This window comes from Crocodylus siamensis, chromosome 3 (assembly GCF_052110815.1).
Source record: "Crocodylus siamensis isolate JL-2025a chromosome 3, ASM5211081v1, whole genome shotgun sequence".
NCBI classification, from domain to species: Eukaryota; Metazoa; Chordata; order Crocodylia; family Crocodylidae; genus Crocodylus; species Crocodylus siamensis.
The window spans coordinates 43,205,397-43,349,575 of record NC_143397.1 but is presented as its reverse complement, the minus strand read 5'-3'; the positions used below and the strand labels follow the sequence as shown (position 1 = coordinate 43,349,575).

At 40.9% G+C, this 144,179-nt stretch overlaps 2 protein-coding genes across 5 annotated transcripts; one reads left to right on the top strand and one right to left on the bottom strand.

Annotated features, from left to right (window-relative positions):
• The first annotated feature begins 15,700 nt into the window (after positions 1–15,700).
• CCNH (cyclin H) lies at positions 15,701–32,204 on the top strand. Its single transcript, XM_090038224.1, has 9 exons — positions 15,701–15,875; positions 15,977–16,108; positions 16,905–16,978; positions 17,263–17,473; positions 19,503–19,666; positions 23,337–23,407; positions 26,177–26,282; positions 29,872–29,932; positions 31,982–32,204. Exons 1-9 carry the CDS (start codon positions 15,759–15,761, stop codon positions 32,018–32,020), a joined length of 975 nt encoding a protein of 324 aa, XP_089894350.1. The 5' UTR covers positions 15,701–15,758; the 3' UTR covers positions 32,021–32,204.
• An 8,032-nt stretch (positions 32,205–40,236) lies between these two features.
• On the bottom strand, positions 40,237–130,225 carry RASA1 (RAS p21 protein activator 1). Of its 4 annotated transcripts, XM_090038221.1 has the most exons (25): positions 129,617–130,220; positions 105,985–106,137; positions 100,904–101,043; positions 99,924–99,990; positions 94,521–94,638; positions 91,767–91,798; positions 90,028–90,080; positions 89,389–89,539; positions 84,480–84,558; positions 81,160–81,280; positions 80,569–80,725; positions 77,619–77,706; positions 69,483–69,560; positions 67,673–67,830; positions 67,218–67,294; positions 64,694–64,866; positions 64,266–64,425; positions 63,930–64,072; positions 62,567–62,682; positions 56,613–56,699; positions 53,915–53,982; positions 50,927–51,015; positions 47,176–47,253; positions 42,673–42,807; positions 40,237–41,104 (listed from the first exon to the last, which is right to left on the bottom strand). In XM_090038221.1, exons 1-25 carry the CDS (start codon positions 129,964–129,966, stop codon positions 41,021–41,023), a joined length of 2,955 nt encoding a protein of 984 aa, XP_089894347.1. In that variant the 5' UTR covers positions 129,967–130,220; the 3' UTR covers positions 40,237–41,020. The 4 variants fall into 4 exon arrangements, 3 of the variants coding, with proteins under 3 accessions (XP_089894347.1, XP_089894348.1, XP_089894349.1); XM_090038222.1 differs by lacking the exon at positions 47,176–47,253 and having other exon boundaries at positions 129,617–130,222; XR_016441202.1 differs by lacking the exon at positions 40,237–41,104 and having other exon boundaries at positions 42,748–42,807; positions 50,927–51,028; positions 129,617–130,225.
• Positions 130,226–144,179: the final 13,954 nt, after the last annotated feature.

The following is a 144,179-nucleotide window of genomic DNA, read 5'->3' as shown; positions in this document are numbered from 1 at the left end:
TTTGTGAGATAGAATGGAGAGAACAGCATACCATAAAGATACTGTTTCAGTTTTCTACATTTCCTTAGCTGGATCACCTGGTTGCCAAGTCTGCTTGTGAAGATAATCAATGAGCCCTTTAGAAGGATGTTACCTTATGTCCTATTGTCTAAAGCACAGATATAGATCATGAATAGTGTGATGCAAGTATAACAATATCTATATATAAAGGGCCTAGTCCATCTGTCTGTGTGTCTGTCTGTCCATAACACTCTTTAAGGGTGCTGGGAGTCTGGTGCAGCAGGGATGGCAGAGTGAGGGGCCAGCTGAGGAAAAGTGGGAGCTGGGCTCCTGGCTACTGGGAGAAGACAATTAAATGCACAGCGCCATCAAGAAAGTAGCCTCACAGTAGCTGGGAACCTGGCTCCCGCTTTTCCTCAGCTGGCCTCTCCTTCTGCCCTCCCTGCTATGCTAAACTCTTGGCGCCCTTGAAGAGCATTATGGACAGACAGACTCAGCCCTGAGGATCAAGCTACATGAACAAGGTGATTGGACTTGAGGAAACATCAAGAGACCCATTAAAATGAGTCCCAAGAAGAGGCTACTGTGAGAAGACATTTAGATGCACAATGCCATCAAGAGCACCAACAAGAGAAGGCCGCTGTGAGAAGACAATTAAATACACAATGTAATCAAGAAAGTCATGCAAATGAGTCCCAGGAAAATGCCACTGTGAGAAGATAATTAGATGCACAATGCCATCAAGAAAGTCACCATCAAGAAAGTTGTTGTTGTTGATGGGCAATTCGCTAGTAAAAGTATAATGTGAATTAGATTTTGTATATATTCATCAGAAATCTTCTAAAACTGGGCATTCTTATACTCTCTGTTCTTAAGTATTTCTTTTAGAAAGTATTTATAGCTTAGTCAAACCTGAGTGACAAAACCTCTTCTGGAAATTTAATTTGTCATCATTCTTTAGATCTCTTCCAGCATAGCTATTTCTAGTACTCCGCGTGGTTTGCTGTAGTGTGAGATTAATAATCAGTTTTTGATGAAAAAGTCTCACATTTCTTCTAAAGTTAGTAGTTTTAATGGTCTGTTCCAACATGTTCTATCAATAGGGAAAGAAGGGAAATAGTTTCCTAATAACCATGACACAGTGAAAGAACCAACTAGAAGAAAGATACCAAAAGTGCAATAAGCCCAGGGACCAAAACAGGGCAACTTTTTAGATTATGTTTTCTGGGACCATAAAGCTGCTGAGGGCTGCTAATTTGGCTATGCTGTAGACACACAGCATTGGCATGTGGGGTAATCATTATATAAAACTGTATCTTCTTGTGAAGCACCTGGAGCAAGCCACGTGAATGGAACATCTAAGATAAAGCATGCTTAAGACTAGGCGGAAAGAAGAAGAGAGCAGCTTGCTCCCCATTAGCACAAGTTTGGGCCCTATCTCAAAGAGTAGCAGCTGCAAGGACTAAATGTATCTCTTTTCTTCAATTCTTATCCATTTCTCCTTTAACTCTATGTTCCCTTTTCCTTTTTTTTCTTCATAGGAAAATAAAGAAAGGAAAAAGGTGAGGCTATGAAGGATATAGTCCTTGTTGTTAAAAAAAAAAAAAAAGAGTAGCATTAAAAATCAGTTATTTTGTCTCCTTTGCTTCCTGACAGGAGGTGCCATCATGCTGTACTGACAAAATCCACTTCATCTATCAAAGAGCTGCAAAGGAAGGAGGAAAAATGGAGTGATGCCAGCTGCACAACTGGTACAACAGCCACTTCCCAAGCACTAGGGAGAATTCCTGTTTTGTTTTGTTTTTTATGCAAAGGACCAGAAGAAAGATGGTTAGGAGGGGCTCTACACCACGCTTCCCTCTAAAATACTTGTGGAACACAGATGAGTAAGCAACACAGTGTAGGGTGGGATATGCAGAATGCAAAGGCAGAACATATTAGCAATGCATGGAAATTTAGAAGTTTATTTTCACTTACTAACCAGTATTTTCTGCTTGTATTCCTGTATTGTAAACTGCTTCCATATGAGTTAAAAGGAGGAGTTTGCTAATATAATAAACTACTTGAAAGCACTAACCAGAGAGCTGGTTTGTCTGAGTTCTCCTCTATGTCTTTTGGAAAAGAGCTCTCATACCAGACAGTGGAATGCCCTGTAGGCTTTTCCATTGTTACAGTGGTGAAAAGGGTTTCTTACACCTGCAAAACAACTTTTTTTTATTTAAAGGTATAAAAAATTGCTGTCCTTCATAATAAATTTAAAACTACTATGGCTGATGTCTCTGTCATGCTCTCACTTTTGTGGAGATAATAAATGCTCAACCCTGCCTCTCAGTCCACTTTGTCTCACCCAAATGGCTAAGGCAATGACACTCTAATAGGAAAAAGAGACTTCTTTGAGAGCCCTTATTAATATATAAAAGGCTATTGCCCATTTGTCAAATTTTCAAATGCTTTGAACTTCTCTGCCTTGCTGTAATTCCATCGGCTGCAAAAGATTCAGAATCAGATGCATAGCATCCAATTCCTTTATCTGTGCTATTTAGACCAGAGGGGAAAAAACCCATACAAGCAGTGCAGAAGTAGTTCTGTCTGCTTTCACATGGTTATTGTTGCTAGGGTAACCGCTTCCTTGGTAATCCTTGTGTGCAGCGTGTCTATCTCACTTTCCATTATCATTGGCTCTTAGAGAGACAACATCACAGCATGGCATAAGGACAGGGGAAAGGATGAAATTGGTACACCACACTTTCACATACTGTGCGTCCAAATATAAAGGCTTCTTAAACTGCCATAGCAAAAAGCACATAAAGTTATATATTGTTTAATTTTGTGTATTTTTATTTCTGAGAGCAGGAGATTGAAGATTTATGGATCTCTGCAGACTGCACCTAGTAGAGTAACAGAATTGTCAAAAATCAGATCTGTAGTAAAAACATCCTATCTTTGTATAACATCCTTCATGTCTCAGGGCACTGTACAATTATGTAACAATTTGAAATGGGCCTCAGCTACAGACCTGGATCCAAATGCTTCTATGCCACAGGCCCTTTTCTCTATAATGAGCTGAACCAGAACCTCATATCTAACTACTGTGAATTTTGGGAAAGTCTGAATCCAACAGAGGCATAACAAGGTAGTTCTACGCCTTAGGCACAGGCAACAAATGGGGCAGCAATAGCTCCTGGCAGCAGTGGGGCTGTTATTTGTATGAGCGCCACCCTCCACCCCCACTCTGCTCCAAGTCAGCACCCAAGACTGCTGCCCTAGATGTCTCCCCTTAGTTAGGCTATTAGAATCAAGATTTGGATCTGAATCCTGAGGCTAATTTACAGTAATAATATAGGTCTGTCTTATCTAAACATCTAAACTACTACTAATCACTGGTATTGTGGCTGTCACTAACAATATTTCTCAAGCTGGTATTTGAGGGGTTTAAATAAAATCTAAATTTTTTAGGTATGATGCATGTAGCCTACTTTAAGTATCTATAGCATAGTCAGATTTTCCAACATCTGGCTTCCTTTAAAGTGGCTCTACAGAAACCCTTGCAAATGTGAACTGATACAGCGATGACTTTGTAAACCTAAACATAACTTCAACCAGTACCTGAAGCCCCTCATTAATTTCGTTATGTATCAATGAAACCAAATATTAAAATACCACAAGAGTTTTATCATATTAAATGTGAAAAAACTTTGTTAATGTAATACAGTGGCTGAGGCTTTAAAGACACAACATTTAGGAAATTAAAAACTATATTTTGGGCCCCTTTGCATCTATGTAGTAATCTAATATTGTATATGCTTCTAGCGATAATGTCTTTGTTGTCTTTGTATGTTCAATATGGCTGAATTAGAATTGTTCCCCATCTGAACCCACACAGCTGGGAGCTGGGCCTGCACCACCGCTGCTTCTCCCACCCCTGCACGTCCTAGATGCAGTATGGTATACTGGGGCTGGGCTGAAGAGGGTAGGGGGACAGGAGTGGGGAGGAGGTGTAGCAGCATGGAAGCAGCAACTCTCCACCCCCCCACCAACCCCACCTCTGCTGGAAGCTGTGCTCACATTGCAACCGGGGAGCAGTGGGAGGAGGAAAAAGAGAAGAAGGAAATGGGGAGAAGCTGCAGCAGTGCAGGCACAGCTTTCAGCTCCCTGGCTCTGGAACAGCTCCTTGCTGCTTAGCCCAAGCGGGCACAGGCACAGACACAAGCACATGCAAAGTCCTGCAACCCCGTGGGCTGGATCCATGGGCTAAACAATCCAGATCCAGTCCTTAGGCTTTATGTTGCCAAAACCTGTTCTAAGGCAATAACACCGAGTAGGATCTTACTGTATGGTAATTCTACTGATATCAGTGGATCTACCCACAAAGGCAGCCACTACTTAGTTGAAAGAAAAGTGGCAAGGATCTGGGTTTAATGGCTTATTCAGTTTAAAAGCAATTAATTTTTAGACATGCCAAGGTAGAATATATACCACCCTGTGATAGTTTTACACACACACTATATATTATTGTAATACTTTTCTGTTGAAATGAGTACTTAGGTCTATAACATCCAGTTTTAACAGAAAGTTAAATTTGGAACTCCAGCATCTTACAGTTCTCAGTAGCATTAAATATACAACAATACCAAGGGAAAAAAAATCACTTTAATGTGGACTGTTGTAATAGATTGTGTTAAAAGTCTCAGGGTTCTTTCTTGAGGCTCCAGAAAAAGAACATCAACAACTTTCATCAGCACCTCTCTCTCCTTTTTCCCTAAGACTAAACTGTTATCTTTGCTTGCCACATGGCATAAGCTAGAATCTGCACTCATTTCATGGTCCCACACTGCTGAAGTCAAGCTATTGACTTCAGTGTGAGCAGGATCAGATCCTTAGATTCCAAGATGATAGGTATCTTTGAAGCACCTGCACAGGTAAAGCGCCTGCACAGGTAATGCAGAATCAATGACAACTGTTTGGAAAAATAACTTTTCTGAGCTTCCATACAGTATTAAAATACACATAACGTTAACACCTGCTGTGCATTCTCCCATCTAACAGTGAAAGGATGACTGTATGCGTGGGTACTTTAGGAAGTGTAAACATACCTTTCCTTTGGTCTATTTGCATTGTATCATCTAGACAGAAGTTTGCATACTGCACATTTCATCTTTTTATCTCAATATGCTTATAAGGAAACCTTCATTATCCCCTTTTCACAAAAGAGGAGTGATGTGACTAATGTTAAGCAGCCAGTCAGTGGCACAGCCCATGCCTTCTCACTCCCAGGATGTTGAATTGCGGTTTTGGAATCAGTAGTTTCCTCATACCAAGGATGACAGTAAGACCACATGAGGAACTGTTAGGTTTTAGTATCAGTCTTTGTATGTTGCATAGTCTTATGTAAATTGTAATTTGAACAGCAGAACTGAATATTTAAGCAAAAAAGCAGAAGCATTTTATTCAATATGTTTTGTAGACAAGAAATAGAAACCACATTACCTTTCTTCATACCTACCTCTTCATCCTCTACAGCCTCTTGAGCAAAAACAACTTTATCCTTTCTTACATATTACTGGGGGAAAAATCCTGTTGAGAAATATGTTGAAGACATAACCATGGCAACAACAGCACTAGCAACAGTACAGTTACATGTGAATCTTACTGTAATGAAGACTGGGAAAATGCATAAAGCTGTTTTATAGAGTGTAAGGTTCTTGAGATCTAAGAGTGGGGAAACATTATCAACAGACAGTCAGAATCCAATCTGGCTCACACCGAAGGCAATGCGAGTTTTTATTCTGAATCTAAATAATGGGCTATTCACTCAGCCCTAGCCTTTATTAGGGGAAACACTTTCCAGCTACCAGAAGAATACCAGGTATCATGATTATTTTAATTTGACAAAGAAAAAATTGAGTAATTGTTAAGTCCCACATCACAGGTCTTATCATCCATGATGCTGAGAGACACAAAAAAATAAAATAAATGAACATAAATTCTGATCAAGGCCAACAAGGGTGAATGGCTCGGAACGGAGGGCTACAATCTCCACCTGTAAGGCACTTGAGTTTTCATGCCAGCCAAAGGAAAAATCTTGGTCTTGCACTCTCCATAGCATTTGAGACGCATCTTTCTCTTTCAGGGGGGAATCCATGCATAACAGTGCCATTTATCAGAAGGCCACATTTCCCTCTCTACCCAAACTTTAAAACCTTTGGCTCTCCTTCCAGTCCATTTCACCTCCAATTACTGAGTTGACTTTCCTTTTCTCAGATCAGATCCTGATGCAGTTCCCTGTCAAACTCCTACTCTCCTGCTATCACAGGATGATCTAGGTGAAATACTGTTCTACTCACAAATTCTGTGCAGGTGAATCTGATGGGAGCATACTCCATTTCTTACCATCTATTTCTTTCTGCTTCTCTAGACTAAATCCACGATTGGCTGCATAGTTTCCTGGCCAGAGGGACATATAGCCCTAGATACCTGGAATGTATTTATAAATCAAGGCAATTTTCCTAGGAAACAGCTTAGCAAAACTTTTATTCCCTGTTGGATGGGAAATAATTCAGGTACCACATTTTCAAAGGCCTGAGCAGTTGGATAATTTGTATCGTCTCACAGGTTTGCTCTGCTATTTCACTACTCGCATAATTCTGAGCAAATATTCTAACACGTGATTCTTAATGGCAAAATAAAACATCTTCATAGTCTGCAAACTTTTATGCTTGATTGGCTAGAGCAATTGATTAATAACTTTTACAGCTAGTTATGAAAATAAGATGATACTACTAGTAAAATTAACACTGCATTTCTAATTCCCTTTCCTCTGAACAATTTGCCCAACAAGCAGTTCTGCACTCCATAATTAAGTTGTTGTACTTTTCAGTTTTAGATTTCAGTTTCAAGTTTAATTTTCAGTAGTTGTAGTGCCTTTCCGATTCATATAATAAACCACATTTATATCTCCTCTGCACTTTGTATATTAATATAATTGTGGATGATAAAATTTTAAATAGACTGTGTTGCTTGTGCTACAAAAAATTAGAACAAGTTAATGATATTTTTTTAAAAACATCTCGACTTGATGAGGAGAGTATCTCAAGGCTAGGGACAAACGTTCAAACTGCAAATAATACATCTTTTAAAGATGAATTAAAAGAGAATTAAAAGGTGTATAGCAGTTGACACATGGAAACTGTTTTTCTACTTGCTCTTGCCCATAAGTGAACAAAAGCTAAATGCAGAGAGCTTACCCATAGTAACTAACTGGTTTAGCTTTAACTTGCTATTAGGTAAGAGCAAGGTCATGGACAGTTACTGAATGTCAGCTGCTCCATAGTAAGTCCTTGCCCTCTTTTTAACTTGCCAGTTTGATCACTTGTCTATAAGCCTAGACCTTAGACCAGTGGTTCTCAACCAAGCTGTTGTGGCACCCCAGTGCTGCAGAACACTTTCAAGGGTATCAGAGCACTAGCACTGACATGTCATTGGCAGAATTACCCTGCATGCCTCTGTTTTTAAGAGGCATGTGCACAACAACTTGTTGAGAACCACTGTACTAAAGCATATGTCAGCAAATTGGTGCTTAATTTTTTGTTTTTTTGGCAAATAAAATGGCATTAACCAAGTAACACTATTAGCTGAATCAAAAGGCTAGGGGCAAACATTCAAAAAGCCTGAGCTTGAACTGATTCAATCTTTTCAGGTTAGTCTAACCTTTATAGATTCTGCTTTTGAACAGATATGCAAGTGGAAAGACATTCACTTTTGATTCATGGAGGAGGGGCCAGCCTGGGCCAGGCCTAAAGGCCAAGGCCCTTCTCAGCCAGCTGTGACTCCATGACAGCTGGGCCCAGCAGCATGGGGAGCAGCTGGCCAGGCAGCAGGCTACCTAGGCTGGCTCAGAGGCATTGCTGGGCCCACAGCCTGGCAGCTACCATTGTACCCCCTTGTACAGCACCCAACGGCTGCAGCCACACCACAAGTTGTGTGCTGGCTGGGGCTGGCAGGGCTGTTCTACCCTGCTCACCTCCAGCTGCTGCTGCCACCCCAGCCCCAGCCCCAGCCCCAGCCCCAGCCCCAGCCATGCCACTCTGGACGGACAGGTGGGAAGCTTGAGCCTGGTGGCTTCTGCCCAATGCATGGAGCTCTGGCTCCCGCTCCCAGGTGCCTTCCACCTGCTCCACCAGCCTGGCATGATGAGCAGCCCCTGCAGGTGGGTGGAACAGGTGGAAGGCGCCAGAGCTCCATGCACTGGGCAGAAGCCGCTTGGCTCAAGCTTCCACCTGCCTGGAGCAGTGCTGCACAGTGTGGCAGGAGCAGGAACTGCAGCTGGATGTGAGTGAAGCAGAAGAGCCCTGCTGGGTCCAGCCAGCATGCAGCTTCCCTTCGCCTCCAGTGGCTCTGTCTTTTCCTACTCCTGCCCCTACTACACTGCTCTGGGCAGAGTTGGAGGAGGGGAAGCTTCAGCTCAGTGCATGGAGATCTGGCTTCAACTCTTGGCTGCCTTCCACCCACTCTGCCTGCCTGCATGGATTGCTCATTGCGTCAAGTGGGCGGAGTGGGTAGAAGGGGTTGGGGAACTGGAACCGGATATCCATGCTCTGGGCCGAAGTCACTGGGCTGAATCTGCGCCACCTGGAGCATACAGCACAGCCTAGTCCAGGGCTTGAAAGCATGCTGGGATGCTGGGGGACTCTGATTTAACTTAAATCAGGAAGGGGTCTGGGACAGAATTTTCATAAACTAGTTTAACCCAAATCAGTTAAGTCTGATATCACATTCAGCCAGGTTTATCTTAAACCAGTTTGGGCCATTCTGAAACTGGTTTATGTGCAATGAACTTCTGTTCTGTTACAGGTTTAAACCAGTTTTTGATTACTCAAACTGGTTCATGTATAACTTCTGTCCCTAACCCTAACGTCTGTCAGGTTTGGAGGATTGGTCTAATTCATGGAACTTTCTGTGAAGTGTCATGTGTTAGACTAGGGAACTGCACTTACGTCTGTGACTTCAGTTCCTCACCTCAGGTGATTCTTTTTACCCCTGATGAAAGCACCTCATTGACTCTTAGTCTTCCTTTCCCCGCACCTTTCTTAAAGTAAATTTTGTTTCCCATTTGTTTTATACATTGCAGACATTCTGATTTTTCCATATGAAAGTCTCTGGTCTCGTGATGTTACAGTTATTTGTACTTTTTAAGAAAATATTTAGAAATTCAGCCCTTTTTTTCAGATATTGTCACTGATATATACATTTCTTAATATTCAGCAAGCTGAGATATTTTGAGCATAGCTTGTAGAATGCTAATCTCTGTTTCTCCTGACTTATAGTTATTTGGTTTACACTAAAGATGATTCCTATATATCTAGAACAGTATTTCTCAACCAGGGTACCACTAAATTTAGAAAAAGTATGGAGTCTAAACCATTGCCTTGGTCTGTTTATTACAGAAAAGCAGATCACAGCAGGTACTGTAACTAGGAACTAGAGTTTTTTGGTTCTATGCCTGGCTCTGTGTCAGACTTACAATGGAATGCCGAGCAAACTGCTTTTGACCAAATTGTCAAAAGTGACTTCTAAATCTTCTTGGGTGCTTGTACACATTTGGGGGGGGGAGTTGTTCCCCTAAACTGAAACAGTGGGTTTTTAACTTTGTGGAGTTTCAATTGTGAACCACTGTTTCAAATTAGGAGTATCTGTTACAAGGCGCTTGTACACATGATGGTGGGACCATGTACACATGACAAAAAGTGATGAGAAATCATCATTTGTCAAATGTAATGGTGTCACCATGTACACATGCATGATTATTTTTTGTGTAAAAATTTGTGTGTGGCAACTTATACCACCCTCTGATGCATTTTAGTTTGATCGGGACAAATTGTCCCATTGTGGATAAAAAAAATTGTGCACATGTACATGCCTGGCAGCTGGAGAAGGTGGCAGGGATGGTGCACAGGGTGCTGGAAGCTCGGATAGCCTTGGGGAAGCTTGGCCTTGGTGGGCTTCCAGTACCCCATGCATTGTCCCTGCCATCTTTGGCCACCAGATAACCCAACTGCCCTCCTGCACCTTCCTGCAAGGCCCCAGGGGCAAGCCAGCCCATTCCTGGGTAGTACCAGGCAACAGGAAGGTGGTGGGGACAGTGCATGTGGCACTGGAAGCCCACCAAGCCCGAGCCTGCCCAGGCTTCCAGCGCCCTGTGCACTGTTGGATCTGGTGAGTGCTGCCTGTGAGCTGGGGAAGCACTCATGCAGCTAGTACCCCTCCCAGAAGGCCCCAGGGGGCTCCGCTATTGCAGAGGGAAACACTGCTACCCCCTGCCCCCCCCCAAAGATTAGGGGCTGTGCAACCTAGCAGCAGCTTGTGCAGGCAGGCTCTACTGAGGGGGAAAAAAAAGGTGGCGAGGGTCCCGCTTTTTTCTCTTTTTTCCCAGCAGAGCATGCCTGCCTCTCCCACAGCTGGGAGGTGAATTGTGGATGGCCCCTGAGTTGCAGGGGGGCCCCAGTCCTTCGCTCCACAGCAGCGACTGTTGGCGCTGCCTGGATAGGGTGTTAGCTGTGCAAGTGCTGCCCCAGCTTGCTGGCAGCACCCACCAGATCCAACGCTTCTCCAAGCTCATGTGCTGAAAGCCCACCAGGCACTGCTTCCCACATGGGTTCTGGGAAGAGTTGGATCAGGCGGGTGCTGCCTGCAAGCTGAGGCAGCATCCACACAGCTAGCACCCTGCCTGAGCAGCCCTGGGGGGTGCTGCCGCTGCAGAGGGAAGGACCATGGCGCCCCTGTAGCTCAGGAGCCACTCGGCCTGCCAACAGCTCACCCCCTGGCCGCAGTAGATGCAGGCAGGCTCCAGGGAAAACAGAAAATGAATCAGATCCCTTGCTACTTTTTTCCACCCCCTGCCCTCAGTGGAGCTTGCCTGTGCAAGTTGCTGCCAGGTCAGGCAGCCCCTGAGCTGTGGGGAGGCCCGGTCCTTCCCTCGGCAGTGGCAGCACCTCCTGGGGCCACCCAGGTATATTGCTAGTGGCGGGTGCCACCCAGGGGGGTGGGCACTGCCACTGTGGGGGGAAGGATTGGGGCCTCCCACAGCTCAGGGGCCACTGGCAGCTTACTACCTGGCCGCATGACAGATGGGCTGGCTGCGCCAGGAAAAAAAAAAAGTATTAGGCCCCTTGCAATTTTTTTTTTTTTGACCGATGGAGCCTGCCCATGGCGAGTGGGCAGGGGTAGACATGGGGCATAGGGAGGAGTAAGTTAACGGCAGTCCATCACTGTTTCTACTTTGATTAGAATAAGGAACCCTGAATGTGATTTTTAGATACAGTGTCCAAGGTACACTGTCAGGTAGTACAATTGCTGGTGATCTCTGAAAAAAATAATATCCTGTGTTTCTAATTGGTAAAATAAAGACACCCAAAGTGAATAGACACTTTTGAAAAGTATGTGCATTATCTTCTCTGTACCTGTTTGCCCTTTCAGAAGTGGTATCAACAATACTTTACAAAAAGGTTGTAAGACTGGAAAGTATTTTTGAAATCTCAGATGGCAATAGAGATGCAAAATTATTATCATATCCCATTGCCCAAACAATGCTGATGTTCTGATAAAGTATTTATTTGTGACACAGTGTTCTCTCAGGAAATTGATTTGCTATTTATGTATACATTTCCCATTACTACATATTTAATTATCGTAATTCCATGATCAAATTAGGCAAACAGATGCTGAAATGGATACACATTTATGATTCAGAAAATGAGATCACATTTTGTTGTACCGATTAAGAATTTTAAAAAATTGATGTATTTTGATACAGAGAAATGACAACTTCTTCCTGACTACGGAGTTACTGGCAGCTGCTTTCTATTTAGTTTCAAGAGTGAGCATTTTCGTCACGTTAGACCATCAGAAACTACCTTAAGCTTTGATGTTAATAAATGGAAATGATTTATATGAAAGCAACAAAAGCAGCAATAGGTTTGGAAAATAAGACCTATGAAGAAATATTCCCAGCAGTAGAAAGGCTCAATCTAGAAGAGACCTAACAGAAACATAACTGTCTACCAATACATACCAATTAGCCTCACTAATCAGAGAACAAAAAAAAAAAGACATTAAAATAAACAACAATAGGAAAAATATATGTTAATTATCTGGGAAAATAGCAACTGTAAGACTGGTGCAGCAACATAACAAATCTCTAAGACAAGCTGTTAAATCACCTTCATGGAGATATTCATGGATAGACTATCCATCAATTTATGGGGTATGATTTAGCAATAATAATATCAACCCTGACATGATGCAGGAGTAGAGACTAGATGCCCACTAGAGAACTCTTTCTTTTTGTATATTTCTGTGAAAATTCACTGAGATTGATTTCGTTTAGTGTAACATAAATGATTCCTTGCCTCCCCCTCATTTTTGGCTAACTTGATTATTGCTTGATGTTGATGAATTATAGGGTTTTATACCTAACATAAATGAAAACTAAACTGTGATATTTATTTGAAATGAGGGAATTTCTTTTGACATCAGCACATGTAATGATATTTTTAAAACTTTAAAAAACAGGAATCTGTGACTGATAGTAGGAGCTGTGTGTCTCTCTAGCAAAAGTAAAACTATCAAAGGACTTGATCTTATTATGTGCTGAATGTCTTTCTGACACCAGTGGAAGCTGAGGTTCCACTGAAGGTATTGGGCCATGGAGAGCTATTGAAAGGCAATAAGGTCAATCAATACTTCCTGCCCCTGGGGCAGGGGGCTGGACTTGATGATCTTCTGAGATCCCTTCCAGCCCTAATGTCTATGAAATCTATGAAAATCTAGAAATACTCAGTGGATATGCAGCATCTTGTAGCATCAGGTCTGTGATACAGGATTTTTTTAAATAAAAAAATCGAACCTGAGTGCAACCATGGGCATAGGTTAGAGGATTGCAATACCTCTCTTTTCTACATTTTGGTAAATTCCAGAAAAAGATCACCCAGCTTACTATTTCTCAAAATGTGTGGTCTGTTTAACAGAACAGACACATGACACATTTACTACCTATGTAGAGTAGAATGAAGTAGAAATGCAACATAAAGCCCTGCTATGTATCAAAACACTTGAAGCTAGGGTAAAGTTACTTCTTAAAAATGCAAAGTAATTTTGATTTATGAGAAAATGACTGTATACATCTCTGTAAGACAAAAATCTACCCTGCCTTCTGCCTGACTTCAGAGTAACACAACTAACTACTTCTGTGTGGTGTGTCTGGCCTCCTAATGGGTTTCAGCCCTGGTTAGCCCATTGCTAAATGCCAACCAACAGCCTCACCACCTAGTGTCCAGCCACTGAAATAGCACCTGCTGTAGGCAGCTAGGAGATCAGATGATGTGTCTTTGTGTCTTACTAAGGAATACCTTTACTTTGAAGAATCTTCTTGTCTGGAGTACATGATTAGAAATTGTGTCATGTCTACAGTCTAAGAGTATTAATGTTCTTTATGTCCTATCAAGTATGGTAAAATACAATTAATTAATAAAAGAGCTTGTATTTGCAGACTGCATTTGTTTTGCCTTTTATTTTGTGTTCTCCTTCCATTAGCTCTCTCTGGGCTAGATCCCAATTCCACTATCTACCCCAAATAGCAACTTAATTCATAAGAAGTGCCATGGAACTGTGGCTAATTGTGAAGAATGTTGCTAATTAGCATGAGGCAAGATATCAGAATCTGGAACTCTTTGATTTTTTTTCCTTTTTAGGCTGCATCCAGACAAGCAGATGTTTGCTTCCCCAAGGAACAAACAGCTACTTGTCCCTGGGGAACACCTGTGCCAAGCATGCTCTGGCATGTGGCAGGTTGCCCTAGGTAAGTTAGGGGAGGCTGGAGCAGGAAACTGTGCTGACCCCAGCAGCCTTATTGTGCATAGTGTTGTCATTTCCTTTTATTATGCCCTTCCCCTTTGTCTCTTCTTTTCTCTTGATGTCTTTCAGAAGTTAGCATTTACCTAGCTGGAGCAGTGTCATTTTTCTCCTTGTATACAGGATGACTATCCTTATGTTCCCACTGCACCTGGCATATCCACAGAATTATCTTTTCCTCTCACTTGCCTGGTGGCTCTTCCCGGTTCTTCTCCTTGACTTCATTGATTTGTGCAAAATAAAAATCTACTAAAACAGAAAAATATATTTTTAAATATTTGTGCTCTTTAATACACAGATTTATCACATAAATATCTATGCATTGTAAAACTAAAACAACAGAAAGCTGAACTTCACAAGCTAAAACCTCCATACAATAAGAATCATACGAATACAACCCAGTTTCTTTCTCAAGATCCTAGGGGAGAGGTGGGGAGGTCGGGGGGGACGGGGAATAACAAAAAACAAGGTTTGGAATGTTCTTTGCGAGTGTTCAAAGGTGGAGGCAAGGATTTCTTAAGGCAATATCTTTTATTGGACTGTGTCATTGGGATAGCATTAGATAAACTTTCAAATGCCAAACATTCTCCTTCAGGCCTGAGCAGTGAGAGCCAAGGCAGCACAGTCAAAAGATGGATTTGACATTGCCAGGAGCTCTTGTGACAATTACTGCAGTTCATAAAGCTTTGGCCAAGACTCAGGTCATGACAGGAAAAACCACTTAGCACTCGAGTTCCTCTTTTAGCCACTGTAATTTCAAAGTCAAGATTCAAGAGTAAGAGATAAACCCTAGGAACCATGGGTTTCTTGTCTTATGCTCACAGGCCGTGGCTAGGTGAGCGTGGATGTTTGGCTCTCTGGGGACCAGCAGCAGTGGTGGAACACCTGTGCCAAGCATGTGGCAGGTCACCCCCAGGTGGGGGAGGGGCTGGCAGCTCTGCTGGCCCCAGAAGCCTTACCTGGGGTCCTGGGAAGCTGCAGCCGCCGTGCTCCTGCAGCTGGGATCCTGGTAGGCAGCTGGTGCGTGGCTCTGGCAGGCCAGGCTCTGGTTTTGGACAGCACACACTGCCCTAGTTCTTTTCTGTGCAGGTTTTTCTGACCCTGGGGTCTCCTGAACCCTCCCTGCCCCTGCACTGCAAGGTAGCTGTGTGGGGAATGCCTGGATGTGCAGCACGTGGCACCACAGAAGATCTGTGGGGCCACATACCGCTTGGCTGCACTCCTTTGGATGAGGCCATGAGGTTTGGAGACAATCTTGTCTGTTGGAGGGACCTGGGGGTTTTAATTGCCCAGACGAGACCCCCAACACCAACTAAACCTATACACGTTTTGTGGCACATAATGGAGCTGGGATTTCACCCTTCCAGTGGCCACGCAGAAGCCCCCAGGGTTGGGCAAGCACCTCCTTGCGTTGCACAGGGAGAGGGAGTGTGGACCATGGTGGGAGGAGGGGGAGACGAGCCTGGTCCTAGCTTTTTGGGAGGGACCCATGGCACGGCTCCTTAGAGCAGGTGCTTGGCGCAGCCCAGCTCCCTTCACCTCACTCAGTCCCCTGCCATTTTAACTCGGGGTGGGTGCGTCTGTTCCCTGGGAGCATCCTCCACAAGCTGCTGGGAACCCGCCCTGAGGGCCGGGAGCCACTAGGGTCACCTACAGTCGCCTCCCACCCCCGCTTGGAGGAAACTACAACTCCCAGCATACCCCGCAAACACGCCGTTGCCGCACGGCATGCCGGGAAACGCCACCTCCCCCCCGACCTACACGGGGCACGGGGCATGCCGGGACTGCCCGTTGGCAGTGGGGCGCGCTGGGAGATGTAGGCCGCGCGGGGCGCGCTGGGAGCGGAGGCCGCGATGTACCACAGCAGCACGCAACGGCGGCACTGGACCTTCCGCGGCGAGGACGAGCTGAGCCGCTGCCGCGCCGACGCCAACCGAAGATGCCGCTGCCGGGCGGCGGCTGGGGGCAAGGTACTGGGGGCGGGGCGGGGAGGGGGCAGCACCGGGCCGGGCCGGGCCGGGCCGGGCCGGGCGGGGGGCCCAGAGCCGCTGTGAGCCGCGCTGTGCCGCAGGTGCCGCCGAGCGACCCCCCGCTGCCGCCGCCGCTGGAGCCGGCCGAGGAGCTGGCGCTGTGCAAGTACTACGAGAAGCGGCTGCTAGACTTCTGCGCCGCCTTCAAGCCCGCCATGCCGCGCTCCGTGGTGGTGAGTGGCCCGGGGCCATTGCCCCTGCTCGGGGGGGGGAGCTTGCCCTGGGGAAGATCGGTGCCGGAGGGGGGTTTGCCCCTTGGTACCGACTGGGGGCTGCTCAAGGCCCAGCCCGTGAGGCCCCCCCCAGAAGCAGGGAGCGGGGTGATGAATGCGGCCATCTCTCCCCCACGGCTGGATTCTCAAGCCTGCCCGGCTGGACCCGGTCATGCCTGATCAGGTAGGATGGGGGGGAGGGGAGGAAGTCCATGAGGTCCTAATTTAGCCCACAGGGCTCCCCTGCAGGTCAGGGCCACGGTGGCAGGGAGTCGGGGTGATGGATGTGGCCATCTCTCCTGCACAGCCAGGTGGAGGCTAGGCTATGCACAGCTGGATTGGGGCCAGGCCTGGTCAGGTATGATGGAATAGGAGAGGAGGAGGTCTGTGGGACCTGAATCCAGCCCATGGGGTTGTCTACAGGTCAGGACTGTAGTGGCAGGGAGCAGGGGCAATTAGCAGCCATATCTCCCGTGGTGCTGAATTTCCAAGCCCTGCACAGTGGAGTCAAAGCCAGGCTTGTATCCCTCCTGCATGGCTGGAACAGGGCCAGGTCTGGTCAGGTATGATGGGGAAGGGAGTGGGGGGAGGTCTATGGGGCTCAGTCCAGCCCCACACCTGTGGAACAGGCAAGTGTGATGCCCCTGCCCTACAGAGTCATGGAACGGTGGGTGCTCAGTGTCTTTTTCAATGCGTACATTTCATGTGGCATATTAGTTTGTAATCTACCTAAATAGGCCTTATTTTTTAAATTTAGGGAACAGCTTGCATGTACTTTAAGCGTTTTTACCTCAATAATTCTGTGATGGAGTATCATCCTCGAATAATAATGTAAGTAGTCAATACATTTTGAATCTTATTCTTAGTTTTTTATCAATGCTGCCATATCCAGTAATTTGCAAAACTTCAGAGGCTTTGAGAATAGAAGGGTCCCAAATCTTTATATTATTCAAATACAACTGTTGAAGAGTTCTTACTGTATTCTGAGTGGAAATTTGTTTCTTGTATTGAGAATGCTGTTGTTTCAAAATAGGGAGCACGGGTTTTGTGAACAGGAACTTTATGAAGACAGATGGCCCAAAACTAAATTTTATTTATGATGTTTCTTTTTCAAGGTTAACATGTGCATTCTTGGCGTGTAAAGTAGATGAATTCAATGTGTCTAGTGCGCAGTTCGTTGGTAACCTGCGGGAGAGCCCTATAGGGCAAGAGAAGACGCTTGAACAAATTTTGGAATATGAATTACTACTAATTCAGCAGCTGAACTTCCATCTTATAGTACACAACCCGTACAGACCATTTGAGGGTTTTTTAATTGATTTGAAGGTAATTCTTTAATTTCTCATGTAGAAAAAATTGTCGTGTTACATAAATGTATGGCTGTGTTTTAGAATAAGGTTTGCTTACCTTTTTAGAATATCACATGATGCTTGCAAAATTTTGAAACATTATTTCACAGGGGCCTGCCCTATGAGTGGGTCAGTCTTCTAGTGAGGCTGTTTAACTGCTACCAGTTTTAAGGAAAGAAACCTGGTCACATGCATGACCTCTGAATCAAAAGAATGCAGTTTGCTTAATTTTTTAAATATTATATTTTCTCATGTACAGCATGCCCTCAGGTAAGACATCTACCTTGTATTGGAAAAGTAGAATGAAGAGAGAGATTCTTCTTGCATTATGACTGCATGGAGCAGGGATAAAGCTTAAACTTCAGTTAGATCACCTTCCCTTTCCTGCTTGAGAAGTTGCAATTATAACCTTTTTGCAGCTGAATTGCTAGCAGCTCTCAGCTGCTTAGCCAAGAGCTGAAACTGTAGCTGCTGCTGAAGAATGGACTTCATGGATGGATCTAGGATTTTGAAAAGAGTTCAAAACAGTCTGTAGGGATGTGAAGTAAGAGGAGAGACCAGGAGTAGCTTACTGATAGCAAAGTTGTTGAAGAGAGAATATCTTGATCAGTGGAAGCCCTGAAGTCAACTGACTCATTAATTACCTAATTGGCTTCCTGTTGCTGTCAGGCAGTTGGTTTTAAACTTTAGGTGGAGCAGGAACAAAGTGGGGTGTGACTGCACTAAATACTCCTCACCTCTCCCCTCTTCTCCCACCTACCTCGCATCTGTCCCTGTTAGCATCCACAGTGTTTCTGTGCTTCTGTTCAGGGTAGAAAATCAGCTTCCTTGTTTATGGTATGCAACCCAGTTTTTGGAAGGCTGATTATTAGGAAGAAAGTGCATGTGGTATGTGAGTAAATGTGGTAAATTTGAGTATGCCAGATTGGGGAGAGGAGCTTTGCATGATGACCTGCAAAGATCCTGATTTTTCTCTGTTTAAAAATCCCAAATTCTCTGATTTAAAAACTTCAAAATCTGCATTTTTCTGTGGCAAAAATGAAACATCACTAATATATATATATATATATATATATATATATATATATATATATATATATCAGTTGAACTCAGTGTTTTATTGATATCTTCACAACTTTAAAGCAATTTAGAAGCCTACCAGGGCCTCAATCATTATAATATTTTTTTTTCTAAATGCCTGTATACTTTGGTTTTTTTATTGTAGACAATCAGAGCTCCCCCTGTCTCCCTTGCTCACCAGGTTGTAAATCCAGCTGCTTTGTAGCACTTAGCAGCTCTGATATGCAGGTGCCCTCATCCTGCTCCTCACTCCCAAGCCATGGAGGCAGCTGCTTCCTGTAGCTGGTTTGGCCTGGCTGCAGCCCCATGCCATGCTGTGGGCACAGAAGTGTTGGGGGACATCTGCTCTTCCCCCTGCCGTGTCTCCTGTGCCCTTTCTTGTCTGACCCCACCCTATGGACTTACCTGGAGGGAGCTGCTCTTCACCACCCTGCCTGGTTGCTATGTGCATGACATCCTGCTTCTAGCTTGCAAGGGGAAAAAGCTATAGTTTCCTGCATTTTTCTCCTTTTAAAGGAGAAATCTGTGATTTTTTTTTTTTTCTCTCTTGAAAGAAAAGATCTGTGTTTCTGTCTATCAAGGGAAGAAGTTTGTGATTTTTCCACAGCAAATGGAAAACCTGGATCCCTGATGATCTCTCAACAAGGAGAAATCCTAAAGTGTTAAATGCCAGTGTGGTTTTTTAAATTAATAAATGAAAAAAAAATCACAGGGTTTTAGATATGGTCACTAAGTATTTTATGAGAGCTTTTTAAGAAAAATTATATCATCTTTCAGCCTTCATTCCTTCCCCGCCCCCCAAATATATATATTTTTAATTCTGTATTGCTTATTTTTGTATTAGAAGATGAAGAACGGTTTTTCACTTGGAAAGATCATATAACAATACTAAAAGTAGAAGTAATGACCGAATGTTTGTTTTCCAGACTCGTTATCCAATGTTAGAAAACCCAGAAGTTTTGAGGAAAACAGCTGATGACTTTCTCAATCGAGTAGCTTTGACAGATGCCTACCTCCTGTTTACCCCTTCACAAATAGCTCTCACTGCCATATTATCCAGTGCCTCCAGGGCAGGAATTAATATGGAAAGGTAGAATTTTATTTTTTAAGCAAGGATGGTTTTAAAAGACTAATTTGTTCCTTGGATTAACTTTTGTTCCAGGTGTTAGAACCCTTTATGTGGGTGGTTAAGTATGGGTTTATTGCACAGTTTACAGATAAAGACTCTGAAAAGAGGCACTTGACCAGCTGCATTTCAGTATTGTGAAATATCATTACTGTATTTTTCCTCTGCTGTTGGAAACAAGATGTTGGACTATATGGGTAATTGGTGTCTGGCTTTTGTATTCCTCTGAGGCTTCTGCTTCCAACCTGATTTCATATTCCCCATTTAAAACACTAAAGACTTTCAATTCAATCCTGCGGGGTTCTGCACGTCCTTTCTTTCCAGTGCTTCTAATGGGAACTGAAGGTACAGAGCACCTCAAGAAGCACTTTAATAGCTTTATTGATTCTGAAATCTTAAGTACTCTTTAGAAAATGGCACTTCTCTTAGCTGGCAGAAGCAGCTAAAACTTACAAAATCTTCAACCTGTGCATCTGGCTATTATTTCAGCTTCCATTTCCATGGAAATGGACTAGTGAAAACTGGCTAAGTGCTTTAAAATCATCTTTAAAGTACTGGCATTGTTTGGCTGATCAATTTCCCACTTGACACTGGGAGTTATAGTTTGTAGAACTCTTCCTTGCAGACTTTTGCTGTCTGTCAACTGAGAGTTGCAAGGGCTTTCTCTAGTTATTACTTTAAAAACTTGGATCCAAGACAAGTTTTAATGCTTTAGGGGGATAAAATTTAATTGTAGAAATATTTAAAACAAATTAACAACATGAGTGCCATGCTGGGTCAGATCAATGGTCCATCTAGCTCAGGAAACAGTGTTTTTATTGCCCTTTTTGTGCTAGCTTATTTCTTTGGTTGGAGGGCTGTACTAGAGACTCATCTTACCTCTATTATAGCATGAACAGCATCACCATCTTGCTTGCCTGTCTCCCCCTTCTATTATTTTCTTGTCTTCAACGGTGACAAACAGTAGATCCTTTAGAGAGACAGCGTATTTACAGGGCGTGTCTGATATAATCCACCTGCTGTCGTACCCTCCCTGGCTTCAGCCACTGTTGGTTTAGGGATGTCAGAAGATGTTTTTGACTGTCTTTAAATTGGGAACTTTAAAAATATATATGTATGTATAGTACATATTTATTTTCAGAAATACATAACCAGTTTGGTTACTCTGGATACTTCCTGTGTGACAACCTTGTTTCAGTTTTATGCCTCAATGCCTTTTAACCTTGTCTTATGAATTTAGATTGCGTTATATTAATGGTTGCAGACAGGCATTGCTGTAACTAAAAATTGAAATGTGTTTTGCTAGGACCCTGTTTTTAATCCTTCATAACTTGAGAAATAGTGTTCTTGCTATTTTTTCACTCTTTGGATGACCAGAGTGAATTTCTTAAGTTAGCTGAAATGACCAGTTTGAGTGACTGAAAAAAAATAGCCTGGCTGTGGGATATGCATTTGTTCCACCTAGCCCAGCAATTGAAAAAGTGCTTACACTTGAAACATCTTGATGCATATCTGAATGTTTAATTTGTGCTTCTTCAAGCTTTAGAGGGTCATGCTTTTAAGGTAAGACCTAGGAGAGTGTTAATATGTGGAATATATATCCAGAAAGGTTTGGGGGTTTTTTGTTTTGTTTTTTTGGTTTTTTTTTTTTTAAACACTGAACCTTGTCTTTGCTGTACACATAGGCCAGACTGACTGACTGTTTAAATCACAGAACTGGGTCTACCCTAAGCAGATCTAACAATTTTTTTTTCCTTAAATGTGTTTTATGAAGTCATAAATTTACAAGAGGTTTTTTTCTTATCTGTGGCTTATAATAATACTAACAGGGCTAGAAGGTCCTGAATTGTTTGCATTCTTCCACTGTCTGACCTTGATTCCCTGTTGTAGGAAAACTTATTTTAGCCTTTCAAGATGGTGGCTAGTATAAAGATATGCTTAAAAGGTTGGGTTTTTTAGTTAGGAATTGAAACTCATGGCAGAGGTGATATGTTTTATTAGACCAACTAAATAGTTGCAAAATAAGTCTTTATGTGCAAGCTTTTGGGCACACACACCCATCTTCAGGCATAAGAGAATGCAAAGATTGTAAAATTTCATCTAGGTGGAAATGAAAATTCAAATTTCACAGGAGAGCTGAAGGTGTTGTAAGATCTGGTTGGAAGAGTTCATTTTGTGTAAATTAGATAAAAGCTAGAACGGTCTATGTACCTCAAGGTTGTGCCCAAAAGCTTGCAAATAAAGAATTTATTTTGCAAATATTTAGTTGGATTAATAAAAGATATCACCTCTGCCAAGAGTTCTGATTCCTTTTGCCTGTAGACCAATATGACTATAACCTGTATTGCTGTTTTAGTTAGGACACCTGTAGAGCAGGCTAGTAATACTTCACCCTCCACCTACACTGACCTCTCCAACAGTAGTAGTATGAGAGATTATTTTAGGCTAAAAACTAGTGCAACTTTGGAAGCATTCTGCCTTTTGGATTGAGTGTTGATTTAATAAAGCAAAACGTATTCAAGTCCACTTTACTGTCCGAGCCCCCGTGGTCTGGATTAGACTGCTGCCAGAGGTAGTTCAAGCACCTACTTTGAATGCCTTCAAGAGGCACTTGTATGTTGATCTTGCTGGGATCCTATGACCCCTGCTGATTTCCTGTCCCTGGAGCAGGCAGCTGGACTCAGTGATCTTCCAAGCTCCCTTCCAGACTTAATGTCTATGAAAATAACTTTGGTTGTGAGTTGTGTTTTTTATGATTATGATCTACATGTGTTGTAGCTCATCAGTAGAAGGATTAAGGGAAAGAAAGAATTACAGATACAGATAACTGGTAATGCATAGTGTTCAAGTAAAGCTTAGTAGAAGTCTGAGCCATGTTTTTATTTGTATGTGGTCAGGAATGTTTGTCTTTGAAGCAGTGCTTTGTTGGAAGCTTGAACAAGAGAGGAAAGAAAGTACTGGAGCCGAAAGCTTTCCCAACTGAAAGGCGTCACCACTCTGAACCAAGATTATGTTGTGGTTCATGTGTTAATATTTTGTACTTTGCTATAAATAAATGCATGAAGTGAGATTTTAAAAGTAGCACATACTAAGAGAAAAGAGGACAATACACTTCCCTTTGTCACTCATACCCTGTGATTTGCAAGGATTAGCATACAAGCGTTAGCAAGCATACAAGAGCAAATAATCATAACCTGAATGTTTCATCTTAAATGATCAACAGTAAAACTGTTTATTTCCTTTCTTGTTTAAAAATTGACACAGCATTGTGTCAATATCCCTAGAGAAATGAGGGGGAAGTCACCTCAGCTGTTTTGCCTGCTGACTTGGGAAGACAGCACTCAGGTGTTTGTTTATGAAAATTTTTTTCTTTCTCTGCAGTGTTAAAGGCCAGGATGACTTTTTTTTTTTTTTAAACAAAATATCAGTTTCTGATAGCTTTAGAATGGTAAATTCGTATTCCTAGTCACGACTAGCGGTTTGATTAAAACAATTAGATCTTCTCCATGGTGTTCAGAGTTAGCTCTTTTATTCAGGTAACTGAAGTATTTGTTCAGTTGTGTTTAACCATAATAAGTCTAAAGTTGCCAAGCGAGTGACGATATTTTTACTTATGTTTTCATGCTTTTTTTAGTTATTTATCAGAAAGTCTTATGCTGAAAGAAAACAGACCTTCTCTATCCAAGCTACTAGATGGTATGAAATGTAAGTAAACACTGTCCTGAGAGCATGCTCTCGCCGCCTTCTTCCCTTCTCCCCACACCCTGACCCTGACCCCCTTCCCTCCAGCCCCAGCTATATAATTTGAAGTAGGGATTTTGGAAAAGACTTCTGTTGCATGCAAACATGTAGCACCATGCTGGAAAAACACAGTATGCTGTTGTGCTTCATTTTAAAAATGATTACAGGAAGAACAGAGAAACTGGAAAACTAATTGGTACCTGAAAAATAAAATATAGCTAACAAAACACAAAGTTAAGCATAAAGTAACCTAAAGAGACTCGGTGTATCATATTGCTGATTGAACACAGCCCTTAAAAGTGAGAGCACTATTTTTGGTACCAGAGCATGCTGCTGTAATTTTACAGTGTTGGGTGAAATGTATATATTCCCTCTCCTTCCCTAATTTTTCCTCACTTAAAAAGTAGTAACACTATTTCCTAGCCATTTTCTGATTTGGGGTTGAATTTTAGAAGCCTGCAGATCATTCCTTATGCCACTAGAGGGTACATTTTCTCAGCTAAATGACTTGTAAGCTGCAAAGATTTTTGTTTATGTTAAAGCTACTCTTGGATTATTTTTCCCTACTTTGTGACTCTTCTAAATGGCTTAAAAGAGGCTCTAAGTTTGGGGATTTTTTATTTCTGTTAATCTCTTCTTGGTATTTATGAAGTAATGTTAACAGCTCTGCTATTTGAAAACTTGCTGTGTGTGTGTGTGTATGTGTATTCATACAGGAAAACCTCATTATTATTGAAATGCAGGGGACCAAAAAAAATACTGACTTTGAAATCAGTGTACCCATAGGGATTTTACGTGTATCCAAATTACTATGGATACATACAGACTTAGTTCACTCACATGCCCATTTTGCTAACCGGTAAGAACAAAATGAGTTATTTCAGTGATGCTATTAAGTAAATTTCATGGTACTGTATGTAGCAACGAGTTGTTCCATGCAACAGCAGCACTGGCACATCATCCCTGATCATGCCAAACTGCCATCAGTTGGGATTGGTGGTGGTTTTGTGGGATCGGGGGAGGTGGGTCCTTGGAGGGGCTTCATGAGATTTTTCACGGGGCAGAAGGGGTTGGTGGGACAGTTTGCCACTTAGTTTGACCTAATCAGAGGAAAATGGGCCCCTAGATTGTTGCTATGTTTCAAGATTAGGAACTCCTTGTGCTATATACAGGATCATGACATCTGCTTAATTTAGTCATTGGGATGACTTCTCACTTAGTTCTTATCAGTCAGTAAAGTTTGTAAGTAGGTGAACTAGGGCTGTCAAAGTCCGTATTTTTTTTGGTCTCCTGAGTTTCAAATTCACATGGTTTTCCTGATCCAAGAGACCAGACAATGGCTTTGAATTTCAAATAGCTGCATATTAAATTATCCATATTGTAATGCTTACAAAAACCTATCCCTTTGTTTGGGGAGTGACAACAGCTTTGAAATATCTGCTGTTGAACTAACTAGGTTTTCCTGTATAGTTAGCTGTCAGGCCTTAATAAAAGGAACAGGGTATGAAAATCTTCTAAGGATTTAGTTCTCCAAACTGTTTTATTATTAAAATTAAGTATTAAACAGATTAATAGTGAATAAAATCTTTCGGTTATTGTATTTCTAGTCTCTTGCCTCTTGTAATTATTTCAGTGGTTTATTTTTTTTTCCAGTTACTAGAGTCTTCTAGGCCAAATTTTTAAATTTCTGATTTAAAAGTAAGGTGACTCATTTTTCATTCCCCTACTCTCTTAAAGTAGAATTATTCAAGCTGCCATTGTACTGTAAAGAAAAGCAAAAACTGCTTATTTCTTTGCAAGTTGAATGTTTCCCCAAATGTTATGCTGTCCATCATAATTTCTGTGGAGAAACTTCCCTTAAGCTAGGATACTTGAAAATATCAAAAGCAGACACTTTATAGTGGTATAGAAAATTGGTAATGGTTGTCTGCTTTTCCTTTTATGCTTACTGCAAATTTGACAAAATCAGGTTTATTTTAAAAAGATTTGAGACATGATCTCTGTTTGTAAGAAGTGCTGATAGCAAAACATACCAGCATATCCTGATGCTCACTAGTACAGTAATGCTAACTCTGCATTATCACTTAGCCTTGAGGAAATCCACAATCATGATGCTAACAACTAGTTTAAGTTTAGTTCTTTGCTGTAAGCTTACCCTATATTTTGACACTACTCAAAATAAATCCTCTGATGTAAGATGACAGTTTAGACTCTTACACATGTAATCTTGAGTTGTCTAAAGAATGTTATGTGGTGAATTTTCTAAGATGAGATTTTGTTTATGAATCCATTTTTAAAAAAGGACTTTTCAAGTACTCTAATACTTGCTAGATAAATGCAAGGATTTAATTTGGGAAGCTTTCAATATAATTAAAATTTCTTCAGTACATTGCACTGTAGCTATAGCATTGATATCAAAGTAATTTTTTTAAATGGATACTTTTGGGTTTTTTTTCTTTATAAGGTAAGCAAGGTCTGCCATTTTGAATTCTTCATAAACTTCTGGTTTGGCTAGATTTCTCAGAAAAACTGATTGATATGTTTAGCGTAGTACAGAGTACCTGGTCTTCTAGACTGAGCTCAAGGGTGAGAGGCTAGTACTCTTGAGGTTCTAAACTACTACAGGCTCCCTGGGAATAAGCTGATATAGTTCATGGGGAAAGTGCTGTGAGAATTCAGTAACTAATTGTTGCTAAATTAATGTTTTGAAAATGTTTGGTATTACTATTACAGGCATGAAAAATCTCATAAAGAAATATGAACCACCTAAGCCTGAAGATGTTGCTGCTCTAAAACAGAAGTTGGAGAAATGCCACAGTTCAGAACTTAATACAAATTCGTAAGTAGACCCATAGACAACTAGGGCTGGATGGGATTTTACAAGGTCATCCAGTTGAACCCTGCTCAGAGCAGGACCACCCCCAGCTAGATCATACCAACCAAGGCTTTGTCTAGCCAGGTCTTAAAAACCTTCAAGGATGGAAATTCCACAACCTGTCTAGGTAACCTGTTCCAGTGCTTTATTGCCCTCCTAGGAAAAAAGGTTTTGTTTTTTTTTTTTCCTCATATCTAACCTCAACTTTTTTTGCTGCAGCTTAACAGCATTTGACCCTGTTCTGTCATCTGCCACCACTGAGAACAGTCTAGCTTAGTGGATTTCAAGCTGTGGTCCGTGGACCTCTGGGAGTCTGCAAACTATGTCTAAGGGATCTGAAAAACATTACTGTGATCAACCAAAGTACATGACTACCCATGCTTACAATTCAGAGGGGTCTGCACCTCCCTTCAAACTTCTTAGGGGTTTGCAGATGAAAAAAGGTTGAAGACCACCATTCTAGCTTCATCGTCTTTGTTAACCAACCTTCAGATAGGTGAAGACTGCTGTTTAAGTTCCTTCTCAGTTTTCTCTTCTCTAGACTAAAGCCCAGTTCTCTCAGCCTTTCTTCAAGTTATGTGCCCCAGCCTATAACTGTTTTAATTGCCATCTAACTCTCTCCGATTTTTCTACATCCTTTCTGTAGTGGGGGTTGTGGCCTCACCAGTACCAAGTAGAGGAGAAGAATCACTTTCTTTGATCTGCTCCAGCAGATCTTCTTTGGCAGTGCTCTTACTAATGCAGCCCAGTATGTCATTAGCCTTAATTGCAGCAAGGGTACATGGTTGCCCCATATTCGGCTTATTGTCCACTCAACCCCAAGGTGTGTTTCTGCAGAGCTGCTGCTTAGCCACTCAGTCTTCAGCCTGTACTGGTACATTGGATTTGTTCCATCTTAAGTGCAGGACTTTACACTTTTCCTTATTGAAACTCTTTAAGATTTCTTTTGGTCCAGTCCTTCAATCTGTCTAGGTCTCTCTGAATCTTAGACCTACCCTCCAGTGTATATACTACTCCTCCCAACTTGGTGTCATTTGCAGACTTGCTGAGGGTACACTCTGTCCCCTCTTCTAGGTTGATGAAGATATTAAACAAAACTGGCCTTGGGATTATCCCCTGAGGCAATAGGTGGTGTGTAAGTGCTGCTAGTTGGTGTTATAACTCTGTGCTGCTGCCCCCGCTGGTGATGGATGTTGGGTTTAGCTAGGGTGCTGCCCCATGTCCCGTTATTGATGCCACAGCCACCAACCCCACTAGCTCCAGCCAGGCTGTAGCCCCATGCCATGTGCAGCATTTTCAGCACTTAAATCTGTGGGGATATGTGCCCCACATGCTTCCCTGATGTGTCACCAATGACTGAGGTACTTACTTGATACTGGTTGCCGACTACCTGTTGATCATTGATCGCTGCCTGTTAAGCCCAAAGATCCAGCCAGCTTTCTATCCACCTTAGTTCGTTTGTCCAACCCATACTTCCTTGGCTTGCTTGTGAGAATGTTGTTGCTAAAGTCAAGGTATATCATGTCCACTGCTCTCCTCTTTCCACAGAGCCAGTCCTCTCAGAGAAGGCAGTCAGGTTGGTCAGACATGACTTGCCCTTGATGAATTTATGCTGACTGTTCCTAATCACTGTCTTCTCCTCCAGGTGCTTAGATGAGAATCTACTCTATGATTTCTTCAAGGACTGAGTTGGTACTGAGTGGTCTGTAATTATGCAGATCCTGCTTCTTCCGTTTGTTAAAGATGGGCACTATATTTGCTCTTTTCAAGTCACCTGGAACATCTTTCAATCGCCACAAGTTTTCAAACATAATGGCCAGAGGATCTGCAGTCATACTGGCCAACTCTCTCAGCACCCCCGAGTATATCACATATAGGCTTGTGTGGGTCCAGCTCTTCCAAACAGTCCCTAACCTGTTCTTTTGCCACTGTCAGTTGCTCAACTCCTCCCAAAACTGTGCTGCTGGGTACAGTAGTTTGGGAGCTGACCTTGTTTGTGACAACCAAGTTAAAGGCAATTGCGTACTTCAGCCTTTTCCATATCATGTCACTAAGTTGCCTCCCCCATTCAGTAAGGGACACACCTTTCCCTGATCTTCCTCTTGTTGCTGACATACTTATAGAAACCCTTCTTGTTAGCCTTCGTTTCCTTTGCTAGCTGCAACTCCAGCTGCACTTTGCCGTCCTGATTTCATTTCTGCGTGCCTGAGCAATACATATGTTCCTCCCTAATCGTTTGTCTGCTTCTTGAAGGCTTCCTTGTGAAGGGTTTCCTGCTAAGCCGAACTAGTCTCCTGCCATACTTGCATCGGGGTGGGTCGTTCCTGTGTCGTCAGTAAGGTTTCTTTAAAGGTTTCTGTAAGGCCAGCTTTCCTGGACTCCTTTCCCCTTCAGACTGGCCTCCCAGAGGATCCTGCCATCAGTTCCCTGAGTGAGTCAAAGTCCACTTTTTTTTCTAAGTCCAGGGTCCTTACCCTGCTGCTCTCCTTCCTTTCCTCAGGAGTCCAAACTCAGTCATCTCATGGTCGCTGCTGCCCAAGTTGCCACCCACTTCTACATTCCCCACCAATTCTTCCATGTTTGTGAGCAGCAAGTCAGGAAGAGCATGGCCCCTAGTTGACCTCTCCAGCATTTGCACCAGGATACTTTCAGCATTAAGAAAGGATTTTTTTTTATCTTTAAATTGCTATTTTAAAATGTTAATCTTTACTTGCTTAACTGAAAATTAAAGCTAATTTTACTTCGTAATTTAGGTAGCTTTCAGCCTAAGAACATTTAACCTCTTCTGTGAGGAGCTGGGTGAGAAAGCTAGTAAATATTTTCTGCCGTTTTTTATAAGCCTGATGCTTCTGGATGGTGCTTACCAGTTCTGCTAAACTGTCATTTGAGCTAACTTGCACCACAACATTTAAGAATATAAGTTTAATGGTGGTGAAGCACAATTGGGCCATCAGGGTTTTCTGTTCAGTGCGGCCACTGAGACATGTCTATACAGCATAAAATAGTGCTGTGTAGAAATACCAGAGCTAGCTGGTATAGCCAACCAGTATAGTTTCTCAGCTAGGCTAATAGGGCAATGCTTTTCCTAGTAAGGATGCAGACTTGATCGCAATTAGCTGTCGTATATGAATGGCACTGTATTGTACCATATAGATATACCTGACTTTATATAGCATCTCATGCAAGTTACATGAGTATATCAGTTAAGTCTGTAAGTTAGGTATTGATATTTACTTTTTTAATGGATGTAGCAAGAATCTGTTTATGAAGGGATTAAAGGTTGTATAAAGTATTATATACAGATTTTTTTTTTTTCTAAATACTAAATGTTCTTGATTGCTGTTTTGTGTAGAAGGTAATACTTTGCCTTGCTACCTTGAAGCAAAGTGAAAGCAAATTCAATATTAGTGAAACTTTACCTACATTTCTAACTAAAAGGAAAACATGTAATAGAAATCCAACTTAATGTCAAAGGAAAAGATGATAGTTGTGCAGATGATGTTGCTTTGAAATGACTGAATATCACATGTATAGTTCATTCTTTTTTGTGTAGGAAGAAGAGGAAAGGTTATGAAGATGATGAATATATTACCAAAAAACCAAAAATGGATGAGGTTAGTATTTGTTTGGTGAGGGAGTTGTGAACAGATGTTACATTGTCTGGTTTACAAATAGCTAACACGAATGTTGAAAAGTGATACTTTCTCTCCACTGTTACTGTAATAACTGTTCATACTGCATATATCCTGGAGGCTTTATTCCAAGTAAACATCCCAGTTGAAATTACAGTTTCAAACTTTAATTTTTTAGTCGCTTGATATCTGCAGTAAGAGTAGATATGCCTTCTAACTTTCTATTCATTCCCACTTCTTCCTATCTTTCACTGTTTTCCTGTTTACAGGATAATATATTAATGTTTTGCCCTTATTAGTCTAAGTGGAAGAAGCAAATATACACTGGATGAGGAAGCAAAACAGTTGCATCTAGTTTATGTAACAGACTTGAAAAATGACTTTTCTGGGACAGAAAATTACTGAACTGTTACCTCAAGATCTTTTTAAAGTGCCCAATATTAGACTCATGGTACTGTATGTAACACGAAAAGTTCCACACAACAGCAGCAATGATCTGGGGGCCCTGTCCCCTCTGATTTATATCAGTCTTTAGTGCTGAACTGATGCGCCATCCCTGATCATGCAAACTGACCCCAGTCAGGATTGGTGGTGGTTTTGTGGGATCAATTTACGTTGGTCTAAGTGTCCAATATTAGACTCCTTATTCTTTTATATGTTAAATGGTGAGATTAAGTGTTAAAGTTAGTAGGTGCTAATTGTAAGGAATGTTAGTGTGTGTTTACTGTTGATCACTATTAGCACTAGTTAGTTTCATGTTTGGAGTTAATACCATCTCTAATGTGCAGTGCTCAGACCTGCTGCTAGAGGGCTGGACACAAATTATTGGAGAGTGGGTTTAAATTAGACATCTGCAAGAACTACTTCACAGTTAGGGCAGCTAGGAGCTGGAACCAACTTCCAAGGGAAGTGGTGCTGGCTCCTACCCTGGGGGTCTTTAAGAAGAGGCTTGATGCCCAGGTGAGGGGTTGGACTTGAAGATCTACAAGGTCCCTTTCGACCCTACCTCTGTGATTAGGGGACTGCAAGTCTGCTTCATGCCTGCCCTGTATGCTGCTTGGATTGCTCTCTTCAGACCCCGGATTGTCCTACATTTATCTGGATCCAGTCCCCACCAGGCCCTGCAGCCGTCTGGCAGCTCCTTTTCCTTGTCCCTTCCCTCCTCCCTTCCTGTCCCCAACCTCTTCTCCTGTCTCTCCTTTATTTGCAGGGCTTGGTAGGGGCTGGCTCTGGGCATGCAGAGGTATGAGTTCTCCAAGCAGATGTGGTGGTATCTGAGGGCATGGCTATAGATTTAAAAAAAAAAAAAAAGCTCTTATCTGCTTGAGATGATTGCTGGTCTTGTAGACATTGGTATAGTGGTCTGTGGGTTTGTGGTCTGTTATCAGTCTCTTAAACCATAGATAAGCTTCAGTTTTAAACAATAGTATGAATATAACCTAGCAGACCAACCAACTTTTTAGGTACAGGGAGAATCTTTTTTGAACAACTTTATACTTATGCTCCTTTACTCCCGGGGCAGGCAAAATACAGCCTGTGAGCTGGATCTGGATTACCAGCTAATTGGATCTGGCTTGCAGGTGAGTGCCTGTCATTTGATTACATCTGACCCACAGCTGCCCTGGTAGTGCTTAGCCTGGGACAGCTCACAGTGGTCACCCCTAGTCTACACAGTATAAGTTCCAGTACAGTAGTACAATTCTACTTAGTGACAAGATTGAGTCGTATACATTTCTGAAGCTGTCAGCATAGCTATGAATTTACTTGTAGCTTCTTAAATTATCTTAAAGAAAAGTGATAGGTAGATTGTTTTGTTTAAATACAGAGTGTTTCCACATAGCTCAACTTGCCGGCACATACTGTTATAAAAATGCTATTTCCTTTTACTGGTAGGAAGGACCATGAATTACATACACATCCAGAGATGCAATATGTAACCTGTGCTGCACTGCTGAGATTTTTTTTGTTGTTTACAACAAAGCATATGTAACTAAATCAGCTTACCCCCCTCTCCCCTCTTTTTTATTTTAGGAAGAATGGACTGATGATGATCTTGTAGACACTCTGTAATGACACTGAGCACCACTAGAAGAATTTCAAGAATTCATTGTCATTTACTCCACGTGAAGTCTTATTTGTAAAGACTTTCACTATCAGCCAATACTGTCTTGCACTTTTCCTATTTATAGTGAAATTTAAATGTGTTTAAGTACTTCATAATAATAAAATGATTACTTTTTTTAAAAATGTAAAATGTTACTAAGTTGCTTGATCATGCTTTTTTCGTTTCAGATCTAAGTATGAATAAAAACTTGTTCTCTATTCCTAGGGGATAGCTGTATAGATTCTCTCAGCCAGAAGTATCTAACTCTGTAGTTAAATGTCCTGTGATGCTTGCCTATACACTGTTCCAATGAGATGCAGATTTGGACTTGCCTGAAAAGGTTGCATTTGGGAGTCATTACGGACATGATAGCAAGCTCTTTTTAGAAGACCCTTCTTATCAGCGGATGTCTTGTTATATGTCCATCTCTAGGTTTAAACTGTACACAGCACGGGTGACAAGTACCTCATGAGACTGGGGGGGGCGGGGCATAGTTTGTGGGTGGCTATGTCAGGGCATGTGGTGACTGCCTACAGAAGCCATTGGCCAATCTCAGGGGGGGCACATGCCCCCTCCCCCACCAGTTGCCTATGGTACACAGCATTCTATACTGCTTTAGCTTTTAAATCTTTACCCATCAACTGCCTTTAAAAGGTTAAGACTTTCTACTGTTGGAGAAATACTTCTCTTTGTAACATTTACAGTTCATAGAACTCCTATACTTTTTAAGTGGCGGGAAGACCTATACGCATCTTTGGTAGCCTTCTAAAGGCTTGAGGAAGGGCTACCATTCTTTGCCCATCAGGTACAAGTACAAAGAGGCCAGAAACTTTGAGCTACAAGGTTGGGGGGTGGGGAGCCAAGTACCTGGGGGCAGGCAAAGACTGCCTTTCAGGACTCCCTGCTGAGAAAAGTAAAAACTACTCTTCATTTCAGAGGTACTAAGGTAGCAGTTTGCAGATAGAGCTGATCATCTTATCTGAAATCAAGTGGGTTTTGACATGGTATTTAGTTTGTTTCAGCTAGCAATGTAAAATCCAGTATATGCAATCATTTAAACAATCTTTTAAGAATATCACTTCATACGACCACCAGGCAGTAAAGTCTGCTATTAGAACAATGCTTTGCTTAAGCTGCCTGAAATAATTCAAAAGCAATGATTCAAATGATCTCCTTTACTATTCCCCTATTCTCCCAGTGTCCTTATGGAAGCTTTTTTAAAATGGCAAATAATCTCCTGAAGAAGACTTTCAGGTTAATCTTAAATTAGGTACACTGGGCAGCTCTCGATAGAATCAGTTAAGATGGTTGTCTTGTTGTTAGAGCAAACAAACTATGTAGGTTAGTTGCTTTGGGTGGCAGACCTTCCATTTCTCAACTGTTAAGCACAGCAGGTACCTGTTAACTCCCCAGGATTCCTGTGACGCAGTTGGCTGGTATGATAAAATGTTGGTAAAACAGTTTCGGAATATTCACCATGAAGGACAGAGTCTGAAGCAAGGTTTAAAACTAGGACCAACTCATGCCTTGGCTATGTGGGGCCATGAAGTGTTAATATGCAGACCCAGATTCCAGGTTCAGTTGTTGCTGCCTGAAATGTCTGGGCTTCCCCTCTCTTATCCAGCTTCTGGGGGTGGGGCTAAAGGAGGACCCAGCTGGGTGAGCTCAGAGGGACCCAGAAACTCTGCAAAGCACAGGAATGATCGATACAGCAAGGTCATGTGTCCCTCCTGCACTGTAGCAGAGTGCAGAGCACAAGGGTAGTGTAGGGGATTGTGTGTAGCATAGCACAGCACAGGGCCTGGGGTTAGTGTGGCCTACATGGTGTGTGGCTGAGGGTTCTGCCACATTTTGCCACTCAGGTTGGACATGTGTGGCAGACTTCTATGGGAACTACTTAAAGGGAAACAGATACTCAACTTTTTTTTTCCTGTAGGCTAGCCAGCCTCTTTAAGACTTGGTCCCATCTGATGCTAGCTACAGCTAGGTAAGAGCAGAGTCTGATCATTCTTGTAACCATTTTATATAAAGGCTGTTGTAGCATGAACTGAACTAATGTAGCTGATGTTAACATAGAGTGTAATAATAGTGAAATATAACCATGTTAGTTTTGTCCTGTAAGCAACTTGAAAACTCCATTTTGTATCCTTCTGCTTGACGTAAGTGAATGAACTTTGCATAGCCTTTATGTACGAGTGTGTGTAAAAGGGTTGAATGGTGAGAGAATGGTAAGTTACCAACCACTAACTAACTAATAAACAGCTGAAGAATCCCTTTGAAGCTCAAAGGCACAAAGGAGATAATAGAAGAAGAAATTCTGCCAGATTGGCAACAGAAACACTCCAAGGTTAAGATAAGCTTAAGACAAAAGAAGAACAACTGCAAAAACAAGCTGGGTATGGAAAAACCCCAAAGCACTGAAACAAAGGCTGCCAATCCCTATAAAAGAACACTTTGAAAATGCCAAGTTGAGTGAGTCTCTTTCTCTACTGCTGTTTCATCGAAGCACAGACGCATCTGTTCACCCCGTTCCAGCTGTTATTTTTAAATCATCAACTCAAGCCTGGGTTTGCCACCCTGGGCTGATATTGAGCAACTCTTGCTGGTAACTATATCTGGTGTACATGCGGATGAAAAATGGTTGTCTTGTGTATGTGTGTAGTGATGTGTATAATGATTTGTGTGCGTTTGTTATGAACACTGTGCCTGAACCTCTATGTCTAACTCCCATAATCAATAAACATGGCACCTTGCCTTATCCCTCTTTATAAAATCTTGCTCATGATTTGAGCAATTGGCAATTTGTGTAACACCTTTTGATGTTTTGGGCTGCATCTTTTCTACAACTGTTTCTTTTTCTTACACCACCAAATGGCTTCCTTGCATTTAATTCTGTGGTTATAAGCATAAGATGAGATGTATCTGATTCATATCTACAAGTTTTCATCAGCTACCACCTACCTCTTCCTTTAAAACAACCTACTAGTTCTACCCTTAACTCTCCATCTGCCCCTCTAAGCTTCACCTATCAAAACACACCCAAGTTACAATAGATTTAGTAGCAACTTTGCTCAGGTTCAACCCTGAATACTAAAGAAATTGTTCCCCCTTCCCCCTGACTTGTTTGGTAGGTGTGGGCATCCACACTGAAGTAGGAATTCTCATTGTTAATATGCATGTACAGTTTAATTTCAAAATTTATTCTTAGTCTAGAAGTTGCTTTCCAAATGCATTCCATCTGACAATTTTCATCTGTATATGGAAGCTTATGTACAGTAGAGCTAGTTGACAAATTTATCAAAAAAGTTTACAACTGGGAAATGTCAAATTTCACTATCTTCATTTTACTTCAGGCTGCTTTATTTCCTTTCATTTCCAATATGGAAAGGAAACCACATCATTCTATGATATGCACATCCAATAATTGTTGACCAATTCTTCATGATAGTGCTGCCACCCCATCCCTCTATTTCTGTGGCTGTCATCAGTTGCAGGTTTAATAACTTTTATATATTTTTTTAAATAAACTCTGAAAATGAATCCAACATTAATATTACATTTGTAAAGCCTACAATTTAGAAATTTCTTCAAGATGCTGGATCCATGAGCTTCTAAGAGGTTACAGCCTGTATACTTTTCTAGATCAAGAACAAGCCATTTAACTTTTGAGGTATCTAGTTTTAGAAATATGGCACAATGGACAACATACCTGACCTCGTGGGGGACTCGGAATGTGCTATGTGTGCCAGAACCTGACAAAGGCATCACTGACATTGGGACACACCTAGATGGTGTCATACTTTTCTTTAAAGCAACTTGACAAATCATGAACATAACTGTATTTACTCAAATCCCTCACCTGACTCAGCCAGAGAAAAAAAATCTTACATTTACATTAAATACTTCACCTATCCTTGAAATGCTGATAAAAGCACTGTTTTTCAAGTCATGGTGAGTCACTGAATACATTTAGACTTCATCTTCACTCCCACAGCTGAGCTGCCTCTTTGTTCCTCATTTCCAGAGTCCTGTTTCTTCATCAGCCTTAAAATGCCTGGCAAACATCACCAAACAGGGCCCCAAACAGTTTGCCCCTTCATCTGTTGCGTATGATTGCCATAACTTCCCTCCACCCGTGTTAAGCCAGACCAGGCTGCCCTATGCCTTTTCTGTATATAATTTTTTTGAGGATCCCAGAACTCACAACAAGAACACCTGTCTTCAGTCATAAGGGGGATGAGGGGGGCTATTTAACATATGGATCATTTGTGGGGGTATCCAAGTACACATAGTGCTGAGCTGCTGAGTCAACCTGATTTGAAACGCTGCTGGAGCCCAGCCCATTGAATGATATGGGAAATCTCAAATCTTTGGCTTTGGACTAATATCATGCATAGTTTGTACTATATGTCAGGTGCTAAAGTGCTGCTTAAGTGTGTTTATGGAGTACCTGAGCTAAAACTTGCAGCAGTTTCAAAAAAGGTAAAATGCACTAATTCTGTTGGTACCATATGCAAATCACTAGTCATGTTTATTTGAATAAAAACCATTCTTGAAATTTTCTCCTCACTTTTGTGTGCTCATAGAAAGTAGGGTCTGACACTAAGAAAGGGGCTACCTGACCCCCTGGATTTATTGTCCCTGCTGTAGCAGTGGGAGGGGGACAAATTCAAGACAGGCCCCCAATAAATTAGATTCTGTATCTGGAAAATGATAACATTTATAAATTTTACATATATAGAATCTAATTATTGGGGGGTTGTCTTGTAATCAGGGTGGTCTTATATTTGAGTAATTAACTCAGTAAAAATCAGCAATGTATAATTCACCATTTTCTAACAGTAAAAGGTAAAATCTGAAAAAAGTTAAAGCTGTCATTTCTTAAATGCATAGTTATATTGTATCCACCCTAGGTAGCAAAAAGATGTACGGAAAATACCAATTTACTTGTTTTAACAGGATTATAGAAAAGCAGGGCTGGAAAAGACCTCAGGACATCAGTTAGTCTAACTCCTGGCCCAAAGCAAGATCATTGCTTTCTAAACCATCCTACACAGTGTTTTATCAACTGATTATAGAGTATACCTCTCTTTTGAAAATAAGTACTAAAATGGAAAATCAAGCTAGCTACAATTTCAGCCTTTCATGAAGGTAATGAGGCATGCTTTTGGCCATTTTGAAGCATTCCATAGGTGAGGCTGCTTATCTGCACAGTGTTGAAGTGCCACAAATTTGAACAGCTCTGGGATTTGGAGCACTTCACATGTACATCTGTCTATGGCCTTAATTTGGATAAGAGAAGACTTGAGGGGTGATTTATTAACACTTACAGGGTTGTTCTAAAAAGGTTGTTGATAGGATATTCTCTGTGTTCGGAGAATTACACGAAGGAAATTTATACTGGATTTTAGGAAGATCTTTTCAGATAGGAGAGTGTTTAAGCACTTGAACAGATTACTTGGAGAGATTGTGGAATCTCCATTGCTGGAAGTATTTAATTGCAGGTTGGACAAACCCATGTCTGGGATGGTCTGCCCTGAGCAGGAATGTTGGACTAGATGATTGTCTAAGGTTTCTTCTAGTCACATTTTTCTATGATACTATAAAAATAGAAATGGAGGAGACTAGAAACAAACCATAGTGGGGAGAGTTTATCAAATTAGGCCTTGAGATTTGGTACAGTTCATTACTTAGTGAAGTGGGAGCCAACTTTTTTGGGAGGCATGCCATACATTAAACCTGATGCCTTCCCTGAGTACCACTTGGATCCCCTTCCCCTGCCTGATCTGCTGCTCTGCCTTCTGCCTCCTGCCCAGTGCTTGCTACTTGCTTTGCACCCCTACTCCCTATCTGCCACATACCGTACATGGAGGCTGCCCATGCCACTTGTGGCATAGGCATCTCAGGTTGACTTACGGAATAATGAGAGAGTACCTTTGTGCCCTACTCCCTACCAAAGTAAAACTGCTCTCTGTCTCCACATTTTAAGCAAATGCCTGTTCGCTGCATTTTTAAATGAGACACAAGGAGAGGTGACACTTGAATAACAGTTTACTGTTAAATTATTGGGGAAACAGTTTATTTTAATTTGGTCTGATGGATTAATAATGTTATTTGATAGAAGGGTATTAAGTCTGTAGTTCCAATTTAATAACTGAACTGTTTCTTGTAAAATACTGGCTCTACAAGTATCAGGTTGGGTTGAGTAGCTGTTTTTTGGTGCTGATCCATTGCAAAAGGCTCCTTTATTCCATGGTACAAATAGCAATTTTACATTAAAATTTATCAGGTATACTTCAATATTTGATGTGGTCAACAGGTCTTCGGCATCACTTTTTTTAGCACTCTTATTTTGTGCCATTTCAGTTAATTTTTATCAGTTAATTACTAATTTAATTTTGTGAGCTTAACTAGTATTTTTTTTCCAATTAATTCAGGTATCAGTAGCATGCTAGTCTGAGTCCAGCTGGAGAAGCAGCTTTCATAAGAGAAAATAGGTGGTATGACATAATTTAGCAGTAAAAAGGCAGGGTTCTTTGATGACCATGGCAGGTGGCGGGGTGAATTTTAATCCATACTAAGTAATCTGATGGGAGTCTCTATCTATAATGTATGAAGTGTATTGCATGGTTTGTTCCATTAATTCTTGAATTACCAAACATTCTGTACTAAATGAAGACACTAAAGGCCATATCCTACTCCAGCTATTAGGTGACAAAGTACAATCTTATCCCATGATGTTTACGTCTGTAAAACATCATTAATCCATCTATTTTGTTATATGCTTTGCCTTAAAACTATGTCACAAAAAGCAGCAAAAAGGAGGTGGCTCCATCTACCTTTTGTATTAGCAGTTTTTCAGGGACCAGGGCGAGGTGGTGTAGAATCGCACTTAGTGGGCGTATCTGTTCACCAGAGCGCCCCAAGGGATGACGAGGTCGAACGGTCACAAACTCCTGCAAGACTGTTTCAGGCTGGACATAAGGAAGAATTTCTTTACTGTCTGAGCCCCCAAGGTCTGGAACAGTCTGCCAGCGGAGGTGGTTCAAGCACCTACATTGGACACCTTCAAGAGTAAATTGGATGCTTATCTTGCTGGGATCCTATGACCCCAGCTGACTTCCTGCCCTTTGGGCAGGGGGCTGGACTCGATCTCCTGAGGTCCCTTCCAGCCCTAATGTCTATGAAATCAATGGAAAAGGGAATTACAAATCACTGATTTCAAATCAAGGGTGTTCAATTGCTAAGGTTCATCAATCCAGCCTGATGCCTCCTCACCAGCTCCTGTTCCTACAGTTCTGACATACCAACACTTCCATTGGCAATAACTGCCATGTGTGCTTGCAGAAATGGTGTTATAACGGACTATTTCTGATTCACAGCACATCAGTTAGCAGATCTAAAAATCGAGCACCTGGTCTTTATTTTTAGTGAAGTGATAAGACTTAAATGAGTGCTGAAAGTCACTTTTTTATTTTACGTATTATTTAGAATTTTGCTGTAGTCTCTCACACACAACACAGCCTGGGATATGAGCCACACCTTAGGCTTTAAAGACAGACTGAAGAAAAAACATTATTTTTTTGTAATACCTGAACAGCAGCAGGTAGGGAACTGAACCTGCTCACTGTTCTGCTCCTGAAGGATCATATGCAGCTCTACTTTCGATTTAAGAGACAGAAACTGCCCTCAATGTATTTTCTTGCAAATAATGCACACTCCAAAACTTCCAACAGCTGTTTTTTGGGGAAAGAGATGCATGTTGTATACAAGAAATATGGTATATGAGAAACATTGGTACATTGGAATATGAGAAACATTTATACAGGCATAATTGCCCTGCCTACATAAAGTTTGATGTTACATACCACAGAAAACAAGCCCTAGAAGTGTCTCTCAAATTATCACTTCATCACAGTATGCAATGGTTGCCACAGATGAATGGTAAAAATTAAGGTGAGGTTGGAAAACATGAATATTTTCAAGGCAGATCATTAAGTTTGTATGCATAACCAGGCCACTAAAAAGTCAGTAAACAGAGTCAGTTACCCAATTTTCATAAAAATTCTAACTAGCACCGTTTCTACTCCAAAATCTAATTTTTGGAATGCTTAAAATGATATCCAACTGTTATGAAAAACAATTGTCACAAACATATTGCACAAAAAAACCAATCACTCTATACTTCATAAAATGGTTTAATGAATGCATGCATGTCTGATACAATGATCAATAAATTTATTCAATTCAAAATTATTTACTGTTGTAAACATTTTACAAAAGCTTTATGATTTATCTGGATATACAATCCTTGATGGAAGAATTACTCAGAGTAAATCAGTGGCACATTAAAAAATAAAGCCAACCAGACTCATTCTACATACTGTCTTTCAACATGATTCCAGCAAGAGAAACAGCATGGTATAAAAAGTGTACAGCAAAGATTGTTCCTACCATAATGTCAAACTCTGGAAACTGTAAATACATATTAAAAGTGGTTGAACAGTCAAAGTCATAATTGTAACCAGTCAGAAATTACAGTAAGAAATGTTATCCAGTTATACTTAGCTGTCAAAATAATGAGTTCCTTTCCTTGTCAGTTGACTAGAATTCTTTTCCAACAGGCAGCAAAACTTTGGCAATTGAAAGTGTTGAAAATAACTTTCAAAGTTCAAGACAGTCACAGCATTTTCTTTGTCAAAGGTGATCTGTACACCAAGGCTCAGAGGTTGTGAAAATTGGTTCCAAGTGGAAAAAAGTGCAAAACATCCTGCACAGATAGCTTAAAAAGCTGCTGGTACAATCATTAACCAACAGAATCTTTGTTTTCTTTTTGCATAGTTCACACATCACTGGGAATGTGAAAAAGGTGTGCTATTTTTGGCAAGAGCAAGAAGGAAGTGATATTGGTGTGTGTTCCCATATTGGGCATGCTGGATCCATGCAGAATTCTAGGTAGAAAGCTGCTACCTGATGTTATTAGACACCGAATACTGATTCTGTTTTTGTTGAAGCAGTTCTGTAATAGCCAGAAGCTTCTTAAGAACATGCTGCGGAAAGAAAGTCAAAATTAATAAAATTATGCATAAACAAGTAGGAAAAATTTATATTGGAAAACCAATTTTTTTCACGCATCTTTCAATTGTAACTATGTATGCAGTTTCACATTAGTATGCATGAATGCTATTATGTCATTTAACTGAAGAATGGAATTGGTCCGATTCCTTACAAGCATGATTCTAAAAAATGTTTGTCTCAGTGATCGTACCAAAGGTAATAAATTTAATTTTTTTTTAAATTCAGAAATGACTACTCTTGCCACTCCAGCCTGGGAACTGGAAGTCAAAGTGAGCTGTTTCCTTCTTACGTTAATTAAATAGCACATGATCTGCAAACTTAAAATTCTTTTCTTAGTTATATCAGAAGTAGAATTTAACTGGGCAGTTTAAAGATAATCTAATGCAGAAGGATCGGAATACAGTCCACCTTTTCCTTGTGTTGACTCCACAAAGGCTAAGAGGAATTTAAAAACCTGATTTGGTCACTGAAATTACCAGATACAACTGAATGCATGGAGATTATGCTGAGAAGGTCCAGCTTTTTACTTACTAATTGTTCACAGTCTAGTCCTGAGTTTACGGAATCAGAAAATGGCCTGTAACATTTAGAACTGATTTATATTTAAACTACCTCACTGTAATTCTTAACTGTCACATCTTTTCCTTCCTCCACAACAAACAGAGGTTTAGAGAATTTATCTCAATAACAATCTGAACTTCAGTTAGAGGAATACAAAAACATCAAAGAGAAAATACTGCCTGCATAACTGTTAAATATTTCAAAATTTCTCAAAAACAATCCTTTGTCTGACACCTGTTTTGAACTACATTAAGTAGACTAAAAACCGAACAAACCTGGACCCTAATTTATAGCTACATAACATTATCCTGGTTATGAAAACTTTACAAACCCTACCTTGTCAATTCAACCATTAGTAACACATATCAGAGATATACCTGCCCTAGAGTGGCTTAACTTTAAGCTGCCTAAAGTGTGTTTAAAACTAGCTGCAGGTGTTAATGTGTAGACAATCCAGGGGTTAAGACCTCCAGGAGCTTCCTAAAAGTAATGTGCAACAAGGCCCTAAACAGAACATGGTTTGAAGCCCAAGAGATCATTCTCTTAGTAAACCAGAAAATCTTGCTAATGCTGTTTCCAAACTGAATGCGCTTCAAAAAGCAGAAATGACGTAGTGGTTGAAAGGTAACAGAACCAAGAAATTCACTAGTCCATCTAAGAAAAATCTAGATCTCTCACCAGAACCATTAAAACATATCACATAGGAAACATTCTACAATACAGGCCTCTTGTAGGCGCTTTAAATGGCTTCAGGCTCTGTTGTAAAAACAGTCAATCACGAGAAATTAAAAAACAAGAAACATTTACTTTGTATCTACCTCATCCCCACTGTACTAATGAAATGTTCCTATTTGTAAATATTTGTCCTTACTACAGCCATGCTAAAATCATCAAATAACAATACTTAAAGTTAAGTTAGGACTGAGTAACAAAAACCAATAATCTTTTGAGTCTACATATTTTCTACAGCAACTCTTACCTGCATTACGCCTCGCTCATTACTAAGTGTCCGAAGCTCGTCTGAATGTGCCACACAAATCTCGTGCAAGGCTGCCAGATCACGAGACATGTCAGTTCTAGAATGTTCTATAGTGTCTGGCAGTTCAGGTACATTCTTTAACAAGAATTATAAAAAAGACATGTTTAGAATTGCTATTCATACAGTAGAAAAGCAAAATCACCTTACCCTTCTAAGAAAACTGTAAAACTGTGAAGTTTGACACTACTGATGTTGAAGATAGTTACAACATAATATGCAGCATAATATTAGTCAAACAAGTCTTCCATCCACAATCTCTAACCAAGTCAAACAAGTCTTCTACCCATGGTTCCTCCTCCTTCACTAGTAATATTTTGCTTTTACAAAAGACTAAACAATTACAAAAGTTGTTACAGAATACTTCTATTTTGCATTTCCTAGCCTTAATATGGATGTTCCAGTGTTATAGATCACTAATATATTGTCTTCTCTTCTAGCTAAGACAACAGCCTAGCTGTTGTTATCCAGTGTTGTTGCTCCCACTTTGATTTGACCAGCAAGAGATACTATGAGAGATATTTTCCTCCTCATTCCCTGAAGGCAAATAATAGGTATTCATTCATATTTTTTTCTATATTTGGATATCTCAACAGCAAAAATGGGAAAGCAGAACTTAACTGTCAAGTTAATTACTACAGTAATGGACAAGATTTACACTAATCATGTTACTATTATATGCAACTACAAATGAATATGTACATTTTAAGAAATTAAAATCAGAGGATCAAAGTATTTAGATAGGGACAATTAAAGGCAGCTGGTTGCCCCTAACTGGAATGAGATGATGGTCACCTAATAATGCATCCTTTTTTGTAAGCAGCAATTTCAATGTACTGTGTATCACAAATAATCTAAGATACCTTACTAGGTTCATTATTTAGGCTTCAACTCAGGAAAATATATTTAAACCTGGGTAGCCTAAATTTTTGCTTTCCTGAATCAAACCTTTAACACTGTGGATGGGTGCAGACATTACACATACACCATTATAAGCAACTGGAAACCATTCTAAACCTGTAACAGAACAGAAGTTCAGCACAAACTGGTTTAAAAAGGGCAGAATCTGGTCTAAGACAGACCTGAATGGGTATAGTATCAGACTTGACTGGTTTAACCTAATTTGAGTCCAGAAGTTGGTTGCAGTCTCCCAGCACCCCAGGTGCCTTTGGGGGCCCTGCTCCACTCTGCCTTGGAGGGCTACATGCAACCTCAACTGCGCTTGTCTGCTCTGTTCGTGTGCCAGGCAGCCCCTGCCCCAGAGCTGTCACAGGGCCTGGATGGAGCCAGCAGAAGCTGAGCAGCAGGGGTGGGGTGGGAGTATGGAGGCCCCTCAAGCCTGGCATCAGCCTCCTGATATTCAAGTAAGCACAGATGAGGTGGTAGGGGGGGCCCATGTAGAGAGGGGCTCCATTCCTTTCATGTCTCCCCCTGCTAGGCTGTCCAGCTTGGCTGACACAGCTTTTATGGCTCTCGCTTACCTATGTCAACTGAGCTGGGCAACTGTGGGAGAACAGAGGCCCCTACCACGCAGACCTGGCTCCAGTCTGCCCAGTCCCGAGCAAGCACAACTTGCGGGGAGCATGTCCCCCCCCCCCGGGCCACTAACAGCTGGAGAGGCAGGCCAAGCTGGGAGGCGTGTGGGAGTGCTTCCCACCTTCTGGCCTCAGCCAGTGCAGGCATCTGCAAGCCCCACCCGCACCAAAGGGTAAATGTGCGTTCCATTTCCTCCCGATCCAATCTAAGCAACTTAAAGAACCCTGCCTAGGTTTGATCAATTCTGCCTTGGGCTTTTTGAATGCCTGTACCTAGCCTGTGAGAAAAATAGTTTAGAAAAGTAGTATATTATATGCAATTCCTTTTCTGTTACAACAGTTGCATATATGCTGATGGTAATTTACCCTGTTTAACTTGAAGTAGAATATAAAAAATACCCAAAAACCTAAAAATAATATACAGTACCTCAAAAAACTACCATAGTAACTTAAAATTCAAGTTTTATTTTTTGGGGGATCAGACTTGCCAATCTCTCCTAGACCCACTGAGTAAGCAAGTAAGAGTCTACTGGTATGAGCCACTATTCTCTTTTGAAGTGTGGCTGTCTGTTCTGCAGAAAAATAAGAAGGTACGGGGTAACATGGGGCCTCTGCAGGACACGCTAGGAAATCTGGTCGTCGCACCAGACAGCAAAGTTAACCTATTTAAAAATTTCTTTGCCTCTATTTTTCTAAGCAGGGACCAGGTCACCCTCCCCACCAGAACCCCCATAGGACCCAGGGGAGGCACACCCAGGCCCAGGGTCGGTGAGGACCTAATCAGGGAACTTCTGAAGCGACTGGATGTATATAAAAATCAGCAGGTCCTGACAATCTCCACCCCAGAGTGCTGAGGGAATTAGCAGAGGTCATTGCGGGACCCCTGGCATAGCTTTACGAGCACTTGTGGTGCTGTGGCAAGGTGCCAGAGGACTGAAAAAGGGCCAATGTGGTTCCCATTTCCAAAAAAGGGATGAAGAAGGACCCAGGAAACTATAGGCCAGTTGGTTTTACCTTGGTCCTGGGTAAGGTTTTTGAGAGAATTATCCTGGCACATGTCCAAAGGGCCAGCTGGGGAAATTATGCTTAGGGGCAATCAACACGGGTTCATTAGAGGCAGGTCCTGTCGGACCAACCCAGTGGCCTTCTATGACCAGGTCACAAAATCCTTAGATGCAGGTATAGCAGTGGATATAGTCTTTTTGGACTTTCGGAAGGCCTTCAACACTGTCTCTCACTCCATTCTCATTAAAAATCTAAGAGACTGTTTTGTCGACACATACAGTCAAATGGGTCACTAGTTGGCTGAAGGACCTCACCCAGAAAGTGGTGGTGGATGGGTCTTATTTGACCTGGCGGGATGCGAGTAGTGGGGTCCCCCAGGGCTCGGTCCTCGGGCCTGCACTGTTCAACATCTTCATCAGTGACCTGGACGAGGGGCTAAAAAGCACCTTGTTCAAATTTGCAGCGGTGGACATAGTCTTTCTGGACTTTAGGAAGGCCTTTGACACTGTTTCTCACCCCATTCTCGTCAAAGAATTAGGCAACTGTGGCATCAATGCCTACACAGTCAGCGAATTGGCTAGAGGGCCACACCCAGAGAGTGGTGGTGGACAGGTTGTTTTCGACCTGTAGGGATGTGGACAGCGGGGTTCCCCAGGGCTCAGTCCTCAGGCCCGCAACATCTTCATCAGTGACTTGGACAAGAGGGCGAAAAGCACCTCGTTCAAGTTGGCGGATGACACTAAGATGTGGGGAGAAGTGGACACGTTAGAAGGGAGGGACAGGCTTCAGCTAGACCTATACAGTTACAAGGGTGGGCGGATGAGAATAGGAGGGGTTTCAATACTGACAAGTGCAAGGTACTGCACCTGAGGAGGAAGAACCAGCAGCATACCTATAGGCTGGGGAACTCTCTTCTCGTCAGCACAGAGGCAGAAAAGGATCTTGGAGTCATTACTGATTCCAAGGTGAACATGGGCCGCTAATGCGAGGATGTGGTCAGTAGGGCCAACCTCACCTTATCTTGCATCCACAGATGCATCATGAGCAGGTCCAAGGAGGTGAGCCTCCCTTTCTATGCAACACTGGTCAGGCCAGTTGGAGTACTGTATCCAGTTTTGGGCACTGCACTTCAGGAGCAATATGGACATGGAGAGGGTCCAGAGGAGGGCCATCCGCATGATCAGGGAGCAGCAGGGAAGGCCTTATGAGGAGAGGCTGAAGGACCTGAACCTGTTCAGCCTCCGTAAGAGAAGGCTGAGGGGGGATCTAGTGGCCATTTACAAACTAGTCGGGGGGGGGGGGCCAACAGGCACCGGGGGAGTCCCTGTTCCCCCGAGCACTACCGGGGTGACAAGGAATAATGGTCACAAGCTGGCAGAGGGTAGATTCAGGCTAGATATCAAGAGGTGCTACTTCACTGTCAGGACGACTAGGATCTGGAACCAACTTCCAAGCGAAGTGGTGCTGGCTCCTAACCTGGGGGTCTTTAAGAGGAGGCTAGATGAACACCTTGCCAGGGTTGTTTAACCATAGTACTCTTTCCTGCCATGGCACGGGGTTGGACCTGATGATCTGCTCAGGTCCCTTCCGACCCTACCAACTATGAAACTATGTTTGATTCCATTCATGTCTGTAATGCCATTCTACTGCACGCAGGCTGGCATAAGTACAGTAAATATCACACATCACATTAAGTAAGATCAACAAGATTTCTTTCTATCAACACTGAGACCTTAACAGGTAAATTGTAAGCTAAAATGCTCACTAAATTGGGGTATTTCAGATGAGGCAGAAGTTGCTGGATTTAAGAGCCAGTTAATGAGGTCGTTTAAGATGAAGTTACTAGTCTGTCACGTGTCTCCTACATATGCATCTAACTTCCAATGTAGAGAGCACGCACTCTTACCCCAAGTTCATCTAAGAACATGATCATGCGATGTTTGTTGCTTTTGATGAATGGATTTACCCCCTCCATGTACGGCTCCTAAAATTTAAAAAAGCAGCATTGTAATAGATATCAATTTAGTAGTCACATCTGCCTACTATATAATGCAATAGCTAGTATCTCTCATTCTATTTCTGGTTCTTCCTCAGGGTGGATACTCCAGGTCAGTGGCTCTCAGCTTTTTCTGTATCAGGAACTCTGCCAGCCTGAAAGGGGAAACCTGTGGTTTCCCATATTTTTTGCCTTTAAATGTGCACACAATTGCAATAATACTGGAATGCACTGTAGGGGCCTAATATTTGGTCTTTTCCTTTTAATAACAGTTACATTTCAAATTATTTTTCAGTGTTATTTCTTCCTCATGTATAAAAGGGTCTCTGAAGTCAGACCATCAGGCATAGCAACTCTGATCTCTTAGTGATGCAATGGAAAACCTCACAAAATTGTTGATATTTTAAGACCATGGAAAAGTAAACTCTCAATCCTGACTCCAATCAACCCCAGACAGAAAGGAATACAAGTTGTACAGCAATATGAAGCAGCACCTGAAGTAAATAGGAGAAAAGCTGCTCTCCAAATGAGAACGGAAGTCAGTAGCCTCTCTGAGCTATTTCTAGGACTTCCAAAAAAGCTTGCCTAAAGTCTGAAAGACCAATCAGTGTCTCAATTTGGAAGCAAACAGCTATCAGTAGTTCTGATAAAAATGTAATCAATGGATGCTGTCCAGATAAGGTGCTCTACAGAGCTATTGAAGAATTACAATTGTCCTCTTTCCACTCTTAAGCAATCCATGGAAATGCCAGGATATTTTCAACCATCATGTCAGAGCTAGCAATGCATTCTGTTCCACCTTTTTTCTTCCATCAGGCAAGAGAACAAAGAGATCACAGCTCACCCCAAAATCTTAATACCTTTTTAATGGAGGCTTAATTTCACTTGCTATTTCAACATCTGGAGACAATATATTATTTCGTATGGGAATAGCAAGCCAAATCAGTCATTGCCATATTATCTGGCAAGTGCTTAACAAGTCTTTCGCAGGATCTTAGCAGTATACATATTTGCTTTATGAGGAATGACATTCTTTACTTTTTTCGAAACAACTTTTCTCATTAGGACTCTGTACAGAGTGAAAGCTGAAATCCTTGTTCTAGAACTTTTTAGATTCATCCAAGGAAAATCATGGTCTCTGGAATAATAACAGGTACCTTCTGTGGTTGCAGAGTTAAGTTTCTGATCTCTACATGCATTGCTTATGGAAAAAGGCAAGGCAGACCAAATGAAACTGGAAACTGCCCTAAGAAATACCACAATTGAGTTTGGTAGTCTGGTGATTGACTGTTCTGTACCATGAAACACCACTGAAGTTCCTCAAGGTCTATGATCCAAGATGTGGTAGATCATGGACTCTTACAAGGCTGGATAACATCTTAGCTAAGTGCCATCCTGCTCCTTCTACTGCTTCTTAGAACCATACAAAAACAGAAAGGAGAGTGCAAGTAGTGATGTTACTTATGCCCTTCTTAATTGAAGAGGGCACTCTTGGGCCTCAGTACTTAGCACCGGACCTTCTAATGCTCTAATCCAGTGGTCTCCAAACTTTTTTGATCGCGCACGCCTATCAGTAAAAAAATTTTTGAGCATGCACCCCTACTATATGTATATTTATATAAATATAAGTAGAAGTTCTAATATTTTCTTCCCACACCCCAACAGATTGTCTTACGCACCCCCTGGGGTACATGCACCCCACTTTGGAGACCACTGCTCTAACCAACAAAGACAGTACTCCATCCAGCACTGGACAGATTCAAGATGGATTTATGAATGAATATTACCTCTGTCACAGCTTGTAAAAAGGATTAATGGAGTTTATTTGGCTCTACCTGCCTAAGCAGTGACCATTATTAAACTATGGCTAATAAGTCACTTATAACCTTGAGTTCCTCCAAGAGTCTTGTTGTAGTTGTTTAAATGTCTAAGCCAGGGGTCGGCAATTATTTCGGCCAGAGGGCTGCTTAACAAGTTCTGGTTATCTGTCAATGGCTGCAAAGTTAGCCCCCGCCCTGCCCCACCCCACCTTCTAGTTGCCATCTTAAGACTGGAAGTCCCACTCCTAACCCCTGACCATTGCTACCTGAAGTCCCTCCCCTTGCCTCAGAGGTACTCCTTTTGGGAGGCGAGAAGAGAGGAGTGCCATCTTGGAACCAGAAAAAAACCAAAAAAGCAAGTCATATACTAAATAAATAAATCTACTATAACATTTTTTATTTTTAAAAATGTCTTGATTTATATGCATTTGCATAGCGTATATAGAGATGATTGCATAAGAGTTCAAAACAGTTTTACTCTGGTATATTGTGTGTGGCAAGGGAAGGATAGGGTATTTCAGGTGTGGGTTGGGGGAGTGGCTGTGAGTGCGTGGCAGGGTGTGGGGAAGCGTGGGAGGGGTTCCTTGGAATCCCTGAAGTGTGCAAGTCCCCAGAGCGACCAGTCCTGCATGGCCGCAAAGCATGCAGCTCCCATTCTCCCCACCAAGGGTCCCTTACCTGAATTTCTGTGCTCACAGGGAGATAGGGCTGGGAAACAGTCATAGGGTTGCCAGGCAAAAGCCTCTGCCAGGCAGAAGCTTCTCATCTCTAGCACCCCCTACCTTGGAGCTAGGGGCAGGTCAGGCCAGGCTGGCATCAGGGCTGGTTGCTTAGCAACCAGAGCTATACTTCCTGCATGGAGGCACTGGCTTCCGGAGGGGCAGCCGAGGGCTAGGGCCCATGATCATTCTTTTGGCTCATAGAGGAGCCCTGTGGTATCTGGCAGCCCAGATCCGGCCCATGGGCTAAGCTAAAGCGTAAGTCCCTATATCATGTTATTGACAAGAAAGTTTTCTTTTACCTTTTTTTTTTTTTTTTTAAAAACAAATCCTGTTAACAGTTATTAAAGACACAAGGTCACAGAGCATGTTACTGTAAGCTCATCCCATTCCTTACAGCACTAGCCACAATGAATCTGGAGATGGGCTTATACTTCAATCTGTTAAAGTATTGTACTTTGAATTCAGACAACCAGCACAGCTTTAATTCCCAAACTAAATAACAGCCAGTCATTGGAGTGTAGGGAGAGTGTCTATGTGTGCACAATGTCCCAATCCCATAGTCTGCAATAAGATGTAGTTGTTTGCCTCCCCAACCCAAAGCATATAGCACAATATACATCTCAGAAAAGTACTGAAAATAGAAAGCAGATTATTCAGACTAGAAATGCTCTCAGCTGGAGGAAATTTCAGTAAACAAGACATTCCTCTACTTGAAGTGACAGACAGGTCTGGTCCTGCCCCCAAGCTCCAAGTAAACTGACTCACACATTGTAATAGATATTTTAGCCTTGGCACAAGGACAAAAGGAAATTTTCAAGTACTTTTAAGCTTTCTTTTCCTCTGCAAATGGGAGCTAGTAACTGCAGAAAAACAAGAACTTATCCACATTTGAAATCATAAAGGGCACTCATCTGTTTTTTGGGGGAGGAGGAAAAAGAAGTCCTGTACCTCTAAAACATTTTATAATTTAGTTATGATGTTAGGTCATGTTGACAGAATGACTTTACACACTACAATATGGCTCATCAAATGAAAAGTTACAAATGTTGTAACGTACATTACATGATAAAGATTTAGCATTCCTTAACTGTATAATTCTATTTAAATATACTTATTCACCTTAGCTCCAAACTCAACCAAATTTGCTAAGTTCTGCACAGACTTGGCGACCAGCGTCAGTGTTCTTGCAGCAGTAGGGGAAGGGGAATCTGAAATATAATGCTTAAATGCAATCAATTTAATCTAAAATGACAGTAGAAACAGCAAAAAAGTATATTCAATAGTCATACAGTTCAGTCATTATAAACAAAGTAATGATTCAGGAGAAAACTTATGACACTTGGTAAAGTCTGTTTTTTTAATTAAGATGACAAGGTTCCCTGGGTAAATAGTTGGAAAAATTGTTCTTTGCCAGCTTTCGGGTACAAACAACCCTTCTTCAGGCATATTGAGAGTCTGATGGTTAAATTAAATTAAAGATTTTATGAAATTCAAAAGGGCATACAGAAGGACATAAAAAGTTCACATACCAAATTTCCTAAAACAGTGAATATACTATTAAAGTGCATGAAAAAGGAACATGATTACTGGGAAATCTGAGTTTTTGTGAATTAACTTAAAAAAAATCTTTCCACAAAAATATTGAAATGCATTAATTATAGCATCATGCTTCTCTAAATTAATCAAATATTTCAATATTAAAATATACTGAATGAGAATTAAGGCTACATCTCTTTCCTTTCATTATACATATACTACTGATCATGCACATTTGACTACTAAGTTAAAATTAACAAGCCCTGCCACTTCCTTCTAATGGAAGAGGAAGATAAATTCACTAGTTTTTATCTGAATGTATGTGGTAAACTAATGTATATTACACAGGCAAACATTCTTATAAGACAACCTCTATAACAAGCCGTCAAGATTTCCTCATGCCTATCCCACTGCTACCTACCAAAATCAAGGAGGCAGGCAGCCAAATTCACAGACTACATGGGCTGGCCACCATTTTCACAGGCTTATTCTGGCAGTCCCCCTGATCCCTCTGATTGGCCAAGCGGTCCCAATGGCCCTGTCCTGTTCCACTGATTGGTCAAGGGCTGTCCACCATGCGGCCCCACCCCTCTGATGAATGGTCAAGAGGGGTGGGGTCACATGGTGGGCAGTCCTCTCAGCCAATCAGTGGGGGGGGAGGGCAGCTGCCATTTTGGCTACTCCCCTTTGTACCATCAGCTCTACCCCTCAGGCTGTGCAGCTGAGCCACAATAGCCATGAGGACTTTTATGTTTAGTTCTCCCCTGCCCTCCCTCCACAAATTTCACATACATTGTCTAATTTTGTGGACAATGCCTGATTTTGCAATTTCCACAAAATTGTGAACTGAGTAGGCCCCTACCCATTATCAGCAGTAGAGGACACTGAGCATGCTGATACTAGATCACTATATGCCAGAGGCCACTCTTTATTAGTTAGGGTGAGCATCCACTCTTTATTAGTTACAGTGAGCATTGCTTTCTGTTTAAAAGTGGACTATTTAAATGCTCCAAAATTTACTCAAAAAGTCACAAAAGTTGCAGTTCATTACAGGAATGTTGGATAGGAACAAATTTGGGGACATTTGGAAAAGGTATTCCTGAGGTACCATTTTTAAGAATAAAATGTAAATAAATAAATAAAAACAAAAAACAAAAAAAAAATCAACTTTTTTTTTATCTATTATCAATTTTTTATTTACTTTAAACTTTACTAACACAAAAGGGTTTTCAGACACTGTTGTGACTGGGTAGATATAATGCAATCACTGAACTCCAGCTGCATCCATGTACTATTAATTTGTATCCTATTCTGAGCAGTTTTTTCCAAAGACCTGTCTTGTGCATGTTTATTGCACTGAGGTAGGGTACTGAGACCCCAAATTTCTATTTTTTAAAGCCTCCCAAATCCACATGCAGATTTTTCCTTAGAAGTATTGTCAAGAATATTAGCATTGAATAAATAGAAGATGAAAGAATCATTGTAAACATGTTCTCTAAGTAATTAAAACAATGCATGATCTAGACTAAAGCAGCTGCTACATGATTTTGGTTCAGTGTCTAACTATATCCTTTCCCTACCAATGTGGTCTGTTCCTAATATTTTCATGTTTGTTTTCAGTGCAAGACAAAAGGAGAATGGGATAGTATGGCTTGCAACCAAAAGACTGCTAGCATAGGGAATGGAAAGGATTACGAGAAGGTTTGCACAGCTCAGCATGCAATAAATTGCCACTGCAATCAGAGCAAAGGGCATGGGGTATTACCCAGAATTCTTATTCTGAACTAGCTATTTTGGTATGTATCCAGGTATATCTCCATTAGCCATGGAGATCTGTCTGTATTATCACCACATAGCTGACTATCCTCAGAGTAAGACATCACCCTTGTATACCTATACAGACACAAGTTCCAGAACTAAGTGGTGAAATCAAGCATGCTTGATCTTTTACACTCCACATGCATCTCATCTTAATCTCAGTACTGCCAAAATGTCCTCATTAATATCTCCACCATTCATTACAACTATACATTGAACAGCAAGCACTTAAATTTAATTCAAAACTGTGGAACACAACAAACAATGGCATATTTTGTTAACTCTTTCTTGTATCTGTTTTTAATGGCAATCCTTTTCAACCATTTTCAGTAATTACTGTCAGCAACGAGAAACAGAGTTAAGGCTGTGTTCTGAGGATAGCATATAAACTTAACTTTTAAGTTCTAGCTTTCAGGGGTTTAAAATTCAGGGACTTTCCACATGTTAGAAGGGCATGAAGTCCAAATGGGCAACTTTAAATAAGACTTCGGCATTTAACATTTAACTAACGTATTATCTGAAGGCAAAAACAAAAGTTGTTGTAACCTACTAGAATAATATTTAAATTTACAGACCTGTCATTAAAACACTGTGGTGCATGTAGTATAAACCAGAAACAAGTCCTCTCAGTCTTTCCTGTTGAACCATATTTGCTAAGTCTATAACTCAAACCAATGGATCTGGTGAGTATGAGGCAACTACAACCTATTCCATCTACTGTACTTATATTCAGATTCTGGAGTGCATAATCACCTGAGATGATATTAAACATCCTTGGATTCAGGATGGCAGGGCAAATCAGTCGGAGAAAAACAAATCCACTGAAAAAGGAAGGAAAACATTTTATTCAGTAACAAAATTCTAGTATTTAATGTAAAACCCATTTGACCATTTAAGCTTCAAGACTGTGGAAATAAACTCTGAGACAGACATGCAACTTATCTTGAACACCGAGAATGTGGTCATTTAGCCTCTTACTATGGTTTTACCTTTAACGCCACTTATTCTTCCACTGTGCCACCCTATGCTCTCACATCCTCACGATGAAAACGACACATGGCACTTTTGGCATAATAGCCTCGTTATCCAAAACTAAGTATTTTGGCTATAACTCAGCACTGAAATAAATCAGATTGTTGAAGGGTGGAGTTCTGTGATGTAGAATTGTAAGGACAATATAGGTCCTTCTTCTAGGCATCTCACCTAAATCATATGCTCTTGTTTAAAGGGTAGAAGAAACCACTAGCAAAACTGCCAGCCCTCTCTTATCAGATAACTATTCATATTGAGGTGATCCTCCCATCTCCGCTTTGCAGCTCAAAAGTAAATTGCTCAAACAAAGTAACAGTAGTGACAAAAAATGCTAAGGTTATGTTCCTATTTTCTCTATTATAGGATGCTTATTGAAGTAAATGATCTAAAAGAAAAGGACTTTCCCATTTGAATTTTCAGCCACTCAGAACGTTTCTGCTGTTATCTACACCAGCTAGCTTTTTTGTTAAAATTACAAGCAAATAGTTAAGTTCCTCTGAAGTAGCTGGATCAGTATATCTTCCAACTAGAAGCTGAGCTGCCTTTCCAAGCTCAATTCCTGATGTAGCAATATAGCAATTAAAGTCTTTCTCCATCTACTTTCTGTCCTGCAATCCATTTCTTCAACTTAAATTCTAAATGATGTGGCAGTAAAGAGGCACTCTTTTAGTTTTAAGTATTAAACTAGGTCCCAGGACAGCTTCTAAGCAACACTTGCATGCACTTTCTCTATTTTCTCAAATGCAATATACCCCCAAATAAAAACCACACCTTGTTTTAGAAGTCAGAATGTAGAGAAGAAAAAAAATGTCCAGAGTCATGGCTGACTGTGTAACACAGAGTAAGTCCTCATGGGAACAGAGTATCCAGAAAATACAGCACCAGGAAGTTTCTGGTTCCAGCTGCCTCACCCAGATTGTCCCCCAATAGTGTCCAGAAAATGTGGCATCCATATTCCCAGGAGGAATTAATCTCTCACACAGTTACACTCCAGACCCAGGCAAAGGCAGTAGTAAAACTGTTAACTCTGTAAATACTGCAAGTAGTTCTTTATAGAAGTTCCTGTAAATAAACTGGTTTTTTTGCATCAAAAGCATCATCAAGATACTATTCGTAGTTCACTTGCTGCTTCAGGCACAAACTACAGTGCTAAGCCAACAGCTCTGAGACAGTTACCACAGGACTCTACTGTCTTGGCACCTGCACAGCATGTACAATGTTGTTTCTTTCCAGCAAAGAAATCAGCTTCTCCACTTAAAATATGTACTCCAGTTTGGGAGGGGGGAAGAAGAGGACAGAAAGGTGCAAGTGTACGTGAGAAAATATGGTATCTCTATAAAAATGGTAGAGATTGGCAGCTTTGCATCCAGTATCTAGCAAAGGAGAATCTCTTCTGTGCTACAACCAGCTGCTGTAGTTTTCTTCAAATTGGAAGATGGTAAACATACATTGCTCCTTTGCAATATAAAACATCTTTTTAGTATACTTGAGACCTTCTCCCATTGCATTTTTGGTTAATGAAAGTACAGTAATACTATGACTAATGAACAAGATACCACAAAGTAAACAAGGATTTGCTTACAAACTCACTACTTTGCAGATACTGTCCACATGCATGCTCTTCTCATATGGTAAGTGAGATAGAGCCTACCATACAGGCAGTCTTCAATGGAAGTGGGGTAAGCAACTCTGTATCTACTAAGAGGAATACTGCACATGGGGTATTCTGATTGTTTCATCTAGAACTTGTGCTTATATACGATAAGGGATTTTTTGTTTTGTTTTCTTATACACAATATTCTGTGTGGTGTAACTTCTTAGTACTGTAAGCCATCATGTCATATCAGAAATAAAACTTACAGACTTTTAGGCGACAAACAGAAATTACACGTATACTAGTATAAGTGATTAGTAACCAGTTTCAATCTGTAATACCACAGAAGTTCAGTGCACATAAACCTCTTTCAAAATGGCTGAAACTGGTTTAAGATGAACCTGGATGGATGTCGTATCAGACTTAACTAATTTAGGTTAAATTGGTTTACTGAACTTCTGTTCCAGATCCCCTCCAAATTCAAGTTAAGCCACAGTCCCACGGCATCCTGCAATGCTTTGCACCTCTCCCAAAAACCCCATCCCACCACTGCAGGGTAGGTGGGCTAGCCTTAGCTCAACCTGCCTGCTCCAGCCAAGCAGGAGACAAACTCTAGGATATACCACACCCTTCCCCCCAGCTTCTAGCCTGGGCCACTGCAGTCATGTGGCTGCATTTCCGAAATCAAAACTGAATGTCTGTTCACTTGGTTATTGGGTCAATCTATGTTGCTTAGACTAACCTGTGAAGATTAAGTCGATTCAGCCGGCTTTTTGACTGCCTGTACTTATCCTTACAAGATATATGAAATGGCAAGCGACTTACCTAACAACTCTAGTTCTCATAGTAGTATTGGTTGGCCACTTGTTTTGGACAGACTTCTGCAAACATCCATAAATATATCTTAATGTCCTGTCAAAATAATACAGTTAACTATCTCATCACAGTAAGAAATTTTACGTACTGTTACAAGAAAGGGCAGAGTCTTTCACCAACAGAAAAGTGCATTTGTTTGCACAGTGCATAGATATTTCATTGGCATTTGTATTATGGCTCTGTGTTTTCTTTTACAAAAATGTTTAATTAGAGCCTGTATTTTATATTCTTACTGGTCTCTTCTGCCATTTTTAAACATGATAAAGTGAAATGTTTCATTGAGTGTATGGGACCCAGATAGGTGTTTAAAAATCATGGTGGGATTTTTCAGGCAAATATTACCAGCAGTTACATGAAATTTGCAGGAATACAATGCCCATTACCAACCCTGGAAGAGGAACATAGCACAAGGCAACAGCTGAAAAAGTCACCAACACAGCTTTTATGGTAGATGGCCATTGATAAACTTAGAGCTTTGATTATATCAAATGCTAGTAATGACATAAACTAACAAATCAAGGGAAGAAGGGAGAACCAACACAGAATGCTAACGAATACAGATATGCACTATACAATTTAAACCACATAGAAACCTGGGAAGAGAAGTTACTTATTGCCAACTGGAATTCCTGTTGCCCATATGCACTCTCTTACTGTATGTATATGAATGTACCACAAACATTCAAGCTTGAACACTACCATGTTAGAAGTACCAGCAGAACATGCCCCAGCCTTCCCTCTCATGCTCCATGTCAAGGTGATAGAGGATGCCCTTCCTACTTTTCAGTTGCCTTTCATATGCTGGAGTTTAATGTTGCATCTAACTCAGAGGAAGAGGAGGAGGAAGGCAGGATGATATGTACACATGGATAACTTCCTAAAGAACTCCAATTACTGGAAATCTTTGAGCAGATATCGCTGAGCCCTTGGATCTACCAGTCAGGACAATTGTGGAGAATTTCTGAAGGTTTTCTCCTGCATAGTTAAAAAGAACACATATTCTCATGGGTTCCCAGACCCTTCAGATATTAGGGCTGTGAGAAGCTTCAGTCCCTGATTCAATTCGGCAGATTCAGCCCGATTCAGTGGCTAAATATCCGAATCAAATCAAGAGACCCTTTAATCTCTCCGAATTGAATCAGAACCCTCCTAATCGATTCGGAAAGATTTGACGATTCAGGCACAGACACAGCTTTAAATGCTTTTTCTACATGCCTCAAGGTATCAGGCAGTTCGTGAATGGTGAGATGGTGGGGCGGATGGAGTGTCCCACAGGAGCACGAGGAGGTCCCCAGCACACTCAGCAGCAGCCCAGAAGCACTTCCAGTCCACTTCTGGGTCCACCGTGGAGCATGTGGGCCCCCCCCCCCCACTCCACCATCACAGCATGAGCATGAGCTGCACCTGGTACCTCGAGGTATATAGAAAAAAACATTTAAAGCTATGTCCATGGCTGAATCATTGATTCTCTGAATCGGCATTGATTCTTCAGATTCAGCTGAATTGAATTGGGAACAGCAATTGGAAACAACGAATCAAATCACCATCCCTGACTCGAGCCAAATCCAAATTGAATATGGCCCATTTCACACACCCCTATCAGACACAGAAGAACCACATTAAGATTTTATTGTGGATCTGATTTACCTTGGTCAGGCCCTTACAGAATCTCAACACTGCCATACAAATATGTGGCAGGTGACAAAAATTATAAATGGCAAGAAAGGCAAGCCACACAGAAAGGTTGAAAGATACGTTCAGCCTATAGAGAAGACAAGGTGGGATATGCTAGAAGTCTTTAAATAGCTGAAAAGCTACCATGAAGATAGAGAACATCTTTTTTTCAAATGAGCAGGAGTTACACCCATGGCCTGAAGTTGCAGCAAAGTAGATTTAGCCTCAGTATAAGGAAAAATGTCTTCACTTTTTAAGTCAGTGCAATAGATGGCCTAGGGGAGTTACGAAATCTCCATCACAAGCAGTTATCAAGAAGGGATTGGATAAGCACCGAAGAGATGATCTAGGAGTAGCTATGCACATTCTCCATAAAGAGCAGCAGTTAGAAGCCCTTGCCTCTTACCCACCCTCATGGATTGCAGGGAAATCATAAGAACAGCTCTGCAGCCCAGAACAGGCAGACACTGGGGAGGGCGGACCATGCTTAGCAGCAGAATTAAGCAAAGCTCCACAACTGGCTTAGTTATGAAAGAAGATGGGATAGATTTATAGAGGGGTTACAGAAACTAGAGTTCTGACTTGTGTAGACTATAACAGGCCTTTAGCCGTTTAATGATAGGATAGCAAAGAGTTGCTTGTATTTGCCTGACTTAGTTTGGTCAAGCAAAGAACAGGCAAGAGAAATGCTCAGGTGAGAGAATGTCACAAGGTATGAACCTTGTTAGAAAACCCAAGAAAAATGGATTGAGAAAAATTGGGTAAAATGTTGCAAGGTCACCTCAAGTACATTTATTTGTGGTCTAATTTTAGACAAGGTAAAGCTTATATACTGAATAAGAATAGGCAGATAAATATTATTAGAGTTGCATCTATTAGGAACACTTTTGTATTTTATTTACCTTACCTAGTAAGCTTTTACATATTTTAGCAAAACAATAAAATATAAAAATCTGTGTCCACTTCTGGATTTTTGCTTTTCAGTTTTGAACTACAGTTCTTACTGAATTGCCCAATTGTTAGAGTACCTAGCTAGTGCTATTTAGCTACTTTATTTTTGAAGCCTAGGTAAGATGGTCCTTTCCCTAATGAGCTGGCCATCTGTTAAAACTTTTTAAAGACTTTAGGACTTAGAAATTTTAAGATTAAATTGCTGTCAAATATTGATAAAATTGTTATGCCTTTAGAATTTAGATAAATGTGTATTTTATAAGTTTTAATTATTTGCTTGATACATCTTTTTTGTACTGTTTAATCATTTACATCTTTATTGCATTCCATTATTGATTTTAATATTAAAATTTATATACATTTTAATTATGGCAGGACTGGCTCTTTAAAGGTTTCTTGGTTCTCAAAACCATCTGAAAGTCAACACTTGGCATTCAGACTATATAATATGTGGAATTATGCTTGCTATCCCCCCAGGTTCAGTGCAGAACAATGGATGTTTGGTTTTACCAGGCTTTTGACCTTTGCCAGTTGCCATATGGGGCTGGGAAGGAATTTCTTCTCTTTGTGTTGCTACACGGGTCAGATTTAGGATTTTTCCCTAAGGCTGGGGATTTTTGACTGAGGTATCACAATGCTCCTGCTGGAACTTTAACCTAGAGGTTCCTGGTTGAAGGGTCTTGCCCCTCTACTCAGGGTCAGACAGGATCAGAAAGGAACTGTACCCATGATCACGTTGTTACAGATTGAGTGGGTTTTTGACTTCCTCTGTACTGGAGGATGACTTGCCTCCCCCCTGCCAACCTCCTGGATCTTTAAGGTACATTTTAACAAACCTTGCAGTGGTGGAACAACTTTCATCCCCTTACTTTACCCCTGCAGGTTAAGGTGCTTTTGGCATCTTCAGGCAATATGCTTTTTAGTTGTGCAACAGAGCTGGTTATGTTTGATGGATTCTTCCATGAGATGTTTTAGATAGGCTTGATCTTGCCTTGAGCAGGGGATTAGACTAGACAAACTCCAGAGGTCCTTTCTGGCTCTACTTTTCTATAATTCTTGAACTGAAGAACTGTAAGCCACAAAGGCCAGAAGTTGCCCTTTGATTAAACTGACAGATAAGTCAAACATTTGAATCCTAGCAGGTATTTTAGTACCGCAGGAACTGAAAACTCTCCAGGAAAAGAGTTATTACCTGGCACCAGGTCAAGAATGCGTTCCATTTGGCCAGACAGAACTCCACTAGATGAACTTTTCTTTTGTGAATAAGGATGCCTCTGACTTGGACAGAGCATTTCTACTTAATCTCCAAGAGCCAAAAAAAGCCTTAAAGCTTTAAGATTTGGGATGGGATGAAGCAATCTTCCTTTGTCCTGAATAAGAAGGTCAAGCACCAGAGGCAACATGTTTTCTCACATGTTGCTAGCATAAAATGCTGAAGCCAGAACTTCATGCATGGACATGCAGGGGTCTGAAAGAAATTTGGAGTCAAGTCTTGTCTGACACTTCGCAGAGTACCTGAAGAATCAGGACATCGGCAGACAGAGAGAAACAAGGAGCATCCCAGAGTACAGAATTAAGATGACACTGGAGAGGGATCCCAAGCGGAGGCTTCCCTGAAATAGGACTGAATTTTGTTGACATCCATATGTATTTTAGACAACCTCAGTCTACAAAAAATAAAATAAAATCAGAAAACAGGGTCCTTGACCTCCTACTTCCAATGTAGGAACTTGAATCTCTGGGACAGTCTGTTCTTCTGTTCTGAAGGCCAAGGATCTGTACAACCTACATGTACTTGACAGCAAATGTACTCAGAGTTTTAGGTGGGCTGCTTAAAGGGAAAGATCTGTTTCACTGTCTTGCTTCTTGACAGAAAACATCACATCGGTATTGTCCATCATATGTACGTGAAGTCACTTGCATTCAGTACATTCTCTGAATGAACAGCTTTGATTTCTGGCATAGTGATAGAGCCTTATCTCCTTGGGCACTGACACCCTGTGCCTGAAGGTCATCAGCAAACGTTCTCCAACCTAATAGAGGCAACCGTCAAAACAATCACAGGCCAGAATAAGATGAAAAAAGAAAAGCACTCCTTCCTATACACTGAATGAATCCTTTCAGAAGGTCAGAAAGATAGTATTAACATTTGAATTGCCTGTAAGATATGAAACTGGCACTGCTGCAAGATGGGCATCAATTTAAATCCCAGTGAGCAGGGATAAGCTACAGTCAATTGTCTGGGGCGTATGTTCTCTCAAACAAAAAGAAAACAAAAAGAGGAAAGAAACTAGAAAAAGAAAAGATCGGAGGGGTGCAATATCCTAAAAATAATGACTCCACGGTAGAGGAGGGAGACTAAGATACAAAGCTGTACTGTACCTAACAAAGACGGTAGGCCCAACTAAAAGAATTTATTTGTACTGTTTTGCTAAAAAGGCAAGAGAGAGAGACAGAGACAGAGACAAAGGCAGAAACTCTTTGAAAGAAGGACTCCAAACCAGATTTGCAGGCTACACTGAGCACAGACCAGCAGACTGCTCCTTCTTCAACCAAAGCAGTTAAGATGATATGAAGCACAGGAAGCAAACACCACATATTTTAACTCTAAGCACAGAGCATGAGGAGAAATAGAAACAAAGCACACACTACAAGTACCACTAGGGGCTAAAAGTCTCCAAGCCAGACATGTTTGTGGCACATGCACACTCCACAGTGAGGATTCAAGTATGGACAATGAAAGGAGAAATGTAAAATTTCAGATTTTAAATGCAACTTGTGCTGGGACTATCACATTTTTATATTAACAGTATTAAAAGACCAAAAATATACAACCCCACTTAAATTTTCAACACTGAGCCTGATAGACTCATGAGGCTCAATATAGTCTTACTACAAAGTGATACCATGTTCCCTTTTCAGTGGGAGAAGCCAGGAGAAAAGCTGTAAGCAGCTGAGCTATTTGACAATTTTCTCCACTTAGAAAAAATGCCAGAGCAGTAAAAACAGGCTAAGTCAGGACTGTAGTATACTTTATTCAAAGGGGAGGAACCATCCCTGTTGAAAAGCCATTTTATGCATACGCTGTTAGACGGCATTCGTGCAAAAGAGAATTCAATCCTTTGCATATAGACTTTTGTTTTTCCCCCATTATATAGTTGCATCTTAAGCATCCATACAGCCCTAACAATAGCAAAGGGCATTTTTTGTAGGAAAACATCACTTATGCAAGAAGGGAATTTCTGAATAGAATCTGAACAAAAAAACCACTAACTTACGGAGGTAATATCTCTGCAGCCATGAATATTTTCTCCACTAATTCTGAAAGTATACTCAGCAGATGTGTTAAGTTAGTGTTCACATCTTCATTTTTTTCTAACTTTGAGGGATTTAGCTAATAAAAGAAAAACACAGCAAGTTAAGTAAAAGTTCCTTTTCCAAAATATTGAACATGTTTATGCAGCTGCACGATTTATTAAACATAACACTAAAACTGTATTCTGTAGGCATCTTGAAAACAATAGTGAAGTGAGCAACAGTACATAAGCTTCAAGTTGTGGAGCATGCCCCATGCTAGCTTCAGTAGCTGGTGGGGAAACAAAAGCAGAGGAGCATATTTTAACAGAACTCTTAGACTGTTACACATGCTTGTTTTATATTACTTACAATTTAGGCTTTTGAGATTCTCCATCCCTCTAAAATAAACTAGCAGTAATATAGGTGAAATAATAATTAAACCTACCAATAATAAATTAGGGACCATGCAATTTGCAATTTTGTGGAAACTGCAGAATTAGGCATTGTCGGTGAGGTTGGGCAGTGTCCGTGAAATTTGTGGGGTGTAAAACAAAACAAACAATTTACTAAAAATAAAATACTGGCTTTCCAGGGGGAGCCAACGGTCTATATGACTGCTGTGATCTGGCGGCTGCATGGCCAGGGAAGAAAGGGATGGGGGAGCAACCAAGATGGTGGCTGCCCCCACCCCTCGTTGCTGATTGGCTGAGGGTTGCCTATCGTGCAGCCCCATCCCTCTTCACCAACCAGCAGTGAGGACAGGGTTGCATGATGAACAACTCTCGCAGCCAGTCAGAGATGATGGGCAGGGCTATATGACAGACAACTCTCAACCAATCAGTGGTGAGGCGTAGGGCCATTGGGAGCCCTTCAGCCAGAGGGGTGCGTGTGTGGGGGGGGGGGGGGGGAAGAGGGTGCCATGAATTGATCCCCTGACATTTTAAATAAAAAAAATACCTCCAGTAATTTTAGCTCTACAGTCTCTGAATGGGTTATCTTTTGGGTCACATGCAATCTAATGAAGGACTATGAAAGAAATTTACCAACTGGCTATCATGATTCAATTTTCAAAACATATTTCTTTAAAATGTACAGAAACAGAGCTATGTATATTTTTATGTTAAGTTCTAGACAGTCTTTATCAAATTCAAAGTATTTTACTTCAAACGTCTAATCCATGGCATTTTTAAAGTAATGAAAATTTATTTTCAGAAAAGTGAATATATTATCTTAAAGCTAATAAATGATACAAAATATGGAACTGAACTGCTGTATAATCTTTTCTTCCACAAATTAAAGCATTACAGAAAGTGTGTATATATATATATATATCAAAGTTCCCACCTCACAAGACTGCTTGCTTTCCATTATCTTTAAAATAGAGTCTTTCAGCGCATGATGAACAAAACGCGTTGCTGTAGCTTTCATATACTGCTCCATAAGGGTGCTTGCAAGTGTGGTAGCACGAAATAGGGTTGTAGCTTCATCTGAACAAATATATAACCATAATTTCAAAAGGACAGAGAAGAGAAAACGAGCAACCAGAAGCAAGAATTAAGCTCCTAGTAGCATGTGTATTCACAATGAGTGGAAAGGGGGATACACTCTGTCTTTGAATTAAAGTTTTTTCAAGGACATTTTAGGAAAACTACATACAGCATTTAGACATTTGTACTGTACCTTCCATGCTGATTTCCCTATCATTTAGTGTTCGTAAGAGCAATGACTCAAGTTTTTCATGAAGAAAAATCCTCAGTAAAATGCTGGCCAATAGTGTTCGGTCCTGTCCACATACATGTGATAAGGCGTAAACTACATGCAGCTCCTTCTGTAGTATAAGCTAAAAAAAATAAATAAATTTTCTCTCTCAACATTAAGAATTCTCCTAGCACCACTGCTTCAGGAAAATTAACAGGAGTTTATTGCTATTAATATTTCTTTATGTACTGCTTGGTGAGTAGCGTGTTAATTTCATAAAAGAGGTGTAACAAATACTCTGTTTTAAAAGGCCAAACAAGATCAATCCTCAAGTACGGTTAATAAATCACATAGGCAGGGCATTAATACTTTTTAAATTAGTGATTTTTTTAAACTGTCAAAGTAAATACCTCTTTAAATTCACTGTACTCCTCTTCTGGCATGATTTTCTCCATTGAATATCGTGCTCGAACTCGCAAAGATCCTGGTTCAATACCTTTTAATGGTATGTGAGAACTGAGCTGAAACCATTCATCTGTTGCGTGTCCTTTTTGTAACCGATTTAATTGGCAGCGCATAAACACTTGGAAAAAAAACAGTCCTGCATAAGTTATTCCTAGGAAGGATGACACTAGTATTAAATATATTTAATTTGAATCTATGTGTAACCATTATTGTATCTGAATAAAAAGAATTATAATTCTACACTGCTAGCACATCAGATCACATACTTCTGAAGGCTTAACAGGTTTTAAATAAGTGAAAAATTCTTACTTGTTAATTTTGAGGTAGAACCCCCTATTTTCCATCCTACAATAAAAGTACCATTATGTTATACTATGAATGAGTCCACCCACCAGGAAACGAGAAAGCGTGTTAAACATTCTGGCTTAGGTAAGGATCATCCATTTTCTTCCAGTTAATATATTCTCTTTACCCTAAAAAGATAGAGATTACTAAAAAGACCTCAAATTTCCCTCAGCTAAATTTCACTTATTACAACTAATCCTTTCAAACTTCTGCCTTCTGGCCAAGGCTTTGGCCTAAATAACAAATAATTTGGTTTGAATGGGCTATTGAAATAGAAGCCATCTCTCAGTCACTATTAAAACTAATCTTTGTCACAAGAAATGTGCAGAAGGAAAAGGTCAGTAAACAAATTATGCTTTCCAGAAGAGCAGATGATTTGCAGCTGATCTAAATTCTGGAGCAGAGCATTCATTTTTTTATTTCACATCAAGGCTTTGCTACAAGTAGTTTCTTATGTTTATAGAGGGGGTAATACTGAAGCTAACAACACTCTCTCAACAACACAACCATGGACAACAAACTAAAGCCCCAATAAAAGAGACATCAGGAAATTCCTCCAGAACCTGAATTATGGCAGGTGAGATTCAGGTCATAAGGGATCATCCCCTATGTTCACCTGAAGATGTCCTACTGCCAACACAGAGATTTTCTATTGCTATTTCCAATTACTCATGGCAGTGCAAAGGTGAGGTTAAAATGCTGGCAAGAATTGAAAGTGTGGGGAACAGGACCAAAGGAGATGCTTGTACTTTCTACACAGCAGAAAGCTAGTTCTGCAGAAAACAAACCTTTTTGTTCAGTAAAGCAGATATGAAGATTGTGGGAAGCATAGATTTGAACATACCCAAAGTGAAATAAATTCAGTGCAGGTTTTTAAGAACAGTTTGCACTGACTCCCAGAAAATAAATGAAGGCAGGGAACAGCATACAGAGAAATAGCAAGTGAGGACAGCAGACAAAGAAAACACATGACACTGGGTGTGGCATATATCCTAGACTTGGTGCCTCCCCCCTACCTGATATCAACAATCAGCTGAATGTTGGGATTGGTCCTCAGGGGCTAGGACACAGCTGCCCCTTGCCAAATCCCAAAATCAACAGATCTCTGGGACTAAGGGAGGTGCAACCCCTGTGCCTAGGACATAGCTGCCCCATGCCTAATCCTATGATTCGGGGGCGGGGGGGGCAGCCCCAGATATTGAACCTGTACCCAGGACAAAGCTGCCCCCTACCCACTGAAAGGCACACCACTGAAACCCAGCAGTGAAGGATCAGTTCCGCACACACCAGCAACTTGAAAAGGCAATGAGGACCTTCAAACAGCTACAGATCACAGAGCTCCCCGATCCTCAACTCTGCACAATTTTTGAAGGGCCATGGGACAGTCACCTAAGGACTGGGGAGCTCCCGATAACCAGCTGCACAACAATGTTCTGAGAAATTTATGCTCATCTCAAAAACTGAGCATTTTGCTATGCATGTCTGCCATTGGCAGCACACGCTATTTTGGGGACTCAGGTCCCAATCATGAGATTACATTAATATCTGCCACTGGCCTAAAGCACCTACTTTCTCAGCTTTCCCAAAAGATCTCTCTCCTTTTCAAGTCACCTGTTATTCTCTCTGTTGCATTAGAAATAGCAAAATGCTTTAGAGAACTAAGCAATTCACCATACTACCAGGTTTGGAGAGATGAGAAAAATAAACGGAAGTTAATCTAAATGACACATAGTTTTTGTTTTGTTTTTAAGATCAGGATAAGATTGACTAACTATTTTCTCTTGCTTTTTTGGTAAGCACCAAACTATAAGGAAGGTTATTCTGTGATAAATTTCAGGAAACACAGAGGATACAAAATATCATTTTGATCAAGCTATTGTCCAGTTTAACTGCAGTTAACATGGGAATGCGCTGATTCCTAAATCATTTAAAAATGCTAGTAAGAGACTTATAAGAATATCAGCATAAATATTCTGATAGAGAAGATGACAACAGCCAGTAGAGAAACGCGTATTGTTGAACAGTTTTGTCAAAACTGACAAATTGTGGAAAGGGTTTGGAGAAGGACACAACTCTTTTACCTTTCTGTAATATAAAGACCTACTATAAGAGAACAAGACTTACATATATCTGGATCTTTGCTTTTCTTTGTTTTGTTACTAAGGCTTATCTCAAATCTGTTGATATCAGATGAAAGGTCACTGGAGGAAACAATTGGAAAAATTGTGATTAATACTGTGCATGTGGTATTTTAAAATGATTTGCTAAATGTTCAATTGCCTTTTTTCTAGGTCTTAATTTCACCATCCAGAGTTAACTACTAGTGGCCATAAATATGCACTTAGTTATAGTAACACAAAAACTTAAGACAACTGAAAATGTTGCCCATGAATTGCCATGCATTTATAACTGAAAAGGGCAGACCTTAGACAACTGGTAATTTTAAAAAGACAGACATGAAAATTCAATGGTTCCTAAACAGGATGTTCGTATTAAGGAACCATCATGTTTTAAATGCAATTCAAATTCAAATACAAGTTTAAAATGAAGCCGAGTAATTAAAAAAGAGTCAGACTTACTCAAAAACAAATTCCTCTGACCATACAGGGTTCTGGCCTTCCCTGATATGCGTTTTTGCTACCTGGACACTGTTCAGGTAGATATTGCAATAAGGATTGGTGAAGTGTTTGACTGGGAGCGTATGAGCTTCTTCCACATGTAAAATTAGACTGCTGACCTACAGAAAAGATACAATTTTTGTTTGTTTGTTTAACCAATAAGCCATGGGAATTAGTTTAGATAACGAACACAGAAAGCAAGTAGTTTCATTTGAATCGGGAACATCAGCTTCAGAGAGAGGTTCAAGAAACATTTGAAGAGAAGTCATGAAACAAGCAGCCAACAGAAAAGTTCCTTCCCCTAGGCCCTCCCCAGTTAGAGGCCAGCTTAGGCCATTAACCAATCATTCACTAATGCCTTCAATGACTGTATGTAGAATACAGTCCCATAACTTAACTGATTTGCTATATAAACACATTTCTTTCTCAGTTTTAAAAATATGCTGCCTTTTAAACTCATTAATCTGTTTTTTTTTACAGTAACTATAAGTGCCTGATCTATTATATCTACATCATTCATTATTTTGCAAACCTTTATCATGCCCTCTTAATTTTCTCCTCTCTAAAAACACTCCCATACTTTTTAAACACTGTCTGAAAGTTTTACTTCAGACGTTATTATCTTCCATCTTGAAACCCCATCTTTTTCTGCTATATCCTTTAACCTTTTGAGATAAGGTGTTTAAAAGTAAAACATAGTGGTCTAAGTGAGAGTAAGCTGCTATACAAAATAGAGTCGCATTTTCAACATTTTCCCTATTCCTCTATGTATCCTAACATCCATCATTTTTGTTTTTTGACTGCTACCAAATAACGATGGCCATGTCACTCCCCTACCACATTGTTACCATTTTAGAGCTCACTAAAGTATATGAGTAGTTCAACTTATTCTTCCAATGTACATTATATTACTTTTGACAGCCTTGAATTTGATTTGTCATCACATTGTCCACTTGTTAGCATTAGGATCTTCAAAAATTAAATTAACATTCTCTTAAAAAAAAAAAGTATTGTATTGTATACCTCAAGCCTCATCTCTTTAAAGCAAATTGTTATAGTATCTTAAAACAACATCAATCCAAGTATGGAAAAAACCTTATGACATCTCAGTGTCAATCTTCCATGAAAAAAGTCACGGTAGACTCTAGTTAGTTTACCTAAGGGATATAGTTTAATTTGCTGCTTCTCCTCCAATTCCCTTCACTGGCCAATCATCAATTTCTGATAATTAGTCCTGTTGCATAATTTGCTACAATTTAGATCCCCTTTAGAGTGGTGAATTAATGAGCATTTACTGTATCCATTTATTCCTATTAGTCTTCTAGCTTTGAGCCAATTTTGGCTTATCACAGTTCTAATTAAATGACAAATAAATTGAAGATGAAAAGAGAAATGCCAAGATATCCTAGGTCATTGTCTATTTCTCCTGAAGTCCAACAAAACAGAAGAGTTGGTGGCATGTAGCAGAAGACTTAACTTTTAACAACAAATGGCAAACAAAGCTAGTAACATTTACAAAAGTCCCCAGTCACTTTTGAAATTTTGAATCAATTGTTTTAGGTACCCAGAAAGTAATGCCTAGCAATGAATCTAAAACATGCCCACAAGACAGTCTTATTCTGTGCTGCAACCAGTTCTTGTGATGCAATTTATTCAGGAAGTTTAAACCTATAAAATATATATGAAGTGTTTAAGGTGGTTTCAGAGTAAAGTTTTCAGCTTGATCAATAAACTTTCAGAACTCTGAAAAATATCTGTAAAACAATTTTACCTGACGCAGACGTTTATTGGATGTCCCTGGACTGGTTTTTCGTAAATTGCAAAACATTTGTAGAGCTTTCATCCAGTCCTATAAAAGACATGCAACAGTGGTTTAAACTAAAACAAGTCTCATATTACATACTGTATGATAGATACAACCTTTTCACAATCTTTAACTATTTTAACATCTCAATCAATATTTCTAGACTTTTTCTTTATAAAAGTTACGTAGAATTCTGAAGTTTGCTTAGTTTAGGAGAGAAAACAATGTTATTCCTTATTCAGTAGAACTGATTATTGGTGTCTACAAGTGAAGAGGATTTTTTTCTAGAAACATCAAGTATTACTAATGAATATACAGTGTGACCTTAACCAATTTTCCACCCTAATGATATTGTTTTAAACTACACATTATATATACAATCAAGCAAGACTTGGTTATTTCTGAGTAAATCAGGTTGCTTAATACACCGTTCTCCCCATCTCCAACTCCCGAAGTATTTTTGACTCATTTCTAGGTGCAAATATAGCAAAAAACAAAGCAAACGGGTGTGAAGAAAGATTAAAGGTGAAATCTTTAATCCCCCTTCTAGCTCCTCAGGAAACCATAAAGTTGTCCTTTATGTAAGGTTTCCTTTTGCACAGTAGAATTAATGGGTTGTGTACAAAGCCATAAACCATGCTGTATGCCTTATATTCCTGATTTCTCTGGAAACTATATTACTAGAGAAGTCCTCAGCATGATGACAATTGAGAGGCTACTGGAACACAGCAAGAGTCAGAGCAGACTTCAGGCTTCTAAGTGATAACCTGAGCTGGGATCAGTTTGGTTCCCAGACAGGACAGCAGAAGGTGGAAAATGTGTTGGAGCCTCCCTCTCATATCTACTCAATATGCACAGACCTGTCAGTACAGCTGATAATTAAGCTTCAAACCAACAAGCATTCAACCTGCATTAGTAGGCTATATCATGTTAGTCACAATACTCCTATAAAAGTTTCAAATGTATCCAAATTTTTACCCCACTTGATTATCCTGTGTATTCAACATAATGACACACACAACAGGCAGAAGCTATATTAGAATAAAGCAATGCCATAAGATTCAGCCACAACATTCTTTTAAACTTTTCTCAAGAAAACAAGTTGGAAAATAAGGTTATAGCTTTTAAATATTCCATAATAGGACAAAAAGCTTTTAGACTAGGACTCCACAGGAAGTCTGTCCAACTTAACTATTATTTGTCTGTCTTTCATAAATGTTGTAGCCTTTGTGATTAAGCCTGGAAAAGGAAACTTACACAAGGCTGATGGAATTTAATTAAGTATTTTTCTAAAAATGAATATTCTTTACGTTGTATCCGTTCTTCCCGATACAAAACGGGACAATTACTAAAAAGAAAAAAACCCCATATTTCTTAGTTTTAAAAACTGCCTTTTCCAGGGCCAATTAAATAGGTCAAATTCACCAACACTATATACATCATGGAAGAGGTAACAGTGGAGGTACTAGAATGCTACCCTATCAATCCGGGAAGCAAATGAAATGTGTTACCATTAAGTATTAGTTAGCTTGTTTACTTGAGTTGTAACTAAGTAAGCATACCTTTTGGTATCATTTTTCTTCACCAACTCAAACATTGTCATGCCTTAGCATTTCAAGGAAATTATGAGGAAACAGCAGCATTAACATTTGTAACTTTGCAATGCTAGAAGGGACTCTGAAGTACAACTTGCAGAACAGTTCACATTGTAGCCTAATTTCTCCACAGTTCATTGATTTTAGCCCAAAATACTGTTTTCAAGTTTTCTTCATGTGGAAAACAGATCTTGTGTACCCTGAACTATATCCATACACAAATCATATTAGGAATACAATAAAACCTTGACTAGAATAAGCCATTATGGGATACATTTTCTAAATCAGAATAAATGTCTGAATTCAAATTTCGCTTAGGGCATAAAATTAAGTATAGAAGTGCCCTAAAAGTGGAAGGAAGCACCCAATTCCCTCCTCCTTTCCTCTTTTTGTTTGCCTCCCGGTAGCATCAGAACACACCTCTGTAACTGTATATTTATATGTGCCTACAGATCTTAATTTAGCAAAGTTCTAGAATATGTACTGATAAAACTTTAAGAACGAGTTAATATGATTTACTGAATCAGGCTACAGGAATTTTTTTAAAATTTAAAATGTGTATAACTTGTCTTTAAACTGAACTGCTGCTAAAATATTGCCATGTTAAGTGAGATGGGGGAGTATTATTGAGAAGTAGAGGTGTGAGAAAATGCTAGACCAAGAATAGGGAGGCAGACGAAAGGGACCAAAGAAACATAAACTTACAGGAATATAGCTATGCTTTACAGTATTTTTTTGAAAAGGAAGCTCAGAGAATGCTTTCACACATGGGAGAGGAATACAGAGGAAGCATAAAGAAAGGTAGTTTATATTACACTGGCAAAACGTTCTGGCATGACTGGGAAGGAACAGACTTCAGAGTGTTAACATGGTCAATGGGGGAAAAAAGCTGCTCCCCAATTCCCTGGTTAACCTCTCCTTTTTACCGTGAACTAGGTTCTATAAGAGCGTTTCACTTTGATATCTCTTATAAGTGGTTGAAGTAAGGCCCTCTTTGCATATAATTTATACTGATTTAAATGTTATGAGTTTGTTGATTTTTTTTAAACCATGTTTTAAGTTTTAACCAATGTTTTAAACAGGTGTCAATGGAGTCTACTATCCTCAAAACTGTCATAACTGGCAAAAATTCTGCCCCTTAAAACAATCATAATACAATAATGATGTTGGTTACCACAAAATTGTTTAAAAAGATGCTTCAGCTGTCCCCATGCATTTAAAATTTGAAAGTTACATATACACACCTGCATATATACTTATTTAAAAAAAGTAATGTTGTGTAAATCTGGCAAGCTTTTATATACAGACAACCAAAAATTTGTGTGTAAGTCAGGGATCAGCAAACTTTTGCCAATGTAACTCAGCTTGGCTCTAAGGTGGACCACCGCTTGCAACCTAATTGCCGCTTGTATACTAGCTATCACAGCTTCCCTTCCCTGTGAATTTTGCCACCACCATGTGCTGCCAAATGCCATCACATCACCACGTTACCTTGGTGGGCCACAGGTTGTCAGCCCCTGATCTAAGTGGCAATTATTAAGTCATGAAAGTGGCATTTTGGCACTTGCATACAGATAAAGATTCTGTTTCCCAGAAGTAAAACCCTGTGCATAAACAACAATGTAATGTGCACCTGAGTATAAGTCCCAGAAAAAAAAAGGGAGCCCATGCTGTGTTCAATCCCAATACTGAGTGGCTACAGCACTTGCTTCGGAAGCCAGAGACGCAAGTTTCCAGATTTTCATCTTTATCATTTCTTTGCACAGCAGTCTAGCCTCCAGGCCACAGGCAAGCTATCCAGGTCTCTCACTGGCACGCCTTTGAAATTTGAGCCACTGCACCTTATATTTAATAGGTGCAGCAGTTCACCTATTAGGTACTACAAAGAACGGATGGAGAACACTGCAGTGCAGCAGTTTCTGCTTCACCGAGAGCACGGCTCCAGCTTAGAACTCAGGCATCCCATCATTCCAAGGGAGTAGCCATCTCATTAAGCCACACCTCACTTTCTCTTGTCCCCATGTGTGCCGTTCTCAGCTGCACATGGGGTCATATTCAAAAGAAGCACCAGAGAGGATTTGGCTAGTACCTGACCTGTGGCATGGTGCTTGGCACACTACTGGGATCTCAGAAAGACGGTGGTTCAAAAGTTCCCTCCCACGCCAGGCAAGGAGGACCTGGATATCCAGCTTCCAAGGCAAATACCCTAATAACTTTGTTACTGGAGCTAAAACATGCAAGGGCTGCTCCCACATTAATCCTAGGATTTGGGCTGCAGATGCCAGTATGCATTCGTAAGGGGTGGGGGTATGTTTGGCCAGCAAGTGGCCTACTGCACATGTTCAGCCTGCATGTATGGTACATATACACATGCTATCAGAAAACAGAATTGCTACATACGCATAAGTTTCAAAAATGATACCGAGTACTAAAGAATTACCACTTCAACCAGGGTTCCACACACAGTAATGTGTGTTCACAATCGTATGAAGTGCTTGGGCTCTGACACCAGGAAGGGGACACTTATAATGGGCAAGTGGGGATAGTGCTTGAACCTACATTTTGAGGGACACAGGGAGTAGATGACCTGTGATTAGGGGCATTTTCCTAAACATGTTTCCCTTCTCTCCTAAACATGAGTTCAATAAACTTCAAAAGCCTGAAAGCGACCAAAGACTGTGGTGTGGTTACCTGACTTAAGGGAAGGAGGAGGCAGGGAGGACTGGAGAGGACAAGGCAGTGCTTGGACCCATTCTTTTGGGCTCCCAGAGCTTCAGGGGCATGATGAGGCAGGAAGTAGGGAGTGAGAACAGTTGAAAAGGGAGTGAGGACATAGCTGTCTGTCTGAAAGATAGCTTTTATTGAACAAGCAGTGCAAAGGAGCTTGCTGATAATAAGTACAAACAAAAGGAAAAAAAGGGGCCAGTAAAGTTATAGGTGCATGCCCAAGAAGTCAGTTACAGCAGTGTACTGGAGAGTGAGGAACAATGCAGTGGGGATACCTGGAGGACCAACCATACCAGTGCCACAGAACACTAAGTGTTCACACACAAAAATGGTCCAAAATAGTACAGTAAAAGCTCTGTTATCTGGCATCCCCCGGGAATGCGGGATGCCGGTCAATCAAATATTCCAGTTAATCAAATGTGCACTGTCTGGTGCACTCTCTGACATCAATGTGCCAGGGGACAGGGAGGGGGGCCCCCACACAGGCTGCTTTTTCTCACGCAGGCTGCTTTGCCTTGGACCATGGGCCGAAAAAAGTGGTGAAAAACTCAGCTTGTGATGGCAAAACGGGAAGTCCCCTGGAAGTGGTACTTCCAGTTTCGCTTTTGTCACATCGCTCGGATGCTGGTTAATAAAGTTTTCCGGCTAGTAAAGTGTCAGTTAACCAGCTTTTGCTGTGCTTGATTTTCCAGAAGTCCCATTTTAGAATACTTTTGAACCATTCTAGGAAGATTTAAACCTTTTTAAACAAGCTTATACAAGTCTGCTGCAGGTTTAACCTATATTTAAACAACTCCAAATACTATCTAGGTCTATGCCCTTACTGAAACATACAGGTTCACAAAAAAAGACTTATTTAAATGCTAACTCTTTATTTAAGGAAAGAATTACTATTGTACTTATACACAATTAGTTTACAGCAGGGATCTCAGCCTCCAGGCTATGGGCTAGATCCGCCCATAGTGCCCTGTCCTCCAGCCTGCATGGCTCCCCATGGGTCTGGAAATTTGGCGGGCAGGCAGGATGCTCCACTGCTCCCCAACTGCCAAACCTCCAGACCTCCGGGGAGCCCCAGGCCCTGTGTGCTGGATCTGGTGCCTAATCTAGGCCTCTCTGGGACCTAAATCCCAATACACACGAGCAAATGTGGGTGATCTAGCCCTCAGGGCCTGATCCAGCCCCGAGACAGGTCCCAAGCCACTCAAGTGGCCTGCAGGGTCAAAACATTGAGCACCACAGGTTACAGCTATTTGATAAGTTTTATGAAATCATAAACCAACATCATTTTTGTATTATTACATTAATCTCCTAACAGTTTAACTTGCTTACATATTTTTTCAGATTTCAGAGGCAGAGTTAAGTTTTGGGGAATTGGTATGAAATAAGTAGGATAGAAACAAGCAGATAAAAGACCATATGCTATTAAATAAGGGATCACATTTCTTTTTATTTCCAGACTCTTGTTTTTAAGGGGCAGAATTTTTGCCACTTAAGAGAGTTTTGGGGGGTGGAAGATTCCATTAAAATGGTTAAAACTTACATGGTTTAAAAAAAAAAAAAAGACTCAGAAAATTTAAATCAACATAAATTCTATGCAGAGGGCCTTACTTCAACCACTTCTGTTTCAATTAAAAAAATTCATACTCTAATTGTTTTTGAAAATATGGTAAAGAAATTTAGAGGAATGATTCTGTTATAACTTCAAAGGCTCAGACAATATATACAATGTCAAAACACTGGAAGCCTATAAAATTATACTGTCTCAAAAAGCTCAAGAATTTATTCCTAAACGGTTACTATATCATTAAAAGAGTGATAGGGTAAAAGAGGAATTAAAAAGCTGAAGTTTTGAAAAAAAATCAATTTTATTTAATAAGTCTCCATGGTTTTAGATGAAGTTCTGATGCATTTAATTTGGTCAAATGAGGTCTTTAGAACCTGAATTTTCCATATGCACATTACAAATAGTATGACATTTAGCAACTTTTACCCAGAAGTGGGTTATATTACATGCGTCAAGGGAATAAGGCAGAGCTCTGCATAATTATTTAGCTTAATCAATGTGTATTTTTATACAGTAACAGAATATTAGAATTATATTGATAAATTAAATACTGGAGTATTACAAGATGATGTAAAATGCATCCAAGGTTGCAGAAAATACTATATAATTGTATATCATTTTAGAGAAGCAGTACATGGTATTGTACTTAGAGGCTACGTGACAAATGCTGTTCTCAATTTTATATTGCTGTGAAGTCATGGAAGTCCATTAGAGTGCATAAACCTAATAAGAGAATTTGGTCTTCACAAAGAGATATAGAGTAGCTCCTATAGGTAAAAGCTTAATTATAACATTTCCTGAATTTTGGGACTTACATGGGTATCACTAGTGTTCTCAAGAGTAATTTTTTAAAATGACTTTAAAGTACAAGTCCTGATACAGATACATTATCAGAGCCTGGGGTTGCAAACAACTGACCTAACAAACATGGTCATCTACCCTATGCTAAAATATGTTATACTGGTCAGGCAATTTTTGACAAGAAAACAGACTTCTGACTAGCAAGACACTGGATAAATGCGTCACATAACACTAACTTACAATGAAGAACTTTCTGAACAAGGCAGCTAATTCTAAAGTACCTTTAGCAAAAAAAAGGTCTTTCTAAAAAATACTAAGCTTGTTCTTCACTTCATTAATATTAAGTCACTTTTTCTTTACTTTGTTTTGTGAATGTGCTGCTTTTTTAGGCTTAACAGGCCTTCTGTAAGAAACAGAATAAGCAATAAGTAAAAACAGTACAAGAATAAATCAAGCTGCCTAATGGCCCCCCCAAGGAGTTGCACACTAATTTTTAAAGTTTTAAATACAGTGGAAGAGGAGGGAAAATCTAACAAAAGAACCAAGTATACTACTTCAAGACTATGAGCTGTCGAATTTAAGTTCTAGTCAAGTGGTTCTCAACCTTGTTAGATTCAAGGCACCCCTCAGAAAATGCCAGCAGCTCTTAAGCTTTTACTCTTTTTTTATACTACAGAAAAATAATAGCAAAATTCTTCTGTTGTAAAAGAAGTCAAACTGTTTTTGACTTTATGAATTTCCCATTTTAAAACTATGAATTTACCTTGCAATTCATGTTTAACTACGCACACCTAACAGTGTTAATCTTGACCAGCACCCTATGGCATCCCGATTAAGAATCACTGTCCTAGTACATGGATAGTTGCACCGCAGGGCAAAATGCATAGGATGCTGCAGGGGAAAATTTATACTCCTCCTGTATTTTGAGAAGTGGATTAAGAGCCCTTTTTGCCTCTCACTTCTTCTCCCTCCTTTTGCTCTAAGAGGTTTCCTTCCCAACTCTTAAGCATTTACTCCAAAAAGCCAAAACATAATTAGTCAGAAACTGGGCCTCTTTCAGAGCTGCTACTTTCTTCTTTTCACTGAGATGGCTTGCAAGACTGGGAAACCACAGAAAAAAACATACCCCAGTATCCTAGGGTTAATATTTCTCCATAAATTTCAAAAGAACTGCTATCCACCCCAAATACATGAAGTATATGGAAAGAATGCTTTCCCCACCAAATAGAGGTGATTTACTAATCTGAAAGGCTACAGCAGGTTGGATAAGTAGCTGAAGTGCACTAGCTTGAAGGCTTTATACTGGTAACTGTCTACTTGTGGCACACATTTTTCTCACAGCAAACCTTTATTTCATTCACATCAAAACAGACATAAAAAAATAAAATCACAGTATTTTATAACAAAGGCTCTCACCTGGGCTTGTTCTGGAGTTTCTCCTGCAAAGTAAAAGATGTAATGCTCTTCACTAAAGTGCTGAACTACTATCTGAAAACAGTTTGGCCTTTAAAAAAAACATAAACAAGAGTTTTAGTAATGGGCATTAACATCTTCATATGCCTCACCATCTGTTTTTCTTGTTGATCTTTGCCAAAATGCAAATATTTTTGCAAATATTTTTGGAAGTCTGAGCCATCACAGTTCAGCTGTTTGAATATAAAGAATTAAAATGAAACGCTTATTTTTTAAAACAATAGCCCTTTTTGCAGCATTCAAGTGAACAGGAACAGGAAAATGAATTTTGATGGGAAGTTTTTGAGAAAAATCTCTTTACAGATTATGAGCATTTGGGAATAAACCATACTTCATCCATGTTTGGTATAACTATTATGTTACAAAAACATTTAATAACAAAGGCTGAACCGTGGGCACACTTGACTTAGTTATATAACGCTAAGCACAGTAAAGATGGTATCTTTAAAAGTAAAAGCAACGCGCTAAGGTTCGCCGATCTTGAACATTCCCAGCAAATGTTTTAAAGGTGCACGGTATCACCAAATAGTTCCACATAATTTTTTTTCTTTCAAAATACCCAGGAAATTGCTTTAAGGCAATAAAAACTAGATTGCAACATACACAACTTTCATTCTACTGCTGTGGCATTAACACAAATTTTATATACTGTCATATACTAATTCTCACATACAGTACTGTACAATTTCTACAGCCTCAGATACACTTAAAACATCTTCTCTATTTACACTATTTCTTTTGTCACAATGATCCAATATCCTTTAGATAGACTTAAGTTTTCATTTAAGGCATGCGTTCAATTTAGAGTAAAAATGTGCCCCTGATATACAAAAAACCCCAACAAACAAATCACACAGTGTAGCCAATATGTGGTCAAATGACCATGTTCCATTTATGACTGAAGTCCAAAGTGTCACGAAAAAAGGTATATAACTGAATATTCACCAGACGAGCATGTAGTTAGGGAAAAGGACAAAGCCACAACTCCTCCCACACCTCACTCACCAGCCAGTGAGAGTATCTATGTCAGAGGCGGAAAAAATACAGCCCAGGGGCCTTATCCAGCCCACCAGGCCATTCTACCTGGCCCGTAGGGTCCCTAAAAAAATTATAACATTAATATTTTTTTCTTCTGGCTGCCTGTCAAAGATGACAAGAGCCAAGGGCGGTAGGACCCAGGGAAGCCGGTGGCAGGACCCAGGAGCAAGGCCCACCCAGCCCTGCCCAAAATAACTGCCTGCCCCTGGTCTAAGTGCATGAGTAAACTGCACCTTAAACAAGTGAAGTGGCCAGAAATATCTACTTAAGGAGGACTAACTTTAAGGCTTTGTAGTTTTGCCACAGAGAACCCACTAAGATTCTGTCCTCCTCCTAGCCAATAAATATTAATATTGGGCTTCCCCAGGCAGTTCTTTTCTGTTTTTCAATCATGAGTATTCTATTTATTCTACAAGTCTTAACTAGGATTTAAAAAAATAATGAAAAATAATCCATTTGATTGTAGTGGTTTTCCATTCATGTCACAATGAAATCCCTCACATTTAAAAAAAAAAAAGCTGGATAAGTATTTACTCTAATTCATTGTTTTATCACACAGGACAGGGTCTTGAAAACATTGTTTAATTCCCAATGAACATAAAAGGTGTTGAGACATATTTTTAGCTGTGTACAAATTCTGTCTAGAAGTTCAACAACTGAACTCACTTATTGCCGACAATCACCACAACTCCTATTAATGGTAGCTTTTGAACATCAATACTTCAAGATGGATGTGCCAAATAGGGCCTTAATAGTACCTCTCTGCTTTGTATTATTAGGGACCTACTTAATTTGTAGGGGCTGCCCCTCAATTTCATGGGCAGAATGCAGGCGTGGGCATCCATTTTGTGGAGCACAACAGGCCCCCACGCCTGTAACTGGCAGAGAGGTCCCAGTGGCCCCACTCCTCACCGCTGGTTGGCTGTGAGGGCTGCCTGTCATGTGGCTCTGCTCCTTGCCACTGACTGGCTGTGAAGGCTGTCTGTCATTAAGCCCCGCTCCTTGCTGCCAATTGGTGAAAAGGGGCTGGGCCACATGAAAGGCAGTCCTCAAAGCCAATCAATGGTGAGGGACAGTAGCCATCTTACCAGCAGCTCTTCAGGCAAGCAGCCCCCTCTCACCCCTTCCCTGGCCAGCAGGCTGCTGCAGCACACTGAAAACTGTTGGTTTCCTCTGGAAAGCCAGCATTTTAAATTTCCATACTCCCCCACACCCCATGGATTTCACAGGCATTGCCTGGATTTTGTGGGCAATGCTGGAAATCTGTGAAACCCAAGAAATTGTGAATTTGGTAGGTCCCTATGAATCTAGGAAATTAAACAGAGGGATGGCTGGTTGTTTTTTAACCTCTCTGCCACAAGGATTGCTATCCATGTTTGCTTATATGAATTAATTTCCATGCTGCTTTAATATCAAAGTGTTTCTGTGCTTGAAATTGACAGAATTTCAATTATGAAAATGTTTTTGACCAACTGAACCTAACCAATGGATAAATGAACAAGGGAGTACACATTTCTTTGAAAAACTGAAAAATGACTGATTTTTCAGCAAAGTTCTAAAGTATGGAAAAACTTAATTATTCAAAAGGTGACTCCCATGAATATACTGTGTTCCATTTATAAAGGATGTAACAAACAGTAATGTACTCAAAAGCAGAACAAATATATTAATAAAAAAGCCTAAGTGATTTTTGTCCCTTATTTCAAGCTATAAACTGACGTGAATTTTAAATTTCCAACATAATTACTATTTTCCTTAAATGAGTTTAATGGAATACATGAAAATAAATATAGTTGCATGCCTAAAATAAGTTAAACAGTGTTCAACTGCACATATAAGAAAGGTATTATCATACCTGCCAAACAGACTGTCATGTACTCCGTAGACAGAACACACACTGAGATCTATTAATCCTTTGGGTTTTGTGGCTCTTTTTTCACTTTCAAAATAAATAAGCTGGGCATCATTTCCCTCTAAAATAAAATACAAATTCTTCCACCGCTTTCCTTTGCCTGCAAAATAGAAAATTCACTTAGAAATTAATCCACTGTAATCTGATGTACAAATTGGTTCATCTGCTGTAGTCCACTGCAGACTGCTCTCTCTTTTCTTTTTTTGGAGAACAATGGCAGGGATAAAAGAAGATAATTTTTTTTTGCCAGATAGAAGTCATGGGACTTCGTTGGATTAAGTCATGTTTGAACTATAGAATCTCTTCAATGTTTCTCTTGAAAATATCTATATAAAAGTAAAATCTGTAGTATAGGTTCTCCAGCAAGTAGGCAGATTTTATGCAGTTTTGTAACGTAAGTGATTTCTCAAGTTAAATTATATCCATCATAATGATAAAGCTTCTGATTAATTAACTTGCATTATAAATTTACAGAACAAATAATTAAAATATGAGGTAAGTATTTAAGGAAAGGTTTTAGAAGAAAGCTCTTACTTTTTTTCAGAAGATAGCCTTTTTTGACAATATTTTTATAAAAAGCATCCTTTGTTTTCCGGCGAATAGTATTGTAGATTTCTTTTCCATCCACTGTATCATTAAATACTTGTTCTTGATGCTGATAAAAAAAAGAAAATAAATCACATCTATCAACATTTTGCAGTTTAGAAATACTATTAAACAATTCCACAGATTCTTTATTATATTCAAACTGGAATTACTTATAAAAAAGCCTTTATTTTAAAAACTCTTCCTAATTCTTTGATGCAATGTCATAAAAAGAGTAAGTTTTTATGATGCCTCTAACTTCTTCCTCTAATTTGCAATATTGCAACTGATTAGATTATTTGTTATCTGATAATTATGATGTACAATGGAGGTGGTCTGTTTCTGCCTGCTAAGAAATACACATAGTCTATATATGGTCTTCTGAATAAAGAATATGAGTAAAGAAACAAATAAAAAGATGCACAGTTATTTTCTTTATCCAGTATTAATATTTGAGAGAAGCATTCTGTATAACCTTAGTACTATTTCTAGTTACTGCTGCTTATAGCTTACTGATGCCAGTGGAGCCCTAATATTTCAGGGAGAACTAGTAAGCAGCCCAGCAAGAAAAGCAAGTGTGTGTGGCACAGGCCAGAATAAAAGCGTACTGACTGAAGCACATCCTCTCTATATTATGTCCGTTTAAAAACAGGGCTATTTCTCCTTCACTCAGAGTTGCGCTCTTTCATGCTGGATGAATTAAACCCCAAAAAAGGATGTTAGAATAAGGAAACAATGTACAAGAAACAGAAAGAAATACTGATAAACAACAAAATTTGTGCTTCACAGGTCAAGAATGCAAGAATCAAAAATTCCCAGGAGCCCAGCTTTTCTCAGGTCAAAATACAGCACTGAAAAGAAATCAAAATGGTAAAAAGATTTAACCATACAAAGGAGAGAAAAGGAAAAAAATAAGTTTGATAACCATGCAATTAGGAAGGGGAAAGATTAAAGATAAACTATATACTACCAAAAAACTAAATTATTATTTTTCCAAAAGGTTTTTGAATTTCAACTGAGCAGCAAAAGCTGAAAGGCTAATGGTTATACGGGTTTGAAACTAATCATAACTGAGGTGGAAATAAACGCAAAAAAGACATGAATCCATTCTACTCAGAAAGATCAGTATTTCTCTGATGCAATTTTTTTAGACATTGAAAATGTGGCAAGTTAGTTTATGTTTAGTAAAGCCAATAGGAAAATGTTGGCTAAAATAGAGAAGATGGGGATTAGTGCAAAAATTATAGCATGGGCAAGGAACTAATTGGGAGACACTCATAGGCTACTCTGAGGGTACACCATCGGGCAGGGGGCAGATTATTTTTGGAAATTTCTACGGGCTGATCTTATAACTAACCTTGTTAAATATTTTCATTAATGGTCTTGGCATAAAAATAAGAACGAACAATTTAAATCTGCATGTAACAAAGTGGGAAAAACAAGCAGCATTAGACTATCATACTGGATGACCTAGAAAAACTGGAATAATAAAAAAAACTAGACAAATTTTAATAAAATGGAGAGCCAGGTTACAGACAAAGGGACTAATAAGAATTTTTGTGATGAGCTAGAAACAGCAGAGAATCAACACCAGTGTATATTAATCACCAGATAACTATAAGTTACCAATAGACTAGGAAGTGTACTATGAGCTACTAGGACTAGGAGCAACATCTTCAAACTGAAGCAGGGTTAATTTAGGTTGGAGATTAGGAAGAATGTTGAGTATGAGAGCAGTCAAGTATTGAAAGAGGCTATCTAGACTAACTGCAGAATCTTCATCCTTAGAAGTTTTTAAGAGCAGGTTAAGTAGACACTTGGCTGAGGCAGTTTAGTCAGGCAGTAATTCTGCCTTGAGCCAGAGGCTGGACTAGATGACCTATGATCCGATTATCTAATGCAACATAGCCATAAAAAGGCAAATTTTATTCTAGCATGAATCAGGTATGGTATTTCCATTAGTTATAGGAAAATATTACAGGCAGGCACCAAACCTTTCTGGATAGGGTAAATAAAAATATAAATATCATTATTACTACTACTAATAGAATGCATTTGAATTCATTTGTCTTGAACATGAGAGTCCAGAATTCTACACATTAGTCTAAGTGAGGCCTTACCAATCAGTGCCTTGAACAGCACCACCACTGCCAATGACTACTACTACTAATTTCAGTGACTAAATTCTGGTTGCTCGTGTTGAAGACAGATGAATTCAAATTGCAACAGATGAACAAAAGGGCTACTTTACAATAATACTAAAAGAACTTGTGTTCTTTAGCTTAGCTCACTGAAGGCGAAAAACTGGATGCCTAATTTCTACAAGTATATAAAGGAGACCAAACCAAAAGAAAGGGAGAATTACCATATTTACTCACATTGAAGATGGAGGTTTTTCCCTCATTCAACATGAGGGGAAAGAAACCCCCGTCTTAGATGCAAGTACCAGCCTAGAGCAGATGACTGCTGCCTGACTCCTCCCCACCCCCCACTTACTCTGTAAGGCAGCCCTGGCTCTGGTCAGGGGCACAGCCAGGCACCAGCAGCAGTGACAGGTCTGGGGTATGTGAAGAGACAGGTGAGGAGGGGGGAATGAATGGTATGAGGTCTGCTTTTTCCCTACCACCATGGTGAGGGGCACAAATCTAAGATGAACCTCCAATAATTAAATTCTATACATGGAAAATGATAACAGATTTATAATTTTCAATGAGCAGAATCTAATTTGAGGAGGGAGGTCAAATTCAAAGCCATCTTGGATTTGGGCAAATACAATAACTTGATAAAGACTGACATAAGAACAAATGGGTTTATACCATTGATACAGACAAATCAGACAAAAATAGACAAATAAAAAAAAAGAGTCTTTAACTAGAGAAATGAGGGCATAAAAATACCAAGCGTATCAGTTTATGAAAGAATTATGAAATAAGGATGATGAGAAAGCCCTATATAGTCCGGTATCTCATACTTATCTGCAGTGGAACAAAGGTACAAATATAAATTCACTGATAAGAAATGAGGCTAGAACAGTAGAGGGAAAAAAAAGCAGTGAAAATATCCCATGTTTGTTTTTTTTCTCCTTTTGGCATAGCTGTTTTGGATGTCTGGCAGTAAATAGCATTAGAGAAAATATTCTTTTTCTCTTTACTAGGACTTTACTATTGCCTTTGCCATTTGAAATAAATATTCCAAGTAAATTATAATTCTATTTGATATCAAATGAAGTCTTTAAACAGATATGTTCTTCAGAGCATAAAAGGTCTCACCTGCATTGGGACAGGGTCTTTAAGATAATATCCTTCAACAATCTGTTCTTTTCTGTAGTGTTCAATGATGTCAGCAATACTGTGCAAATTAAAAAAAAAACAATTAAATCTGAATAAGGGGTTTCCACTCCAACATGAAATACCATATTTTCTCGCACACAACACACACCTTTTCCCCCCAAATCAGCCCCTCTCTCCCACCAGCCAAACTGGAATACATGTATTATGCAAAGAAGCTAATTTTCTGTCCAGGTTTGAGAACACCCAAATTTGAGTCCCGCTCCACAGTACAGGAGCTGTGATATTACTGTTCATGAAGCAGAGGAAGACTGACTTAATAGCTCATTGATCTTTACTCTACAGGTGTTAAGGCTCTTTCTCTTTTTTAATGGTCTTGATGTTCCACTAATCAAATGAATGTTTTTAGGGCAGTTTTGCTTTCTGCTAACTGTTTCTGGTCTCCACTTCACAGACTCATTAGCTCCACCTCATTAGCTCTTTTCAAAATCAAAGCCCCAGCAGGCAGGAACTCAGCTTTACTTATGCAGGAAAGGCTGATTGAATCAGCTGAAGGTTATGTTCTGACTCTGCTCTATGCAGCCATAACTCCAGAAAAAGTATTTTTCCTTGATTCTGCCTTTCAAATGATATTTAGGGGACATGTTCTATAGAAGAAAATATGGTAATATTAAACATTACATTTATAAATAAATATTTTTTATAAAATGCTAAGAATAACAATTCATTTGTATTCATTAGAATTCAATAACAAACTACAAGTCAGCAAAAATTTAAGATATATCAATAATAAAGAATATATGCATTCTAAAATATTTTTAGAGAGTTTAGTGAGATGCTCAGAATGCTATACGATATGGACATTGAGAACAGAGTTTTTTATATTCAAGTAAGGGCAAGTACATTTCCAGCTCTCCAGCCAGGCTGCAAATTATTTTATTAGCAATAATTTTCCAAGTCTCACCATAACAAGGGAAGAGGAATGGGAGACACTTCACTGTGCAAAGCAATTTCCTTTTAGGAGGGTGGGGATGGGAAATAGAAGACATCTGTAACGCAGATTATGCAGATTATAGTTAGAAGTCACTGAGCTATCATATTAAATTAAATACTCTATCACTATAACTCTTCAACAAGGAAAGGCTGCATTCTAATTACTAGATGGAGCTAAATTGAAATTACATTTTGAAGTACCTAGGATTGAGAGGTGGAGATATATACAAACTAAAGGGCATTCCTCCTTTGGAGTTCCTTCTACTTATTTCTGTAGAATTACCATCAAAAGGTACTTGATTTACACTGGAATATGAACAGTATATAACGATCCTTAACAAATCCTTTTATTATACATAAATTCTAGTTTTTATTTTCAGGTTAAGTAGGAAAGAAAATATATTTGCTCGCTTAATATGTAAGTGTGAAAATATGCCAGTCAAACAAGCTATACATTATAATCAGTTTCTCAGCTGTAACTATCCAGAATTTCTGCTGAATTCAACGACTATAATGAGAGTGAGGGTAACAGAATAAGGGAATAGCTGGAAGGCAGCCCCCCATGCATTTTAACACCAGCCACCCTGTCACCTTGTAAATGTGCGTTTGATCACACATAATTACTCTGCCATAAGATAGTGCGGTCTGGCACAGTACTATCTTGTGACTGAGTTAGTTTACTAAGCCTGAATACTGGTACACGTGTAGACCGAGACACTTTACTGTGATGCTTTACTAATTAGCCTGCTCCACAGTAAAGTGCATGTGTAGATTTCATAGATTTCATAGACATTAGGGCTGGAAGGGACCTCGGGAGATCATCAAGTCCAGCCCCCTGCCCAAAGGGCAGGAAGTCAGCTGGGGTCATAGCATCCCACCAAGATAAGCATCCAATTTACTCTTGAAGGTGTTCAATGTAGGTGCTTGAACCACCTCCGCTGGCAGACTGTTCCAGACCTTGGGGGCTCAGACAGTAAAGAAATTCTTCCTTATGTCCAGCCTGAAACGGTCTTGCAGGAGTTTGTGACCGTTCGACCTCGTCATCCCTTGGGGCGCTCTGGTGAACAGATACGCCCACTAAGTGCGATTCTACACCACCTCGCCCTGGTCCCTGAAAAACTGCTAATACAAAAGGTAGATGGAGCCACCTCCTTTTTGCTGCTTTTTGTGACATAGTTTTAAGGCAAAGCATATAACAAAATAGATGGATTAATGATGTTTTACAGATGTAAACATCATGGGATAAGATTGTACTTTGTCACCTAATAGCTGGAGTAGGATATGGCCTTTAGTGTCTTCATTTAGTACAGAATGTTTGGCAATTCAAGAATTAATGGAACAAACCATGCAATACACTTCATACATTATAGATAGAGACTCCCATCAGATTACTTAGTATGGATTAAAATTCGCCCCGCCACCTGCCATGGTCATCAAAGAACCCTGCCTTTTTACTGCTAAATTATGTCATACCACCTATTTTCTCTTATGAAAGCTGCTTCTCCAGCTGGACTCAGACTAGCATGCTACTGATACCTGAATTAATTGGAAAAAAAATACTAGTTAAGCTCACAAAATTAAATTAGTAATTAACTGATAAAAATTAACTGAAATGGCACAAAATAAGAGTGCTAAAAAAAGTGATGCCGAAGACCTGTTGACCACATCAAATATTGAAGTATACCTGATAAATTTTAATGTAAAATTGCTATTTGTACCATGGAATAAAGGAGCCTTTTGCAATGGATCAGCACCAAAAAACAGCTACTCAACCCAACCTGATACTTGTAGAGCCAGTATTTTACAAGAAACAGTTCAGTTATTAAATTGGAACTACAGACTTAATACCCTTCTATCAAATAACATTATTAATCCATCAGACCAAATTAAAATAAACTGTTTCCCCAATAATTTAACAGTAAACTGTTATTCAAGTGTCACCTCTCCTTGTGTCTCATTTAAAAATGCAGCGAACAGGCATTTGCTTAAAATGTGGAGACAGAGAGCAGTTTTACTTTGGTAGGGAGTAGGGCACAAAGGTACTCTCTCATTATTCCGTAAGTCAACCTGAGATGCCTATGCCACAAGTGGCATGGGCAGCCTCCATGTACGGTATGTGGCAGATAGGGAGTAGGGGTGCAAAGCAAGTAGCAAGCACTGGGCAGGAGGCAGAAGGCAGAGCAGCAGATCAGGCAGGGGAAGGGGATCCAAGTGGTACTCAGGGAAGGCATCAGGTTTAATGTATGGCATGCCTCCCAAAAAAGTTGGCTCCCACTTCACTAAGTAATGAACTGTACCAAATCTCAAGGCCTAATTTAATAAACTCTCCCCACTATGGTTTGTTTCTAGTCTCCTCCATTTCTATTTTTATAGTATCATAGAAAAATGTGACTAGAAGAAACCTTAGACAATCATCTAGTCCAACATTCCTGCTCAGGGCAGACCATCCCAGACATGGGTTTGTCCAACCTGCAATTAAATACTTCCAGCAATGGAGATTCCACAATCTCTCCAAGTAATCTGTTCAAGTGCTTAAACACTCTCCTATCTGAAAAGATCTTCCTAAAATCCAGTATAAATTTCCTTCGTGTAATTCTCCGAACACAGAGAATATCCTATCAACAACCTTTTTAGAACAACCCTGTAAGTGTTAATAAATCACCCCTCAAGTCTTCTCTTATCCAAATTAAGGCCATAGACAGATGTACATGTGAAGTGCTCCAAATCCCAGAGCTGTTCAAATTTGTGGCACTTCAACACTGTGCAGATAAGCAGCCTCACCTATGGAATGCTTCAAAATGGCCAAAAGCATGCCTCATTACCTTCATGAAAGGCTGAAATTGTAGCTAGCTTGATTTTCACAAAGGATGTCTGAATGCCAGACTGACTCATGTAGAAGATATTCAAGTATGGGATATGCAAAGGGATCCAACTGCTTAGCTTTATACCATCTTCCATTTGAAATCATATGACCATCCAATGAACTTTTCAGCTAGGAAAACTTCATACTTGCTTAGACACATAAGCTGCTGGATCTCTACCGATTCAGAAGCCAAGCTGGAAGGGAAAGAAATTCTAGGTTGGGATGAAGAAGAATTCCTTGGTTCTGAATGACTGCATTTGGCAAATACCTCAGTCTATGGGCTCTACAACTGTCTCTATTGGAAGAAGGATCTAAGCTAGTCACCACTAAAAAAGAAAAAAAAAGAGGTGCTGAAATACAGAAATCCTAACTTTCTTGTGTCTTTCTGGACCCTGAAAATAAGATGCATTTATATGGCGAAAGGCACAGGTCAGAGCATCATCATGAAAGGAAAATATAGCTATTTTACCATCTTCCTGTTTTTTGTACAAAATATATTACCACTCTCCTGTTCAAACAAACAGCAAAAACAGATTCACTTTAAGTTATTTCACGGATTTGCCCTTCCTGACTGAATATAGTTTAATATGAGCAATTTGTTGTTACCATGAAGTTATTTTCTTATTTTTATAAAACAACTCCACTTCTATTGGTAATGTGTTTTTATTCTCTGAAGACATTATAGAAAGGAAAAATAAATCTGGTTAATAGGTATGAGAACCTCTGTTCCAACGGACTCTTCTTAAATTTTAAAACATGTATGATCCACAATCTGTAATCTCAAGAAACTAGTTCATGAAAGAGAATCAGATACTCAAAACAAACAACAACTGTGTTTTGCTAAGGGTTAAGAACATTTTTAGAACTGTTCACTCCTTTCTCAAAGCCATTAGAGAATTATGATTAAATTCTTAAAATTAACATTTGCATATTGTTAGAAGCCTACTAGTAAATAATCAAATGACAGATTAAATTTATCTTCCTATACATATTTACACAAAACATACGAAGTGTCAATAACTGTCCATAACTTACCTGTTGTAGTATCTGCCTCCCATCATAAACTGATTGTTTGGAGTGGGGCAAATTTTGAAACGCTGAATATTTTCATTGGTCCGAAAATAAAGTGAATAATCACCAGGTGTATTATCTGAAGGCCTCACAAGAAAACTGCACACTTGACCAACTGAAAAGAATATTCAAATACTGGTAAATATTACTTGGAAATGTATTCTATTATTTTTATATTCCTCCATTAAGTGCATCAGAAAGCTTGATGTTTTAAGTTCAAAAGAAATGTTACAATTGTCAGCTAAAAGAGAAACCCTGAACTGTTTAAATAATGCTCTCAATTTGGGAAACAATAGCTTTTTTGCCCATTATCTGAGTTACTCAGTAATTGCTTTTATTAAGCAATTATCAAATGTATTAATTAGCATGAATACTAATTTACTGTCACTCTGAAAGTATAAAATCAACAGTAACTGACAGCGTAACTGTTTTACAATATTAATAAATAGCAATCCTAATATTTAGCTTATTTAACATGCATTTATTGTGCCAGCCACCAACATCCCTAGTCAGGATCTGGAGTTCCTTCTGCTGAATGCTGTTCACAAATAACCCTACTCCAAACACCTTAAAATCCTAACCCCATCAATAAAAGACAAGTACCTGTCATCAGCAAATTGTAAGCTTCTTGTTTGGAGATCTTCCCATGGAACCATCTTAAGAAAGAAGAGAGTAATAAGCAAGATTGAGCTTTCTTTTTTGTTTCTGTGATGATTGCTGATATGAATTAATCTCTATTTAAAGACCTAAATAGATCAAGTCACCCACAAAAGTATGCTACTCAATGATACAGTTCTTTGATAATACATCTAAAGTTACATGCAAGTGAAACAAAAAATTTGTAATAAGATGCATGGAAGCGGACTGGTCCATGGCTGAACTTGCATTGTGATCTTCCCCAAAAGTTAGAGAAAGAACCATGAATCAAGCTACATAAGAACTTCAGAACAATTCCATTATTGCTACTTAATCTGTACAGCCCTGTGAATGGCAAAACAGCATCATGACAAATCCAAGTGCCTTTATCCAGAGTTCTGAAACTGACAAGATGTGGGTATACAGAAAACCCACATGAAGAAGGGTACTGACTTCTTGTGGATCAAAGAAGAAGGGTAGGTTCTCAAAACCTACCCTTTTCTATACATACAGCGTTTCTAGCACTCATGCAAAGATGCAGCAAAATTTGTCTGTGCATAGACAAGGTCCCTAATTCTAATAAAAACAATTCTTGTACATTTGTTCTCTCTCTAAAGACAGTTCGATAAAAATAAATTAAGCTTTATTGGTATTTTCCTTTCCAGATCATCTTTTAAATGGACAACCTCTTGTTACTGGAATCCTTTTCAAAAGAATCTTATAGACAGCATGAGCATCAGGTACGTGACCTGAAGGTGACAAGGCTTAAGGCACCTTCCATGAACGCTATAGGCGAATGGGATTATCTGTATAAATAAAGATGATGAAACTACAACCTAAACCCCTGAAACTACTGAGGCATTAAAGACAAAATGGCTAAAAGAATTGCCAGCAGAGTTCAAAGAGCTGCAACCCCACAACAGCAATTCTTTCTCGTCTCCTAAGACAACTAGAAATGCTTTCAAGCATTAGCCTTTCAAATATTATTAAATCTGGTGATGCTCCAGGCACCAGCACCTGCAATGGTGACAAATGATCCTGAGGCTAATCAAAAGAACTAAGTATTTGAAGATGTTGCTGCAAAATTTAGTTGTCCCTCTCCAAGTGGTTCTTTATATGACAGAATACACAATTTTTGCCACAATCAAAAGGTTTATGATTCTTGATAAAAATATTACTTGACATTTTTTGATTTTTACCTATAATTGTTAAATGAACAAGCAATTTAAAACAGAAACCCAACCGCTATAATGCTAATCGTCATCACAAGAAACTAACCCTAACTCAAATGCAATTGAAGTACCAGACTAGAAAATTCAAAACCATATTTTTCTAGTGATGGAAATTGTTCTCTTTCCAAGACCAAACAATTTGAAGGGGATTTAAGTAAAAGATTTGCTCTAGTATGTTAACTTCTATGTTCAAATGATAATCCCTAATGAGTTTTTGGAGTGATTTTCACCCATCTCCACAGGGCTCATACAGATTCATCCACCATATCACCAACTAATAAGAAGTGTAAGTGCCATTTAAGACACAAAACTTCTTTACAGAGAATGTCATCCTTAGCAAAGAATATACAAAAAAATCTTAAATCCAGAAAGAACTATTAGAGTTGGCTTTCCAAAAGGCAGGCTGCTTCAAGACTGAAGTTTCAAATTAGTCACTCTACAATATATATTTAAGAATAAAATTAAAATGCTCACATTTTGCCTTCATGCGGGTCTTCTTCTCGTCCCTAATAAGAGAATTCACACACTAAGTTCATGATGTAACGAACCATATAATCACTATCATGCAGTCTATTTTCTAAATTTAGATTATCCGTATGGATGAAAAATGCTTTAAGAATTACAGTACTTTGAAATGGAGCCTTCTTCAGCTAACATGGCTTTTACACAGCTCTAGGAAGAAAACTGACCATCTGATACATAGAGACAGCAAAAGTGTATGGCTAAACTTAAGAAAAAGAAGATAGGGCAACATTTCTTATAATCAGAGGAAATTTATTGTTGCACCATCTGCCACTGTCACACATCTGTAACAATAGTTTCCTTCAGGCAGACTGTGCCTTCACTCTGAAACAGTCTCCTAAAAATTAAATGTGCTGCATCAACTGTATTAAAAATCATAGTATATGTATTGCATCTACCTTGGGAGAGCAAGAGATGATGCAACCAGAGGAGACATGGCTGGGCTAGCACAATGCAGGCTATCAGCTTCCTCAGGTCAGATTATGTGCGCCGTCACTTAAATAAATCACAATAGGAGGCTGCAACAAACTTTTCATCCTTTGCATTAATATTAAAAAAAGGTACTCCACAAAAATTATACATGAGAAATTAACTGTCCTTATCAACTACTTATTTGCATTGATATAACACTTGCAAAAGATTGCAAGACTGACAGTTCTGTAGACTGAAATATTTATCCGCAGGGGGAAAATTTCAAAACAAAAACAATAGCAGAAGCATCACACGTTTCCCCCCATCGAACTACAAATGTAAGACTTATTTAACTCTCTTAACAACGAGAACATCATTCAGTATCCATGCCCATGTTCTGGACACCAGTTGACACCAATTCCTGATGGTGAAGGTAGGGCAATTAGTTTTGGCAAAGTAGGTATCTGCTAACTAGCAACTGGAAATTAAGCAACATCACATAACCAAAAAAACCCTGCTTATCTGAGATCTATCTGAACTGCTGACCTGGCAGTAAAAAAGTCCATAGCCCAGAATTTCCAATACAATCAATCTGCTTTGTGTCACTCAGCTGCTGAGTAGCATCAAGCTGGCAGGGCAGTAAAATGACCTTTACTACTGACAAATGAGATTGACAAAACAGAGAAGTTATGTAACAAGTAGAGGTGCACCGATGCATTGGTCCCATATCAGATTGGCATTGTTATAAGGAAAAGTGACAGTATCAGTAATTGGCTTTTTTGGGCTGGTGTGGCTGATAATGTGGCCAATAAATGCCCTATCCATGCACACAGCCACAGTGCAGCATGCAGGTGGCAAAGAGCACAGCCCAGCAGCATGGTGAGCAGTGGGGTCCAGCTGGTAAATCTGTTGTAAGGGAAGGGATGTTGGGAGGGAGCAGGGGGGGGCAGATCAAGGCCCCTGCAGCGAAGGAGGGAGTGGTGCTGGGGCTGGGACAGATGCTGCATAGCCAGGGGGCCGGGCACGGGACAGCACCACTGCTGCCCGCCCTGAGCACAGCCCAGCCCCCAACACTGGCAAAAGCCCAGTCCCAGCCTGCAGTGGCAGCTCGGCCTCACCCCGCACACAGATCTGGGGGCACATGCCCCCCCATGCCCTCCCACGGGGCATGCAGCGGCAGGAGCCATCCCGGTTCTGCACTCCACCCTAGCTGTGCAGTGCCTGCCCCAGCTCCATTTCCTCCCTCACTGTGGGGGGCCTCTATCTGCACTCCCCATGCCCCTTTTCTCCCCTCACAACAGACCTACCAGCCAGACGCTGCTCTCCAGCTGCATATCAGAATTGGATCAGTATTGGCCAATACAGCTTGCTAAAAATCAGCCATCAGTATCAGCCCAAAAAATCTCTATTGGTACACCTCTAGTAACGAGGCCAAGCTGACAGTAGTCCAAGGGAGTTTCAGTTAGACAATTTTCCCTTGGCAGCTGGTCCTTTCAAGTCAACTTCACAGCCCTAACTAATGCTGAGGTTAGGATAGGCTGGTGTTTAATCAGAAAATGATTGAATGGCAATTCACGCTCCAATTGATTAAATACTCCCTTGACAAGCTGTCCCAAACTGGAGTTCTGAGCAGAGGGAAAACTGACCCTTTTTAAACACTTGATAAGTTTGCATCTTTCAAAAGGAGAGGTACTGTGGTACCAAATAATACCACCATACAATAAAAATGACTGACAGATCCTCTTCTATTGCTTGGAATGCCTGGGTTTAGAGAACTGTCTGTGAACACATTCATAATGCCAGGCACCTCTCTCTCTCTCTCTCTATATATATAGAGCATTGTGAATGTGTTCACATTCATATTTTATATAGAGAGCGAGAGAGCGAGCGCGAGCACGAGGAGGGAGGGGGCAGAGGGAGAAGGGGGAAAAGAGAGATTTGGTACCACAGTATCTATAGATAGATAGATAGATAACTGTATCTCAAGGATTAACTTGTTTGCCAAGAGACAATTTGGCAGAAACTAGACTCAAAGAGAAGCTATATTTTGATGCATCAAAAATGAGTTATTACAATTTAAAACAAAATCTACAGTCTGAATAAATACTATGCTCCTTGGTTATTTAGGTGTGTATTGGCAGAAAAAGATTTTTTTTTGTGATTTCTTAGTTGGTCCAATAAAAGGTATCATATCTGAACCAACAGTTCTATAGCTTTGCATTTCTTCCTGGGTTATTTATGCGCTTAGGGAACCCATATTTAGGGACAAATTTATGTATTTGAAATTAAACTTACCACTTCTTCCACTAGGTCCTCCACAATAAGGCCTTGTTCATCTGTCCGTAGGTTTGTAACCCACATCCAGCCATCTTCCAGTTCATTATGGACAATAAACATGTCTCCTTTAAGGAAACTAATGACAGTTACAGTATGATTAAACCAGAACTGCTATCAAGATTAAGTTACTGAACATCATTTAAAAACTTTTTTTTTAAAAAACTTGAGCATGAAAAAGTAATTATATTTCCTATCATTCCAGCCTTTATATCACACATGTTATGGTATAAGTGCCTGTTACATACTTCTCACTAGATTTGTGTGTACCTCAATTTTCAAACACCTTTAATAGGCTAGCTGATATTTTTGGAATTGGAGGGGGGAAACCATGTATGACACTACAAATTTCTCAGTTCTTGCACAGGAAACATGCCAGAAAGGAGGTAAACTGCTGGACTACATACACACTCTGAACCAGGAAGGAGATTATACTTCCTTAAGCCTCCTTACCAAGAACATAGTAAACATTAACTGTATTCAGTGCTTAGGCTTATCCAATAGGTATATACCTAAAAAAACTCCTCCAAATCTAAGTATAAATATTTTTAAAAGGTTACACTTATGCCAACTAAGAACAGATTCATGAGATAAGGTGCATCTATTATACTTAGTCTCTGTTACAAGTATAACCTTTTAATTTTGCACTTGGATCACGCCCATTTTCAGCTTTAGACTTTCAAACTGGAGAATTCCAAGAACTTTAATGCCGGTTATGTTAGAAACAGCTATTTTGTAAGCAGCTCTTCAAAGTCTAGGGCAGACCAGGCATCAGATTTAATAGGCTAGCTCCACGCTGGAGACATCCTAAAATATTAAAAACTGCTGGACTCGGTCTTTACAGGCCCTCTTCAACCATAAGACTTCTGACAACCTGGAGCACGTTAAAGGAAATAAGAACTGCCACTGTGCAAAAGAAACTGTCTTTAGCCTTCTCTAGTGTGTTGTCCAAACAGATTAATTAGTACATCCCATTTAAATTATACATAGTAATTAAGGTCCCCACATTAACCCATTAAGTTTTCTATCCTCCTTTACCTGAAATACAAGGCTTTATTTGCAACACTCCTATATTTTCTCCTTTTCTGCCTCCTCCTATCAAACTGGTTAAGAAAATTAAATTTCTCTCAAAAAAGAAAATAATTCTTATAACATGCCCTGTATATGTTGAACCAGATATGGGAAACTGCACTTGGAATGTAAAAAGATTGTTTTAACTCCAGCTCTCTTACCATTTACTCTAGGTATCAGAGGCAGCATTATTATCAACAGTCTCATCTTGGTACAGTTGTCACTCCTCCAAAAGTCCCTGCCTGATTATCACTTTGAAATAATCAAGCCTAGACAACAAACTTGTAGAGTCTTCCAATTTTTATTTTGGAAAGCAGCAATATTAAAATAAATAAATAAATAAATAAAAAGAGTACCATGAAACTAGGTAAACAGCATATATTCCTCCATTTTGGACTATTTGTTGCATTTTCTTTCTACAGCTTCATAGATTTCATAGACATTAGGGCTGGAAGGGACCTTGAAAGATCATCGAGTCCAGCCCCCCCCGGCCAAAGGACAGGAAGTCAGCTGGGGTCATAGGATCCCAGCAAGATAAGCATTCAATTTACTCTTGAAGGTGTTCAATATAGGTGCTTGAACCACCTCTGATGGCAGGCTGTTCCAGACCTTGGGGGCTCAGACAGTAAAGAAATTCTTCCTTATGTCCAGCCTGAAACAGTCTTGCAGTAGTTCATAACCGTTTGACCTCATCGTCCCTTGGGGCGCTCTGGTGAACAAACATTCCCCCAGATCCTGGTGGTCACCCCTGATAAGCTTATAGGTGGCCATCAGATCACCCCTGAGCCTGTGCTTTTCCAGGCTAAAGACTCCCATGGCTCTCAGCCTGTCATCGTAAGGTCTGTTTTCCTGACTTCTGACCATGCGCGTGGCTCTTCTCTAGACTCTCTCAAGCTTCTCCACATCGTTTTCGAATTGTGGAGCCCAAAACTGGATGCAGTACTCCAGCTGCAGCCTCACCAAGGCTGAGTACAAGGGGAGACTGACATCCCGGGATTTACTTGAGAAACATCTATGGATGCAAGCCAGTGTTTTGGTCACTTTACTAGCCGCAGCACTGCATTGCAGGCTCATGTTCATCTTGGGGTCAATCATGACCCCCAAGTCTCTTTCTTCCGTAGTGCTAGCCGGCGTAGAACTGCCAAGGACGCTGCGGGTTTTTCTTCCCAAGGTGGAGAACCTTGCATTTTTCAGTATTAAACACCATCAGGTTCTCGTCCGCCCATTTGCTGAGCCTGTCCAGGTCAGCCTGGATCGCCCGCCTGTCTTCTGATGTGGATGTTTTGCCCCAAAGTATGGCGTCATCGGCAAACTTGGCCAGTCCGCTCCTGACTCCAATGTCCACATCATTAATGAAGATGTTGAACAATATTGGTCCAAGGACAAAGCCTTGGGGGACCCCATGGGTCACAGGGCACCATGATGATTGACTTCCGTCAATTACTAAACTTTGGGTCCGACCACGGAGCCGAATTCCCAGCCAGCGGATTGTGGCGGACCCACTGGCCAGTTTTGCCAAGAGGTGATCATGGGATAGCAGAACAAATGCTTTTTTGAAGTCAAGATATATGACATCAATCTCTTCTCCCTTGTCCAGGTGATAGGTCACCTGGTCATAAAAGGAAATTAGATTGGTCAAGCAAGACCTACCCTCACCAAACCCATGCTGGCTATCCCTCAGGATGTTGGTGTTGGCCAGTCCATTAAGGATGGCCTCTTTAATAAACTTTTCTAAGACCTTCCCCAGGATAGAAGTCAGGCTGATGGGCCTATAGTTAGTGGGATCCACTTTCCTCCCTTTCTTGAAGATAGGCACCGCATTGGCCTTCTTCCAGTCTTCAGGCACTACACCACAGCACCAGGAGTTCTCAAAGATCCATGCCAGGGGCTGGGCTATGATGCTCGCCAGCTTCTTGAGTACCCTGGGGTGTAGATTGTCAGGGCCAGCTGACTTGATGGTATCCAACCTCTCAAGGTGTTCCTTTATGAGGTCAGCATTGATGGAGGGCAGGGGATCTCCCTTACCCAGACCTGCCTGTCCCATAGTGAGCATGGGCATTCCATGGGACTGATGAAAGACCGACACAATGTACCCATTTAATAGATCGGCTTTTTCTTGGGCATCAGTTGCCAGTTGACACATCTGGTTCAGCAGGGTTCCAATGTTGCCCTTGCTTTTCCTCCGGCTCCCCACATATTTGAAAAAGGACATTTTATTGTCCTTGATGCTTGAAGCTAGTCAGAGTTCAGTTGCAGCCTTGGCTTTCCTGGTTTGCTCCCTGCAGGACTGGACCAGTGCAGAATATTCCTTCTTGGAAGTGAATCCCAACCTCTGTCCTTTGTAGGCCTTCCTTTTTAGCCTCAGGAGGTCTGCTAGATCCCTGGAGAGTCGGGGGTGGGGGCTGCTGTGCCCTCTTGCTGCCTTTCCTCCAAGATGGAATAGACCTAACTTGTGCATTGAGGATCACTCCCTTGAAGAGCAACCACTCTTCCTGGACTCCCCTCCCCCTGGAGTGGTGGTCCCTTAGGGCTTCACTGACAAGCCTCCTGAGATTGCCAAAGTCGGCTTTCCTGAAGTCAAGGACTTCCATGTTGCTAACCGACTTGCCAGCTTTACGGCGGATGATGAAGGTGATCAACTCATGGTCGCTGTCCCCCAGCTTCCCATCAATTACTAGGTCGCTGATTAGGTCACCCCCAGTCGCCAGTACCAGGTCAAGCAGCGCTTTACCTCTTGTTGGCCCCTTGTTGTATGACTTCTTGAGTCAGGTAGAGGTCATCCACACGTGACAGGAAGCTTTGCTAATTCATTGGTTGTTTCCGGTTCCCGTTAAACTGCCCACTTCTCTATCCTTAGACTGAACACTGTAGCACTGAACAATTTTTTTCCTGTTTTTTCTAACTGAAAATCATCTAAAACAAAACACATGACTCTATAAATAAATATATTAGAAAGTTCCAGAAGTTATGGAAATGGGGGCTACACTCTCCATTTTATTTAAGGTCACGCTTTTTTCTTACTTCCAACCTCATTCCCTGTTTAAAATTTCTAGCATTCTCCTAAGACACCAGCAAGGGACAAAAGTCACCACATTTCTATACAGCAGTGATAAAACAGTCCTGGATCGTGTCATCCCCTCATAAATCCTGTCAACAAAATCTCTTATTTCAAGTAAGGCCCCAAAAAATGCAATCTGAAATTTATCTAAGGGACCATATTTGATATGACAACTTAATCATCTCAGTGGACACAACCAGATGAGTACAAAAGTTCATTTCCCCATGGATGAGTACCAGCAGCCCACCCTGTGCCGCTGCTATTTGTCCCCAGGGAATGCCCATGTCACATGTGCCCAGCATGTTACTTCAGGTAGGTAGGGGAGGCTGGGGTCAGCAACTATGCTAGTCCCAGCAGCCTTACCTGGGGTACTAGGGGCCTCCCAGGGCTACAGCCATGTCAGGAAGCCTGGCCAGGAGCCCAAGCAAGGCTCTGGCCAGTCAGGCTCCGGTTTTGAGTGGCACATGCTGCCAAACGTGCTGCTCCGCCTTTTTTCCATGCAGGTTTTTTTTGACCCCAGGATCTCCTGGATCAGCCCCCCCCCCCCCCCCCCCCACATTGCAAGGTAGCAGCTCAGGGAATGCCTGGATGTGAGGTTTGTGGTGCCGCAGACAAATCACTATCTCCATCAAGCAGTCAGAATTGGCATACTTGCTTTCTGAAAGTAAGAATCATAGCTAGCTACCGACTCCGATGCCTCAATGGCGGACTCTCATAAAAAACTATTTTCTACAATGTCACAATCCATTTTGCGGTTATTTCAACTTCCCATTACCTTGAACAAAATTATTCTTCACTTACTTCATCCACTAACACACTGCCCTTACATTCCTCACCTTCCTGCCCACCCAAAAAACAAAAACATTTTTATCAAACTTGTCACACTTATACCCAGACATCCCCATCTACCTATGGGACAACCCTCAACCTTGAAGAAATTTGCATTCAAAGTTAAATGGTTTCATGAGGTTGCAATGAATTTCAAGAGGACTAAAACAAATAGCACCCCCCTTATAAATATATATGCCTTCATGGTTAGCATTAATCATTAAGAACCCCAAATTTAATACTATTATCTTTACGTTTGATAAATAAACCCTAATATTTTGACTTACAGGAAAAGTCACATATAAATGAAAACTGTCTAGTGCTTAAAAGCTATATTATAACTACTTGTTAGTACTTATAATAATCTAGGAGTAACTCAACTGCTTTTACCCATTAATAAATTATACCTTATTTCATCTGTGTCTGGCACTTTAGTGTATGGCAGAATGGCTCGAACTCTCCTTCTGTCTTCCACTGGCTATAATTTAGAGGAATAGGGGGAAAAAAAAGATGTAAATATCTCTCTCTCTCCAATGACCTCCAACATTAATCCATCCTAAGGTATAGGACTGTTAATATTGAGTCATTTACCCCTTACAGTTTTAAGTTTCTGTAACTCAAGACTGATAAGAGACAGAAATGGATGATGTATATGATTAGCTAAAGACTGCCATTTGATTTTAGCCATAGTTTCTACCTATTTATTATATTAGAATCCTGACATTTTAATTAATTTACATTGATGATTATGGGGTCTATGCTTAAGTTACCAATAAAGGCACATCCCATGAAAAGACAAGCTTAGCCTATGCCCTTCAAACACATGTGCATGGGTAAGACTTCCCACCCCACTTCAAGATTTCTATTCATGACACTTTCAAAACTGAACATTGATTTTGGGTGCCTTTTTCTGGAACCCTCTTCTGATGGTTCCAGAGAAACTTCAGAAGGAGTTTAAATTTTCAGAAACTCAGTTTTTTACATTTAACCTAGATTATATGAAAACTCTGCCAGGTAGTATGAAGCAATTCTATTCCATTTTCTCCAAAATTTCATATTCATTTTACTGTTCTATAAATGGGCTGTCTTGCCTTTTTCTGGCTATATAAAATAAATCTCTTATTTCTTATTTATCTAGTGTTTAGAGATAGCCACAGCACCTGAAACCTTATGTTGTAATTAAGAAAAAAAACACTTAAAATCTACAAGCTTTTTTCATAAAAAGAGCATCCATCTTACTGGTCCTTATAACTTGCTATATAGTGAAAATGTTACCATAAAATTAGGAGACTTGACTACAACAATTTTTCCCCCTACTAAGAAAAAAAATTTGTATCAGCACAAAGAGAAGTTTTATTAAAAAATTATAACCTTTAAAAGTTATTACTTGCCTCTGGAGGTGCTACAGGAAAAAGCAATTTTTCCCCCTTAAGCAAACAAGACACATGACTATAATAACCTATAAGGTCTGAGAGTGAAGAAAAGCGTCGTCCACCAATATAATAATCTCCACACATGGCAATAATCCTGTTAGGCAAAGAAACAAGATTTAATAGGAAAAAAAAATCTTCTACAAAACTACACAAATAGCTTACATAAAAAGTAGAAAACTGCTGTATTTATTCATTTTTGAAAACATAAACTTTCAAGTTTACACCTAACAGAATGCACTTCTAAAAAACATGTTGAAACAGAAGTATACACATCTTACCCGAAGTACATTTAAAAATTTGTGGGTGGCATAGCAAAATAACTTTAAAATATTTAAAACTAAAAAAAATGTTCAAAACAGATGTAAGTACCTAAAGAAAAGTGATGGAATTAAAAGCAGACATCAAGATAAACATCAGAAAGTTTTCTGAGGAGCAGTGAATTAGGAGCTCTAAGATGTGAAACATTTCAATTTAAAACAGTCAAAATATCAAACTAAAATGCTCTTGAGAGAAAGCTTACATCTGAGAACTGGATTTGATAATCTAATGGGATATCTTCCTACAAAATGAAAACTCTGAATTACAAGCTGATTTAACAAATTTATGACAAAGAAATGTCTAAATATTTCATTATTATGGAAAAGCTACATTGTTGATTGCATACCTGCAGCGCTCCAAGACTAAAGAACATTTCATTTCTTCCTTAAAATGATTTAGCCCATTAGATTTTTAGTGAATGGCAAGAATACATTACAGCTGTCAAAACAAACCATTTTCCGTTTTACATGACTTTTGATTTAAATTAGTGTGTGCTAACGGATGAAAAGATAAAGGCAACTTCCCAGAAATGCCTAAACATTTTGACAAAAAAAAAATATTTAACATGAGTAAAACTTCCATTGGTTGTTATTATTTACATGTCATCTAATTAATGCAGTTTGATTACTAAAATAGGAATTAAATTAAATATGTTAAAATCTTAACCTAAACCCCATAAAGTGAAACATTAAGAAAGAAGGTCAAAACTTAACTATGTATATGTTGTGGTAGAAATTGGAGTGATGTTTCTAAAGTACTGCACATGCTGATTGCCATACAAGAGAACTTTCAGAATTTTCACTTTTTGCTAAACTGCCCGTGATTGCAAACTAGTGGTATCAAAAGTAGCTGAAGTGTCAAAATAGATTAAATTCTGATATCAACAGTAATACATGGACTGCTTACATTCTTGCACAGTACTATTTGTGTGCATGTGCCTGGAAAAAGCAACCTTAAAAAAAAAGAAAGGAAAAACTATGATTATGAATATGGTGAACAGACCCTAGCAATATGATACTGTACGAGTACAGTTATCCTAACAAGAAACGGTTAGACCCAAGAAAGAAACAAATACTGATCTATTTACGTGTTGTTTATCCTTCAATACAGTTCCTCTTGACACCAGTGCACTTGACCTAGTACAACTGCACCTTTGAAAGCAGTTTAAGACACCAAAGCATTGGGCTTTAAGATTCAGGTTTAACTCTCCTGTTAGTAATAAATCTTATAAATATGGAAGTTAGCTATAACAGATGTGGACTGGTATAACAAATTAGGTTTGTTCCCAGCAGGGCTGGGCTGTGGGGCTGACAGACTGGAGCGCAGCAGCGCTGCAGGGACATACAAAGCTCTGGCTCACTGCACACCCCGGCACTGCCGCGTGCAGCCCAAGCCCACAGCACAGCCCCTTGCTGGGAAGGGGCTCACTCTCTCCAACAGTGTGACGGGGCTGCTGCCCCCAGTAAGGGCTCTTTCCCACCCACCACAGCAGCAGTGGGGAGAGGGCATAGCCAGACAGAGCCGGGGGGTTATTCCTCCAGCCTCTGGCCAGGGGACAGCCAGAGGCCTATTCTGAGCCACCCAACTGCCAGTGGAGTAGAGAGGAAAATAACTCTGCTCCCTGCCCACCTCTGTGCCTCAGGAGCCATGATGCCCCCCTGCTGCAGCAGCACGAGGAGAGTGTGAGCAGACCAGGCTCAGGTCCCTGCTGGTGGCACTGGGAGGGGAATTAAAACCCTCTTTGGCCAGACCTCTGCCCCTGCCGGTCCCTGCTTGGGCTGAGGAGCAGAGAACCCAGCCCAGAGAGCATGCTGGGGGTCTCCGATTTAACTCGGACCAGCAAAAGGTCTGGGACAGACAGTGCATAAACCGGTTTGAACCAAATCAGTTAAGTCTGTACTACATTCAACTACGTTTATCTCAAACTGGTTTCAGCCATTTTCAAACTGGTTTATATACACTGTATGTCTGTTGTTACAGGTTTCTGATCACTTAAACAGGTTTATGCGTAACATCTGTCCCTGGCCATGGTGTCCCTGCTAGACCAGCCCTGCATGCTGGATCTGGCATTTGGGGTTAGTGTATGTGCCTGGTCCAGCTCACAGATAAGCTCCATACCCCTCATCCAGCCCACAGTGCCAATTGATTTTGAAATCCTTTTCTTACTGTATTGACATGAAAGAAGTCAAGACAAAAATAATGTAGGATATTAATACTAGTCCTTTCTCTCCCTGATGTGCAGTTTTCCAAATTCTCAACACGCATTCTAGAAGCTGAAAGAGTTTTATACTACATTCTCAATACCGTCTTGTCTAAAGAATTCCCTTCCTCAGGTCTCAGCTGACAAATCAAACTAAAAGCATTCCTAAGTCTTTATGGAACTGACAGCCTCCACACAGAAGGCCTTCTGTTACCAAGAGCCTGATCAAACTAAGGAAGAAGTTCTAGATACCACACTCTTTAAAACTCTGGCTGTAAATATAAAGGATCCATAGGACTTCGAACTCTTACAGACCCCAGTGTACCAGGATCTGAAGAGAACTAGACAAACTTTTGATAGAGGTGACCAATCTGTGGCATGGATAGCTTGTGAGTGTGGCACACAACAGATAAGGTAGAGTAAGAAACCAAAGTAACAGATCACGCAGGGAGCACAGGGAAAGAAGCAAAGCAGACAATCATGCAGAAAGAACAGGGCTGGAAGCAGAAAGTAGAGCAGTACTTTGGGCAAAGGAAGGATATCAGAGTGGCACTCAGGGAAGGTGTGTGGCTAATGTGTGGCAAAAGGATTGGTCTCCTCTGCTCTAGATTAAATATCGAATACATTGATTGTGCACTTGTTCTGCTTGACATGAACAACTTGAACCCTCCAAAAACCAAAAGCATTTTTTCTCATAAGGCTGCTACATCCAGCTGTGGTGCTGCTTCAAACTTGACAGATTAGAACTTGCTCAAGTCATTTCCCAAAGTTTAAAGTTCCAGTGGAATTCCTTTCTTGCCACTTTGATAGCTGCTAGACTGAAGAGATCCCATTCCAAAGATACCTTTTTCTTGTGAAGGCTGAATAACTGTACGGGGATCCAGGAGAACAGGGAAAAATTCTCATCTGTACCAAAAGCAGCTTTCTTAAACTTAAAACCACATGGGAATAATTAAATAAGTAACATTAGTGACAACATAAGACAATGGGCAAAAGATTATTTGTACTAAGAGCAACAAAAGCACTGAATGGTTTCAGCAATTCCTGAAGTTATTAAAATACATACAAACTTTTAAAACTGTATTCTCCATTTTTTTCCTGAACACAAAGGATATTCATACACTATGGCCTTTGAACTGCAGTTTTTGGCAGGGAACAGATGCAAAATAATCCACTTAAAAGTGAATCTAACTAATAAGAGACTAGCATAATGTTAGTTGTAAGCTTATTCAAAATAATTTAAAGGAATTAACTGTCAGCAAGTTTTCACTCTGAAGCTCTGTAGGTTTCTTCAAGCTTCTCTGTTCAATTTGTTCAGCAGACAGATTAGAGATATAAAAGAGTGTTCTAAAGTATATTTATTTTAAAGTAATTAAGTAAATGCAGGTAAACAACAGCACAATACAATCTTGAGAAACAGATATTCAGAACAACTTAAAACTGATCATTCAGATGAATTATAATATATACATTTAGGTTTTCTTTTATGTACTATAAGACACTCAAAACAAATGTAAAGGGGAGGGGAGATATAAAGCACATATAGGCATGAAGAAGCGAACCTGTGCACCAGAGAGGCTTTTTGACTTTTTAATAAAGTTTTTAAAAAAAGAAGGTATAAATATGCAGCACTACCAAGAGCCAAGTGTGAAACACTTGTCATCAACAGAAACACAGCATCTCCAGAGACTGAAAACCCCATTTTAACTGTCTCCACCTTCCACCCTTCATGTGGTTCCACATTTAAGACTGCTCATCTTCTACCCTGCAGAATGTTCCCTTGGTGGCCAAATGCAACACAAACTGGTCCACATTACTGCAAAATGAAGCCTCTAAACTCGAATGCATTGTGAATCCATACCAAGAAGCGGAAGAGTGCTGTCAGAGCCGGCCTCTGAGAGCTGGATTCTGTGGCTCTTCAGGGATACCACCTTGGCCTGGCCCAACAGGAACTGATCATGGACCCACCAGTAATCCTGCTTGTACCACAAGGAGCTTTTGGAGCCTTTTGAGCAGAATTACCAGTGGGTCCACAGTGCCAGAGTAGCACCTGCCAGGCTGTTGACGACCAGGGCCCGGCCATAGTAGGAGAGAGTGGGCAAGTACCAGCACCATTGCTGTACCTGCGTTTCAATCCCCTCACCAAAGCCTTCCGAGTTCTTTGTTAGAAAGGTCAGCAAGGTTTTGAAAAGGCCAAGGGCTTTGAAGCTATCACAGCACCAGGACAGGCCCCCTAGACAGGTGTGGGGGTGAACCTCAGTCTAGAAGAAATGTATGGCTTTTGGCCCAGTTGATATAGTCTGGGGAGGTACACCTGTAGGGCCCACTGACACTATCAGGGACTTGACATCACCCTGAACTGTGTTACTCACAAAAAGTAACATCACCAACTGGGGAGAGGTGGGGGGCAGTGGCTGGGGCTGTGGCAAAGAACCAGATCTGTCAGGCACTGCTGGGAGAGTGAGAGAGAACACTTATGCTTACCAATTTTCAAGGAAAACACCACTGAGTACTCACCTAAAGTGATTGACCACATTTGTTTTACTAAGGAATGAAAGCACAAATGACCCTGGCCTTCGGTCACTCTCTCGAATAAGGTAACAACCAGGCTTTCCAGCTTGCCTAAGACGTTCTTCTGCAATGGTTCTGTCAAGTTTTCCATGATACCATCTGGAAAAGAGAGATATGAGAGAAATGGCTTTAGAATTAAAAATCAATTTTAAAGTGTGGTTACATTAGGAGCACTGAGTTACTGTGGAGGTTTTAAAATAACATTAAATATAATTATCAAACAAACTTTAAACTGCAAGTTTCCATCAGCATGGCAAAGAGTTACTCATCTTTCTATTTTTACTTTAAAAGGTTAATTATTTTTAAAATGTGATTATTTTAGTAGCTTAGTTATTTTATACAAGCCAATTTCTTGCAACTATGTTTAAAGTGGACTGCTTTACTTCAAAACTCTTTTCAGCATGGTTTCAATTATTCATTTGTCTTGGTATATACCATCTCAACCTTACTGAAAGTGCTCTTTAAAAAAAACAACTTAAATAGGCACAAATTACATGTTAGAAAAGATGGGCGGGGGGGAAACGGCATTCAGAATCTGAGCATTTTTCCCCCCAAATAAATGGAAGCCAGGGCACGTTCTCTCCTCAACTAACACTTTAAAAGTCACTTCTCAACACCATGACTTCGGTGTTTTACCATTAACAGGCAACAAGTATGTCAGGCATTTTCTTTACATAAATGGATCCTATTTATAAAAAGAGTGAGTAAGATTTTTCCCCCCCCCTTTTTTTTTTTACCTTTAAATAAACAGAACTATAGATCATAGGAAAGCAGGGCTGGAAGGGGCCTCATGAGGTTATCTAGTCCAGCCGCCTGCTCAAGGCAGGATCGTCCCTTACTAGACATCCCAGCTAAGTGTTTGTGTAACCTGCTCTTGAAAACTTACAAGGACAGAGATTCCACAATTAGGGGTGCACTGATAAAGGTTTTCTTGGCCAATACCAATAGCTGATTATTAACCAGCCATATCGACCAATACCAATCTGATGACCTATATTTAGTAAATTTAACACCATTTCTAAGAATGGGGACACTCATATAAGACAAACAGTGGCACTTCAATTAAGGCAGCTCTAAAAGTGCCATCCCTCCACTCCCGGAGCACATGTAAAAGTGGCCCTGCCAGTTGCAGCAGGTGGGACTATCCTAGCAGTGCCTGCAACAGGTTGTGCAGAGCTCTTCAGCTCCTGTCCTTCACCCCCAGCCTGGGGGCAGCTACCTGAGTCTGCCTGACCGCCCAGGACTGGATGGTCTCTGGGCCAGGCTCCCCACTCTCTGCCCAGGACAGGACCATGGGACCAAATGGACCCAGTCCTGGGAAGGGCAGCACCCAGCTGGACTGAGGGGCCAGAAGAACTCTACTGCACACAACAGGGGGTAGGAGCTGGCTTGACCCCTGCCAAACTCTGCTCCCAGCCCCTGAGGAACAGATCCCTGGGCACTGCAAGTTAAGTCATGCTGGGCTGGGCCAGGGAGCTCAGCTCCGCCCGCCCCAGTCACATCTGTGGCATTCAGCATCTTTTACAGCTCCTGCCATGGGAGCACCTGGGACACCATGGCAGCTGCTCCCCTCCAGTCCATCAGTGAGGGGTGGGGGTGTTGCCAGGTCATCCCTGGCTCACAGGAGGAAACCCAGGCTTCTGGGGGTCCCAGCCCCATGGGCAAGAGGGAACCCTGGCATCTGGGAGCCCGAGCCAGAAGGCATAAGTATCAGAGAATATTATCAGCTAACACAGCCAAGAAAGGCCGACAGCCAATAATGAAAAATTCTCTTTTATTGGTGCTGAGCTGGTAGGCAGCCAATATAGCGGTGCACCTCTATCCACAATCTATCTAACCTATTCCAAAACTAGTCAGATTGGGGATTAGGAAGAACTTTCTGACTGAAGAAAATACGCTCCATTTGAAAACCTCCTGCCCCTTTGCTTAAAGTGAAATATCACAATGTACATCCTAAGAACCATCAAAAAGTATTCCAACAAAACCAAGACAAGAAGAAAATGAATCCCTTTGGACCAGTGGGTTTAATTCTTTTGAGAATCACAGTATCCCTCCACAACTTTCCTGAATGTGGCGGCATTCCTCAGTTGAGAACCACTAGTGCGGTCAACTTACACCTCAGTGGCTCTCAACCAGGTAAAACTACCAGCTTCCCTATGAACTTCCTGCCCAGCCAAACCAGCAAGGGCTGTGGCACACTCACACACTCCTCCTGCAGTAGGGTTCTTTGATAACCCTAAAGCAGGTAGGAGCGGTGGCTGGTGCTACAGGCCTTCCTGGTCCAACCCTGCACAGCATCTCCCCGAAACAGAGGCATACAGGACAGCTGTCCTGCATGCCCATTTCCAGGAGGGACTACAGCATGAGCTGGCTCTTCTACTTGCTTTAGGGTTATCAGAGAACTTTAATGCAAGAGTAAGCATATGCCACAGCCCTGTGTGTGGGGCAGTTTTATCTGGCCACCACTGGTGGCAATACCTGCACTTTGGCACCCTGTGGTAGTCTTGCAGCACCCCAAATGAGAACCACTGCTTTAGGCTATCACAAGGGCAGCAGACCCTTTAAGAGGACACAGGTACACAAATCTAGCCTACCTCCCCAGATGAAGGAAATTGTAAAATTACATAACTGGGGAACTAGTCACACCAGGACATAAAAATGTAGCTGGTTATTCAGTAAAGGTAGAGAGTAGAACAGAAAGGAAGAGACAAATAAGATGCATTTTTCCTTCTGACAACCTTTAAATATGGGTAGTCAACCCTAGGCATACATGCCAGAGTGTGGCACACTAAGACGTTTTGCTTGGTACGCATGCCTCAGGGAAGAGGCCCGGGCTGTGCTGCCACAACACAGATCAGGTCCCTCATGATTCCCCTGCCATCCATCCCTGGCACACCAACACTTACAAATTGAGATTATGGGGTTTTTGGCATTCTGCCCAAAAACACTGCCAAACCCTGCTTTAAAAAGTTCGCTGAGTAATGACAAAAATAAAATCATTTAAAGTCATTGCACTTTCTGTATCATTTCCAGTCAGCAGCTAGACTTGAGAACTGTACTGGAAATCCTGGGCTCTAATCCCAATTCTGCTTGCCCCGATGGAAAACTTTTGCAAATTGATCATAAATGTGCTTTACTTTAATAATCCGTTAAATTCATAAAGAAGTTACTTTAAAGTATACCTCAAAACCTCCTTGTAAAAATCATTAAAATTTTGTCTATTTCATTTCCCACCCCACAATCCCAAAGGAATATTCTAATGCAACTCATGCAAATTAGGTAACAAATAAACAGGTAAGAGACTCCTCCCCCTCTTCAAAATCAGAAAAACTTGAAGATGCAAATAGCTCAATGTGTTTAGTAAAAATAAAAAGTGACAGACAAATCTGGCTATAAAGAAAATAGTCTTCAAATTTATGCACAAGAGAGCAGGTTTTCCAGATTATGAATAAGCAATACTATAAAATATATTAAGGTAAATCAAGATTTAGTAAGCAGAGTAAGGTTTTATAACCAAACTGAAAAAAAATTGTCTTGTCAATAATAGGCATGTGTGTATATTCCATGTACTGCAGATTATGTCCTCTGACAATGAACAGGATCTACTTGTTCTCTCTTATCTAACTTTATTTTATTGCATTCAGAATAGTAGGCGATTACTCCCACATGAAACATGTGTGATAAATAACTGACAAATAACTGTTTAGTTTGGAATAGCATAAGTTCAAAACAGAAAAATGTATGAATTGATTATGTTTAATGTCCTAATAGCCGATGTATCATCTTGTATTTTTTCAGCTTGGGATGTGCTTCTATTTTATTTTCATAACCTGAATAACTATAAAAATAAGCTCCAACATTTGCTTTATGTAACTACAACAGATAGGAAAGAGACCATAAGAGTAGTATATATTCAGAGATGGTGGCAGAAAACAGTTCAAGAGAATATCCTCAGGAAACCCCTGTAGATAGCACACGTCTTTAGAAAACAGGATACACAATGAAATATAAGCCTCTAAGATATCATTATACATAGTAAGCAAAAATGCTTTTTGGGAAATAGCTGTATTCTCCTTCCAGAGAAAGTGCAGTTTTACCATTATACAGCAGTGACTCATTGCATAAAGGACATACAACCAAATAGTTAACCTTAATTTTTAATCCCCCTCCTGTCTTTCAATCTGTGGGTTAGCTGAAAAAATTTTTGGTTCAGGATGCATCATTATTGTTTTAAGAAAGCAAGGCAATAAACTGAATTCAAAGCAACATGTCAAATGTTCAGAATCTTTTCTAACTACATCAAATGAAAAGTTATGTATGGGAGTGCTCCGATATACTTTTACAAAAGCAATAACAAGTGTTATCATTATATATCCTCATACTCATTTTAACTGAAAAGTACATGCAGAAATCAACTCAATCTTGCCAACTCAAAGTGATGATGTTCAATCACAAGACATGATATTTTTAAAACCGGGGGAAATATATTGCTGCTAACATTTATAATGGCAAATCTAGGAAAGGAAAAAAGTATTTGGATTTTAACAGGGTATAAAGAATAGAAGATCTAGGAAAGCAGGGCTAGAAGAGACCATACAATGTCATCTAATTCAGGCCTCTGCTCAAGACAGGATCATCATCCCTGACTAGACCACCCCAGCTCTTGAAAATTTCCAAGGATGTAGATTCCACAATTTCTCCAGGTAACCTGTTCCAATACTTGACCACCCTTATCGTCAAAAAGTTCCTTCTAATCTGCATTCTAAATGTCCCCTGTTGCAACTTAAGGCCACTGTTCCTAGTCCTGTCCACTCTAAAGCCACATCTACATCACATATCAGGTATTTGAAGAGTGTTACCAAATCCCACTCCCCCAAAGCTACATCTCCATCACCCATTGGGTATTTGAAGATTGTTATCAAATCCCACTCCCCCTCGTCTCAATCCTTTCTTCGCCAGACTAAAAAAACCCTAGTTCTTTCAGTCTCTCCTCATGAGTCTTGCTTCCTGGGCCACTAATCATTTTTGTGCTGGACTCTTTCCAAACTGTTCAAATCCAACTGGAAGTGTGGCACCCAAAACTGAACAAAGTACTCCAGAGACGCCTCGCCAGTGCTGAACAGGAGCAGAACAATCACTTCCCTTGAGTTTCAAGTGACACTCTATTAATATAACCCAGCATGCTGATGGCTTTTTTTGCAACAAGAGCACAATGTTGGCTTGTATTCAGCTTATGGTCCACTGTAACCTGTCTCTGCAGTACTGCAGCCTAGCCAATCATTCCCCAGGCTGTATTTGTGCATGCAACTATTCCGTCCCAAGTGCAGGACTTTGCACTTGTCTTTGTTGAATCTCATCTGATTGGTTGTGGACCATTTCTTCAGTCTATTCAGATCATTCTAGATCCTATCTCTCCCTTCCAGACTGTCTGCAATTCTATTCAATTTAGTGTTATCCACAAATTTGCTAAGTGTGCCCTTTCCCAGCCATCTAAGACCCTAGCTGACCTCCATGAGTTCTCAAACATGATCACCAATTCCTTCAGTATCCTAGGGTGCATCTCATCTGGCCCTGCCAACTGAGAAGCAGCTTCTCTACAGTAATCACTAATCCGCTCTGCCATTACTCTAGGTTGTCCCTGAGTTTGCTAGCTAGCTATCCAGTGCTTGGTTCATCATTTACAAGCTTAAGTATACACTAAGAACCTGCCAACCTGCCTTTGCAAAAGTAAACACAGCACAAAAGTAAGCATAATACAAGTTAATGGACTCCAAAACAAATGCCAGAGCCCATAATACTAAAGTCAGTCCTACCCGATACCATTTTCTCATGACCAGAAAAGAAGTGGGGAGAAGGTGGGGGAGGGAGGGGGAGGGAGATTGATTTTTAGGGAGATCTAGCTATTTAAAGCTTTATGTAAAAAATTAACATCTTAAAAGACAAGGCAGACAAAGATTTTTAATGACCATACAAATAATCATACAAATAAGGCTTAATAAGCAGGCTCAGACTGCACCAGCTGTAATTCCTGAATAGCTTTAAGATGCAGAACACAATGCAGCAGCCTCAGCTCATGGGGAGAAATGCACTATGACAACTGCAAGGCCCATACAGAAAGAAAAAAGGTAAAATCTCACAGCTGTCTGTAATTTTTTTTAAGTGCTACTCTGCCAGTGGCTACTACCCACCAGACAAGTGTTATCATAAAAGCCAGTTTTAGACTCATTTTCACTCTCCTGCGTAGCAGCCAAGTGGGTTGCTGCTCTGTGAGTAGTATTAGGATTCTACTGACTTCCAGTTCTTGGCTTAGTTCTCTCTCATACTACTATTTAGTTTCCAGTATTTACTTAACAAGCGATGATAGAAACTAGTCTATTTGTGATACTACAATCCATTTAGCTATTTCCCATTCCCTGTACTATACCTTAATTCAAAAGGAACATACCAATACATAAATCCTACATCACATAATTCATCTGTCCAATATCCTCTTGGTGACAGCAAGTTTCATCAGGTGCTATAAAGTACTGTGCAAGAAACCCTACAACAGAAAGTTATGCAATATCCTATCTGTAGAGATAAAACTTCTTTCGAACCTCATTAGACACTTACTTGATCCCTTGAACATGGAGAATTGCACACTTTCCAGAAATTTTTGTTTAATCACATTGTAATTTAAGGTACGGCTACAACTGCCTCAGTGTTGCCCTGGAAGGTACCTCTATGACACTTACTCATTCCAACTCCACATATGTGTTTATCTTGTGAATCATGTTTGCACACCTAATAGTGTTAACAACTTGTGGCACCCTTGAAAGGATCCCAAGGCACCCTGGTTGAGAACTACTGTCCTAACTTGTAATTTCTATCATTCTTAAACCCCGAACATTACTCTCTAGTTCCTCAACTCAGCAGATATTGAGAACAAAGACAGATGCCCCATGGTTTCCTAACTACACAGCACAAAAGACAGTGTCTAAACTGTTCTTAAAAAGCGCATCACATAACCTCGGTCTCACAAAAAACAAAATACAGCAAAAAAAGGATTTTTTTAAGCAAAGGGAGGCCTTACTATCATGTAACAAAAGCAGAGATCAAGTACCACATTGTGGCTGAATCAAGGCCCAAATGTCAGGGATGAAGACAAAAACCCCATCAAAATGTGCCATAACCATATTTCTTGCCTTTACCCTTGGTGTTCCAATGATTCTGTCTCAAATTTATTGTTTCTGCTATAACATATTTTATATCCTTTGCTATTTCCGTTTCAAGTTTTACTGTGGCCCTCAATTTCCCCCAGGAAAAGAAAAGTATAAATTATTAGACATATATAATCAGGAAAGCAGAGTATAAAGCAGATTACACCTGGAAAGAGAAGTTAAAGACAGCAAGAAGGGGTTTTATAAATATGTTGGTCAGAAACAAAAAATGAAGGAAGTTATATGCCCACTGATTATAGCCCAGGTGAGCTATTAACAGAAGATGCAAAGAAGGCACAATTCCTCAATGGCTACTTTGTATTTAAGCTTCAACCAGACAGCTAACAAAAATAATATAGGCAAAGAAGAAGAAAGGCCACAGGTCATGACAGTGTAAAAGAACATCAGAGAGCTTTTGATTAATTTAAATGAATTTAAATTGACAGAGCCTTATTAAATTCATCCAAGGCTGCTGAGGGAACTGGCAGAAGCGATCTGAGCCACTGACAAAAAGAAAGTCATACAAGCCAGGCAAGATTTTTAAGGACTGTAAAAGAGTTCCAGCCTGCAAGGGGCTGGGGAGAGTAGAAGAAGGGTGGTGAGGCAAGGGGAACCATGTGTATGTGCACGCTTGTGAGGAAGCTTGTTGCTGCCACTGGGAGCTCCAATACACCATGGCAAGGTTCCCCCTGCCTGCCCAGCGGCAACAGGGGTGGCAGCACTGAGCTGTGTCTCCTGCTGCTGCTGGGTGGGCACTTTGCCAGGATGGTGCAGAGCTCCCAGTAGCAGCAACAAGCTTCCTCACCAGGCCCCACCTTGCCCTGTCGTGCCAAGTCCCTCCTGCTGGGCTGCAGACACCCCGAAGGGAGGGCAGCAGGGTGGAGCGCCCCAAGCCCCTCACCAGGCTCCACTATGGCTATGCCGCCTGCAGGGGAGAGGGAGCTGGGCTCCGCACTCTGCTCCACCACAGCAGCAGCCACTTTCCGCAGGCAGCAGCTGGGGCAGGCGGCTGCTTACCCAGGTCCCTGGCCCTGTAGCCCTGGCAGCTAGGAGACCTTGGTGGGGGGAGAAGTCTGTGGCTTGGAAGTGAGGGGCCTGGACCTGCATCCTGGTGAGCTATGGGAGTAGGGGGAGGTCTGATATTCCAATTCCATGATAAAAGAACCCCAAATCAAATATCAAAATTTATAGGTACTTAGAATTTATTTTATTATAATGGCTGAGGCACTGATAGACTTTCAAATTGCTTTAAAATTCCAAATATATCAATAAAACATTGTGTTCAATTGATACATATGTATACGAGTATACCTATAGTGGCATTTCATTTTAATTGTGGATTTGGGGAGGGGGCTTTAAACAGAATTTGTGATTTCTAAACAGAGAAAACCAGGATCCCTGCTGATCACTGGCAGCAAGCATGGATTTGTTAAGAACAAACCATGCCAAACTAACACGATCTCCTTCTTTTACAAATAACAAATCGAGTGGAGGAAAGGAATCTTCCTTTATAGTACTCTTTACTAAGGCTTTTGATAAAGTCCCACATGACATTCTGATAAGTAAAATGGAGATATGTGGGCTGGGTAAAATTATTGTACGGTATACAATTGGCTTAATAACCACAAACAAGGATGGATCAATGGATGGATCAATATCAGAATGGCAGGAGGTTTCAGGTAGAGTTTCACAGTAATTTTGACTGGTTTGACTGCTAAGTTTCTCACTTAAACTTGGACGATTATAACTACAAAGTTTTATTCATTCTCATGAACTAAAACTATATTGTAATGTTTGTATAGAGACATCCCATGTAGTATCCTTAACTCAAAGAAGCTGTTTCACTGTAGAAATCCACACCGTACAACTTTAGATATCATACATCTTATTTTCGTCCAAAACTGAGTACTGTACTTAAAATGTTCCTTTAAACATTTTTGTCCCCCTTCCCTTATGTACTGGACACTTGCATACAAATCATGTTGGGTTGTACTACCAGTTTTACACTGATTTGCACTTAAGTCTCAGGGTAAATTTCACTTAATTTGGCTTTGCTCAGAAACTTATTGACTTGCTTTGACATGTTAGCTCAATTTTATCACTTAAAATTGATAAAATTACATGCTTGTCAATTCCTGGCAAAGTTCTGGATGTTTTTAGTCTCCCAATGCATAGAACATCCACATCCCCTTTCAAGAGAACCACTGTAAACATATACCAGGGAAAGCATACACAGAACAGGAAGAAGAAAATAAATACCCTGAAAATCAGTACCATAAAACCCCAAACAAAACAATACAGCTTTACAGCTTAACACATTCTCAGTGTACAGAGAATAAAAGATCAGTAATCACTGTATTTCATTTCTCTAGGATATAAAGGACTAAAATAGGAAGGAAATGTCCCTTTTCATTTATTTGCTTTCCCCCAATACACTCGTTCTTGTAGCTGGGAAGTGCTGAAGATTTAATTACAAGCTATCCTCAGGAAATGAGCCAAGCTCCAAAGTTGAGAAAACAAAAACCTGCAGAAGCATTCATATGAATTCCAAGAAACATCCTAATATGAATAGATGGTTTCAGCCTTGTGCCCAAAGGTAAAGATTCATTATCTTTACTGATTTCTGAAGCATGCAGAACTGCCCTTAAAGAAACAGTGCCAGTGCTCTTGTGCAAATGAGGAGATTCCGATTATTTTGAAGCAAATGAAATTCTGGCAATCATGCTGAGCTTCACCCTCTGATCCTAGAAGAGAGAACAGGTAATATGGAAGTTCTACATTTCAGCTCTTGATACCGCCTCTTCCCACATATAGCGTGCCCCCCCCCCATATATAGTACTCATCTTGATTTTGAAGGGGAGCCACTAGGAAAAAAAGAGCCCTTCAAGGTAATGGAGTGGCAGCAGCTAGAGAGCAGAGACGGCTTTCAATCTGCTCCCAGCCCCATTCACTGGATGTGGCCCATGAACTTGCTCAGCATGCCAGCTCCAGGACCACACGCTGCATCTGATCCAGTGTACTGGCACCAGAGCTATGTGCTGCATTTGACCTGGCATGACAAGTCCAAACCTGACATATGGATCCAGATGTGGCATGCCAGGTCCAAACCCACAAGCTAGCTCTAGATGCAGCATGTGGCTCTGGAGCAAGCTGCACTGGAACCAGACCAGTATGCAGCCCTTCAGCCAGCCCACTGTCCAGAACTCAGCACACCACGTTCAACTCAGTTCCTGGACCAGTCTGACCCAGCGTGCCAGATCCAGGGCTATGTGCCAGGTTAGACTCCATATCCTGGGTCCAGTCACAAACCAGTCCCATACGCCAGCAAGATACAGAGCACGGTGGGATGGGGAGATGCAGCAGTATTCTCGTGATTCTGGGAGCCACAACAATGAATGCTACCACCACTCCTCCCCTCCCCCTACAAGTTTCTAAAACCATAATCCCTTTTCCTCACGTACATTACACACTTCAATTTTCCCCAGCTGGTTCTGGGGGGAAAGATACAGAGTATATACAAGAAAATATGATGTATTATAATTACAGGCAAAGAAGGCAGCTCTGTCTGTATTAGTGGTTGCCCAAACTTCCTATTACAAACATCTTTCCCCACCCCACTCCCCTGCTGTTGCTTGTAATTTTGTCAAACTTTAGCCTTCTGGTCTGAATTTCTCTATGCCAAATGCCTCCCTTCGGACAATTTTTTTTTTCCTGAAAGCTTCAGCAGAAATGATTTAGTCATTTTTAAAAAGGCAAAAAAACCTGTCATTTTTGCTTTTAAAACTCCTACAACTGTTTCACTGGCCATGCACAACCTAATTTCAGCAAGTTAACAACTGGCAAGTGCTCTTATGCAGAAGTAAGTGAAAGATGAACTGTGGTGCTTAGCCTTCATGCATAGTGTTCCACATTCTCAGTTTTCACTGATAAATTCCCTGAGTTTTTTTAAGTCATTCAGTTTTTTTACTGGTTTACACTTGTTTTTCAGTTCAAATCCCTGTTAACCAGCAGGAGTGGCCCATACAGAACCCGCATAAGTCGATGGAAACCTGTACACATTTTAGTATGCTGACAATTCATACATGTTTAAACTGTTTTTACATTTGTATTACAGCAAGATACAGTTGTACTCACCAGAAGTACCATTATCCTACTGTTGCATGAACAAGGATTTAAAAAAAGAAAAATAAAGTCCAACTTTTGTCCAACAATATTTTTTTTCTTAAGTTTTTTGTGTTAAAAAAAAAAAAATCAGGTTTTCATAAACTGATTTTGAATGATTAGAGAAAGCAAAGAACAGTAAGGTTAGGCAAAACTTTTTATATACAAATGTAATTTTTGTCTCTCATCAAAACTAGTAATTTTTCCAGAAATTCTTGGAATGGTTTTCTTAAGGGTATCCTCACTCATGTTGAGCCTCTTGCTCTCTTGGATGTAGTCCAGTTTTGAAAATAAGCGTTCTACATCCACTGATCCAGGGGGTACACTCATAGCTCATTGTGCAACTTTACTAAAGTTGGGAAGTGCGTCTTGGTGGGTATTCCACAAAGCCAGCATATCCAGTTCCACATGGTCACAGATAGACATGTTCATGTAGGTAGTGTATCCACTTTTAAGATGAGAAATGTCATCTTTGGTGGCAAGTGGTTGAAACACTCTGGCACTGCGGTTGTAGTCTGCTGCAAAATTCACCTTGAGGAAGGGGTTCAACACCTGGATAACATTCCGTAAAGAATCTTTGGTGCCAAACGCTTCTGGGTTGAAATTATGTATTACAGTTGCCTGCCATTTTCTGCAGAGAATACTGTTTTAAGTCTTTGAAAGCTTTTTTGGTTCTTTCATATTCCAAGGTCAGAGGGACTTCAATAAACAGTTGTGTTTTCTCGCCATATGTTTCTGTTGCAGCTTTTGTCTTCAGTTCAGATGATATTTTCATTGTCAGTATGCGGTGAACATTTGTATTAGAAAATGTTGTGTTAGCAGCAGAAGGGGAGAACTCCAGTGCTTTTTGCATTGAAAAAGACAGTGAATCCAAGTTCTCAACAATAAACACAACCTTGGTGCACAGAATCTGGTGGTCACTGAGATTATTTGCCTGTTTCTTTCGAGTTTCTGCTTTAGCACCGGCAAACTCAGGGTGATCTAAAAGATGAATTAGCATAGTCTATGCCTTATTTATATGCCATGCCACCAGGTAGAAACTCATCCACTGATGTGGCACAACAGGAGTTGGTAATCGGCAGTCAAGTTTGCAACTGTCTCACATTTTATAAAACAAAGCCTTCAGTTTGTTTGCATGCTTGAAAAGAGCCCCAAATCCAACAATGAAAAATTTCACTTCTCTCATTTCTTCAAAAGTTGTGGTTGATGATAGTGCAACATGAATTAAATGAGCAGGACAAGTAATTCGTAATAGGTCTGGTCTGTGACTGAGTTTTATCTCCTGTGAAAACTTAGCCATATAGAAGGCAGAATCCGTGTTAGTGGTGGCCACACTTTCCCCAAATCAGTTGGTACATCTCTAATGTTGCATTTAATTGCTGCATGGATGCTTGGGCTGTCAGTAAATGGAATGAACGTCACATCAGCACAAAAATATTCTGGATTTTTGGCTTTGAAATAAAAAAATGAAAACAAAAACCCGAGAATCAGGCAGTTCAAAGCGTCAGGGGATTCATTAAAAATCAAACTAGACACCACATTTCCATTAACTCTTTCAATCACTTTAGATACTGGAGCTTCATTATTTTATTTGAGGTACTTAAGAGTGAGGTTGCCTGCATTAGAAAGAGTTTTTGCTTCTGGACAGTACTCCTACACAAAGTCACCAATTGGTCCCTTCATTAGAAATACTGGTTGCCCAGCAAAACAAGCAGCACACACAAATTCATTAACACCTGTTATCGAGGATTAATCCCTGTTATCCAGGATTTTATTAACTGGAAAACTGTTAACCGGAATTTCAGCAGAAGGGAGCACATGGCACCTTGTCCCGCCTTTCTCTCCTGGCTGCACTTTTGCCCCTTCCCCCTGCTGGAGCAGCCTGGCTGCCCTGGGGTTTGGGCAGAGGAGGGAGTGGCACATGGCTGGATGCAGGGGTGGGGATGGGAATGACCCAACCCCAGCACCAACTGCCCCGCCCAGGGTGATGAGCCCAACACCCCCAGGCAGCAGCTCCAGCCCTGAGGAGCAGCCGGATGCAATGCCCACCACAGGGAACAAAGCTAAGCCGTCCTGCCTGCACCCCCTGCCCCACCCTGGGGCACATAGCTCCCAGCGCCCGGGCAGGGCTGCAGTCGGAGCCACCGGGTGGACCTGTCAGTGGGTGCAGGGTGAGGCTCTTCCTGCTATGCACGTCCCAAGAGGGCTACAGTCTGGGGGACTGTGCTGGGCTCTTCCTGGGGGGCACATGCTCCCAGATCTGTGCGCACGATAAGGGCCGGCCGCCCCTGCAGGCTGGGGCTGGTGGTAGCACCAGGATCTTCCCAGAACTCTGGGTGGGCGGCAGCCTGCTTTTGTCCCGTGGACAGATCCGGGGGTCTGCGCCCCCTAGCAGGGTTATGGAGCTGTGCTGGGCTCTCCCCAAGGGGTGCGGGCCCCCCGATCTGCGTGCAGGACAAAAGCAGGCTGCTGCCCGCGCAGAGCACCACGAAGAGCCTGGTGCCAATGCCAGCACAGTCCCCCAGCCCACAGACCTCACGGGGGGGCAAGACCCATGCCTCCCCTTCCCACCGACAGCTCCCTCTTTGCTACCTGCTGCAGGCCTGGGAGCAGCAGGCTGCGCCGCATCCCTCCCCCTGCCCCTTCCCTCATCCCAGCCTTCCTCACCGCCAATTTTCCCCCCCTTCTTCGTTTAATCCCGATTTTATCCCATTTTTTATGTTTCCAATATAAACCCCAAAAAATTCCTGAATTTTTTTTTTTTAAATAAAAATCGAGAATGCAGAACACTATTCATGCATTAAGGCCTAAGCTACTTCAGTTTAGCTATCACCAGCCGTAAGACAAAAGACGACAGTTGCACAGAGCAACTGATATTCAAGAAATCCCTGCTCCCTGATAACTTGTTGCATGTTTGAAGAAGTTACAGCACCTATGCTTTAGAACAGGACTTGAAATGTGATGGGAGGGGTCTTTTCTCTTTTTTTTTTTTTTTAAATCTCCATAACCTTTTGCTGTTCCATGGAGAAAACCAAACACATCTGGTCAAATTATGAGCTTCTGAAAAAGATGTGGCTTTGCTTATGGTCATTAGAAAGTACTCTGCTTGGAGCACTCTCTCTCAGGGATATGGAGCACTCTCTCTCAGGGATATGGAGCTGCACGTAATTTTCCACACTTTCTTTTCCTGCAGCTAATATTGGCTGAAAGTATGAGCTATAAAGTGAGGAGAAAGAAGACACAAGAGTGACATGTTCCCTTTGTGCCCTAAAATCACAGAGGAAACAGTTTTAGCTCAAGAAAGAAGTAAAAAGAAAAATATACTTGGGAGCTGAGGGAAGTGAAAGAAGGAAAAAGACCACTGCAAGGTATAAATATAACATTCATGAATATTTGTGAAGCTTGGACATATTATGACACACTACATAAGAAAGCTTTTAAGAAGTTAATAACTGTGTTTTCAACAGAGAGTCCAAATAATGTACAAGTTTCTAGCTAACAAAATAATTCATTTATACACGGTAAGAAAAAATATTACTCACCACTTGACCATATTTAAAGTTTCAGAAAGTCTAAAAGACAGCATCTGTGAACTGGTAAGAGCTGCTTGCAACTGAGTAACTAATCTCTCAGCATGGAGAGACAGCTAAAGAAGTCAAATAAAAAAATTCAAACAAGTTCTGGAATGTAGATAAGTGATTATATATATCTTACAGATGCTGGCCAAAAGTTACTTTTTATTTCAGTAATATGTTTTCTGAGTAGAAAGTAAAAGAAAGCTAATTCCCTCTTTTGGGATGCAAAGGCAGACACATCCACTGTTCACAGAAAAAAAAAAAAATCACTGTGTTCATTTGATTGCAACCACGATTAGGAGGGCACAGCAATCTTGTCTTGGCAGTTACCTGGAAGCAATCTCTGATAGAGAACTGGGGAGGGGAAGTAACAATTTGGCAATGGTTTCCATTAGACCACACATCCCTTTTCCATAATCTGTAAGATTAAATGGATGGTGAAGAATTTTGAAGAGTCAAGTTTAAGCATGATTTATTCCTTAACAGATAAGGACAGAGGAAGAGAACTAATTGGTTTTCAGGTCCTTAAATAGCAACGAATTCTTACTTCATAGGTATATGGAATGCTACTCATAAGATAAATCTAGGGTGTAAACCACTGAACCTGTTAGCACTTAATTATCTGTGCTTGGGCACACATTTTAAGATGCATACTCTAGACTTGTTTAGCAAGAAGACTTACTGGTCTGTGGGATGGGCAGTTTTATCTTTCTAGTCCATCTTAATTGCTGTTAGTGCTTTGTTATTTGCAGCCCAGAAAAAGACTAAAAGTGCTACCAGCAATAAGGCTTACTAGGCACCTTTAATAAGATGTGAGAGCCAAGCAGTGGCTGAGCATACAAGTGATAATGTAACGACTATTAAGGAGGTACAGTATGAAAAGGAGAGAGGAGGCCGTCTCCCTACAAAGTAAGCATGAGGCTTAAGCCCTGGCCGACCTTACCCACAGTTACCTTAAACAGCTTTCCTTATTAACACAAAATAGTAATAAAATAAAAAATGACCAGGAGAGGAACACCTAAAAGACAAACCTGCTGACTGAACTTTTGAAGAAAAAACTGCTTTGCCAAAGTATATGGAAAACAGTTTGGGAGACAGGGCTAGCTAATTTGAAATCCACATGAAGAACCGTTGCCAACTTATGTTTTTTTTGTAAAATGCTTCACAAAGAAAGCAGTTAACCTTCAAGGAAAGTGGACACAGAAAACAAAATACAAAAGTAACTAGCTATTGTCAGGGAAAAGAAAATCTAGTCAGATAACCATGAGAGTCCTAATCATCAGCAGGCCTGAAGATGTTACGTTCTCCAGCAAAACTGTTCCACAATATATTAATGCAACTAAAACAGTGTGGATTTAGTCAGAGATGTTTTATACACTCTAGCCAACCTAGTCTAAGGGAAAAGGGAATAATCTGATATCAGTATAAAGGTGTCATCTCACTACCAGCTTTTTCCTGAGTAAAAACCAGAGAGATACTGGTACAAAAAGCAATGTAGACTAGGCTTTGTACGCTACAGAAATCATTACTGAACCATGTTACTGAACCATGGAGTAACAGAACTTTACAACTTATTTGCCATTAATGCATCTGTTGCAGGAACAGTTCGAATGCATCTAACTATCTCTTCTATAGTAGAAATCAAACCCTGTTGAATTCAGCTGCAAAAGTTCAGAAAAGGCTACCTAAACTGGAAGGAGAAATTTATGCGAACTTCAAAAATCTCTACAGGAAGCTCCTTAAACATATTAATACAAATATATAATAAGGAATACTAATATCAGATCAAAAGAGACATGTTTAGTCCTTGGTACATAAAGAAAAACAGTAACTAACCGGGATTAAAAAAAAAATATTTCCCCAATAAATTATTCCATAACCACCCACTTCATGGAAACTGCCACCTTCTTCGGAAGTCTCTGGTAACAGACTGACCAGTGAGAACTAACCTGACAAGTCTAAGTATGACATGCTTCCAATAACAATCCTCAACTGCAAACTGTACAACTCATTTTAAAAACAGAACTCTGAAAGAACAATGAACCCTCTTTTAGTTTAGAATTTGCAGAGCAGATGTTTTGCACAAAAAGTATCCAATATCTACAAAGAGCAATTTCAAGCACGTGGAAAATAAGAGTAGGCAAGCATGCAATCAAGTTTCACAGTTCTTGCTCATATAGTTGAACAACAAGGAAAATGATGGGATTTGGTTTCATGTCCCTAATCTGGGATGGAAATATCGTTAAGTCAAGAAATTTTCCCCCAAACCTCACTATACCAGTGAGATAAACAGCAAGGAGGAGATAAAAGGAAATCTATACAGATGGAATGAAAGAATTTTGAAAACCTTCCCAAGGCAAGAAGGAAGTAGGAACAGATGTATGTATGAGCAGGGCTTCCACAGGCAACTGAGGAGAATGCACCTGGTTTACAGAGAAAGAAAGAGAGGGAGGCTGAAACAAAGGGAGGCGAAGACATGACACACTGGGCTGCTCAAAAAGATATAGCTAACAGATTAAACTGTTAAATTCTGGTGTATATATTATGTAAGAATGCTTTAAAATACAAAACAGGAATTTGGGAGTTTTTTAAATAAGAGTCTCCATTCATAGTTAAGATCAAATGCCACTCCACTGATTTTAAATATGTATTCTTTAACCAAAAACCTGCAGATTTTCATAAAATCAAATGCTGAATTCTTTTTATTTTTAGACTTACCATTCTTACATTTTTCAAGGGTGAAGTGCAAATGTAACTAGCACCTTAGAAAATGTAACTGGCATCACGTTCTTTTGCTGACACTGTTTTAAATAGCAGAACAGCCGTGTTAAACACTAAGTAGTTAACATCTCATTTCTGTTGCAGTGAATCAAGTGATAAATAGTTTCAAGATACTGTTCTGTACACATGCATATAAATCATGAGATCTGTCCAAAATGTTCATGCTATGCCAATTAATATAGCCAATGCCTTCTGATTCCATAACGTTCTCCGACGCTGTGCATTCTAATGTTTTATCTTTCTTGTCTAATATTAAACATAAATTAAATACTAAAAATTACCATAGCTCCTCAATTCGGAGAATTATTTTAATCCAGTATTATGACAAGCAATTTAATTCCAAAACTTTTGTCTCCCCAATTCAGTTTGATATAAGCATCTTTTGATGGTCACTGCTTACAAAATGCACCATATGAAAATTAAAATTTCGTGGAAAATACTGCAATTTCTACTGCTAATGCCACTGACACAGTTAAAAGAAACACCATAAACCTAACAAGATTGTTTTAGATTTAGTTTATTTTAGATTTGTTTTTGATTTTAGTAAGGAACTGACCATATGAAACAGTTCTTGCGATTTTCACAAGTCTCAGTATTAGACTAGAGATCAGTCCTTCATAAATTTAAAGAAAAAAAATTCAGGGCCAGGGACTAGAATGCAGTGGCAAGACATTGTGAGGAAGGAAAAGAGGAAAGGCAGTTTTCTTTTCCAAACATCCTGTTTCCACCATCCAGTAATAAAGGATGATACATATTTTCTATTAAAAATTCTGGAGCAAAAAATACTGAAACCTACAAGGCTAAAGTTAGTCTCGCTTGGCGCATCCGCACCTGCAGGCACATGTGCTTGCAGCAGCTCAAATAGGAATGGCACAAATTTGAGCTGGGGATTTTTGCCTCATTGCATGTGGTTTTTGCCTCATTTTGGTGTGTGGCAAGTTGTGCCACATGGGGCAAAATAACCCTACCCAATTCCTCCCGGATCTACAACCATGGGAAGCACCTGTGCTGGCTCCAGCGGTATAAAAAGCTACCCTGGCAAGCAGCTCAGAGCTACTTGCTCTCAGGAGCTTCCCGGCCAATAAGTATCTGGGGACCCTACCCCTTGTGCCAGCTGGACTGCTGAAGCAGCCCTAACAGAGTTCCCTGCACCTTCTATCCACTGCAGTGGTCTGGCAGTGGGGGCTGCTGCCTGGCTACGACCTGCCGCCACCTGGGACAGCAATGTGGTCCCAAGGCTGCACACCTGCCAGACCCAGACAGAGACTGCACGGCTGTAGCAGAGCCATCTGCACCTCTGGGCCAGCTGCCAGCAGGCTGTTGCTGCACAGCTGGTGTTTGTGCAGCACTACTGCCATGTGCACCACCACCTGGCTATCACCCAGATGTTCTCAATGCAGGCAGGACCTGGTTCGGTGCAACATATGGTCCACATGAGCAACACAGGGCCCCGAGTGACAGCTCAAGTGGTGCAGAACCGCCTGAAGCCGTGCTGGGCCCACATGATGCAGCATACAGCCCTGTGCTGGGGAGTAGGGGGTGCTAGGAGGACCGAGCACCTCGATAGCTACTGCGGGAGTGAGCTGTGGGCCCTGCAGGAGAGCTGTAGCCACAACAACGGCGGCTGAGCCCTATGGGCGGGGGCAGGTGAGGGACCCACCCTCCCAAGCAGGTCCCCTCCCCCAGTCCCCTGCACCCACACAGCCCTGGCTCCAGTCCCTACTTACCTGGACGGGCCTGGGTCCAGGTCACTGCACCCTGTACCACTCCATGCTGCAGTACTGGGTCAACAGGCAGCCATAGAGATGCTCTGGCCAGTTACCAAAGCATCTCTTTTGAGCACCCCGGCCCCCGGTTCCCTCAGGCCATGGTTCTGGACTATGCCCTGCCCCATGTTGTCTGCAGGTTTTGTTTAGTATTTTTTTGATATCTGGATATCCAGGTATCAAATTTTGAGTCCACGCTGTAAATATGCAGTGTGGAGAACATTTTTTTGTTCCTGGCTATTCTGACACATCTCAAATGGCTTTGAGAAGTGGCAAGATGTACATGTGGGCTCATCTGGACGCGCCCACTCTGGTTATGCTAAGAAAGCATAGGAAGCTGCGACATTAACCCAATCTTTCACCATCTCAAACAGCAAGAAAACTGAGATACGAGAGACTTTCCTGTCTCTAATAGCCAAGAAGACTGAAAAAACCATATTCCTCATTTCTCCAAGTAGGAGGAATACTTGCAGTTTCCAACACAGCCTGATTCCTAGCAGAGTACATTTGCAGCCTGATAGGAAGTGTACAGCTTGTGCTTCCCTCCCACTCTAACACCTAGCTTCATAGTGACTGGTTGATCTGAAAACTAAAAATGTACCTTAGACAGTATTTACTAGTAACCACGTACAATCTAGGAAGAACATATCTGGCTTTTAGATTTCAGGCACAGTTTTCTACTCCAGACTAGGAGTTAAGACAGTCATCTTTCGTATACAAAATGAGGAAAAAAACAACTCTAAGTTAATATTAAGTCCAGGAATGCTAACACACACATTAATTTTCAAAGTAGACTCATTGCAAGGTTCAATAACCAGAAGCTCCAACCATGGGCTGAAGTGCCCCTTGTGGTAGTCCCTGAATAAGTGGGCTTCCAGCTCCACCTAATTCAAAGGTCGACTAAGATGCTTATAAAAGGGAGTGGAAAGAAAGTACTTAGAGGCCTTTGGGATATGAAAGATACTACTGCCTTTTCCTCTTCATTTCTCCCTTCAGAGTCAGGGGAAAAATATTGTCAAAAACAGCATGAAAATACCTCCAACCTCTCATATGTATAAAGAATATCTGTAGTTTAGGAATGAAAAAATTACATTTTGTTGGCATGACCACATAACTGAATTATATAGAAAGTACACCCCACTGCAAAAGCATCTAAATTAATTTGAAGGAAAGTGGAAAAGGGAAGACCCTGCAGTCATCTTTAAACTAGAGGAACATTAAATTGGTAAAGTCATAATTTAAAAGGCAAGGTGTAAAAGAACGGTAATTTAGACCTCATATTGGTCCTGCTTTATTATTAGTGCTGTAAAAGAATATAGATTGTCTTCTCCCTTAAATGTCACAGTTTAAGAAAGTAACCACTATGCAAGACACTGTTTACTTATAACCTTATGATTTAAAATGTCTTCAGGAGCGTGCTAAACACCAGTCTTGTAAGGGCTAGTCGTATAGTCTGACATACATGAGTCAGAACAAAGACGCATGCTCAAAAAAACAAGTGATTAAACTGCAGGGAAGAACACTTGCAAAACAAAAAAAAAAGAACAAAATGGAAAGGATAAAAGTTACTGTTAAACTTAAGCAGCTAAACACTGAAAAAAAGATCAGAAACAAAATCAGAGAAGTTTTTGTCTGGCCCATTTCTTTAGTGAAATGTCAGTGTCACTGGTTTCCCCTGTACAATCAAGCTTGTGGGTCATTCACAGCAGCAAGAAAAAATAAAAACAACGTGATATGATTATGAAGTTAGATTCAGAGGAAGGTATCACTCCTGAAATACCTCTCTGGAAATTTATCCCATTTTCAATAGCCATCCCTTTTTTTTTACACTTTAAAGAAATGTTTGAAATTAGATTAAACATTTCTACCCCAACATGTTGGCCCTGATCCTCCAAAGATCAGGGCCACATGCTTTGCTTTAATCATGTGAGTAATCTAACAAAAGAATGCAACTGAAGTAAGTATGTGCTTAAAGACGGCAAGATTGTGGCTTTTGTAGTCCTCTAATAAGATCCATTTATAAAAAACCAGACACTTCACTATTTTGAAGTAGTTTAAAAGCATGTAAGGCTTAGCACAAGAAATTACGCTGCTAGCATATACATTTGGTGTTCCAATCAAACTTTTAAAAAGTATTCATGTTTATAGGTCACAATAAAATGTATTTAGAAACATGAGTAGTCACTGACTTAAACAACCACCCAATCAACCATTGTTACAAATCTGTTGGACATCCATGTGAAAAGTATGCAATATTTAGTTCTTGCAGCAGAAGAGAGGAAGTTTGGTTTTGTGGAAAGGAAATCAAGACCTCTGTCACTAACTTGCCATGTCCTCTTACACAAGTCACCTCACCTGCCTGTGCCTCTATTTCCCTTCATTTTTTGTCCCTCCTGTTCCTTCACATTTTGATCTCTCTAAGGAATAGGGTGGCTTTTCATATGCATTTGAACAGTTTTGATTTCATTAAGAACATTATTCTTAGGAATCAAGTCATAGAAAATGGAAAACACAATCAAGGACAACTGGAAAGGTTAAAGAGCTGTGTGTGAAAACATATCTCTGCCCTCCCTTTTTGTACAACAGCTCTGCTGTCTATTATCCTGAACTCTGGAAGAAGAGACTAGTAACATGGAAAGTTTAAGCTGTCTCTGAAAAGATGGAGCATCTTTCCCACTTTGTATTAACATTAGACAAGAACCCTCACAAAAGTACACACAGTCTTGCAAAGCTAGCAAGAAAAACACAAAAGACTATGAATAAGTACTTTTTTTTAAGGCTATGAAAACATTATGTTATTTCTAGACAAAACAACACCAGTAAGGGGTGCCTTTTTGCATTCATTTGACAGGGAAGTGGGAAGTAATAGGGATGGGAAGAAGCTTTTAAAAATATGAAAGCCCATAAACATGCAAGAAGAATTTTACACTGAACTATTGTGAGAACATAACACACAACACTGAAACCAGACCACTTCCCAGATCCCATTAACACACAGGATAAGAAATCCAGCCAGAACCCATCTAAATAATACTCGCCATTGCAAATCTGCATTCCCATTTTACATCTTGCCCCTCTAATGCATCTAATATATGAGGCTTCACTCTTAGGCATTTGTTTATACCCAAATACCAACTTTATTATTTCAGTCCCTGAAAGACTTGTCTTTCTGTAGGGCATTGTGTGCCCCAAGGTAGCTGCTGCCCTACGGACAGGTTATTAGTACACCCAGCTTTTTGCCTGTGTGCCTGTTCAGAGTTCTGACTGTATGTCTAAGTGTAAGCGCACAGGCAGTGGGAAATCGAACATTAGTGACACCTGTAACAACTGTCCGGGATGTCCTTTATGTCATCAGCAGTGAAGGAATCCATGGTAAGCTAATGAAAAGGCAAACATAGTGAAATCCTACTACAAACCACCACTTGTTTGGGGTTGGTTTTGGGGGCGGAGGAGTTTAGAGGGCAGGGAGGCGGTTGGGGTTTTTTTGTTTTTTATTGAAGCCCAGTTCTTTTCAAATATGACCTAACTGCATATGAACTTCTTCCAAATTAGCCAGGCTACAGAAGACTTCATTTACAAAAATTTGCCTCCAGTTGCCCTGAAAACCTACACATTCTTACTTGCCTTTAAAACCCCCAGGAAGACTGGCTGCTGAGGGGGGAGGGGAGGGGGAGTATATGAGCAACCCCAAGCAGGACAGCAGGCCTCCCGCCTGCTTCAAGATAATTGAAGTCACTTGCAGATTTTCGTTTTAGTTTAAGGAAAAAAAAAAGGGGGGGGGGAGGGTGTCACGAAAGAGCCATTCGGCCACATCAGAGCTTTCTCCCGAGAGCACCCAGCTCTGTCGAAGCGCATGGAGGCAGGGAGCCGCTCGGCCCAAAAACCCTAGGAAGAGGAGGAACTTCCCGAGAGCTCATCCCGCCCGCGGCTGGGACGGGCGTCCCTCGTGGCCGGGCGCGGCCCACTCCCGCACCCCGCGGGCCATTGTTGGCGCCGGCACCGCGGACTTCCCCGGGATCCGCGTGCGGTGGGAGGGCAAAACTTGCAGCCGGGCGCGGGCGCTGCCACGCACATCCCCCGGGCGGGCGGCACTCACTGGTTGGTGGGGGGCGCGGTGAGCGGGATGGCCACCTCCTCCTCCTCGTACTCGGGCCCGTCCAGCGAGTCGCCCTCGTCCGCGGCGCCCAGCGGCGGCGGTGGCGGCAGCGGCGGGAAGCCGGAGCCCGGCCCGGCGGCGGCCGTCTCCGGGGCGGGGGGCGCCGCCCTGGGCATCTCGTGGCCGACGGCCAGCAGCGGGGCAGGCCCCGGGGGCGCAGGGAGGGAGGCGGGCGGGCCCGGCGGCCGAGCCCGGCACGAGGCGGCGCAGTGGCCCGGTTCGGCAGCGGCGGGTGTCCCGGCGGCGGGAGCCGAGCCGCCCTCCTCACCCCCAGCCTCGGGCGCCATCATGGTGAGCCTCGCCCCCTCCCCCTCGGCCGCGCGGGGAGGAGGCGACAAAGGGGCCGACCCCCGCCCCGCCCCGCGCCGAGCCGAGCTGCAGCCGGGACCGGCGGGGGCAGCTTCCCGGGCCGGCTAGGCGTAGCGCCGCTCCACAGGGCCCCGGCGCGGCTGCCTCCGCCTGCGCCTCTGCCTCCTCCCCCGCGGCCGGGAGGGAGCGGCGCGACCTGGCCCGGCCCCGCCCCGCCCGCAGCGGGCGCAGCTCCGGGACCGCAGCAGGGGAGGGGAGAGGAGGGGGCGGTGGCCCCGGCGGACTGCGCGTGCGCCGCGGCTCGTGAGGCGAGGCTGAGCGCTCGCCGCTGTCCTGGGCTCCTGTCGCCGCCGCCCTCGCCGAGGGGCAGAGGCGGCCCCGCCCGCAGCGCCGGGGGTGGGGGCAGCTCTGCCTGGAGCCTCTCTGCTCCACCCATCCGCAGAGGGGCAGCGCTCCAGGGAAGTCCCCCGGCGTGGGGCCGGCACAGCTGAGCCGCGAGCCCCGTCCCCTCCCGCGCCAGGCGCGGCTGGATCCGAGCTCAGCCCCTTTGTGTCCGGCCCGGCTCCGTCCTCGTCGCACCAGCATGGCCTAAGGCAGTGGTCACCAAACTTCTTTGATTGAGCACCCCATCAGTAAAAAAATTTTGAGCACACACCCCCAAGATATGTATATTTATATAAATAGAAGTTCTAATATTTTCTTCCCGCACCCCAATGAATCGTCTTGCACACTCCCTGGGGTGTGCGCACCCCACTTTGGAGACCACTAGCCTAGGGGGCGCTTCCACACCTGGCAGGGCTGAGAGACATGTCGAGGTGGGGGTGTCTGAGGCTAAACTCTGGGTCTGGCAGACTCCCGTGTTTCCTAAGTGCCTTTGAGTTGGGATTCAGTTTGCCCTAGATCCACCTTGCCCCAAATTAGTAGGATTCAGCTGTTTCCTCCGCATTTCAGGCTGTAGTTGGTTCCCTCTGGGTGCTCTAGACCTGCAATTAATGTAAAGCAATATACTCCAGAGCAGTTTGAGCTGGAGTAAACTACTCCTGGGCATAGTGCCTGCATGTGCACCCAGGACAGCAGCACGTTGAGGCGTGGCAGAGCAGGCCCATGCTAGCAGGGCATTGAAGGGCATCAGCCCTGGGCTCCCGAGCAGCACTGAAAGTGAAGAGCCTCATGGCCAGGTTACAGGCAGCAGCCTGGCCCCTAGCCAGCTGGCCTGGCAGGATGTAGTTCATGCCCCTGGTTAGCATGTGCTTAAACAGAGTGAATTACCTTGATGTAAGATAGTACATTCCCCAACAGTACTATTTTACGCCAGCATAAATTTGTTTACTGCAGCCTGCTACCCTTGCACCTGTACACGGTGATGCTTTACTCCACAGCTAATTACTCTGCAGTAAAAAGCTTGTGTAGATGCAGCCAGGGCGCAGCTACATGAGACCCTGGCTGTGCAGTAGCCAAATCATACTGCGCAGTAGCGCATCACAGTGCCAGCAATGCTAATATGCTACAATGCAGTATTATTAGGCTACTGCACAGTAGTGTCACAGATGTTCACTGGTACTACTTCACAGTTACTCCCATTACTGCACATTTAGGGCACTTTTAAACATGCATGCTAGTACTGAGTGAGGTTGAGGGGTTGTGCTCCCCTGGGGGAAATGAATGCTTGTTAAATTCAACTCCTTTTTTCTTCTGCAAATATCACAAAAGGGTCTATACCTGCTGTAAACTTAATATGCATGAAGTGACAGCTAGGTAGTGGTGGGTATTTGACTGACAGGATTGTAGTCCTCACAGTGCTCTGAGAGGTGCATGCACAACTATCCTAATTAATAATAGCTTTTCCCTTGGTACCGGTCTGAAAAAAATGTATCCTTTTGTTCACTTATTCCTCTGAGACTCAGCCACTAACTCCCAAACTTAATTTTATGTTCTCCAGGAATTCCATTGAATGCAGTAGAACTATACATGAGTTAAGCTGTGTACAGGTGTAAGTACTTCCAAGATCAGGACCAATGTGACAAACCTATATCCAGGCAAAATAGTGTGTAACCTTTTGACTTGCAATATTAAATAGCTGACAAATAGTAGCACGTTGACACTTGCATGTGTCTCAAGTGTTCTCAAAAGGCATCTAAACATTCAGGTTTTCAAAGCTCTGCATTACCCAAAAGTATTAAGTGAATTTCTCCTGAGGCAACTGAAACAAATTGATACTCCTTCTTCCACAGCTCTCCAGCCAACATCATTTTATCCGCTGCACTGAACTCTCTTATCTTTCCTTCCAAAAGCAAAATTCTTCTCCTTGTTGCACCATTAAAATCTCTGGATTTACTATGGATTTGTGCCAGTGTAAATGAAAGCAGAATTTGGCTCCAGTCCTGATTTTATAGAATTATAACGTGTGTCCTGCTGTTTTTGTGTTTCAAAAATGTCAGCCTCGGTAGCAGTCCCTTACAAGTCTAATTTCCATAGTTACACATTCCATTATAGTACATGTAATTTCAAATAATCTTCTTGCAATTGTCTCTCTGTGGGTTTCTATTTATATTCCCTCACAGATTTTCAAATATAATTATTTAAATCCACTGTTGTTGTGTTTGTAGGAGTGTCATTCCTAGATACTTTAAGGCAATATAAATATTTGTAGGACTCTCTTCTTTGAGATTCTCCTCTTCTGATAACTTAGGGACATAATAAGGGTGCTGTGCTGAGAATTCAGTCCAGGGGAGGGCTGCACAGCTCATGGGTTTTGCATGGGAGGGGGGCAAATTTTGTTGTGGTCTCTGCAAAAGGCTTCCTGTGAGGCTTGCTAAATCAGTGCATCTCTAATGTGGCAAACCATGCCACCCTCCCAGGTCAGACCTACCCATGCAGCAGACTGGCAGAGATACCCAAACTATAAAAGCTACAGAAGTTGTCTGGCTGAATTAGCATGTTGCCTGCGCTAATTAGCCACACCAAGAAGTATGACCCGCGTAGAACAGTGAGCTAGTGTCAGTATGCTGTTCCATCAGTCCCCGAACCTGCTCTAAATGAGCACTGTACCATGGGGACATATTGTGGACAAGAATTTGTTTAAACCCCTTGGCCTTGCTTGTGCTTTCATCTCCATGTTTCTACTCTGGTTAGATTTTCCAACAATAGAAATCTACCATTTAGGATTCATTACCCACACTTTCTTAATTACAGAAATGAGCTTTGTACCTGGGGAGAAAACATCATCATGATTATCAAGAGCAAACCAAGTCTACCAAATGGAACCATATTTTCTACACATCTGCCATATATCTGCAAATATACCTTTTTATTGAATATCCTGAACACAACTGCAGAAGGTTCATTCCTTCCTTACCCTTTCCCAAGTTTGTTCCTCATGTGGTCACTTAAATTTGTTGATGAATGCATGAAGACCTGTGCTGAAGCAGGTCCACAAGGTGGACTCCTGGGAAAGTCTGGAGTGTTTGAAAATCTATAGGAGTTTTCATTGGTGGCCAGTAGTTCTAATGGCCCTTCCCCATGGTCACATTGAAATTTCATGTGACATAAAACTACTGGTGTTCTCATTTCACCATGCTTTAGTTATATCTGAATAATCTGTAGGGAGAAGGAAATATTTTCTGCATAGAACATGCATGTCTATTGCACATAAAATACGCTATATCACATTTATTGCTGTTGTCATTGCTGGTCTTTCTTTTTAATGATTAGTTCCAGTCATGGGAATTAACGAGTTAATTAACTAGTTAAAAAGTTAAAGAAATGGCTAACTTTCAACTTTAACTAATTAAATTTTTCAGCAGTCAACTTTTAACTTTAACTAGTTAAAAAAAAAGGTTAAGGTTAACTTCTTTATAAGTTAAAAGTTAAAAAAAATATTGAAATCCAGCTTTCCCAGAGTTTTTTTTCTGGCAGCCACTCTCTAGAACTTAAATGGAATGATATTTCTTTATTGAAACTCTAGGACTTCTTGTTTGAGAGAGAGAGAGTAGCGTGGCTTCCAATGAAATATGGTCTCTTAAGAACTATAAGTCTCAGAGTTCCTTAGTTCATGCTGGCATTTTCTGTGCATTTGCAGAAGTCAACAGGGCAGCCAGTTGGCTACAGGAGGGAACAAGCACAAGCAAGCAGAGATGTTGATCCCAGTAAGAGTGGGAGCAAATAGGGTGAAGCAGGTGATGACTTTTTTAATTTTAATGAAGATTACAACTAGCAGCCTAGGGCCCAAGAAGTTGAGCATTACTTCTCATCTGTGAGAAACTTATCTGAGATGTCACCTACTTCGAAAAAAAACTACTCATCTGTTATAACACAAGCATTCCCTCATCTGTCCACGTAGAGCGATTGTTCAGTAGTGAGGGCTTAGTTTTGCAAGACAGAAAAGGAAAATTGTCAGATGTACATTTTGAAGCTTTTGCTGAAGTTCAATAAGCATGTTTAAACAGTTTTGCTATGCAACTGAACATTCTTTTTCTCATTTAAGGTGATTTTCTCATTTCAGTCTAATTTTGATTTTCAGTCACTTCCATTAATTCTAATTCAGATGTATTTCATACCCTTTTGTTACCTTTTGACCAATAAAAATTGTAACAACAGAGGTTGTCTGTGAAACAGCTTTCATTTGTTATCTGGCTATGAATTATCTCCATTCTGTTATTTTGGTATACCTGTATGATGCATTGACTTTTACAAAGTACTTCACATGGAGAGGGTGAGAAAGATCTAACATTACATAGGTATTGGTAAATTGTTATTCTGAAAACTTTATGACAAGTATAACATTGTTTTCAGGTAAAGCAGGGTGAGTTCTGAGTAAATTAGTGTGCTTCTGTGGGTTTATGGAAAATAAACCCACTCATTGCATTTGAAAATGAAAAATGACACTAAAAGGCAATTCACCATGTTCCATGCATTTCTCATGAATCAACTTAACTTTTAACTAGTTACTCTCTTCTTAACTTACCTCTTAACTAGCTGAAAGTGGAAATATTAAACCTTTTAAACTCAAGTTAATTTTAAAGGCTGCTAACTTTTAACTTTAACTAGTTATATTTTTCATAAACTTTTCTCATGACTGATTAGTTCAGATAAAAACAAACAGAAGTGGGCTTAGCATATAGAGTATTATAGCCTTGACCATTATGACTAGGGACACAAATTACTCATAAACTGATGGTCTGAAACCAGTTCTAATCTGTAACACGACAGAAGTTCTGTGCGCATAAACTGCTTTCAAAATGGCTGATACTGATTTAAGATAAACCCAAATGGCTGTAGTATCAGACTTCACTGATTTATGTTAAATAGGTTTATTGAACTTCTGTCCTAGTTCCCCTCCAGATTCAAGTTAACTCAGTCACCCAGCATCCTGGGATGCTTTGCACCTCTCTCACAACCCCTGTCTCCCTTGTAGGTGGACAGGCCACCTTTAGCCCAAGCTGTCTGCTCTAGCACATCCTAGCTTCTGGCCTGAGCCACTGCAGGCATGTGGCTGCATTTCTGGAATCAAAAGTGAACATCTGTTCACTTGCTTATTGGTTTTATCTATGCAGCTTAAACTAATATACAAAAATGGAATCAATTCAGCCTCAAGCTTTTTGACTATCTGTATTTAGCCAGAAGAACATTATTATTCTACAAATGGTGTCAAAAGTATACTAAGCCCTTTAGAAATAGTATGAGGATCATGTCCTAACTGCAAATAGTTTATAATTTAAAGCAATGTCCTCCAATGGGTGGTGTTGGATGGAGTTGTATGCTGCATCATAGGGCTAGGACCCACAATTACTTGGATAGAATGGAAATATGGTCCACAATCAATAAGAACTCCTACACTTGGGACAGAACAATTACATGCACAAATACAGATCAGGGAATTACTGGGTAGGCTGGTACTGCAGAGAAGGACCAGGCAATTACCATAGTCCATAAACTGACTATGAACCAAAGTGTGCTCTTGTTGCAAGAAAAAAGAAGGCAAAAGTGTGCCAGGTTGTATTAACAGGCATGTCATTTACAAATCAAGGAAAGTAATTCCTCTCATCTGCCCAGCGCTGGTGAGGCCTCACCTGGACTACTGTGTCTACTTTTGGGTCGCACAATTCAAGAACGATGTGGACAATTTGGAAAGAGTGCAGCACAGAAAAACACGATTAGGGGCCTGAGAAGCATGATGTATGAGGAAAAGCTGACAGAACTAAGGTTATATACTCTGCAGAAGAGAAGACTCAGGTGGGTTTGATAACGGTCTTCAAATACCTAATGGGTAATTATAGACAAGATGGAGATGGAATTTGCTTTGTGGCTATAGAAAACAGGATTAGGAGCAATGGCCTCAGCAGGGGAAATTTAGGTTGGAGCTTCGGAGGAACTTTCTGACTATGAGGGTGGTCAAGCATTGGAACAGGTTATCTAGAGAAATTGTAGAATCTTTATCCTTGGAAGTTTCAAGAGCATCAGTGGTTCCCCATCTGTGGTACACATACCACCAGTGGTATGCAGACACCCTGTTAGTGGTATGGATTAAAAGATTTATTATAATGACTTTATATGACAAAAATTTGCTGTTGGCACTTAAAGTTGAACTGAAACATTTGCTGGTGGTACTTAAGGTTGTATTGTTTTAAACTGGTGGTGCACAATCTGTCAGGATTTGGGAACTGCTGGATTGGACAAACACATAGCTGGGATGGTCTACTCAGGGATGACCTTGCGTTGAGCAGGGGGCTGGCCTGCATGACCTCATGAGGTCTCTTCCAGCCCACCTTCCTATGATCCATAATGGATTTCAGTGCCTTTTAGGAACCCCAGTATGAGTGTGGTAGCATGTTCTGATGAACTGAATGAAAGACTAAGAACACATGAGATCTCATCCTGAATCTATCACTGACCAGGGTGGCTTTGGGCAAATCACTTAACCTAACTTTCTAAGCATACTAATGTGAATTTCACAGGGTATTATAAGAATTAATTACTATCTTATAACACCATGTAGTTGTTTAATACTAGGTATTGGTATTACGTAAAGCAGTAGGGAAAACCCAGTGTACAAGTCATATGTTACCTTTTAACCCAATAACCTCATGGTTAGGTATTTTTCCAGAGAATGTGATGACCTAAGTTCTAGATCTCACCTTCACTCATGAAGTCATAAAATCTGCAGTCTCCCATTTTCCAGCAAGTAACTCTTATTACATGGGCTGAACATTGCCTAGGGTACTTTGCAGCCCTACTCTTGAAGCTAGTCTGCTGGGGCCAAAAGGAAAGCAAATTAAAGAGAGAGTAGTTTAATAAGACAGATATACCCTGACAAGGAGGAGCCAAGTATTTTAGCCTCTGCTTTCCTAGTGGATTTTCTTCATCTTGCATTTAATACACATTGGACAAAGTGGATAAACATCAGTTGAATAGTTTCTGCTCCACTGAGGAAAAGGGTCAGGCAACTCATCAGGAAAACTGCAAAGTCTTACACTTAGGACAGAACAATCCCATGCACCAGTACAGGCTAGGAACTGACTGGCTGGGCAGCAGCTCTGCAGAAAGGGACCTGGGGGTTACAGTGGACAATAAGCTGGATATGAACCAACAGCGTGTCCTTGTTGCAAAGAAGGCTAACAGCATACCAGACTGCATTAGTAGGAACATTGCCAGCAGATTGAAGGAAGTGATTCTTCTCCTCACAAGAAAACCACTCTCTCTCCAATCTCTCAGTTCTGATCCTGAAAGGGAACTTCTCAGAGACGAGACTATGAACTCTTCTTCACCCCCTGGATACTAAAAATCATGGACTAAATATAGACATTGGATTTATGACACACACGTGCCTGACATCTGACTCCCCAGGTACCTCTCCACTCTTCATCCCCCTTCTCTCCCTTTCACCCAACCTGTCTGTCACCCACTGACTCCTCAATTTACATCTTCACTGACTGCCTATCTTGTATGCAGCCCAGCCCAGTCTCTGGCTTCTTTACTTTTCATTCCATCCTGGAAAAGCATACACCAACTGCTGAAACTTCCTCAGCTTGATGAAGGGTTTTTAAACACAAGAGCTTGCTTAAAATTTTTTTCCAACTATTTAAGTTGGTCTAATAAAAGATATCAGATTCACCCAAAGAACCTTGTCTGCCCTTCCCCTGTATTCGGCACTGGTGAGGCCATAATCTGGAGTACTGTGTCCAGTCCCCACCCCGTGCCCCCATTCCCCCCAACTGCAAGAAAGGATGTGGGCAAATTGAAGAGAGTCTAGTAGAGGGCAACAAAAAATGGTGAGGGGGTTGGGGCACATGACTTAGGAGGAGAGGCTGAGGGAACTGGGCTAATTTAGTCTAGAGAAGAAAAGACTGGGGTGGGGGGTGGGGCATCTAAGAACAGCCTTCAGCTACCTGAAGGATGGTTCCAAAGAGGATGGAGCTAGACTGTTCTCAGTGGTAGTAAATGACAGAAGGAGGAGTAATGGTCTCAAGTTGCAGCAAGGGAAGTTTAGGTTAGATATTAAGAAACACTTTCTCACTAGAAGGTTAGTAAAACACTGGAGCAGGTTACCCAGGGGGGTGGTGGAATCTTCATCCTTTAAAGTTTTTAACACGTGGTTAGACAAAACCTTTGCTGGGATGATCCTGTTGGGGATGGTCCTGCTTTGAACAGGGAGCTGAACTAGATGACCACCTGAAGCCCCTTCCAACCCTAATTTTCTATGATTCTATAAAGTTTTGGGACTTACATGGTGTTCCATACATTCCCAAGTGATTCTCATCTGCCTTACCGCCTATCTATCCATACGGGAACTTTCTGAGCTCAGACAGGAAGTACAGCACAAATGTAGCTTGCAAGTGTAAATAGAATCCGACAACTCAACACAACTGCCACTTAAGCAAGGAAAGATGAAGTATGATTCAACTTTTTTGTCCTGCAGGACCGCGAGGAACCTTCTTATATTCCAAATGGTACTACATCCGCTAAGACTTTTTTTCAGATTCTAGGGTTTAAACAACCAAAGTAACAACAAGAGAGGGTTTTCAGTCATGCAGCTACATGGTAGATTGATGTGGAAATCAAGTCACCACCCAGGAGCATATAGAGAAACCCCGCTTCTCCTCCTATCATACTGGTCCCCTGGGATTCTAGCTGCCATGTGTGATCACACTATACAGATATCCATGCCAACTCTAATTGTTCCATTACTGAGGGAATACACCTGGGATTTATTGTGGTTCCTTTGCAGTCCCTGCACATTGCCAGAGACAGAAAGGCGACATAATGGGTATAGGAATCTAGGCATTGATATACACATAATTGCTATAGCTTTATGTCTTTCCTTCCCCTGAATAAAGCAATGTTCTTCTGCAATGTGGTTATTGTGAGACTATTTGGCTAACTGCCATTTATGAGCTATATACCTAGCTCTCTCTACCCTAATATTTTTGTGCTACAAAGTAGAAAGTTTTGTTCATAAGCAATCTCAGAATATGCATGCTGATGACCCCAATTTTCAACTCTGGTTTTCCTGATTTTGAAATCTCACAAATTTTGAGATGCCAGTTAACTAAATTCCAGATTACTATTGGTTTAATTTTTCTAGAATATTTTTGCAATATGAAAAATAACCTCTGATAAATTCCAAACTTTTCCCCACTTTTATTAATCATATTCCTACTGATTGATTTTTCAATTAATAGCTTGTATAAACTGTTTTTTAGTTGAAGAGACTGTAATTCTTTAAAATACAGTAATAATAAGACAATTACGTATATATTGAAACAATGAGGTACAGAAATTCAAGTTCATAAAGGAGATAATATTAATGCAATACTTCCACTTCCAGTAAATACAAAGAGAAGATGAAGAATATATCTAAACACTTAGTAAGTATGTGGGATAAATCATTAAAGGTGAAAATTCATGATTTCTTTTTTCTTTTTGCCTCCATAGCGATGTGATCTCCTTCAGCTCTTAAATCAAAATGTAAAGGTGTTAAAGTTTTCTATTTTTTCCATTTGCTTTATCTCTTTCTCTCTACTTTGTTTTCCAATATGCCCCTTTGTTTTAAGAGTTTTCTGCCGAGTAGGATGGGTCTTTTTTTTTTTGTCTTCCTTGCCTGTAGCTTCCATACCAGAGGTATACCCACTTTCTAAAAGTACGTACTTCACAAACTTGCTGCTGTTCATGAGGAATGTGGGACTCAACTTCCTTATTATATACCCTCAATTAATATGACAAATCCTTATCTCTGATGAACATACAGAAATTGAAGTTTGGTGTGCAATCTTGATATGACTCTGAGCCTAGATTACAGTTTTGTGCTTGGGTGGGTATCAAAACCCTCCTTTTCTGACAAATATTCTTATATGACTGACCTCAGTGGGGCTAGAATTTTACTCAGTATGTCTGTTACTTCCATTTTTTTGGAATCAGTTATTTTTTGAGTTTTCTGAAAGGTTGAGTTCTTGGTTATGGTTGATACTGTTCCTGCTACATTTATTACCATTTCACATCAACGGTATGTTGTTCAAAGCTAGTTTGTCTTCAGTTTTCTTGAGAACTGGCCTTGGAAGGTATACATTTTTTTCTGACTTGTCAAGTTAACAACACCCAGAGCTTAGTGTAACCAATCTTTCTCATGCAGAAAAAAATATTAGACCATAGAATTATTTTTAACCTTTTCTTTCTTTTAGTGTAAAATATTCATGCTAATATATATGTTGTTATATTTAATCACTCCTACTTTACTTTTAGACTTTTAAAACACTGAATATTTGCAGAGTATTTTTCATTTTGTTACAGTTTTAGTATTAGTCCAGTTACTTTTCTCCAGAGATTCAAAATGAGTAAGGTGATCAGACCATAATAATTTCAGGGAAATCTGGGACGGGAGGCCCCCAGGAGTGCGTCCAGGTGGAAAAGCACAGCGCGCACACACACACGTGCACATATGCACACAAACACACCCCATCCTAGGAGCAGGGCTGGAGGGGATGGCATGCATGCATGCACATGTGTACACACAGTCCCGACCCTGCAGCTCACAGAAGTGAGGCCAGGCAGGACAGCACATGTGCATGTTCACACACACTCCCCACCCACCCCCATGGCTCCTGGAAGCCCGATGGCAGGGCAGGTTAGGAGAGCATATGCACATGTGCACCACCCCCCTCCTGCCTGCATGGCTCCCAGGAGCAAGGCCAGGCAGGAAAACATGGCACACACACACACACAAATACATGTGTGCACGCAGCCTTGGCACAGTTCCCAGGAGTGGGGCTGGTCAAGACAGCACACACAAATGCACACATACCCTTACCCTGTGGCTCCCAGGCACCCTAATATCAGGGCAGGGTGGGCCAGCATGTATGTGCACACCCCAGTTGAGTGCACAGTTCCTGGGAGCCCAGATGGCAGGGGGGACATGACAGCACAGAGGCCCACAGCTGAGCTCCGTTCCCTGTATAGACAGGCTGGACCTGGCTGGGAGTGGCCCCTCTTCCCTGCTGCCATTAGCTGCCTGGAGCCAACATGTGCATCCCAGGCCTTGACAGTGGGTGACCATCCTGCCTTGCTTGCACAGTGTCCAAGCCCCAGTCCCAGCTCCTCCCCTGGCCCGCGTCACCCTGGCTGATCCCCCCCCACCCCAAGCAGGAGGAGCAGTGTCCAGCCTGCCCGCCTCCCCACCCCTTCCCACCTCCAGCCTCTACTCATCAGGAGCCTAGCTGGGCATTACAGGCATCTGACTGTAGGCAGCCAAATCTGGGACTTTTGCTTCAGTTTACACTAATGGCCGGGACACCCTGATGGCCTCCGATATCTGGAACTGTCCTGGCCAGTCCTGGACAACCTACCAAGATGGGCAACCTACCAAGAAAACAGACTAACCAGGCAGATGGTGTATTTTTCCCATGTGGTTGCCCTACACATGAGTATAATGCTATGTGTCTGAGTAGTCTACTCAGGTAATATAAAATACAGTACCAAAGGAAATAAATTCTTCATGAGAAACATTTTTAAGCTACAACAACAACATTCTATTTTTGAAGGTCTTTTAAATCTATAAAAACAAGAAAGCAGGGAATCATTATTACCAAGTCCAGACTAAGGGTCTTAGAAATGTATCTGTTAATGTTTATATTGTTAAAAGCATACTTATCTTGACAGAATGCAAAACCTTACTGCATCAAAATACCACAGTATGTGAACAAATATGTGACTTCCCGTGTATTCTATTACTGTGGCTACAGCTAAGCAGCTCTGAATGCCGTTAGTAAAAAAAAAAAGTCCTCTATATCCTTTGTATATAACTTAGAAAATATACCACTCTTTAATGACCATTTATAATTCCCATCCCTCCCACCACCCTCCCTGCTTCAGATGACTACAAATTTCAAAAGCTTTGAGGGTACTTATAGGCACCTATCTCCCCTTAGCTTTAAGTGTGATGTTGATGAAGGAAGATAAATGATAAAGGAGAGAGATTAATTATCAGTCATGAAGGTGACAGTATATTATCTCAGTGCACAGAAGGTAGCAAGAGAATACTTCTTTTCAAATAATACTGCATGGCAGCTGTGACTGTCCCTAATGACTATATTACTTGAAATAGAGCAGCTATAAGAAGGTCTTAAATGGGCAACCTACCAAGAAAACAGACTAACCAGGCAGATGGTGTATTTTTCCCAAAGAAAAATCTTGGTGAAAGAGTCAAATCATAACAATAAACTGAAAACAAAGGGGCATTTAGGAACATTTATTTTACTTTGAAAAAAATGTCCACCATTTTGCTATATGATTTTTCTCATATTATATATTTGCCTTCATCCAAATCCTATTTGACATATAGATTGAGTAACTCTAGTACATAATAATTCTATTTTTTCATTTTACACTACCCATATTTTACTTGTTCATTAGGAACCTGATCATACTCCTATTTAAATCAGTAGCAAAATACCTATTGACTTCAGTGTTGCTTGATCAGGCTCTATATTAATATTTAGTGAGTGTACCTATACAAGACATTTATTGCAGAGATGCCTAATTAGTTGTGCAATGAAGTCTCTGCTTCTACATGTGTGGTCCTATTATTTCTCAGGAAACTAATTAACTCCGCCATAAGTTAGTACTTGTAAATACAAGTACTATCCTATGGCCAAGTTCTTTAGTGCACAGTAGGGCTGTGCAAAATTTCGCTGGCTGTTTTGATGCTGTTTTGACTCATTTCAAGCTCAAAACAGTGAAATCAAAATTAAACAAAGGGCTTTGAAACAGCCTCAAAACAAAATGAGGCCAGTCGAAACATTTTGAAAGTTTTGAAATGTTTCAAGTTTCAAAGCTGAAGCTAGGCTTGCCTGCATGGAAACAGAAAGTAAGGGGAGGGAGGGGGGAAGAGAGAGGAAGGACTGCTCTGATATTGACTGTGACTGTTTGGCTTCCTGAGATGCTGCTGGTGCTACTGTGCTGCTAACTAAGTTATTACCTGTTGTCATTTAAAGTGATGGACCAGACTGAGGCTGTAGGGGAGGAGGATACCTCATTGGGGCATACTACTGTGTCACGTAGAGGCCTCAGTGACACATGCACAGTCACACACGTCACGAGTTTTGCTTGTCAGCAGCTTGAGGTGCAGTTTCCCAGAAACCCCTGCACCTATCTCCTTGACACTTGGCAGGCTTCATGCTCACCGAAGAGTCTACCATCACTGCTGTTTTCATCCAAATCTGCCAAAAAATATCAAATTTATACTCAGTTTCATGCTTCCCCATTAGAGCCTAAGGGTGAGACATCAAAACAGTGTTGAAATAGCGAAACAGTTTCAACAAAATGAAACAGAACAGTGCTTTGAAATAAAATGAAACTTGAAACAAAATACTGTCCCGTCAAAACAGCGAAACAGAAGTCAAATCGAAATGGTGGTGTTTTGCACAGCCCTAGTGCACAGTAATGCATGTGTAGATGCAGATGGAGCTGGCTGCGGCATGGGGGTTACTTGCCAGCTAGCCCCACACTGGAGCATCCTTGTGCCCAAGCCAGCCCCCTCACAGCATGTTGAGCTGAGTCAGAGCAGCCCTGAGTTGGCATGCTGACCCCTGGGGCCCCTGCCACTCAGATACATGTGTAAACGCGGTGCCCAGGAAAACTAAACCCGTTAAGTCTTATCCCTAAATCCTTTAATTTCCTTTTTTTTTGGTCCCGTTCTGTGGAATTT

What these genes read in the sequence shown, in the direction of transcription:
- CCNH (XM_090038224.1), top strand. Translation starts at nt 15,759, where the DNA reads ATGTACCACAGCAGCACGCAACGGCGGCACTGGACCTTCCGCGGCGAG. An exon ending in CCATGCCGCGCTCCGTGGTG is followed by an intron (nt 16,109 to 16,904) that starts GTGAGTGGCCCG and finishes TTTTAAATTTAG; the next exon opens with GGAACAGCTTGCATGTACTT. An exon ending in GCAGGAATTAATATGGAAAG is followed by an intron (nt 19,667 to 23,336) that starts GTAGAATTTTAT and finishes TGCTTTTTTTAG; the next exon opens with TTATTTATCAGAAAGTCTTA.
- RASA1 (XM_090038221.1), bottom strand. Translation starts at nt 129,966, where the DNA reads ATGATGGCGCCCGAGGCTGGGGGTGAGGAGGGCGGCTCGGCTCCCGCC. An exon ending in TTACAATTTGCTGATGACAG is followed by an intron (nt 89,540 to 90,027) that starts GTACTTGTCTTT and finishes TATTCTTTTCAG; the next exon opens with TTGGTCAAGTGTGCAGTTTT. An exon ending in GGAGGCAGATACTACAACAG is followed by an intron (nt 84,559 to 89,388) that starts GTAAGTTATGGA and finishes TAATTTGCACAG; the next exon opens with TATTGCTGACATCATTGAAC.